Source organism: Antechinus flavipes, chromosome 2, assembly GCF_016432865.1.
Source record: "Antechinus flavipes isolate AdamAnt ecotype Samford, QLD, Australia chromosome 2, AdamAnt_v2, whole genome shotgun sequence".
Lineage (NCBI taxonomy): Eukaryota > Metazoa > Chordata > Mammalia > Dasyuromorphia > Dasyuridae > Antechinus > Antechinus flavipes.
Window position 1 is genome coordinate 530,244,176 of NC_067399.1, and position 144,179 is coordinate 530,388,354.

Consider the following 144,179-nt stretch of genomic DNA (forward strand, 5'->3'; position numbering starts at 1 on the left):
CTTCAATTGAAATTTAGCATTTCCTTCACTTACTTTTATTCTGAGAAAGGATTCAGCATTAGATTCACCAGACCACCAAAAAGATCCATCACATAAACAAAAAAACTAATAAGAGCTCTTGTTCTAGTGACTTCTTGACTGAAAAAGAGGAATTTTGTTGGAGGTAGGGACTGACTTTTAAGTTCTTCACCTATCTGTGTAGAATGCCAATGAGACTTTTGTGAAGGAAAAGGAAAAAGTTAGAATTAGGGAAGAATTTTTTCTCCCTTTGATGAGATATCTTAGCTCTGAGTCAAGCTTCCATTTTAGAAGGAGGTGGTATGTCTGTTTCTCCCCAGGGACAAGAATGTGCTTGGTGAATAGACATGGGACTATCAAAAAATCACCCAAAGAGCAAAAATCCCCAGACAGGCAGCTATTTGTGCTAAATTTCTCTCTGAATGGTCAAGGATTCACCCCTGCTCTGTCACCTACAAATCCTAGGACATATTAGCAACTACCTAACTTGTGCTGTGGTTTCTGGCTGTGAGTACCCACACCTTCCAAAAAAATGTATACAACTTTGGGAGAGAAATACAATCTCAAAACTTCCAAGCAATATAAATACTAGAGAGGAAGCTACCCTGTAGAGTCTGGGGAAAGTATATCTAAAGCTACTAAATAAGTTTGCAAAATAAGTGAGCCAAGTCTGTGACCTTTCACAAACTATTCCTGTTGCCCATATGGAAAAAATATAGTCAATATATTTTAGGAGTTACAAGATACATATTTCCCTCCACTGTTTCTTTCAGGAACTATAAACTTTTAGTTTTATTATTATTTAATATTAATTTTGTGCCCAAAATGAAGTTGGCACAGTCTGATTTTTTTAAAGCTCATGCCAAAACAGGTAATATTTTCTAATTCTATACAACTGTGCTTAGGATTCAGAGTTGGAAGGAATCTTAAAATTCATTTTAAACTCTGACCCCCTCCCCCACATCCTTATTTTATAACTGAGGAAACTGAGGCTTAGATAGAAGAAATTATTTTCAGTATTTAAATAGGAAACTCTATGCCTTTGTTTGGCTTACCTGTCTGCTATGTATTCCCTCCTCATTGTCACTTATTAGTATTCCTTTTTTCCTTCAAAGCACAGTTCATTTCACTCCCTACTTGTCTTTCCTGATTGGCCATCACCCCCCCCCCCAAATTGCTAGTGTTCTCTCTCTCTTTCTTTTACTGTAAATTTTATTTTTATTTTCAGTTCTAAATTCTTTCCTTCTCCATATTCTCCCCCACCCATTGAAAAAGCAAAAAAAAAAATCTTCCCCTTATACATATGAAGTCTTGCAAAACATTTCTACATTTTCCATATTTTTTGCGGGGATGGAGGAGGTGGGGTGGGCAGCAAGAAAAATAAAGAAAAAAAAAGCTTCAATTTTCACTCTGAGTTGTGGTGATCTTCTTCTTTTATAATAAGTAGAATAGTTCTCTCTGGGGGAGAGATCAGGTTTCTCGAGGAGGTTTTCTTGGAGGCAGCCTTGGTATCAGTTTAGATCAATAATTTCTCTCTTGCCTCGGAGAGAGGGCTTCTGGCTCTCAATCTCCAAGATAGCCCGGTTAGCTTTTCTTAGAGGCCTCTCTCTCTCCTTGGTTCCAAGAGCTCTTGCAGCTTTGTCCTTTGCTTCTGCCTCTGCTTTCTTCAGCCTCCAGAGCCAGCCCCAAGCTGAATCTGTCTCTCTTGCCTTCCGAAGTAATTCTCTCCTGGCTCTAGCTCAGCTCCGACTTGTGGCTTCTTCTGACCTGACGCTCCCCTCTCCATGTAATTCAGCTGAATTCCCTTCTGCCACCAGCCAGCCAAGTGGAAAATATTCTGGAATAGATCTCTCTTCACTGGCCTTATATATGACTCTTCTGAGAGAGAGGGATTATGGGTTTTCTCCCATAGTGCTCTCTGGCCCAAAGAGCTTTAAGGGAGGTGTGAATTCACAAAGTTACAAAGTTTACTTTGTGAATCTCCCATACTTGTGAACTCCGATGAGTAAAGGTATAAACACAAGCATTGTATTAATTAGTTCTACTTAGTACCTTGTTTCAGGTTTTGGCGCAAAACATCTTCTTGTAAGATCAGATCAATAATCTATCAACTCTAATGAGTTAGCAGTTTGTAAAGATTCCACCATCTTCCCCTTTCTTTTGTTTTAGGTTAATAATCTATCAACTCTAATGAGTTAGCAGTTTGTAAAGATTCCAACACTGAGTCTCTTAGTTTTCTATGTGGAGGTTGACAGGTGGTTCAGTGGATAGAGTGCTGAGCCTAAAGTCAGAAAGACTCATCATCTTGAATTAAAATCTGGACCCAGGCACTTACTGTTGTGTAACCTTGGACAAATCCCTTAACCCTGTTTGCTTCTATTTCCTTATCTGTAAAATGAACTGGAGGAGGAAATGGCAAAACTACTCCAGTACCTTTGTCCAGAAAATCCCAAAAGTGTTCACAAAGAATTGGTTGTGACTAAAAATGACTAAACAACAAGCATTTTACATCATGAGACCTTTGAAGTTGTAGTTGGTCATTATCTTTACAATATAGCTATTATTATATAAATTGATCTTTGATTTGTGCTCACTTCAATTTACACCAGCCTTTTCTGAAACCATTCCCTTTATCATAAGAGTCTATCACATTCATATATCATAACTTGTTTAATCATCCCCCAATTGACAGACATCCCTTTAGTTTTTAATCCCTTTCAGTGCTTTGCCCCTCTGAAAAAAATGCTCTAAAAACTTTTATATGTATTGGTCCTTTTCTTTTTCTTTTTGATATTTTTGGGATATAGACCAAGTAGTAATATTGCTAGGTATGCAAACGGTGTGCACAATTTTATAGCCTTTGGACATAGTTCCCACTCTTTCTCCAGATGGTTGAGTTAGTTTACAACTTCACCAATAAGTACAATAATGGGCCTATTTTCTCACATACTTCCAGCATTTGTCATTTTCCTTTTCTGTTATCTAAACTAATTTGATTACTATATGATGATATTTCATACTTGTTTTAATTTGCATTTTGTTAATTATTAGTGATTAAGAGCATTTTTTGAAATGACTATTGATAACTTTGATATTTTTCTCTGAAAACTACCTGTTCATATCCATTAACCATTTATCAATTGAGGATATACATTTTTTTTTATACATTTGGCTCTGTTCTCTAGATATTTCAAAAAAAGAGATCTTATCAGAGAAACTTCCTGCAAATTCATGCCACACCTATTTTTTGCTTTTCTTCTAATTTGGGACTTCATTGATTTTGTTTTAACAAGAACATCTAATTTCATGTAATAAAAATTATCCATTTTATACCTGATGAACCTCTTAGACTCTAGTTTGGGTATGGATTCTTTTTCCTCTGTCCAAAGATCTGATAGGTAATTTCCTCCATGTTTCCCTAATTTGCTTATATCATTGTTTATATCTAAATCATGTACCCATTTTGAATTTACCTTGGTATATGGTTTGAAACCTTGGTCTATAGTCAGTTTCTGCCAGACTACTTTGCAGATTTCCCAGAAGGTTTTGTCAAATAGTGTCAAATAGTGTCAAATAGTCTTGCCCCAAAATCTAGGATCTTTGGATCTATCAAACATTAGGCTGTTGTGTTTCATTTGTTTCTGAATATTGTGTACCTAATCTATTCTATTGATCAATTTCTTGATTTCTTAGCCATTACCAAAATGTTCTTGTTCCTGCTTTGTAGTATAGTTTGAGATCTACTACAATTAAGCTCCTTTCTTTTACATTTTGAACTTCATTGATTCCCTTGATGACTTTGATGTTTTATTTTTCCAGACTAATTTTGTTATAATTTTTTCTAGCTCTATAAAGCAATTCTTTGGTAATTTGATTGGTATATCTCTGAATTAGGTAAAAGTGTATTTTTTATTATATTGGTTTTACCTATCTATGAACAATGAATATGTTTCTAATTATTCATATGTCTTTATTTGTATGAAGAAGGTTTTGTAATATTGCTCATATAGTTTCTAGGTATGTCTTGACAGGAAGTATTTTATAAAGTCTGCAATTATTTTAAATGGGAAAATACTGGTGATTTATGTGGATTTAATTTTATATCCTACAATTTTACTGAAGTTTTTAATTTTCTGTTTCTAAGGTTCTGTAAATATATTTTCATGTTACTGGCAAAAAGTGATTGTTTTGTTCCCTTATTGCCCATATTTATTCCTTTTTCTGGTCTTATTGCTATAGCTAGCATTTCTATCTTATTTTGGGGGGTGAGGGAGGTAATGGGTCTAGGGTCACACAATTAGTAAGTATAAACCATCTGAGGCCAGATTTGAACTCAGGTTCTTTTGGTGCTCTATCCATTGTGCCATCTAGGTTTTCCAAAACTCGCATTTTTAGTACATTATTAAATAATTCTGATGATAATAGACATACTTGCTTTACTCCTGATCTTATTAGAAAGGTTTCTAGTTTACCCCCCATCCTACCCAACCATAGATAATGCTAGCTCTTATTTTTAAGAAAAGCTGCACATATTCCTACACTTTCTAGTATGTTTAGTAGGAATGGATGTTGTATTGTGCTAAAGCTTTTTCTGCGTCTATTAATATGATTGTATGAATGTATGATTACATTGTATCATGTAATATGATTAATGTGTATTAATATGATTTTTGTTGTTATTGATATGGGCTATTATGATTATAATGATCCTAATATTAAACTAGTCTTGAAGTCCTGCTATAAATCACATCTGGTCTTTGTATGTAATATTTGTGATATTTTGCTGAAGTCTCCTTACTGGTATATTATTTAAAATTTTTGTGTCAATATTCATTAGGAAAAGCAGTTTATAATTTTCTTTCTCTGTTTTTAATCTTTTTAATTTAGGTATCAAAATCATATTAATGTCATTGGAGAAATTGGGTAAGACTTCTTTACCTATTTTTTCCCAGCAGTTTATATAATATTGGAATGAACTATTCTTTAAATGTTTTGTAGAATTCACTTGTAAACCCATATTGTTCTGGGATTTTTTCTTAGGGAGCTCATTTTATGACTCATTCTATTTCTTGTTCAAAGAGTTACTTAAGTATTCTATTTCTTCTCTTAATCTGATAATTTTTTCTAAATATTCATCCATTTCATTAAGCTGGTCAGTAGTGCTCTTTCTTTTTTGAAGTTACTTTATATGACTTTTTATTTTATTTTCTGTTTACATTTTCTAGAGGCACTCTTACCTCTAGGAGAATATGGCTTCTGTCTGTAGTACTTTTGTGATTTGTACTGAACAGATGCTTAGGAAGAACATTTGCATGCCTGGCTTACTAATTTTGCCTTTTCCTCAATCTTTGTTGAATTAGAGGCAGCCAAGTGGTGCAATAGATAGAATATTTGCTCTGGGCTCTGGAAGACCCAAGTTCAAATATAGTCTCAGATACTTATTAGCTGTGTGATTCTTGGTGAATCAGTTAACTTCAGTTTTCTAATCTATGAAATAAGGATGATAGTAACAACTATGATAGAGAGTTATTATGAGGATTAAATGAGATCATGTTTGTAAAAAGATAATCTCTTACCACAGGGCCTGATATATATAGTAGATGCTTTACACTTGTTAAGTTCCTCCCTTTTCTTCCTAAATTCAAGGCTCTTTCCTTTACCTCCTACTGCCTCTCACAGTCACTTAAAGTTATGAAATCTTTATATATACAAACTAAAATTACAAGATATTCACCTTGAATTCTAGACCTATAGCTAATAAACTAGTAAGAATAACAACATTACCTTCTCCCTGTGATCTCATGGGTCCGGAAATCTAGCTATTGGTCTGGATTTTGCCATGTATCACACTTTTGAGGAAGTGTAACCAGTTGTAAGACACCCTGAAAGTGCTCTTGGTTGAAGAAAAGGCAAAATCAGTAAACCAGGTATGCAAATGCTCTCCCTAAGCCCCAAAACAGGAACATAATGTTTATAGGACCAAGTGGAGGAAGGGACCACAGTGCAAACACTTGGGGAGAAGAGATGATGAAAAATAACTTCTGGCAGGAATGACCTCATGATTTTGAACAACAACAACAAAAAGGAATATTTAAAGGGAAATAAAGCCAAAAACAAAACATTTTTTAAGGTCCTGTCCAACAGGAAATCATAATCAACTTTAAGAAATTCCAGGGGAGAACCTTGGGACAGTAGAAAAATTGGCAGAGGGACATCAGCTTTTGTGGAGGTGGAGCTATGGAAACCTCTATGGATTCACAAATTCCCTGAAAACCTAGTATGAGCAACAACACATTAACCATTTTAGCAGTCTCTTTGACAGGGCAGAAAGAACAGCATGGTTCAAATCAGATATGGGGAGGTGATTTTATACAATGTCATATTATTACCTTTGTGGCAGCACCATGCAGTGGCAGAGGAATTGGATTCACACTCACAAGTGAGTTTGAATCCTGGGTCTGCTCCTTGCTAGCCATGTAATTCTAGTCAAGTCATTGATCCACTCTGTGACTTGATTCCTTCATCTATGAAATGGGAAGAAGAATTTTTGAACCACCTAATCACAGAGTTGTAAGGAACAAATGAAATCCTTTGTAAACTTAAAGCATTGTGCAAAAAAGGGGGAGGTATTGCTATTGTTGGAAATACAGTTGATATGAAAGCAGAAAATAAGAAAAAGGATATTTAGAGTCAGAGTAACTAGATTCAAGGTTATTAGCAGTGAGACCACTGACAAGCAAATTAACCTCTCTGGACCTCAAATTCCTCATCTGTCAAATGGTAGGTTATTTATCCTCTTACCTCTTGATGCTATTGTAAGGATCATGCTTTATGAACCATAAAGGACTCCATAAATGTGAACAATTATTCCTAATGTATGATTTTGTACCATTAACTAAAGACCAAGAAGCCATCAGGTAGGACTTCCTATTTCTGGCCATCATAAACCTCATGATGAAATTTCTTGAAACATAATAAAGACCCTAATAAACACTAGCTTGGTTGATTGATGGATTTTCATGGACATCATATGTTTATTTCTTTCTTGTATAGGACATCTAAAAATGACCTTTATACTAATATGCCTACCAGGCTCTGTCATTGGATTGGTTGCTATCTGTTTTCCAGATAGCTATTAAAATCATTAGAGTTTCGTTTACTTTGAGATAAACCCCAACTTCTCTCACAAGCTTTGTAAATTTTCCTAATAGTGAGATCAAGTGAGTAAAGTGGCGAAAGAAAGCATTGGAGCAAATGGATTGTTGATCCCTGTTCTGATGGAATGTATTAATGGAGATAGGGAGAATGGATGTCAAAGAACATGGTGTTTTCCACCCAGATTCAGGGGATTATTTGTCAAAATTCAGCCTGTCAAGGAAGCACTATAATCTCTGGGGTTTTGCAAATACCTGTCACATTGCCAGCATAGAAAAAGTCAGACACAAGGAAATTGATTTTTAAAATGTTGAAAATCTTTCTCAGGCTCAGATTTCATTTTCTTTCAAGAGTGACTAAAAACCTGGATCAGTGGTGGGCCATAGATCAAGCAAGAAGATCATGGCAGAAAAGTGTGCCCCTACCAGAATCTACAAGTGGATTTTCCAGTGCCTATATTGAGAGGCAGCCTGGTACAGTGAATAGAATTGGTCTCATAGTTAAGAGAGGCAGCTAGATAGCTTAGTGGATAGAATGATGAAGTCCAAGTTCAAATCTTACCTCAAACACTAGCTATGTGATGATCCTGGACAGGTCACTTTTTTTGCCTTAAGTCACTGGAGCAGGAAATGGCAAACCAGTCCGCTATTTTTGCCAAGAAAACCCCCTGAGAATGATCACAGAGTCATGAAGAGTTGGATAACAACTGAACAAGAACACAAATCAGGGTCACAATCAGAAACTGAACTTAACTCCTGATACTTATATTTACTAGTCACATGATGCTGAACAATCGGTTAACTTCTGTGAACCTCAGTTTCCTTATTTATATAGAAGGGAGAGAGGATTAGCCAATGAATTCTTGGTTCTGGGAACATAATCAGAGAGCTCTGTCTGCTACCAACCCACACAGACAGTTAGGTGAACCTTTTTTTCTGTGTAATATTCTATATAGATAGTCCCCACTCCCTGGTCCAAAATGTGCCCATATATTCTATGACTATTTCCTAGTGAAGAAAAGTCTTTTGATTGGTCACTAATTCAGAACTGAATGTGCATATGTAATCCGTATAAAAGTTTTTGTAGTAGAATTCAGTGTTTCAGGCCATACAATGTATGAAAGACTCTGGAGTGATGGGGAGACGTTGGTCAATGAAGAGGTTGGATTAGGTGGTTTTGCAGTCCCCTTCCTACTTTAAATCTATGATTTTTGTGATCTATAACCACCAACCTTGAGTTTTAATGGCTGTAGGTTCATAATAAAGTTTCTCATAGAGGTAGAGGTCTCATATTTACAAAGACAAAAATCAGCAACAGAAATATCTCACATGCATATGACACATTTTTGTTATCCTTCTCCCATTTGATCCTCACAATATCCCTATAAGAGCAAGAACATTTATTATTAATCCCACCTTCTAGATGTGTCTCTCATGAGCATGAAGGCAAGGCGGCTGGTTATTGTTATTTTTGTGGATGGCTGGAACTTTAGAGAAGAGAATGAAGCTTCTTCAAGGATGGCTTCCAAATGGACTGCTACAGACAGCTGGGGGCAAGCTTTTGAAACCTTTCTAGGCTCTCGCTCCCTGCTGTGAAGGCTTCCCAGAGACAACTCAGGAACCGGGAGCTGTTTGCTATTCTGTTGCAGTGGGTGTGCAGATGAAAGGATAAATGGGTTAGGAAGGAATAATTCCCCAAGCTCTCCTAAAATTTTTGATCTTTGGCCCCTGCTGAAAATTGATTCTGGGAATGTCTGTTGGATGTAAGAGCTTTCTGAGATTGAGCTAGAGTTTCCCGTAATTTCAATCAATATGAATTCTGCCATCCTATTCTACCCAACTATAGCAGTTGTCTTGTTCCTCCTAAATGAAAATTTTAAATCTTTAAAATTCAGGTCTACATCATCTTATATTACCTGTAGTTTCCAATCTATTTGAAGCAGGAGAACAAATAATCATAGGATCACAGACTTAAAGACTGCTAGTCCAACTTTACCATTTTGTAGATGAAGAAACTGAAGGTAGACTTGTTTAAGGTCATATATATGATTAGTAAATAACAGAATGGGAATTTGAATACAGGTCCTCAGACTGTCCAAATCCTTGGAATTATCCTTGGGGGTGTGGAGAAGACCGTAACTATTTAAATATAGCCATGGATGTGCAGTCCCACATAGGTTATTGATTAATTGTGAAATTTTCATTCCCTTCATCCCTACAAAGTGTGTTTCCTTTAGCTTTAGTTATTCTGGTTGTCCCTACCCTCCATTTCAGGTTTAAGATGAACTAGTAAAGACAAGGAATTATGGCACAAGAGAAAGAATACTGGCCCAGGGATGGAGATCTTTATTCTGGTTCTAGTCTTGTCATTAGCTTTAAATTCAACCCCGGATTTGGATTCAGATAACCTGGGTTCAAATCCTAGCATTACCTGTTATCTATGTGACTCTGGGGATCATTATTTAACCGCAGTTTCCTTATTTGTAAAATGTAGAACAATTGGACTAAAGGACCTCAAAGGTCCTTTTCAGGATTCCACATCTAAAATTATGATTCTATGCCCTAAGCACATAATTTTTGTTTCTTTTGATCTCTTTGGAGGTCAGACTATGTTGCTTTCCAGATTAGGAATAATATGTAGGGTACAATGTATTGAGAGCTTCAAAGGTTGAAAGAATGATTATTTTCATGAAATTGATTGAACTCATTCCCTAATTTTCTAACTTGTTTATTCTTTTTAGATTTGCCCATTTGGTGGCCAAGAGTTAACTTCCATTTTTTTCCCTTTGATTTTTTTTCCTTCCTTGTGTCCCTATATAGGAATACTCGATAAGGAATAACATTCATCTCCAAGAAGCATCTCTATTATTTTGCTTTGGGAAGTTTGGGGAGTCTATGGCCCATATTGGCCCATATTTACCCTCAATAGCATGGTACTAGCTGCTTTGGATTTCATGTTAATTAAATGTAGCTACAGATTTTCTCTGTACCACATGCCAAGCCATACATAACTTAGATCTAGTAGTTAGTTTTTGGGGGGGAGAAAAGAAGATTATGAAATACTGCATATGAGGTAATATAGGTATAATAGTATACATAGAGTATAATGTATACTGTACATATACAATTAATCATATGATATACAAGAAAGAGATGATGATTACTAGTTAGGAAGGGGACAAGCAACAGGAGTCATTTCTCCTCTGAGTCATGAAGGAAGAAAAGTTAATTTGGACATCAACCAAGGTCATTGGTAGGAAATTAAATAAACAATACTTCAAAAAAATATAGAATTTTTATCTTATTATTTAATCACGATTATAAGCTATTATAGTAAATCCTGAGTTAATCACAATTAGCTTAATGTCACACTCAAATGAAATTATTTTCCCCCTCATAATTGACTTTTGGGAAAGAGAAAGGCAAAAGGATGGCCCTTAAGGAGCTTAGAGAGAAATGTGTTACATATACAAATAATTACAATTGAATGCAAAGAAAAATTAGAAAGTCCACAAAAGGCTTCAGGATAGAGGAGCAGTAACATGCTGTTCAACCCAATTTAAAAAAAAATCTTTCAATATCAAAAGTCCTATAAAAATAAGAATTTGTGTTCAGATTCATGACCTTGAGGCACCAAATTTCTTCAATCATCAGAGTTCCCTAAGCCAGAAAATATAGCATTTTGTTATACACTGTTTTATTCTCCAGTCATTTCATCTGTGCATCTTGTTTACCTAACTAGACTGCAATATCCTTAAGCAGAGGGCTTAATTATTATATTTCTTTATGTTAGCCACTGGGCTGAAGCACACTGCTCAGCACAAGGACAATCTTCAATAATTGCTTATGCATCATCCATGGTAGATGCTTAAAATAACTTGCTCATCTATTGCTTAACAGTAGACTAATATACATCTTAAATTTTCAGCAAGTTTTTTTAAAGGATTTATCAATTTTATTTTATTTTTTTTAGATTTTCACTAGTACTTTATTTTTTCCAAATACATGTAAAGATAGTTTTTAACATTCATTTTTGCAAAACTTTGTGTTCCAAATTTTTCTTCCTCCCTTCCTCACTTACCTTCCCCCTTTCCAAGACAGCAAGTACTCTGATATAGGTTAAATATATACAGTTTTGAATACATTCAGCCATTCTGGAGAGCAATTTGGAACTATGCTCAAAAAATGATCAAACTGTGCATACCCTTTGACCCAGCAGTGTTACAACTGGGCTTATATTCCAAAGAGATACTAAAGAAGGGAAAGGGACCTGTATGTGCCAAAATGTTTGTGGCAGCCCTGTTTGTAATGGCCAGAAATTGGAAACTGAGTGGGTGCCCATCAATTGGAGAATGGCATAATAAATTGTGGTATATGAATAATATGGGATATTATTGTTCGGTAAGAAACGACCAACAGGATGATTTCATAAAGGCCTGGAGAGACTTACATGAACTGATGCTGAGTGAAATGAGCAGGACCAGGAGATCATTATATACTTCAACAACAATACTAGATGAGGATCAATTCTGATGGACCTGGCCATTTTCAGCAATGAGATGAACCAAATCAGTTCTAATGGAGAATAATGAACTGAACCAGCTATACCCAGCGAAAAGAACTCTGGGAGATGACTAAGAACCATTACATTGTATTCCCAATCCCTATATTTTTGCCCACCTGCATTTTTGATTTCCTTCACAGGCTAACTATACAATATTTCAGACTCCGATTCTTTTTGTACAGCAAAATAATGGTTTGGTCATGTATACTTATTTTGTATTTAATTTATACTCTAATATATTTAACATGTATTAGTCATCCTGCCATCTAGGGGAGGGGGTGGGGGGAAGGAGGGGATAAATTGGAACAAAAGGTTTGGCAATTGTCAATGCTGTAAAATTACCCATGCATATAACTTGTAAATAAAAAGCTATTAAAATTTTAAAAATATATACATATATACTTTCTTTTCAACGTATTTCCACATTTGTTCAGCAAGTTTTAAGTAAAAAAGAACTGGCAGATTAATCTTGAATTAAATGGTTAAATTAAATTAAATATCCACTCTACCATTATATACAATATTATTATACCTGATAACTTATTATAATTATATGACATATTAATTATGTTTAAGATATATGTATATTGATAGGGCAATCTCATTTTACTTGGGCAACTTTTAAGCTATCTTTGAAATGCCCACCAGTATAAGCATAACAATTTTTCTTGCAGTCTCTGTGGCTTTTGGTACCTCACCAAAAAAAAGAGATTCCGTGTGTGTGTGTGTGTGTGTGTGTGTGTGTGTGTGTGTGTGTGTGTATGCAAGAATAGAGGTTTGGGAGTGATTTTGGGTCATATTGTCAAGGAGATAGACTCTGGTGATCCCTATTATTCTAAAAAGCTTAGATTTTGAGTCTATGCCAATTCTGGACCAAAATTCTGACTTTTTTTTTTTTTTTGGCAATAGCTTAGTTATGATGCTGTGGTATGGATGTTTAGTTTAGGTGCTAGCCATCAAGAATTAAAGGCTTTTAACAAGCTCCTATATATTTTTCTTGTAAAAGTTTTTAACACCCTCAATGGTGAGCATTAGGACTGTTTAATTAGAATTTTATAGGGCCTAGTAGAATGGTATGTGCAAATTAATAAATAAATGATGTGGAGAAAGTGATAGAATACAGTATAATATAGTACCTCACTAGTACCAAAGATTTTTTTCTCTCCTAGGCCAAGATTAAATGTCTGGATAGAAATGTTGGGGTTTTTTTTAAATGCCCTCATTATTTTCTACCCATTACACTATCAGTATTTTCTTGATGATTTGAGACAATCACAATATTCACTGAGATGATCATCCTCTGTCCTTACCTGCACTGACAACAATCCCTGATTTCATTTGAAGTACAGCTCAGGTCAGGTACCACACAATTTCAGTGCTAGACCTTTTGTGAACCTACCTTTTCTCCTCCTCCATTATTATCCCTCTTTTTATCTCTTGAAGTTCCCTTGTACTAATTTGTTTATATTTGTATTTGCCTGTGTGTATATGTTGTATACACCTATTAAATATAAGCTTCTTGAGGGCAAGAGCTATTGTTTTGGCCTTTGTTCTTCAAGACCTTGTACAGGGCCTCTCACATAGCAGGTGCTTAATACATGCTTGTCAGATTTAATCCAATAGGCCAGTATGGTTAACTTTTGGCTCATTAGTCATAAGTTTGTTCTCAGTCATATCCCACTGAGTACTAGGACTGTCAAACATACTTCCAAGCATAACGCCAACATCCTGACTCCAAATGGGTCCTTGCAGATGTTGACTTTAGGAATTCCTCCAACCAAGCTCTGCTCTCAATCGGCTCTTCATTTCCAAATTCCTTCTGAAATGTGTGGAAGGATACTGTAGAAATTACTAAAGAGATCTCAGCATTATTACTCTCTTTTCTCATCCATGCAAGGCCATCGAGGGAACCAATTTGTGCTTTAAAAAAAAAGAATTAAAAACAGAAATGTAACTCAAAAATATTACAGCAATTGTTCTTAATTTGAGAAAGTGGACAAAGGTGAAACTTTTAAGAAATGGTCCTTTGCCTCCTCTATTACATCCCCTCTAGGCAATTACCACACTGGGGTATTTGGGGTACCTGGACCCAGATGGAATTCTTTCTCCATTCCTCCCTCCCCCCATTTACTTATATTTTTACATGACCCATAAATATTTCTGGGGATGTATTAGTACAAACTTCCTCCATCTGTACTGCCCCACTTGATTATTTATGGGCTCACAGGATTATAGATGTAGAGCTAAAAGAGACCTCAGAGGCCATCTAATCTAACCTCCTTATATTTTCAAATGAGAAAAGAAAGGACCGTGGAGGTTAAGTGATTTTTGTATAGTCATACAGTACCATGTGGCAGGGCTAGAATTTGACCTATATCTTCTGACTACAGTTCCAACACTCCAGTTTTCCAGAGCTGTGATTCTCAAAGTATGGTCTGGGGATCCTTGTAGGTTTAAAAGGTCAAAAAACTTTCCACAACCATTTTGTTGTTTAGTCATTTCAGCCAAGCCCTACTCTTCATGATCCCATTTGAAGGTTTTCTTGGTAAAGATATTGGAAGTAGTGTGCTAATATCATCTCTAACTCATTTTCCAGATGAGGAAACTGAGGTTAAACAGAAGGAAGTGACCTGCCCAGGGTCATCCAGTTAGTAAGTATGTGGGTTCAGATTTTAACTAAGGAAGATGAGTCTTCCTGACTCCAGGTCTAACACTTTATCTTCTGTACCACCCAAATTCCCTTTATCATCATACTAAGATGTTTTAATTTCTCCTAACAATAACTATTGATAGAGATAATCTACATATATCTGGAGTTCTTCAATAGTTATAAAGAATGTAAAAGTATCTTGAGACCAAAAAAGTTTGAGAACTACTATTTAGAGGGCAGAGATATATAATGGACAAGTAACACTTTTGTACTGTACCAGGTCCAATGTCATGTTCCCAAAAGGTATTCATTACGTTTTAGATGATGGATTATAGTATGTATAGTGGTAGGATGTGGGACTATCAAATTAGAAGATTTAGGTTTTAGTTTAAGCCTAGTTACTTGGTGATATTAGCAAATCATTTCACTCTCCCTGGCATTAGCTCCCTTCAGAAAACTAGAAAATAAAACCTACTTTGAGCTATAGGGTTATCATGAAGAACAAATGAAATAACAAATTCTACATAAAAGAAAGTTATTAATACGGTACTGATAATAGCATGAAAGACAATAACCTTTGTAGATTTTCCCATCAATATTTAATGTCATGTAGTGAACAGGATCAGAATCAATGGGTCAAGATATAATATTTCTTAGTATGGCTTGAACTAGATTAAAATATAACTGGGAGCTGCTTAATAGAATACATTAAAATACAAGGCAACATAGATGTTTACATCTGGGATTCTAAGTCAATATGTAGCCTGGAGTCTTCACCTATGTAGGTAAACATATCATCTCTGTGGAGTCTCACAAAAACCCTCTGATAGTAGTTTTTTGTAATCTATTTTTTTGTTGTTTGCTGCTTTTCTTTTGGATCTTCAACTGTAGGTAACTTTGGGAAAGCCCCTTCTCTTCATTGAGTCTCAATTTTCTCAGCTGTAAAAATGGGCATTAATTTTTAGGACATATTAAGAAGTACAAAGGAGCAGCTAGGTGGTGCAGTCGATAGAGCAGTCGGCTTGGAATCAGGAAAATCCATCATCTTCATAAATTCAAATTAGATTTTAGACTTATTAGCTGTGTGATCCTGGGCAATTCATTTAATCTGTCTACCTTAGTTTCCTCATGTATAAAATGGGCTAGCGAAGGAAATAGCAAACCATTCTGGTATCTTTGCCAAAAAAAACCAAAACCAAAAAATCCAAATCTAGTCACAAAAAGTCAGATACTATTTGAACTGACGCAACAATAACAACACAGCTTGGCTAAGGAACCCTGGTAGAGAAAATGCCTTCTAACAATGAATATATACAAAGAACTTTATTTCTCTACATAGAAAATGAATGACTATTAAAAATAATTTGGAAACTTTACAAAGTGAGTATTATCTTCCTGGTCTTGGTATATTCATTGTAGGGGCAATTTGGTGTAGTGAAATGTGGGTTCAAATCCTGCCTACTTCTGATCTTTATTCCTTGTGTGTCTATTGGCTAGTAACTTAACATTTTTCAGACTCAGTTTCCTTGTCTTTAAAAAGCAGATATCTCTAGAATCTCTATTACTGTTTTTTTTTTGTGAGAGTCTGCAGAGATGATATATTTAAAGTGCTTTGAAATTTTCTAATTCTATGTGAATAAATGTCTCTTCTTCTTCTTCTTCTTCTTCTTATTATTATTATTATATGGTCACTACCCAGGAAAAGAGATTGCAAGAACACTTTGAACAACTGCCTGCTGGTGCCTTTGAAAGTGAATGGATATGTCAAGAGCACACCTACATATAAACTATGTTAACAAATACACGGACTCAGTGCGACCACCTGTTTTCTATTTTCTTCTCCTTTCCTCTCTTCTCTTTAATTTTTTTCTCCTCCTTTCTTTCTTTCCTCCTCCTCTTCTTCCTCCTTTCTCTGAGTTCTTTTCTTTTCTCCTTGTCTCTCTCTTCTTCCTTAGTCACTCTTCCTCTCCCTCTTTTTTCCTCTCCCACTGAGACAGAAAGATGATTTGCATAGAATTTCTCTTCACCAATCCAGCTATAGTAGATGACTGCTTTCCCAAAATGCTTTGCTTTTAAACAAGCAGATTTCCCTTATTGGTAGGTTTCAAGTCTTCCATAGCTACCCTTGGGGATGATTAGATATTAGTATCAGATAAGGCATTACCACAGTCATTTGAATAATCAAAGTGAGGTATCACCACATATTTCTTTCCCTTTGAGGAAAAACGTGGGGAATACAAAGCTTGTCAAAACCCTTTCCTGCATCTGATAGCTTTATCACAGCCTTGGCTCCAAAGGTTAAATGTTTTGGATTACAGAATGTACATTATATGGGGGGCTTACTATAAATCAACAAGGCAGGTATGTTAAACACAGAAAAATATCTACAGCTGTTCTCTTACTCATCCTGCTTGTTATTTAACTCAGTTTGTACCCAAAGGAACATTTTTAGTTGTACTGTCAACAGTTTCCAAACAGAGCAGAAACTACAACTGGCAAATGAGGAACCCAGCTGGTCCTGTGTTTAGGCTCCCACTGCATACACTTTAATCCTGACACCTGCAAGCTATTTAATCAGGATTTACAATTGAACATGAAGGATGAGGGGTCCAGAGGGTTGCGTTCTTAGTGTTTGGATTGCAAATGATGGAGAAAAACTTTGTTATCGGATGTTGTAGTTATTTGAAGTTTGGTGCCCTCTAACCCACGGGGGACCGAGAATCATTTATCACTCCACAGCAGCGTCCCAGCATAGGGCTGGCGGTTTCCAGCGCCCAGGCTATTTTTGCTTTTCCTGTGCTCCAGTGTAAACAAGCTTGGAATTTATGAACAATGAAAAACAATTTCCCAGTGGCTTATGGAAGGAGCAGGTTTGAAGTGAATGAGTGAAGGCTCAATCTGGATTTTGATATGAGCCAAAAAAGCAGAAATTCATTAGTTGCCTAAAATCTGGCCCTGCATTCAGGATGATAGGGTGCCCTTAAGGAGAAAGGAGATCATGGAAGCTACAATCAGTTCACAAATATTTATTGAGCCCCTACTGTGCTAGGGACTATGGGAGATACAGAGAAGTCTAAGATCTGGGCTCTGCCTCCAAGGAGCTTACACTCCATTTCACAAGAGAAAGTAGACTGATAATTTGGGAACTATTGGAATATTGCACATAAAATCACTTCTCCAAAGGACAAACCCAAGATAAAATTAGGCTTGATTTTAGGGGGAGGAACTCAAAACACTAAAACTTCTTAATGATTTATATTATCCCATTAGAATGGATTGCTGCTGTAGATGCTGAAGAATTTTGAACATAAACTGGATAACTTTATATCCCATATGGTAAAACATGGCTTCCTTTCAGACTCTCTAAAACTAAGATGATGCAGCTGCCTTTTGGTTTTGCTGGGCTATTGATTTTTATCTCCTTAAACTACAATTACAATTGTGGTAATAGTATCTTTGTAATGGAGGATTCAGTTAGGCAAAAACCAAAAACCTGGGCATAAGCATGAAAGCACAAATAACTTTAATTTAATTTTAATTTTATCAAGATTACTTTGCTTCTTAGATTTCACTTTCCTTATCTGATAAAGTAAGGGGACTTTCTTGCACATAGTAGGTACTTAAAAATGTTCAATGATTAAGAAAACTAAATGATTCTAGGATCTCCCACCCAATACATCTTCCACATGTTTTCCAAAGTATATTTTCTATAGTAAGATCTGATATGTCATTCTTCTACTCAATAAACTTCAGTGACTTCTCATTGTCTCCTATTTTGTATCTAAGATCCTTCATGACCTGTTCCCATCTGATCTTTCCAGACATTTTATTTTATTCAACTTTATACACACTATGTTCCAGCCAACATGGGGTAGCTTTGGGGCAATGTGGTAGTATGTGCATAGAGTAATAGACTTAGAATTAAGATTTATCTTCATGAGTTCAAATTTGGTCTCAGCTATTTATTAGCTGTATGATCCTGGGCAAGTCCCCAACCCTGTTTGCCTCGATTTCAATTGCAAGATGAGAATAATAATAAGAACAACTACTTCTCAGGATTATTTTGAAGATAAGTGAGATAATATTAACTCAGTCCCTTTCACACACTATATGCTATATAAACATTAACTATTATTGTTATTATTAATTATCTCCTAAACTGCTACTGCTTGCAATATATTTTTTCTATTTTATTTATATTTTAAGATGTACATATTATTTTGTAGACTAGATTATAAACTCCTGTATGGTAGTCACTATTGTATTTGTAATATTAATACCTATCTCAAAACTTGGCACATCATAGTAGCTTAATAAATATTGCTGATTGTCTCTTTTCAGAGAAGACCAATGATGTCATAAGGTGATGTCTTGTCTTGTGAGTGAATTGGATTTAAGTGAGGCAGAGTTGCACAAAGTTGCCAGTGACAGCATCATTTAAGCTCTAGTGGCAGGACAAAAATCAAGATGACTGGAGATAGTCTAGGATGAAGTGGATAATCTCAACATCTTTGATGTTTACCAAGCTCTAGGCACTCCAAAATGAAGAGCAAGCACTATTCGAAATGGGTATAAGCTTGAAGCCTTCTCAATAAGATCAGGAGTGAAAAATAAATAATTATTGATTGAAACATGTGAGAGAGTAAAAATTTGATTATTAAGCCTAATAGAAGAGGTTGGAATACCAGAAATAAAAATAGTTTGAAATATATCTATCTATCTATCTATCTTACTCTATCTACTGTGGCATGTTATTTTATCTTTTATCCTGAGTTTCCTCATCTGAAAAATGAGGGATTTCAATTAAATCTTATTTCTGATTCTATTCACATCTAAATTGTAGTTCTGCAACCCAATCAATATTCCAAAAATCATTTCTATTTCCCTCTGTAATATAATTAGAGACACATAGGCAGAAAGACACGGACAAACACACAAACATGGCCATTTATATATTCTTTCTGAGCCTTTTGCGAATATCAGCTTAGCCCAGTATTGACTGCTCCTTAAAGTCCTTTTCTATTTAAATCTTAGAATCCTTTAACTCACATTGATTTCAGGAAAGAGGCAACATTTGCATTCCACCAAAATCAAATGGCAATCAAAAACAAGAATCTTTTCCTTTTAAGTCTTTTCCCTTGAAAGTCACATCGCGAGGTAAAGAGGTAAAGAGATGGACAGGGTCTATCCCTAGATGAAAACATTTTATCTGTTTCACTATAACGTTTAGTTATAGTGGAGTTGGGGATAGTATTATTACTGATCATAATAGGATTTGAACTAGTAAACTGTGCTTTGATGGTCAAATTACAAACTTTCCTTCATTTTTAAACACTAGCTTCTTGGAAAGAGCCTTAATCTTGTTCTTTGTAGATAACTGATACATAATTGTTGAATTGAATCAGTCACTTTGCCTCTTTGGGATTCAGTTTTCTTATCTGAAAAAGTAAAGGAATTAGGGTAGATGATTCTAGAGTCCCTTTTTGGTTGAAGAAAATAATGATTCTATGATCACATTCTTTTGATATTCAAGTCTTGGGCTTCAGTTTGGTAATCAGAATCCAGAACTGGAAGAAACCCTCACTTATGGCTTCCATTTTAAATACATTATTCAAGTAAATGAAAAAAAATACATTTTAAGATAACCAAGTATCCTGAATTCTCAGGAGATAGCTTGGATTGACTTTCATTTTGACTACTCATTGGTTCCAGATTTAGCTTCGAATCAGGTGTTGGTTTCTGCACCAACCAGATGCAAGACAGTATATCAACTCTTCCCAGAAGATTAAGGGAAAAAAATCCCCAGAATATAGACCCTGGGGAATTCCATCTATTGGTCAATAAGTAACAGTTTAGTTAGACCACAGGAAGGAATGTGGGAAGAGTGTCTCTTTGCTAGCCAGTAAGGGAATATTAGTATTGTTGTCTAACTCTTTATGTTTTCATTTTGGGATTTCCTTGGAAGAAAGGCTAGATACAAGGTTAAGTGATTTGTCTAGATTTACACAGCTATTAAGTATCTGAGGTCAGATTTAAACTCACTAAGATAGTCTTCCTGATTCTAGATTCAGCATTTTATCTATTGCACTACCCAACTGTCCCCCAGTACTAATGTAAGGCCCTAAATACCAAGACAAATGGGAAGAATCTGAGCCAAGAGGTCACTGACAGTTTTAGTTGTTTTTCAGGGAGAAACCTAGAAAATTTGCAAGCTATCATTTTCCCCAAATTTCTGCTCTGTTTTACTAAATATATTATTTTTTCTTGTGCTCAGAGGGAAAGTTGCAGATAAATGGAAATAGGATTCATAGTTTCTCCTGGGATAGGAAAATAAAAGAAAAAATACTTGATTTAGGGTCAGAGGATTTGAGTTCACATCCAATCTCTATCACTGGCAATTTGTGAGAAATTTATTGTTATTTACATTCACCAGGCCTTAGTTTTCTCATCAGGAAAATAAAAATGGACCAGAAACTGATCTTCTACAGGCCCTTCAAATTCAAAAGCTGAGGTTCTATGATAAATCTATGATTGTGTTATCCCAAGTTGGTGGGGCTAGTTTTATCAAGTGTCCAAACAACAAGAAATATCACTTCAGCAATGTTTAGGATGAGCATTTATAAAAAGAGCTTTTATATCAACATCTGTTGTGGAGCACAAAGAAATAAAGAAAAAATATATATATATCTGTTAAGAACTACATAAGACCCTTCAAATTGAATTAACGTACATTCTAATACTTGGTGACTGAAACAAAGGTGGGCATGGAGAAGGAGAAGGAAAATACATGATTAAATGTAACTCAGGATCAAAAAATGAAAAAGGTCAAAGGTTTCTAGGCTGTACAAAAATTTCACATGTATATGGCTATTGTGAGATCAATTTTCAAGTAAGATATGGATAAACACACATATTTGCATATGTATTTGTGTTTTTAAATTTTTATTGATGTCCTTTGATTTTACATATCATTTAATTTCAAATATTCACCATCTAGTGATTTTTTTTTATTCAGAAAAATCAATCAAATATTTTGTTTCTGAAGTCATGTGCAAATTTCATACTGATAGATTCCCCTACTCTTCATTAAAAGGAAAGATATGCATTTTTTCACACTTTTTCTGAAGCCAAACTTGGTTGTTATGTTTAGTTTTCTCAGTTCTCCTAAATCTCAGTGCCAATGCTAATAAGATTTTCTTCAATTTGTCCTATATATTTCTTGTTTGTAGTAGTTGTTTATAGTCTCTTCCATTAGACTGGAAACCCCTTGAAACCAGGAATTGTTTTTTATTTGTATCTTTCATGATTAGGATAGCTCCTGGCACATTAGGGACAAATAATAAAATGTTTATTGACTAGATTTAAGGAAGACTTTAATTAGATCCCATTTCTGATACTAAATGGTTATATGACCATGGACAAATTACTTTCCTCATCTTTAAAATTGGGATAAAATAATTGTAATACTGGCCTTACTGTGTTTTTATGGGATTCAAATGAAATAATGCATACAAAATATTTTGTAAACTTTAAAAAGATGTAAAAATATCAATTATTATAATAATTCTTATTTTTCTCATATTGTTAGACTTCATATTGAAACAGTTCTTGGACAATTTACTATCCTACTTTATGTTTGAAGTTCAGCAACTTGTTACTGAACATCAGGTGGAAAAATGATTCTTTTATAATTGAATTAAAGCATTGTTATATATTCTGAAGACTCACTGAAAGTATCTTTGGTGCAAGTCTAGTTGCACACTGGATACTGAAAAGAGATGTATTTCATCTTGTTCTTATATGGTTTTTATTTCTTCTTCTAAATCTCCAGAGAGCTTTTCATTCTGCTTATTCATTATGGTAATGTCTTTTGAAATATCGTTCTCAAATTTAATGAGCAATCATTATTATCTCATTATTTTCATCTTTTTAAAAAGAGATTCAGGTAGAAATGGTTTTGAGACAAATTATTTTCCTATTGCACATTTAAATTTATATTATAGAGACTAATTACACAGGTATATAAAAACGACTACTTTTAGTATTTTAATATCAGGATGAAAGCTCCTCTTCTGAATGTCCCAAGCACTGGATCTTGTCATGTGCTCCAGCATTGCAGCCTTTGTAGTTCTGGGATGTACCACTCATCCTGCAGCTAAATGAGCTTACATTCTTTCTTTCTGTATCCCAAAGGTTAGATACATGGTAGATACTTTATAAATGCTCATTCACTTATTAATATCTTGAAAGAACCCTAAGCACAAATCTTGTAGCAATCAGGATAGTAGGGATGATACTTGTATTTCATCCTGTTTTCATATGGTTTTGATCTCTCTGCTAGGTCTTTATATTTTGAAAGCTTTTCATTTAATGTAGCTTGGAATTCATGAATGTTTTGGTCTAGTAACATCTATTAAACTGACTAAAACATTGCCTTTAAGTTTTTAAAATTTTATTTTATGTTTAATTAATAAAATAAAACAAGCATTTTGTTCTTCATTATTTCATGCAAATCTTTCCATATTTTTCTAAGACCATTGAGCTCATTGTTTCTTTTTTGTTGTTGTTTGCTTATATTTTAGTTTTCTCCAGTTACATGTAAAAACAATTTTTAACATACATTTAAAAAACTTTGAGTTACAGATTTCCTCTTTTATACCTTTATTACTTTACCTCCCTCCCATTGAGAATGCAGGCAATTCCAATTCCAATAGATTTGTGATGGAGAGAGCCATCTGCATCTAGAAAGAGGACTATAGGGACTGAACATGGATCACAACATAGTTTTTCACCTTTTTTGTTATTTTCTTGCTTTTTGTTTTTTTCCTCTTTTTTTTCCTTTTTGATCTTATTTTTATTGTGCAGCATGATAAATGTGGAAGTATATATAGAAGAATTATACATGTTTAGCTTATATTGGATTACTTACTGCCTGCATGAAGGGGTGCGTCTAGAAGGGCAGAGGGAAGGAGAAAAATTTGGAACACAAGATTATTTACAGTGGTGAATGTTGAAAACTATATTTGCATATATTTTGAAAATAAAAGGCTATTTTTTTAAAAGAGAGAGATTGCAGGCAATTCAATATAGGTTATACATGTGTAGTCATGTAAAACATTTCCATGATAGTCATGTTGAAAAAAACAAACTCAAGAAAAATAAATAAAATAAAAATATTTAATAATATTATATTATTTATATAAATATATTTATTTAATAATAAATATATTATATTAATATAAACCAATATTAATATAACAAATATATAATAATAAATATATAAATATAAATACATTATTATTTATATAATATATAATAATATATAATTATAATATAATAATAAATAAATAAAATAAAATAAAAAATAAGAAAGTACATTTCAATCTACATTGGCTCTTTCTCTGATTATGGATAAGCTTATCATTTCTTATAACATAACAGTATTCCATTAAAATTATATACCACAACCTGTTCAGTCATTCCATCATAGATGGGCATTAATACAATTTCCAGTCTTTTGCCTCTATAAAGAAAGCTGCTATAAACATTTTTGAGCATATATGTTCTTTTCCTTTTCCTCTAATCATCTTTGGAATTAGAATGAATAGTGATATTCCTGGGTTAAAGTGTGTAGGTAATTTAATAACTCTTTGGGCATAATTCCAGATTGTCCTCCAAAATGATTAGGTCAGTTCACAATTCCGCCACCAAAATCAATTAGAGTCACAATTTTTCTACATCTCTTCCAACCCATGTCACTTTCCCCTTCAATTATTTTAGACAATCTAGAAGGTATAAAACGACACCTTAAGATTGTTTTAATTTGCATTTCTCTAATCAATGAGATTTAGAATATTTTTCATGTAAGTTATTTTGATTTCTTCATTGGAAAACTACTTATTCAAATACTTTGACAATTTCCCATTACTTGGAAATGGCTTGTTGAAGCATAATAAATTCTATTCCAATCCTCCATTTTAATTCCATGTATATCTCTCATTCTTAAATATATTTCTTGTAAACAACATATGACTGGGTTCTGATTTTTAATTCATTTTGCTATCCATTTTTGTCTTATGGGTGAGTTCATACCCCTTACATTCAAGGTTACAAATTTTTATTGATTAACGTTATGTGAAGTTGATTATGTGCAATAATTTAGATTATACTAATGTTCCAGTTTTAGTCATTTATTCATTGACTATGCTGGGATATTTGAAATCTGATCAACCAATGAAAAGTAGAAAGATTATTATGCAATTTATACAGCAATAACAACCCTATAGAGAAAAAACAAATTTGAAAGCCTTTACAACTCTGATCAAAACAATGATATACCAAAAGTCCAATTGAAATACCCACCATGAAGAAATAATTAACTGAAAATGCAGAAAGGGACAGAGATTTTCAGAAATGACTAAGGTGAGAATTTATTTTGCCAGATTGTGCAACTATATATTGAAAGGTCTATCTGAGGGGAGAGGAGAATTTATTTATTTATTTTCTCAATCAGGTTGAGCATATGCTATAATAGAAAGTGAAAATTTCACTAAAGACAAGAAAGATGGAAGGAATGATTCTACAAATAGAAAAAATTATAGAGGTAATAAAGTTTTGATAGCATGGAAGGATTGAGATACACACATATATACACACACTGTATATCCAGAAAAAAATCCCAAATGGTACTACTACAGACAAATGGGTATCAAGAAGTTACACTATCAATCCAATATGATATTTTTCTCATCTTTAAACAATAAACATGTATATTTAATTAATTAATCAACCAACAGGTTGTCCTTATTATATTAAGTATAATTAAGTCCTTATTATATGCCAAAGTACTTTGCCAGACATGAAAGATATAAAGACAAAAACTAAATAATCACTACCTTCAAGAAACTTGTATTCCATAAATGAAGGTATCCTAGATGATAAGATGATACAATATCAATTTAGCTTTCACAAATGATTTTCTAAAGCAGACCATCTTCACAGTAATAAAATTTACTGAAAAGCACAGAGAGCACTGCAGCATTTTATGAAGATAATGCATTCTTTCAGATTCATGTTTGCAAATGACCCTGTACCAATGACAAAAAAGCCCCCAAATACTATAGCATTTTCTTAATGAAACCAATAAATACTGCAATTCATCTTAATAATCCTCACAGAAATAATAAAATGGAAGTTTTCTTGAATTATTTCATCAGTAAATGTGCAATATCTTGGACAGTCACTGCATACAGACAGTAATGTGATCTCAGAACCAAATAGGAGAAAGAGATTAGGCTCACTTGCATTTAGGAAACTGCACATTACTTTAAATCATTCTGTGACTTTCATTGACATAATATCTCATTCTTTTAACAGCAATATTTTTCTCATGATGCCACATGGCTATGAATTATGAGCATCACTTTTGCCAGAGGATCAATATAGTGGGTGACACAAATGTCAGTAAGACTATTTATGGGGACCATAGCTAATCTGCAACATCCCATCAACAATGACTTCCAAATAGATGAAAGAAAGAAAAAGAAGGAAGAAGAAGGAAGAGGAGGAGAAAGAAGGAAGAGGGTGAGGAAGAAAAAGAAGAAGAACAAGAAGAAGAAGAAGATCCTTCAAAAGTGTATGATTAGAAAAGAGCATGAGTTGATCTCATCTAAGTCTTAAGAATAACAAATCAACAATCACTGTGCTTCAGTGATGTTTATGTAGCTGTAAAAGATCCAAGCTGCAGTTTCCATTTGTTCAATCATTTCAGTCATGCCCAAATCTTTGGAACTCCATTTTGGGGTTTTCTTAGCAAAACTACTGCAGTGATTTGCCATTTCTTTCTCCAATTCATTTTACATATGAAGAACTGAGTTAAGACGGGTTAAATGATTTGCCAGGGCCATATAGTTATTAAGCCTCTGGGTCTGGATTTGAACTCATAAAAATGTGCCTTCCTGATTCCAAGCCCAGGACTTTATCCATTGCAAGTGGACCCCCTTTCCAGTCTGGAGTATTTCCCTGTTTTTTAAAGGAGGAAGGATAATGCTTACCCTGTTAAACTTATACTGCTATGATAATGGATTCTTCAAAATGGCAATAGAGTCTCCTTAAATAAATGTGTATTTTCCAACAATTCCAACAGAAAGAATAGTTTCAACGATGGGAGTTTCAGAGCTCTCCCATTAAATGCTTCTCATTTAATGGTTTACAACTCCTTTGGGGTTTGTGATGAGGGTCCAAAGGGTTTTTGCTTAAAATTCTTTAATAGGGTGTGGTTTACAACATATTTTTGTTGTTGAAGGGTGTATGAAGGAAAAAAAAGCTGGAAACTACTGATCTAAACTTTTAATATATTAGGTAGATCCTCCTCTATGGAGGAGGTTCTGAAAAGATCTATGTGGAATGCCAATAACAAGCCAGCTGCAACAGCTCTCACACAGATCATGAAAAAGCAAGAGAAAGAAAGAAAAACCAATGCAGGTATGATTAACTGGGAGGACACAGACTTATCCAACAATCTCATAGACAGACAAGATATATTGGACTAGATCAGTACCATTAGAACAAATGCCACATCCACAAAATTACTGATCCATTGAAGTAGTATCATGGAACATTAGCATTGAAAGGGGCCTTAGAAATCATCCTAGTCCAGCTCCATAGAGGAAACTAGAACAATAATTATAGCTTCATTCACTTAGAAATATGAGTGAATCTTTAATTACATACATTCTAGTAATCCATTTTCTTAAATAATATGTATCATAACCTTTCCATGACCTCTTATTGGATATATAATAACCATATATTTAGATAAATTTCACTGAAGTTTTACTCATTATGCCAGCAGATTGCATCTGGCTCATTAATTCTAAAGGTTGTCTATCTATTATCTTTTATTCTTAGTACATTATTAGCCTACCTCATTTCTCAATATGGATGTATTTTGTTAAATATGTAACTTATATCACTTCTTATCCATAGGTCATCATTATTAATAAGCTGTGGAATATCCACTATCTCCTATGTGTTTTTTCATGGGAAAATTTTAATAGATAATTTTAATTCTTCCAAGGTCATAGTGTCCCATGATTCATAACAATTTGCAATTGAGAGAAGAATGTCAATGTTAATACTTCTGATCTGTTGTATTCTGATGGAAGTGGATATTTTCAACAAAGAGAAGATCTAATTCAGTTCCATTTGATCAATGATGGACAGAATCAGCTACACCCAGAGAAGGAACACTAGGAAATGAGTGTGAACTGTTTGCATTTTTGTTCTTCTTCTCAGGTTATCTTTATCTTCTGAATCCAATTCTTCTGTGCAACAAGAGAATTGTTTGGTTCTAAACACATATATTATATCTAGGATATATTATAACATATTTAACATGTATAAGACTACCTGCCATCTAGGGGAGGGGGTGGAGGGAGGGAAGGGAAAAGTCAGAACATAAATGAATGCAAGGGATAATATTGTAAAAAATTACCCATGCATATGTACTGTCAATAAAAAGTTATAATAAATATATTTCTGATCTATGACTTTCATTACTTTAATTTTTTTCATTCTAAATAGTATTTTATTTTTCCAAGTACATGCAAAGATAGTTTTCAACATTACCCCTTGCAAAACCTTCTGTTTCAATTTTTTTCTTCCTCTTTCTCCCCCCTCCTGTCCTCTAGACAGAAAGAAATCCAGTGTAGGTTAAAGATGTTTTTAAAAATTCTTCATTTATATTTAAATACAAGAATCTCCTTGTCTTCTTCCTCCCCGCTTCTCAGTCTGGAGTATTTTCCTATTTTCTTAAAGGAGGAGGGATATTGCTTACCCTATCAAACTTACACTGGCTATTGGAATGGATTCTTCAAAATGGCACTAGGTTCTCCTTCTCTTTGATAATATATGTGCTTCCTAACAATACCTAGAGTCAAAGAAAAGTTTCAATGATGGGAGTTTCAGACAATATAGTTGGTCAATAGGAGAGATAATATGGACAAGATAACCAATGATAACTGTAGACACAAATCATACCATATTGGTGGTCATCATTTCTGTCTATGAAGTAGGAAAGGGAGAAACTGCATGATATAGTGCCAGAAAGAGCATGGTGTAGTGTAAAAAACTTTGAATTTGTAGTCAGATGACATAGATTCAAATATTAATTGTTCTTCCTGGACAATTTGGGACAAATAATTTAAATCATCTGTTTGTATCTGTTTCTTTGTCTGTAACATTATAAAAAGTGGCATATATTAGATGCTGTTTAAGATCCTTTCCAGCCCTAAATTCTCTGCTCACTAGATACTGTAAACTAATTGGCAGAGTTGGAAGTCAACTTTCCTTGGTTCCTGGTTTTATTTCCCATGGGGGTCATAAGCAGTGAGCATGATATTTCTAAGAATAAATGACAGGCCCCAAAATACAGGTTCCAATCCTAGTTTTCAAATATGTCATCTCTCCAGGAGGGAGAGGGAGAGGAGCCTTGTAGGACTCCAAGGACAGTTTTATTTCTTTCTCCACATAAAGATCAAAAATAATGTTCAGATAGTCCTGTTAACACAAAATATCAGTGCTGGGAGGGATCTCAGAGATCTAGTCTGACTAGCTCATCTTATAATTGCAGAAGCTAAAGTGGTACTTTGATTTCAATTGTAGAGCATATATAAAGCATAGTGATAGTATACTTTCAACTATAATTTTACTACCATTTAAACTTCCCACTTCCAAATTGCCATTGTCCTATAAGTAAGAATTCATTCTCTGGAATCTTCTCGATATCCCAGGATGAATGGGATCCCTAGAAGTCCACAATGGAGATGGAAGGAATGAAAAGAAGAGGAAAGGGAAACATTTCTTATAATAAGTCTGATTTAACATAACCAAAATATCATGTAACTTATATTTGTGTCATATTTACAATAAACCCATTAATAGAATGATAGGAGGGAACTGGGGTTAATGCATTATAACTGGAAAAATTCAGTTATGAGGGCATTGCTGCTAGCTTGTATTCTATACTTGGCATGGTTTTCTTGCTGAATTGGCCAGTTCTGTTGAACTTTCCTAAAATATATGCAAATAATGGCATTTTCTCTTCTTCTCTATCCCAACATTCTTTTTTCCATAGTGGTCAATGGGAGGGGAAAGTATTGCCCTCTTTTTTCCCAACAAACCTATTCAAACTGTCAAAATCATGAAGAACTCCTCTTAGAATCTATTCTTCCAGCCTAGAATCAAATGAAAGACAAGAAAAATCCAAGAGTGTGTTGTCATTTATGCTTCATTGTCACTTACTAGCTATATGATCCTAAGCTAGTCACTTAAGTTTGATAATCCTCATAAGTAAACAGAAGGGATTGGACTAAATGGTCTCCAGGTTCCTTTCAATCCTTATGATCCAATTTGATTGCCAAGATTTTTTTTTAAACCCTGAGTTTTCCACCTTCAAAATTAGGCATGGGAAAGTTTCCACTCAATAAGTTCCTGAAGGTTTTTTGATTTAAAGAATTTTGGTGCAAAGATTTAGAGGCACCCACCATAAAATTTCTTTTATCAAAAAACAAAAACAAAAAATCCCACTACTTCCCTCAAACCAATTGGCATTGTCACCAAATCCTTTGAGTTAAAAGTAACATTCATCTTGGAGTTTTCAGCAACTGAGGATAACCTTGGATTTTATTTTTGAAGTGTGTCCTTTGAAGTTCAAGGTAAAGGATCCATGTTTACCCAAGAAGATTGCTAATCTATGGAAAGATGCTCCTCTGCTCTATCACACATTTGTAATGTTCACATGAAGTTAACAAAACAAATTATTTTAACTATAATTCATGAGCTGAGGCCATCCTTTTTATCTAGATTAGAGCTTCCAGTTGAACATCACTGAAAAATGAGAGGGAACCCAGAAGGATCTGGGATCATGCCACATAATGTCTCCAATCACTATGATAAGTGATTCAGAGTCAGGGCTACTGGTCTCTATTTGGTTGATACATTTTAGGATCTAAGGTCTTTCTCTGTTTGCACAGGTTCTTCTCTGGAATTTCTATCATATGACTACTTCCTGAAAATTTTTCCTTCTTTAATATATTAGGCAGGATATAGAGAAAAAATGAGGGTCACTCTGATAGACTTATATGAATTTTTTTGAGGGAATAAATCATGAAAGCAAAAGCTTACAAGTTGAATTTAAAGTGATTTCCAAATCTATTTGGTCACATAATACTTTGTCTTGAAATATATTGATGACATGCATAAATGCTAGCATGGGAAGTCTAAGAATTTAAAATACCTTTAGGAGAAAGAGAGTTGTCAAAATTTTGACACATATAGAGTAAACTAAGTGAATTTTCAATATCCCAAATTGTTGCCTATAATGAATATTCTTGATACATACTAAATTTAATTGTTAATATTTCTAAAAGAAAAATATCACTTTCACCAATATTTTCTCATGGAATTTATTGTCAGATGAATCACAATTTAAGAAATGAATGCCTTAAGGAGAAAATGTGAGGAATATTCAGTTTTCTCAGAGTGATCTTTGCTGTTTAAAAGTATAGAAACACGGGTGAGACCTACAGGTTCAATTTCGAGAGACTGATCTCTAAATACTATTGTTGAAACTAAAGCAGCTTCAACACTCAGCCCACCTGAAATCTAGTTGTATGGATACTTCCAAGTAAAAGAGTGAGTGGGCTGTCTCTCATGTTGCAATTTGCAAAAGAGAAGGAAAAAAGGCAATGTGAATGGCTTGTCCATCCTTATTCTTCTGCATACTTCAAAAAAAAAATCAAAGCAATGTCAATGACACTAAGAAAATGAATCATCTAGTGGGTGTTGATAGTCAACGTCTTTTAGTTTTTCCCCTTACATTACCTCTCCAATGGTGGAATAAATACCACAGAAATATCTATAGTTATAATTATGTTTGCATATGTCTGCATCCTCCTCTGATCTCTTTATCCCTTTATTCCCTTCTTCACTAAGCTGTTATTTGACTTAAGGAATACTAAGAAAATTGTATGTATCACATTTGGGTTTAAAAGATTTTCTCTATTTAACAGAATGATATGATCAAGTCCTTGCAAAATTGAAAATAAAAGTTTAATCATAAACTTTGATCAAGACAATTTGTTTGCTCTTTGAGAGACCCTCAGTCAGGTCTGCTTTTTGGTAATCAATTATATCATGGGACTTTGAATAGATGTTGCATATGCTAGCCACCAAATGGTCTTTCTCCAAGTACTAGGGTCACTTGTTTGGTGAAAGACCTTCTAACCTCTGTTGATGTTTATCTCTTGTCCTAATGCAGTGACTTGGTTCTGCTTTCCTTTCTTTCAAGGATTTACCACTCAGAATTAGGAGATCAAAAATGAGAGTGGAGAAGGAAAGAAAAGGAAGAGCATATATTATTTCAGCAAGGTAAAGAAACAGGCTGCCCCAAAGCTAAAATCAGAGAGGAGATTACAGAAATTTGCTCTCCCCCCATTTAAGATCATAGCTTGTATCATCAGTTTTCTAACCCTCTTTAACTGTTAACCTGATTTCTGTAGTTCAGGTTATTTAAATATTAAGAGCAATATACATTCTGGAACAAGAGGAGCAGGAAGTATCCTTGTTAATAATGTGTGTATTATATTCTATACATCTTGGAGCATCTTCATGTACAATATTTCCTGTCAAAAAAAGAATCCTGCAACCAGGAAAGGAGGACTAGGGAGTCCTTTCAATTTGATAGTTACCTAAAGACCACTTATGTTGCCAGATCCTAGTGATGATCTTGGTTCATTTTGTATCTGAAATGAGTTGGGACTTCATACTTATCCTGGAGTGGGGCTGACCCAAGATCTGGTGAAGGGGGTGAGTAATGCCTTTTGTCCCCTTGCCCAGATGTTTCCCCAACTGGTTTGGGGGACTTGTTACATCAAAATCCTTCTGTCCTCCTCATCCTTCATGTGAATGAATACCCCTCAACTAATATTTCAAAATATCTGTCAGAAGAAAGGAATTGATAACCAGGGCTGAACCTGGGTGTGCAAATGATGTGTTCACCATTTGGCTGCTTCAAAAGATGTTAGTTCAGCTGTTTTGAGAAGTAAGGGGGGTGATATGTGGAATGATACAAGATCAGAGAGGTCCATTTGGAAAGTTGGAGAGTAGTCCTCCTAAAAGTTTGATTTTTGTGATAGAGAGAAAGAAAGTAGGAGTGGGGAAAAGGAGAAGGGAATAGATTTTCAGGAGATAATAGTAGGTATCTTAACTAAAGAAGATCACAGCCATGAAAACTTGCAAGACTATTGACTCCTTATTTAGGAGTCTATTTAATTTTGAAAAAAGGTCCAATGCCAGGATTACAGTTGAGTCTTAAGTCATCACTATATTAGCCAGAATTATGTTTCCATGGATCTGCAAGAGGGTTGTGTTAGAATCATATTTATGAAGGCTAACCCTTTGTACTTGAGAAATCCATGTGAAATACTCCCTGAAAATTTGTAATTCATGGATAATGGGTTTTGGAGAACTCTGTGTTTTTTTGTCTGGTTAGTCCAGGATAAGTTGCATTTCACTTATTTCAATATTTCATGCTATTCTTGTACAAGACCATGGTCTGATTGTTTTTATTATCGTTTGTAGTTCTCTTTGCCCTGACTCAAGAAAGCCAAAGAAGCTGCCCTAGTATCACTAGTGGGTCATAGATTTAGAGTGGAAAGGGCCTCAAAGGTCATCTTGTCCAACCTCTTTTTAGAGGTTTTAGAAAATTGGCCTTGGAGATAGGAAAAAATGAGTTCACATTCAGACATCAATACAGCCTGACTGTGGGACATTGGGCAAATAATCATAACTCTCAGTGCCAGGCACTCCAAAAAAAGTTGCAAAATAGATATTCACCTGAATTGGAGGAAAAATAATCCTTACCTCAAATTTTCTGATTTCCTTTAATGCTAGTACCTCCTCTCTTGAGAACATCTCTAAGTACTATGTATTTATCTCATTTATACATAATTGTTTCCATGTTGCCTTCTGCATTAAATTGTGACTTCCCTGAGGTAAGGATTGTTTTCCCCTTTTTTGTATCTATCCCTAACACTCAACACAAAAATGCACACATAGGCTTTTAATAAATGCTTGTTGACTTGTAGTTCCCTATATGAATGAAATCTCAGATCCATTGTATTTTTTTTTGCACTTATGTGGGGTTTTTTTGCAAGGCAATTGAGGTGAAGTGACTTGCCCAGAATCACATAGCTAGTAAATGTTAAGTATTTCAGGATGAATTTCAATTCAGACGCTCCTGATTTTAGAGCCAGTCTTCTATCCACTGTACCATCTAGCTTCTCCTCAGATATGGTTTTTTAGAAGGGATAAAAGTATATCTTGAAAAGATCTAGAGAAAGGCCATCAATTATCAAAAGGAGGAATGGCTTTCAAATGAATGCAAATCCATAGAAGATTTTTTTTTGTTTATAATGACAAAGATTAGAGACTTGAAAAATTCCCTAATTGAAGTGTATAAAATGAGAAAGGTATTCACAGAATAGTTATAAAATCCTAGACATTTCAGGTTGTGGCCAGAGAGGGAGGAAGTAGGGCATGCATCTAAAAGTTAAGAGGAAATAAGTATAATACAAATAAAAGGGATTTTAAAAAAATAGAGCAGACAAAAATTTGGAATGTATTAGAGAAAAGAAGGAGGGCATAGATTTTCAGGAGATGAAATCTTAACTAAAGAAGATCCTAGCCATGCAAACTTTCAGCAGGACTATTGATATCTTATTCAGGAATTTACACAATTTTGTCTAATTTGTGGCAGCCCTTTTAGTCTAATGTCTAATACCAGAATTATGGAAACAGTTGCTTCTTAGAATCATCACTACATCAGCTAGAATTGTGTTTCTGTGGATCTGCAGGACAGTTACTGGCATGGAATTTAGAAGACCTATCTTTCAAGATTCAGCTCTGGCTTCAGATACTTTCTATTTGTGTGACCCTGGGCAAGTCAGTTACCTTTCTTTACCTTCATTTCCCCATCCGTTAAATGAGCCAGAAAAGGAAATGGCAAAACATTTCAATAAGTTTGCAAAAAAAAAACACACATAGGATTACAAAGAGTCAGATACAACAGCAACAATTTAGTAATATACCTCACAATATCGTATAGTGATCTGTGATCTAGTCAAACAAGTCTTCCCTTTTCTCATTCTCAATATGCCATCTCCACACTTGTTCACTGGCCATTTTCAAGGCCAGAATATTTTTCTTCCTCACAGAATTCTCCTTTGCCTTTGAAGTCCACCTCAAACACCACTTTAAACATGAAAGCTTTTTCTAATTCTTTCAAATGTTAGTGACTTCCTTTCTAAACTGCCTTATATTTATCTATTTCGCATTTATATTTACTTAGTCTTCAGAAGGAGTTAGATGTTATGATAAGGTATGTTGCACTTAAAATCAGGAAGAGCTGCATTCAAAACAGGATTTTTTAATGCATTTTTTATTATAGCTTTTTATTGACAGAACATATGCATGAGTAATTTTTCAACATTATCCCTTGCAATCACCTCTGTTCCAGCTTTTCTCTTCCTTCCCTCTACCGCCTCCCCAAGATGGCAGTCAGTCTTATACATGTTAAACATGTTAAAGTATATCTTAAATACAATATATGTGTTCACATCAGTACAGTTCTCTTGTTGCACAAGAAAAATCATATTCAGAAAGGTAAAAATAACCTGGGAAGAAAAATGAAAATACAAGTAGTCCACATTCATTTCCCAGTGTTCTTTCTCTGGGTGTAGCTGGTTCTGTCCATCATTGATCAATTGGAACTGAACTTGATCTTCTCATTGTCAAAGATATCCACTTCCATCAGAATATATTCTCATATAGTATTGTTGTTGAAATGTATAATGATCTTCTGGTTCTGCTCATTTCATATAGCAGCAGTTCATGTAAGTCTCTCCAAACATCTGTATTCATCTTGCTGATCATTTCTTACAGAGCAATAATATTCCATAACATTCATATACCACAATTTACCCAACCATTCTCCAAATGATGGGCATCTATTCAATTTCCATTTTCTAGCCATTACAAAAAGGGCTGCCACAAATATTTTGGCACATACAGGTCCCTTTCCCTTCTTTAATATCTCTTTGGGATATTGCTGGATCATTTAAGTTATCGAATTTATTGGCATAAAGATGGGCAAAGTAACTCCTAATTATTGCTCTAATTTCCTCTTCATTAGTGGCAAGTTCTCCCTTTTCACTTTTAAAACTAACAATTTGATTTTCCTCTTTCCTTTTTCTAATCATATTTACCAAAGGTTATCTATTTTGTTGGTTTTTTAATAGAACCAACTCTTAGTTTTATTTATTAATTCAATAGTTTTTTTTTTACTTTCAACTTTATTAATCTCTCCTTTTATTTTTAGAATTTCCAGTTTAGTGTTTGGGGATTTTTTATTTGCCCCTTTTCTAGCTTTTTTAGTTGCAAGCCTAATTCATTGACCTTCTCTTTCTCTATTTTATGCAAGTAGGTCTTTAGAGATATAAAATTTTCCTTTATTACTGCTTTGGCTGGATCCCACACATTTTGGTATGAAGTCTCATTATTGTCATTTTCTTGGGTGAAATTATAGTGTCTATGATTTGCTGTTTCACCCAATCATTTTTTAGAATGAGATTATTTAGTTTCCAATTATTTTTTGGTCTATTTTCCCCTGGCTTTTTATTGAATGTAATTTTTATTGCATTGGGATCTGAAAAGGATGCATTTACTATTTCTGCCTTTATGCATTTGAATTTGAGGTTTTTATGTCCTAATATATGGTCAGTTTTTGTATAGGTTCCATTAACTGCTGAAAAGAAAGTGTACTCCTTTTTGTCTCCATTTAGTTTTCTCCAAATATCTATTATACCTAACTTTTCTAATATTCTATTTACCTCTTTGACTTCTTTCTTATTTATTTTGTGGTTTGATTTATCTAATTCTGAGAGTGCAAGGTTGAGGTTCTCCCACTATTATAGTTTTGCTGTCTATTTTTTCTTGCAGTTCTCTTAACTTCTCCTTTAAGAATTTAGATGCTACACCACTTGGTGCATATATGTTTAATACTGATATTGCTTCATTATTTATGCTTCCCTGTAGCAAGACATAGTGCCCTTTTTATCTCTTTTAATTAGATCAATTTTTGCTTTTGCTTGATCTGAGATCAGCATGGCTACCCCTGCTTTTTTGATGTAACCTGAAGCATAGTAAATTCTGCTCCAGCCTTTTACCTTTATGCTGTATGTATTGCCCTGTTTCAAGTGTGTTTCCTGTAAATAACATATTGTAGGATTCTGGCTTTTAATCCAGTCTGCTATCCACCTCCGCTTTATGGGGGAGTTTAACCCATTTACATTTATGGTTAAAATTACTAATTCTGTATTTCCTGCCATCTTGTTAACCCCAGCTTATGCATTTCTCCTTTCCTTTCCCCTAACCCCCCTCCTAAGTAAACTTGTGAGCATCACTTGCCTCATACAGCCCTCCCTCTTTAGGCTCCCTCCCCCCATCTTAGAGTTCCTTCCCTTTTCTTACCCCTTTTCCTCACAATTTCTGTATTCCCTTTTATTTAGCTCACTCCTTCCTTTTTCACTTTTCCCCTCCCACTTTTCAATGAGGTGGGAGAAGTTTTTCTGTAAATTGAATATGTCTAATGTTTTTCTCTTTATGCCAATTCTGATGAGAATAAGAAACACACTATGTTCATCCCTCCTTTCTTTCCCTCAGATATAATAGATTTCCTTTGCCTCTTTGTGAGATGAAGTACTCCCACTTTACCCTTTTTTTGGTACAATTTCCTTTCCACATCTAGTTTCTTTTTTATATTATAACAGTAAAACCAAATTATACATGTATTCTTTATATATACTCATAACAGAAATATAGTTCCCAAGATTCTTTTTATTTTTTTATGTTTCTCTTGAGTCCTATATTTGGAGATCAAACTTTTTGTTTAGTTCTGGTTTTTTCATCAGAAATAAATGGAATTCACCTATTTCATTGAATGTCCATCTCCTTCTCTGGAAAAAAAAATGCTCATTTTGTCTGAGTAAGTTATTCTTGGCTACATACCAAGTTCTCTAGCCTTTTGAAATATCATATTCCAGGCCCTTCAATCCTTTAATGTGAACACTGTTAGATCCTCAGTTATCCTTCTTGTGGCTCCTCTGTATTTGAATTATTTTTTCTAACTGCTTGTTGTATTTTTTCCTTGGTCTGATAGTTCTGGAATTTAGCCACAACATTTCTTGGAGTTTTGATTTTGGGATCTCTTCTGGTAGGTGATTGATGAATTTTTTTGATGTCCATTTTACCCTCTATTTCTATAACATCTGGGCAGTTCTCTTTGATGATTTCTTGAAAAATAGTGTCTAGGTTCTTTTTTTCATCATAATTTTTCAGGAAGTCCAATAATCCTCAGATTATCTCTCTTAGATATATTTTCTAGATATGTTGTTTTGCCAAATAGGTATTTAACATTTAAATTTTTTTTTTCATTTTTTTGGTTTTGCTTGACAGATTCTTGGTGTCTCCTCAAGTCATTCATTCCATTTGTTCAATTCTGATTTTGAATGAATTATTTTCTTCATTTACTTTTTAATTTCTTTTTGTAATTGTCCAATTGAGTTTTTAAATGAGTTGTTTGTTCTATGGAATTTTTTCCATTTTGCCAATTATATTTTTTAGAGAGCTATTTTCTTTTTCCAATTCACTAATTTTGTTTTCCAGGGAGTTGATTTCTTTATCCACTCTATCTTTTAATAAGTAACGTGACTTATCCAGACCCTCTTGCCAAGCTTCCCTTTCCTTTCCCCATTTTTCTTCTGTCTCTCTTGTAAGAGCCTTTTTAATTTCTTCTATGAGAGCCTTATGTGGTGGGGACCAGATCACATCCCCCTTTGGGGTTTCATCTACAGACAATCTGTTTTTAATCTCCTCAGGGTTTGAAGTCTGCTCTCTGTCAGTATAGAAGCTATCTATAGTTAGAGCTCATTTTAACTTTTTACTCATTTTGACAAAAAAGAAAAAACAAAACAAAACAAAACCAAAAACAAACAAACAAAAAAAAACAAAACAAAAAAAAACAAAAACAAGTGCTTTCTGCTTTTTAGGCAGTGTGGTATTACCAAGCTTCCTCTACAGACAACAGGAAGTAGCAATGAAGCAGCAGTGGGACAGCAATGGCTGCACTGTGTCTGCACAGCAGTTGCGCTCTGAGACTCTGAGATCGTGCTGAGTCATTCCCGGTGCTGGGTAGTTATGGCCAGGTCCCAAGAGACTCTAGCTTTTTGGAGTTATAGTCTTTACCCCTTGTGTTTGTAGCTTCTCTGCTGATCTACTGGCTTGCTGCCAGGGCAAAGTAGCTCACATGGGGTTGTTCTCCCTGCAAATTTTCAGCTGCTGAGACCACACCTTGCCCTTCTCCAGTCTGTGAGCTGCTTCCATGCTCTCACTGCCTGCCTGAGGTCTGTGCCTAGTCTAATCATCCCTACCTGTGAGCAAAAAAGGCCCTTTCTGATGAATTTCGATGATATCTTCTGTTGGTAATGTGTTGTACTCCCAATATTCGTGGATTTTTTCAGTCAAGCATTAATTCTGAGGCTGTTTCATGAAAGAAGTAGTCTGAGGGCACAGAAGAGCTTAGATAACTGTGTGTATCCTCTCCACCATCTTGGCTCAGCCTTACCAAAAACAGAATTTTTAAAAAAACATTTAACTGGCTCTCTGAAAGTTCTGTTTACCTTTAAGTCCATCTGAATTATTTATATTTTCCCCATCACTTTTTAAAGTCTAGACGATCAACCAAGTATGAGCTGGTTTCAACACACCATGGTTCAAATATTGCTTAGACACTAGTTTTGTGGACAAATCATTTCACCTCTCCCAACCTCAGTTTCCTCATCTGTAAAACAGGACCAATAATAGAACTAAGAACAGGGTTGTTCTAAGAAACAAATGAGATTACAGATGTAAAGAATTTTGTTAATCTTAAAGTGCTGTATAGGGTCTCCTAACAACCTTGTAAAAAGCTTGCCATTATTGTCTTTAAAATTTTTATTCTATATTTAATTATATGGATTTTCTTTCCCATAAGGAGGGAAAGTTATCCCAAGTAGGGATTATTTTATTCATTGTATTTTTATTCCCAGTCCCTAGCACAGTGCCTGGAACATAGTAGGTGTTTAATATATACTTAATTTTTAATAGTAAAGAGAATGCTAGACTTGTAGTTAAGAGGGATTTGAAATAAAATTAAAATCCCAATTCTGATACTCATTCTATTACATTAGGCAAGTCATTTCACTGTTACAGTCCTCAGTTTCCTCATCTTTTAAGATGAGTATAATCATATTTGCAATGCCTTTTTCAGGGATAGTTATAAGTAAAGTGTTTTGTAAACTTCACAGAGCCATATAAATGTGATTTATTAATAATAGTAATGATGGTGATAAAGTTGAAGCAGCTCCCAAAACTTCAGCATAATATCTTGAAAGAGCCCCAATCCCAATCCAGGAATTCTCTAAGATTGTAAATTGTAGAAAAGGTGTCAAGCTGTTTTGGTAGAGGATTTTCCCTCACATGTGAGCTCCCTGTATCAATATAATCACAGGTAATGTACTAAGCACACACACACACACAAACACATACACACATGTACATATACATACATACACACCTCATTTTGTAATTTGAAATGGACTTTTAAAAATTCTGAATCCAACAATATTGGATGATAAATTTCCATATACATAGTGGGATAAGAGAAGATTGGATATTAAACTGTAAGTCTCTTATGCTCATTTTACTTTTCAAGTATAAGATAACATTCAACATATATGGGCATAGAGACTGTTCTCTTTGGCGGGTGAGGGCTTGCTGAACCCTTTTCAGGTCTGTTCATCCACCTTTGATATCCTTTGTTGTCTACTTTCACCAGCTCTTCCATACAGCTCCAAGAAACTATACTTTGTACAGTGGCCATCCCTCACATGGGCAAAACCACCAGTGACTTAGGGGGATGTCTATACCAAGCATGTGGGGATTTTCCCTGGTGGAATGAGCAAAGGAAAACAATTTGTTCTGATAGCCATGAAGATGGCTGAAGTAGAGTTCCGAGAGCTTGATCAGACATGGAATTCACCAAGATCATCCACTGAATGCTGGACCATCACCATTCATCTTGACTTTTGTCTTTCTACTGGATTTTGATGACTCTGGAAGAGAGTGAGACTGACAACTTTGTGCATCTCTCCTCACTTAAATCTAATTCACTTGCAAATCTGAAACATCACCCCAAGATTTCATTGGTTGACTTTAAAAAGGAAGGACAAACAATAACAACATTAACATTGAATGTGTTTTTTTGTTTGTTTGTTTGTTTGATTCCTCTTATAAAGTTTGATCCCTAATATGCCAATGTGTGGTATCACTCCAAGTTCTGACCAGAGCCGACCTTATTTGTAAAGTCTCCTAGATCAGAGAAGATTCAGAGCTTTAAGGTTTGTGTTACTAGAAACTAGTGGGCTTTTAGCTGATGCAATGAATAGAGCACTGGACTTTTAGTTAGGAAGATATGAGTTCAAATCTAGCCTCAGAAACTTCCTAACACTGTGGCTTTGAATAAGTCACTTACTCTGCTACTGGAGAAGGAAATAGCAAAGTGCTTCAGTATCTTTTCCAAAAAAAAAGCTCTCTGAACAGAGGTCCATGGTAAGATTATCACATGGTTTAAACATCAATATGGAAGAACTTCAAAGAAAAGAACACAAACAGGGCAGGAATCCCAGAAAAAAGCAATTGTATTTGCATTGTGAGGGCCAGGGTATACAATATGGAGGAGGCTTGGTTCGACCGCAGTTGTTCTGAAAGCAATCTGAGAGTTTTAGTGGATACTAAGCTAAATGTGAGTCAGTAAGTAGTGTGATATAGCAGCCAAAAAACTAATGTGCTCTTGGATTGCATTGAGAGAGGAATAGCTTCCAGGAATAGGGAAGTGATAGTCCCATTATGGCAGGGATTCTTAAACTTTTTTGTATCATGAATTCATTTGGCAGTCTGGTGAAGCCTGTAGGCCCCTTCTCAGAATAATATTTTTATTTTTATTTATTTATTTTTAATTAACTTTTTATTGACAGAACCCATGCCAGGGTAATTTTTTACAATATTATCCCTTGCACTCACTTCTGTTCCGACTTTTCCCCTCCCTCCCTCCACTCCCTCCCCAAGATGGCAAGCAGTCCTATACATGTTAAATATGCCACAGTATATCCTAGATACAGAAAGTAGAAATAACCCGGAAAGAAAAACAAAAATGCAAATGGTTTAGATTTGTTTCCCAGTGTTCTTTCTTTGGGTGTAGCTGCTTCTGTCCATCACTGATCAATTGAAACTGAGTTAGGTCTCTTTGCGAAGAAATCCAATTCCATCAGAATACATCCTCATAGCAATCTGGAATTATGCCCCAAAAGTTATCAAACTGTGCATACCCTTTGATCCAGCAGTGTTACTACTGGGCTTATACCCCAAAGAAATACTAAAGAAGGGAAAGGGACCTGTATGTGCCAAAATGTTTGTGGCAGCCCTGTTTGTAGTGGCTAGAAAGTGGAAAATGAATGGATGCCCATCAATTGGAGAATGGCTGGGTAAATTGTGGTATATGAATGTTATGGAATATTATTGTTCTGTAAAAAATGACCAGCAGGATGAATACAGAGAGGACTGGCGAGACTTACATGAACTGATGCTGAGTGAAATGAGCAGAACCAGGAGATCATTATATACTTCAACAACGATACTGTATGAAGATGTATTCTGATGGAAGTGGATTTCTTCAACAAAGAGATCTAACTCAGTTTCAATTGATCAATGATGAACAGAAGCAGCGATATCCAAAGAAAGATGTCTTTCTTTGGGAAATGAATGTAAACTGTTTGTATTTTTGTTTTTCTTCCTGGGTTATTTCTACCTTCTGAATCCAATTCTCCCTGTGCAACACGAGAACTGTTTGGTTCTGCACACATATATTGTATCTAGGACATACTGCAACATATTTAACATATGTAAGACTGCTTGCCATCTAGGGGAGGAGATGGAGGGAGAGAGGGGGAAAATCGGAACAGAAGTGAGTGCAAGGGATAATGCTGTAAAAAATTACCCTGGCATGGGTTCTGTCAATAAAAAGTTATTATAATAATAATAATAATAATAAAAGAATACATCCTCATACAGTATCATTGCTGCGGTATATAATGATCTCCTGGTTCTGCTCATTTTACTCAGCATCAGTTCATGTAAGTCTCGCCAGTCCTCTCTGTATTCATCCTACTGGTCATTTCTTACCGAACAATAATATTCCATAACATTCATATATCACAATTTACCCAGCCGTTCTCCACTTGATGGGCATCCATTCAATTTTCAGTTTCTAGCCACTACAAACAGGGCTGCCACAAACATTTTGGCACATACAGGTCCCTTTCCCTTCTTTGGTATCTCTTTGGGGTATAAGCCCAGTAAAACACTGCTGGATCAAAGGGTATGCACAGTTTGATAACTTTTTGGGCATAATTCCAGATTGCTCTCCAGAATGGTTGGATTCGTTCACAACTCCACCAACAATGACTCAGTGTCCCAGTTTTCCCGCATCCCCTCCAACATTCATCATTATTTTTTCCTGTCATCTTAGCCAATCTGAGAGGTGTGTAGTGGTATCTCAGAGTTGTCTTAATTTGCATTTCTCTGATCAATAATGATTTGCAGAATAATATTTTTAAATGCACAGAATAAAATGCATAGGATTAGAAAGGAAACCAATTGTGCTAAATCTAATTATCATAAACATTTTTAGAAATCACAAATTCATGATAAAATAAAATTGAATCAAAAATACAATGGAAGAAATAAAAATTTTAGAAGGCTCATGCTATCCATTCAAGATAGAAAAGTAATGAACTCAGAGTATGGATTGAAGGATATATTTTTTTGGAAATGGCCAATATGGGAATTGGTTTTTGTGATTATACATACTAAACATAATTGTGATTGTACGTACTTGTAACAAGTTTTGTATTTTTCTTGCTTTTTCTTAGAGGTGTGACTTCAGACCCTTACCAGTTTTATGACCCTGTGCAAGTCACTTAACCCTGTTTGCCTCAGTTTCTTCTTTTGTAAAAAAACTGGAAAAGGAAACAGAAAACCATTCCAGTATCTTTGCCAAGAAAGCCACAAAGAATCAGACATATCTCAAAAAAGACAGAACAACAAAAATAGTGGAATGGGAAAACTTTGATAGTGATAGATCTCATGTCTTTAATCAGTCTGAATAACCATTCCTTGAGTATATGATGGTGAGATTCCTTTTCTGTGAATTAAAGTAGATGGTTACTGATATTTCTTCCAACTCTCAATGCAATGATTTTGTGAATATGGGAACAGCCTAAAGAGTAGACTTCACTCTTAGATTCTTTAAGTCTGAATTCTATCATACATAACTTAGCTCAGTTCTTGGCATATAATAGGCACTTAATAAGTTTTTATGGATTGATTCTTGATTGATATATTTATTATTTGTTAATTAAAGGAGTTGGGACAAGATTATCTTTTTTTAAGCTTTAACTGTTTATTAATATATTCTCCCATCATTTTCTTTAGTCTAAGCAATCAACAAAACAATAAATGAAGTTCTGATTTGTAACATTTCCTGAGGTATAAATGCTCACCCTGAAAATTTAATAATCTGCTCTTGTTAGGCAATTTGACCAGCCTGGTAGTGGTTGCACTTAAACACATTTGTCCTCCCTCACATATATTGATTGTATTGGGGAAATGAGAATATTCCTTTTTTCTCCTTACCACTTCCAGACTCTCTATCTATTGACTTTCCTTCAGAAACTGTCCTTTGAGGTATGTTCAATCTAAATATATCATCTAATTCAAATTCTGGTAGTTGCTATCTATTGATCCCAGGGGATTCTTCTTTCTCTCTCAGAGAATATGATTCTTGGTTCTTTTTTCTTTTTTTTTATTGTAGTAGACTTCAGCATATATGTTAATGTTTCCTGAAGAACCTGAACTTCCTAATCCCTCAATCTACTCAACTCTCATAGCCTACTTCTCCCCACCATACAGATTTGAACTTGTCATCACCCAGTAGTTGGACAAGATTAAATTTGTTTCCAGCTCTATGATTCTATTTCTTTTTCTGCACTGAGATAAGTCTTACACATAAGCAAAGTAAAGAAAGCCATAGCCTACATTTCACAATTTGTCATTGGAGGAGTGACACAAGGTTCTACATGCTCCAAAATCCTGCCGGTCTAATTGGGGTTGCCTTCTGCTGCTTCCTGACTTCAAATTCTCCCTGTACCTTCATCATTTTTCTGCATTAAACAACAAAGGGGAGCACATTGTCTCTTTGCTGTTAAAATGTACATAATGTAACTTTGGAAGGGATGTGGAGTAGAAATCTTTTTGACAATCTCATCCAAAAATATGCCAATAAGTACATAATTTAAGGAAAATAGAAACAATATCTTCAGGGGATAGGGCATCAGATAGGAAAGTTTGACAAGAAAGGAGGAAAGGTCTTGAGAATGGGTATTACTTAGATGTATGGATAGACAGCCTATTATGGTAAGGACAGCCTGGGATTTGGAATCTGAAGACCCATCTTCTTATGACAACTTTGCTGTTAACTCTCTACTTGACTTAGGGCAATTTTCTTCAGTTTTCAGGCCTTCAGTTTCCTCTGCTATAGTACTATTTTTCAGTCACCATAGGTTAAGTAGGATATTGATAAGCTGGAGAATGTCCAGGAGAGGGCAGTCTGGAAGCTGAAGGGTCCTAAGCTTATATCATATGAAGATCAGTGGGGAAAAAATGGATATGTTTAACTAGGGAGACATGATAGTGCTCTTCAAGTTTTGAAAGCCATTATGTGAAGGAGGGATTAGAGTTGTTTTGTTTAATACCAGATGGCAAAAGATGGAAGTTGCAAAAAGGCAAATTCAAGTTTGACATCGGGAAAAACTTCCTAACCTGTAGAGCTGTCCAAAAGTTGAATGTATTGCCTCAAAAGATAGTGGCTTCCCCCTTCTTAGGAGTGTTCAAGGAGAGACTGGATGACCATTTAGCTATATTATAGTGGAAATTTCTTCCAAGTATACTAAACCATTGACATTCCTTCTGATGCTCCAGTTCTGAGATTTATAAATGAAGGGACTTAATTTTGCTCCAAAATGATTTCCAGCATTAAAAGTTTGTGATGTTATAAGAGACACATGACATTACAGTTGGAAACCTTTGATGTGGAGAGGTGGGATGGAGTGAAGTTGAGGAGGTGAATTTACTAGATAGAGTGGAATATATAGGTAGAGACTGTGCTGGGAAAGGGTAGGAGGTTTCCTTAGTGTTGGGTGGGAAAGAGTTTAATCACAATGCACCAAAAGGGAAGGAAGAGACTGCCTTCTTCATCATTCATCCCTTGGTATCCTCTAAAAGTATCCCCTTGAAGATAAGATTATTAAAGCAAATGTCAGAGTTAGGTCTCTAAGTGATTGAAGTGGGCAGGGATCCTGAACTCCTGGTGACTTCAATGCTGAGGATATGTGTGACATGCTGGGTTGTAGACCATCAAACCCAGCTGCCAGCAGGGGTGTACAACTTAGATCCCCATCTTCTGGTGAGCATGGAGTCTTTTGGTGACAAGGACTGGTGAGATCCCTACTGAGGGACAAGCTAGATACCAGTCTAAAGACTCACAACTCTTATCTCTGACAAGTTCATGAACATGTAAATATAGATTAACAGTTGCTTTGGACAAGTATCTCTAAGAGATCCTTGCTATGAAGTGGATCAGGAAATCACCATTTGTCTACATGAGACAAGAAAAGGAGAAGTTATTTCAGATATTGACTTCGGAAAGTTTAACCATTTAGGAAGACAGGATTGTAGATCCAGATATGGAAGGGATTAATAGTCATCTAACTAAACACCTCATTTTACAGATGAGGAAATTCAGGAGTTGTGACTTCTCCAAGGTCACACACCATAGGGACTGGCCTTGTACAGATGGACAGTTTTTTTAGTTTGGGGGGGAAGAAAAGTTAACATACTTTATTATGCAATGGGATTATTAAAGGCACTTCAATTAAATGTATAAATAGAGAAAACATGCCAGCTCAACATGGGCATGAGGGCAATGTTCCATCCCCAGCAGGTGAGTCAAGTCCTTTTTGAAAAGTATACCTGGATATCACAAAGAATAAAAAAGGCTTCAGTTCCCTATACCTCTCACTAGAAGCTGCAGACAGACAAGCATGGGATTTGGGAATGGGATGAGAATGTTTTATAAAGACAAGGCATTTTTGAGGAGGGACAGAAGGGAGCTCTCTGTTTTCTTAACAAAGGTTTTTTAAAAAGTAATATCTAGGAGGCTAAGCAAAATGGTTGCCACTCCAACTCCCTAAGAGAACAAGGATGCTCTTTGAGTCTGGATCTACCTGTATATTCAACTGAAATCTACAAGCTCATACTCTCATTCTTTCATGTTCCTAGGGACAACCATAATATCCACTATCTCCAAAACAATCTAAGAAGCACAATAAAGCACAATATCTATTGATGATATAGCTAACACTCAGATCCCAAGGAAGCCTATAGACATCAAAAAGATAGACAAATAAGTTAAACAAATATGAAGTGGACAATGACAGGTTAACAAGAAAGCACTGAACAAGTGATAGATTAATATGAATTTACCTATGAAAATATGATGATTTATGGTGGTAATTTTGGACAAAATCATCACCACTAGAAATTACAGAAAGGTTATCCTTAAGAAACCTGGACTTAGTGAACAGATCAAATTATTGAAGAAAATGGATGAAAGTGTATAGCATATCACTGAAAGGTATAAAAATTTAGCACCTTCTAAATTATTAGCATGATGTGACCTGATTGCTAGCATTATACATCAAATTACTAATTATCATGGACTGACAGATGACAGATCTACATTATACAAATAAAGACCTCAAAATCTCCTGGAAAATAAAGCAATTATACTCATAGAACTAGATCATTTTCACAGACTAAACCGTTCTCTACAACTGTCCAGCTATGACATTAATCCATTAACTATTTAAGAAAAATGCTGAAACTATACTAAACACTCACAATTTTCAACTATGTGAAATGGAAAGCTTTCAAGACATAGAGACATACTAGAAAATGGCAAAATCAGAATGTGAAAACAGGATGAGTTTTTGATTACAAAAAAAGCAGTTATTTTATCCACCTGTACAGGTACTGCTTAAAACATTAAATATAAAAGAAATTACTTTTCCCTAAGATTCTTTCTATTTGCTCTCCACAGAACAAATAAGAAAAAGGAGAAAGAGGAGGAAAAGGAAGAAGAAGAAGAAGAAGAAGAAGAAGAAGAAGAAGAAGAAGAAGAAGAAGAAGATGATGATGATGATGATATTAAGGAGGAGGAGAAGCAAGAAGAGGAAGAGGAGAAGAGAAGCAAGAAATAATGCTAACAATAACAATAGTTGGAATTTGTGTAGCATTTTAGAATTTGTAATGCACGTTAATATGTTATTTCACTTGATGATAGGTTAATTGTTGAATGACGAATTTGGGGAGATTTCTTGAAAGACCATCTAGAGCAGGGGTGTCAAACATATGGCCCATGGAATACTTATAACCCAAACACTCCCAAGTATTTCCCAAACCAGAACAAAATGTAATTGGGAAATATTTAATGAATAAGAATACAATAAAGTAGATAATGCTAATATAATATTATAATATTTTTTAATTCAATATGCTTTCCCTTGTGGACCAACTTTTATTACACGGTACTGTCCTGAGATATCCTGTGGCCAAGGAGCTAGTGTGACTCCTGTCATGATGTTCAGCTTTGTTTGTTAGCCTAATAATTTATATGGCAACATTCAGAAAGCTGATACTGTGTGATGGTTCCCTGGGAAGCCGATAAAGTTTTGTCTTTAAAATATATTCCTTTAAAAATACATAGGCCCCATACAGCGCTCTATGATATCTATAGAATAGGACCTTTATGGAGTTTAATTTTTTTAAATTAGTAATACATAATACATTACATATGGTTTAGTGGCTCCACTAGATTTAAAATATAGGAGCACTCAGCAGTGAACCATACATACCTTCTCCTAAATTGATTTAATATGACTAATTAATTCATCAGGGTTCAAGCTACAGAGTGGTTTCTCATTATCAGCTCATCTGTATTCAATATTTCCAATTTAATGAAAAAAATTACATTTGGAAGAAGGTGGCCAAGGTAATAATGGTAATTTTTTAAAAGCTAGAGGAAACGAGGGAAACATATTATTAGACACTTTTGGCAATTAAAGAGCAAGCTGAAATATATAATAAAAGCTCATCACTATATAGCCATTACATAGCTACAGAGCACCTTTTCCTCAATAATTTTGCAAAGTCAGTGGTTCACATATTATTATCCCCACTTTACAGATGAGAAAATTGTCAATGAATTAAATGATTTGTTAAGGATCATACAGCTATTAAATGTCAGAGCCAAAATTTAATTCTAGAATTCTTATCTCCGAGCCTAATTCTCATTGAAATGAATGATATCACCTGCCTCTAAAAGTAAAATTTATCTATGGAGAATGTTTTTCCTTAAAATAAAACAAACAAACAAACAAAAAATCCAAAACACTTAAAGCAGGGTACAGGAATCTCCCTCTAATATAAGGACTATTAGATCCACAGGGAGGAGGGAAGGAACATTGTCAAGATCTATTTAAAAATGAAATGTAATCTACCCTTTTTAGTGAATGGGAAGAGGGAGAGGAAATCAAGAGACTATGTAGGTACTGAATGAATGCATTAATTTGAAGTATTATAGAATCATGAAATTTTAGACTTTAGAAATCATCTAGACTACTCATTTTACAGATGAAGAAAACGAATCTTAGAGGTTAATTCCAAAGTCACATTTCCTTTTGGTGGAAGAACTGGAACTAGAATTCAAGTTTCCTGACTCGTAAATCCAATTTTTCCACTGTACCATATTTTTTTGGTCATGTTGCTGTTGACTTGAGCTGTTGGCATCAGAGGAAGTTATCATCCCCTTTGCAATTATGTTTAGAACATTCCTTTCCTCACTGCCTTGTCTGCTTTTGTTTTCAACCTTCAAATTTTATTTTTAAAACAGAGGTTTATTTTCTCTCAGAATTCCCATGGAATATCTGTGGAGGAATAATTCAGATTTTAGAAATTTATTCTGGATTCTCAGTGTGGTCAACCAGCTTACTGGCTGACATATTCTAAATGTCCTTTTGGTTGTCAAAAGCTGTTTTTAGTGTTTATTCTTTGATAGAATTTGCAATTCTGGATGATTATATTAGACACCCAATATTTGCTTCATTGTTTTGAATCCTTTTTTTTTTCCCCTCACAAATGAAATAGGAGTGTGGCACCTAATTAGGCTGTAGTGCGGATAATAATAGCTGTCATTTATATGTCAATTTAACTTTTGTAAAACACTTTATAAATGTCATTTAATATCATAGGGAACAAGCATTGAAATTGATATTTCTTAGGGAACTCCCATAGAAGGAAATTTCTTCTACCAGTGCAGGTTGATACCTTCTCTGAAACTTCTAACTTTAGAAAATTGCTTAGGGAACAATGAGAGTTTAAATGAATTGTTGACTGTCACACAGCCAGTAAGTGTCAAGAGACAGGATTGGAATGCTAATCGTTTTGACTCCAGAGTCAGCTTTTTCTCCATTAGACCATCCTTGGGGAGGGACAGAGAAAGAAAACAATATAATTGGAAGAAATTTTAAAACATGCCTGAAACTCTTCAGAAATAAATCAATTAATCCTTAGTCTCTCTTCAACAGTTCTTATTGATCATTTAGCAAGTTGGCTTTGAGACGGCTAGTGATAGTAGCCCACAGGATTAAAAACTACTCTGGTAGGATTATATTTGTTCACATGTTTTTATGACTGTGGGCTCTCCCACTTTTGTCTGGTTGTCTATTACACTATGCAATATTTGTGCCTAAGTAATGCATTTCCATCAGATGTTTTTAAAAATCAAAATGATTGTTATGATCATTATGGCTTCATTAACTGCCTTATTATGAGATGACGAAACTGACAACTATTTTTAACATTCTTCATCCATGACTTTTCAGTAGGCATAGCACATCTGATGGAAAAGCTTAAAAATATTTTCATAGTAAATTCTTGTTGTACAGCTATAATAAATATTTTAAAATCCTTCTGATCTATGATACTCTGAGAGCAGTAAGTAATACAATGGTTAGAAATGACAGTTTGAATCCTGCCTCACAAACTAATTGATCCTGGACAAGTCACTTAACTTTGCATAATCCCCACCCCAGAGTCAGGAAAAACTTGGATTCAGATGTCATGACTGACACATACTGGCTGTGTGACTCTGGGAAAGTCAATGAATCTCTCAGTGCCCTAAGCAGTTCTTAAAACTGCATTGCAAGGTAACAACTTGAACTCGAAGAACGAATTTCTTTTTATAACTTGTGCATATGTCCCATCCCATATGTCCCTGATATCATTGATTATATTTAATAATCATTTTTTCTCGGCATTCAGAAATAAAATCTTTCAATGTATTGCCATGTCTGTGAAAAAACATATTTTCTGATATTTAATAGGAATTTCTTCCTGTACTACTCACATAAGAAAACTCTTGTTTGCTTATGTCTACTATATACTGATTCCCCCCATCCCTTGTTTTTTAGTTCTTCCCCTTCTTTGCCCATTTGAAATTTCTTTGCATTTATCATGTCTATGTAGAATTCCAATTTGATATAGATCTTTTGATTCTAAATCTAGTCCTTTTTCCAATTCAACTTGAAAAATGGGAAGCAGTCAGAAGAAATTGTTCAGAGATATTTTCTTCCTCTATCTAAAAACATAAAAAAGAAAATGACTGTCTCAGAAAATAAATAGAAATATAAGTGTTTTTTTTTAAAACAAAACATTGTAAATAATTAATTTGATATAAAACCTGATATTACAGATTTTTCAGAACCTAAAAATTCCAATGAGATTATTATAATTTTATTATTATTATTAAAAAATTCCTGCCATATGATAAAAGTGCATTTGTACTATACAATATGGTTTGTTTTTTGCCTCTTTATTTTTGGTTAATATGGTTTGAGAAATTGTGATCGTAGGATTACTACTGAGTAATATGTCTTCTTTTACTCCATGATTAAGATATCCTGGCTTGTTGCCCATGACATATTGCCTTTGTTAGTGAAGAATAAAAATATGCAAGAGCATTTCCTCCAACAATCAGAGCTTCAGTGCAAAAGTAGTGATCCAAGTGAACTGTGAGGAAGGAAAAGGTGAAGGGTGTATTAGAAATGCATTCCTGAGCAGAATGAAATAAATCAACAAATTTCATCCACACATCCCCTCATCCAAGGCCACAATCAGCAATAATTTCATAGAATTAAAACAAATGTATTACTGCATTCCTACATGTCTATTACACTTTACTCTTCATTGAAGGAGTTACTCAGAACTAAAAGATTGGAAAAGAAGTTGGCAGGCCCCAATATCTTTATCACTTTTTTGCTACAGCTGCCAAAAATGAGAAGGGATGGGATGGGAAGGGAAGGGAAAAAAAGAAAGGAAAAGAAGGAAAGGAAGACCATAGGGAAGGCAAAACAAAGCAAGGGAAGGCAAAGCAAAAAAAAAGGAAAGGAGAAAATGGAAGTGAATAAAAAGAAAGGAAATGGAAGAGAAGAAAAGGAAGGGAAGGAAAAGAAATGGAAAGGAAAGGAAAGGAAGAGAAGGGAATAAAAGAAAAAAGAAGGGAAGGGAGAAAAAAGGAAGGAAGGGAAGAGAATTTCCTAAAACCATTTCTGATAAAAATTTCCATGCTTCTTTTTAAAATGTATAGCTATAGTAAAGGCACATATGTTTTATACTTATGAAGTGTTAGAGCTGGGAAGAATCTTAATATAAATCAATATAGATCAATATCATTTACTTAGAACTGGAGGGGACCTTAAAGATCACCTTGCATAATATCTCCTTCTTCTAGGTGAGATAACTGAGACCCAGAGAATTTAAATGACTTACCCAAGGTACACAGGTAGTAAGTAGTATAGCAAGAGTTCTAAATTAAGTCCTACAGAGAATTTAGTTTAACTCTTTCTTTTAAGAAAAATAGATTTTTTCCCCAGTTATTGAGCATTTACTTTCTCTCCCTTCTACCTCACTCAAAACAGAAAAGGAAAAAAAAATCATAACAAATATACATAGTTGAATAAAATTTTAAAAAGAAAGAAGTACCATATTGCCCAAATCCAAAAATCTGTTTCTAATTCTACATATTTATTCTTCCACCTCTCTGTCAGAGGGGTATTATTCTTCATCACTGGTCCTCCAGAGTCATGGTTGATCATTGTAGCCATCAGAGTCTTGCAATTATTTTACGATGTTGTTATTGTAATATATAGTATTCTGATTCACTTCTCCCCATATCAGTTCATACAGGTATGCATCGGTTCTGATATGTTTCTATGAAATGATTTCTTTCCTAATTTATTGCAGAATAATGCTATTTCATCATATTCATATACAACAATTTTCATCCAGTCTCTAATTGATCAGTACTGTTTCCCATTCCACTCCACTAAATAAAATTCCAGGGCCTTTGATATTGCAAAAAAAAGCTACTATAGCTATTTTTTACATATTCAACTCTTCCTCTTTCAGTCTCCTCTACTGAAGTAAGACATTGAGGTCTAGAAGAGGGAAATGACTATTAAGAGGTCACACATGAATCTACATTTCTTGAATCCTTGCTGCCTTAATTATAATTCCAAGCCTAGTGCAATAAATGACCCAGAACCTGAGAGTTGTTGGGCATTGGGAGGGATGAGGGGAAGAAGGAGAGAGAGGGAGGGGAAGATTCATTTAATAAAAATATATTCATTAACTTCTAGATTAAAGCAGTCTACAAAGAATTTTTAAAAAGTGCGTAGAAAAGTTTAAAACAAGTAGAAGCCATGGGAAGGGGCAGTTAAGTAGTGCAGTGGAGACATTCCCTCCTCTGGAATCAGGAAGATTTAAGACCAAATCTGGCCTCAAACACTTGACTCAAACACTCAAACACTTAGTAGTTGTGTGACCATAGGCAAGTTACTTTACCTTGATTTGCCTCACTGCACCTCTCTCATACCGCACCCCCCCCCCAAAAAAAAAGCCAAGGTCCAGGAAATAGAAGTAACTTCCCTGAGTTCTCAGGAGTTCCATTTGCTAAAGTCCTAAAATTATCTTTATGGTTTTCTTGGCAAAAGGGCTCACAGCTGGGTCTGAGATTAATCTACCTGGGGACAAAGTTACTGAAATTGCCCTAGGTCTATTCCACAGAGTCTTGGCTTACAACAATACTGGTTGGTGGTGTGGAAGTGTGTGAGTTAATTCAAGCTGCCACAGTTCTTGATGTCTTGGCCCTTAATGCAAGCCTAGTCAGAGACTGCTCTTTCCACCACATGGGTAGTTTTCCTGTATGCATTTACATGTGCTGTACATTTAACTAATTCCCCAAGGCTTTTTGTTTGGTTTTGATTTGAGACTTACAATTGTTTCCTGGAGGAAAAACCATGAATTCTGAATTGGTTCTTACTCTGTTTAATTATTTTTCTCCTTCAGTATTTATTTAGCATTAACTAAATGCTAAAACCCAAGCAATCTGCTTGTTTTCTTGTAGTCTGTTCTCATGTGGGATAATAAATGTACATTAATATTACCTGTGACAAACAAAGCCTTTCCCACAATCCTTGACTTTATACATTATATAAAATCTTGGCCTGAGCTTCAATGTGGATAATTTGTGGCTTCTATATTGGCAAATAGTAGCAAGCTCTAGGATATAGACATGTTGAATGTGTCGCTATATTCAAAGGCATGACCAAGAATTTTTTCATCAGAAACAAAAAGTTGAGATGTAGGAGTGGGAGCTGCTAATTGTAGCAATAAGGAGAACAGAAGTGGTGGGTAGAGGGCAGGTGCTTGGGAAAAAGGGGATTTCCTTACTCTGCCTTCACATGTACATCCTCCTATTCTTCATCAGCCCAGGAAGGACCCTCATTTTTTCCTAGAGTTCTCCTTATGTCAATAGACCCCAAGGTGAAAGGCATAGGGATGACAGTCTTTGGGCTATTCAGCAAAGCTCCACTTGCCCCATTCAAATTAGAACTTTGTCTAATACAATTTTAACATTTAATTTTGCAAATATATTTGTTTTTAATGCAAATCTTAAAAACCAGATTTTTTTTTTGATGAAGTCTGGATAAGCAAATATTTTCTCTGTGATTGTTAAGTGTGACAAGATTAATATGGTCCAGGTTGGGAAGGCCATTGAAGAAAACCATCGTCTTACAATTCAGTTCAATAATATTTAAAATAGATTGTTATTGCTATCTTTCTTTACATCTACTAACCTCTTCCCTACAATTTAGGATCTAGAGAGTTGCCTGAGGGCATCAAGAGGTTAATTGAGTTACCCGTGATAACACATTAAGCATGTGTCAGAATCCAAATCTTTCTGACTCCACTGCCATTTCTCTAGCTGCTACTTTTTGTGGACTTTGCAAGAATCATTAGCTAAAATAGGAACCTAGCTGATGGAAGGGTTTCCTCCCCCCATTAAGGGACCCTGTGGCCACTTGTCTCAGACGTAGTTTGAATTTGTTGCTTTGGCAGCAAAATCTTAGAGACTGGATAGCTGCTTTCATTGCTGAAATGGGGAAAATAATCAAAGCAGTCATGGCATTTCAAGGACAGCATAGAAGCAATTCACCCCACTCCTACAAGGGGGAGGGAAGTCAGATTTGTCCCACTTTTTCCTATGCCTCTCACATTTCTTACTCTTGTCAAGTTTTTCCCATTTTAGTTTTGCTGGATAATATATTGGGAGAGTAAAAAGGGAATTTGTTCATACGTTCATTTATATCACTAAGTAGATAAGTTTGGTTATTTTGCTAGTCCATGACCGTAGATACATTTCTAGGTTGATTGGCCATTCTGCTATCATCTTTAGTGTTTATCACATGCAAAGAGAACATCATTGATAAAGGCTTGAAAAGTGCCTAACTCATTGCTGGCTTTCAGAAAAACAAACAAAACAAAACAAAACAAAAAAATTCCACATCAATAACAACTGAAAATGTTCTCTTCAAAGTCACCAATGACATCCTAATTACCAAAACCAATATTTTTTAGTTTTCATCTTTCTTGACCTCTCTATTACATTTTCACACTGTGCATCATCTTTTTTGAATATTCTCCTTCTGAATTTTCATGACCCTATTCTTTCTGAGTCTTCCTCTTATCTATCTTTCTCTGTCTCACTTGCTTATTCAACATTCACATAAGCCTTTGCTACTCTCCCTCAACATACTTTCTTTTGATAAACTCATCAGATCCTTTGAATTTAATGATCACCTCTATACAGAGGACTCCCAGATCTATAGATATACACACACACATACATGTGTACATGCATATGTATATATACACATAGGTGTGAGCATGTTTGTATATCCTTTGAGCTTCAGTTCTATAACAGCTATTTCTTCTTTCGCCTTTTAAACTGTATTCATCTCAAATTCATCATGAGTAAAGTTGAATTGATTAACTTGCTTTTGTTTATTTTCTATTTATTCCTTTTATTTGTTTATATGTATATATTGTCCCCCATGTAGATTGTAAGCTTCTTCAGGATAAAATTATCTAATCATTTGTCTTTGTTACTCCAGTGTCTTGCATATAGTAGACACAAATATTTTTAATTGATCAATTGATTGATGTTTTCTCCTTCTTAGCCCACCCCATAATCTGAGCCTTTCTTCTAACACATCAATTTCTACTTCTAGAGACCATTCTGTCATGCTCAAGAATGGTCTAGAATAGACTAGAAAACTAAGTAATCCTTGATTTTTTTCAACTTCTTCAATTCTTTGTTTTCATCAATTGGCAAGCCTCATTAAAATATCTCAGAATCCATCTCTTCCTTGCTATTCTCACTGCTAGTGAGTTTAGGTCTCTATCTCTCATTTAGACTATTTTATAGCCTCATAACTAGTTTTGTTCCCCCAGGTACTCCATAACCCTTCAAAATATTTTCTTAATGCACAAATTTTTTTGAATTGCCTCTTTGCTTCATTGTTCAAAATAGTCCTTCTCTAACTAATATTGAATGAAATGCAAATTATTTAGCCAGACATGTAAGGCACATCACAGCAGGATATTGTCTAATTTATTCTATAAAATAGCTTTATCATAATGCCTTTCACAATTCTATGTTCCATCTAATGTGGATGATTTGCTCCCCTTTGAACTCATCCCTTCTCTTGCTTTGATCCTCCGATCTTCAGAATAGATGCATCTTTCCCCCATAATTTCTACCTACTGATGCACCTTCTGGGTCCAGCTTGGATGCCACCTTCTCCACGATACCTTTTTTGATCCTTCCTAATTAGAAATGATCCCTCTCTTCTTTTTTTCATAGCTTTTTATTGACAAAACATATGCATGGGTAATTTTTCAACATTGATTCTTGCAAAAACTTCTGTTCCAACTTTTTTTCCTCCTTCCCTCCACCCCCTCCCCTAGATAGCAGGTAGTCCCAAACATGTTAAATATGTTAAATACAATATATGTATACATATTTATACAGTTATCTTGCTGCACAAGAAAAATTGGATTTAGAAAGAAGATAAAAATAACCTGAGAAGAAAAACAAAAATGCAAGCAAACGATAACAGAAAAAATGGAAATGTTATGTTGTGGTCCACACTCATTTCCCAGTGTTCTTTCATTGAGTTTAGCTGATACTGTTCATTACTGATCAATTGGCACTGATTTAATCCTTCTCTTCGCAAAAGTCTCATACCCTATATAATCAAATAGGCCTTATTCAATACTATACTCCAGGGCACAATGCTAAGCACTTGGGATTCAAAATGGTACAGTCTCTACTTTAAATTTTTTGTCATCTAACTTGATATAACAATAAGCACACATGGAGATATGTACAAGATGTATAGAAAGTGATTTTGGATGGAAGTAACTAGTAGTTTATAGTGATTGGGAAAGATCTCAAGGATGAGATGGTATTTGAACTGAATTTAGAAGGAAACTAAAAGACAAACATAAAGACGGTGTGTCTTATAGATATGGGTAACAGCCCCTGCAGAGCCATGGGGCAGTGTGATGTATGAGACACAAAAAGTCCAGTTTGAATGGACTATATGCTATTCAAAGGGAAGTAATGTAATGAAGCTGGAAAGATAGCCCAGGTTCAAATTCTGAAGGACTTTATATTCAATCAGAGAAATTTATAATCGACCCTTGAAATAATAGGGATCCAGAGGAATTTCTACTAAGTAGGATGAATTGTGTACATTTAAAAAATCACTGGCAGCTGTGAGAAAGAAGAACTAGAACAGGGAAACCAATGAAGAGGTTATTGTAATTGTCCAGGGAAGAAGTAATGAGGTTTTAAATCACATCCTAGTTTGCTTTACATTTATTTGCATATTCATCTTTTCCTTTTACTAAAGTGATGTAGTGATTAGAGCACTGGGGCTGAAGTCAGGAAGACACATTTTCTTGAACTTAGATACTTATTCGTTTCAGGATCCTGTTTGCCTCAGTTTTTTCATCTGTAAAATAATCTGGAGAAGGAAATAACAAATCATTCTAGTATCTCTGTCAAAAAACAAAACAAAACAAAACAAACAAAAAAACAAATGATCATCAAGAATTGGACATGACTGAAAATGACTGAACAAGTATCTCAAGAGTAGGGATTAATATCAATTTATCTTGATATAACTGATGAAAAGCCAGTAAGTATCACATGAGTAATAGATGTTTATTTTATTATATTGAATTGAATTTTTGTTGAAGAGAATCAGAATTTTATTTAATTACTTACCGTATTAGCAATAACTATTCTGTTCTCAAAGAGGTTAATTATTTGACCCAACATTCATAAAACTTGAAAGCCAGAAGAAATGGTGGTATTCATTTAATCCAGTCTCCTTATTTTGCAAATGAAGTAGCAGACTCAGAGAGTTTGAATAAGTCTTCCACAGCTAGCTGGTGGAAGATCTTGGCCTAGATTAGTACATGAATTCTCTTTGTGACAATGTTTTCTTAAGATTATCTAATTCATCCTCTAATATTACACCTGTCTCTTAGTCTGTGGTGTATTTAGATTTGGACATAGCTGGCTCCTATAATTCAAGAAAACCTGAGTTCAAATGCTGCTACAAATGTTTACAAGCTGTGTGACTAAGGGCAAGTCACTTAACTCTGCCTCAGTTTCCTCATCTGTAGAATAAGTGGAGAAAGAAATGATAAATCTCTCCAAAATCTCTGTAGATTATAACAATAGTCAGTAGCTATACATATTATAACAATAAAACTTCAAAATTCCTCATTATGTTCCCCCCTTCCCCAGGCAATTGGGGTTAAGTGACTTGCCCAGGGTCACACAGCTAGGGAGTGTTAAGTGTCTGAGGCCACATTTGAACTCAGCTCCTCTTGACTTCAGGGCTGGTGCTCTATCCACTGTGCCACCTAGCTGCCCCAAGAAGAAACTTTTTAAAGATAAGCTATCCCCAAATTCTTATTTTACAGATGAAAAAAATGAGGCCCAGAGAAGGAGAATAATTTGCTCCAAATTTTCAAATTGTCAAAGTCAGAATCAAAGGCTTGGACTAGTCTTCCTTCTCTCCCCCAAACTGATGTAGAAAACACTCTTTTTGGAACTATGAAACAGTAATAATACCCATTGCTATTGTACCTGCACTTTCTGAATGATTAATGGCAGGTAGTATTATGGGGTGACAGTCCAGATCTATCACCCACCCATGTCATGACTTCTGTCCTTCAGTTTTAGGAACCATGTAAATGATCCTCTTTTTCTTCTTCTAAGAAGCATGCTGTGAAGGAGCTATGTACATGGTCTGTTCTCTGTCTATGAGGGTCTGATGTTCAAACTCTTGGATTTAGGAATTTTTTGTTAGGAAAGAAGCAAGTGTAAAGAGGCAGCTGGGTGGTAGGTACCATAGTGCCCAAAGTGCTCGGCCTGGAGTCCAGGAACACCTGAGTTCAAATTCAGCCATTTACTAGCTGTGTGACCTTGGACAAGTCACTTCACCTTGTTTGCCTCAGTTGCCTCATCTATAAAATTAGCTAAAGAAGGAAATGACAAACCACTCCATTAACTTTGTCAAGAAAACCCCAAATGAAGTTACAAAGAATCAGACACAATTATTGTTAAACGACAATAATAAAAGCTTGAAATGAATCATGAAGAGTCAGACATAACTAAAAATGGCTGAACAACAAAGTTCACTCCAACCTGGTCAAGTCCTTATTGTTAGTATCTCTGAATCTCCAAGTCACTTTTTTTTGTTTCCTAGTACTTCCAGACTTGACTTCTAGTTTTCTTTTCCAACCCATCCCATGGTCAACCTTCCTTTGTATTTCTCTTCTCTGACATCCTCAACTTCCTCTCTAGTTTACTTAAATTGCCCATAGAAATAGTCATACTTTTACAAAATTTATTTTTTCAAAATTTAAGTTCCAATTCTCTCCCTTCCTTTAACCTTTCTCCTACTCATTGAGATGGCAAGCAATACTCATCAATCATGAGAAATCATGCAAAACATATTTACATGGATTAGTCATACTTTTATTTTTAGGATAGCTTTTAATTTTTCCAAGTACATGCAAAAGTAGTTTTTGACATTCACCTTTGCAAAACCTTGTGTTCCAAATTTTTCTTCCTCCCTCTCTCCCTCTTCCTCTCCCTTAGGCAGCAAATAATCCAGTATAGATTAAATATATGTAATTCTTCTAAACATATTTCCATATTTGTCATGCTGCACAAAAAAAATCATATCAAAAGGGGAAAAATGAGAAAGAAAAAAATTAATCAAACAACAAAAAAGTGAAAATACTATACTTTGATCCACATTCGGTCTCTATGGTTCTCTCTCTGGATGTAAATGGCATTTTCCATCCCAAGTCTGTTGAAATTGCTTCAAATTACCTCGTTGTTGAAAAGAGCCAAGTCCATTACAGTTGATCATCACATAGTCTTATTGTTGATGTATACAATGTTCTCTTGGTTCTATTCACTTAGTCATACTTTAGATAGATACAGATAGATAGATAGATTCTACTCTGCTCCTCTAGTTCTGCTTACCTTAATTTTTCCCAAGTCACAGAATTTCTCCTTTTGACTCTGTTAGGAAAAGCCTTAGGTTTCAAATAATAGAATCTGAGTTTGAAACTTGGCACTTTTTTATTGCTAGTTCTGTCAACTCAGCTAAGTTGTTCCTTTGTCTCATCCTCAGTTCTTCACATAAAAAAAAGTCAGATATTAGATGATCTCTAATGTCCATCCTAACTCTAAATTAAGGAATATCATGCCAAAATGAAGAAAGAAACTGGATTTGGAGTCTGAGGACCTGAATAGCTTTGTATGACCTTATACAGGTAATTTAACCTTTCTGACTTTCAGTTTTCTAATCTGTAAACTTTGTTGTCCTTGTTTGTTTTTGTGAGGCAATTGCAGTTAAGGGTGACTCAAATAGGAAACATTTAAGTGTCTGAGGCCAGATTTAAACTCAGGTCCTTTTGACTTCAAGGCAGGTACTTTATCCACTGTGCCATCTAAATGACCCCTCATTTATAAATTTAAGGAGGTTGGACTACATTGTCTCTAGCCCTAAATCTTTGTTCTATGATCCTGTCATCTCATATTCAGACAATACATGTATATAGTTTAATGAATTATTGTTTCAGAATTTCAGAATTGGAAGGGTATTCCGGGGTCATCTTACCCAATCTCTACCCAGGGATTTACTGATATATGCCTGACACACTCTAAAATTTAATTAATTTTATTAATGTTTTTCTCACTTTTTTAAATCTAGGCAATCAACAAAACAAGACATAAACAATACGTCTGACTCGTATGCTAGTTTCTAAAGTGGAAATATACTAAAAATTTAACAATAAGCTCTCATAAGCTGTTTCAAGTTAGGTCCAGAACACCCATGCCTGCACCCAAATCACTTTTAATACATTTCTGACAAATGGGACATCCAATGATGGAGAGCCCATAACTCATCAAGGCAGTCCATTCCACTTTTGGATAGCTCTAATTGTTAAGAAACATTCCCTTAGATCCAATCAAAATCTTTTTATCTCCAATTAGCACACATTACTCCTAGTTTTATGATTTGGGGCCAAACAGAACAACACAGCTTCTTCATAATAGCTTTTTCAATATCTTATCCCCTTCTAAGTCTTCCTTAGCACTCCTAGATTTAGGTCATGGGAGTAGTTTGCCAATGAAGAATGGCAGATCTGTTAGAAAGATCAAAAGATCATAGACTTAGAGTGGGAAGAGATATTAAAGACCATCTAGGACATTTCCTTCATTTTGACAGATGATGGAACTGAGGTTTCCAGAGATCACATGGATTGCCCACGACAACATAGGTAATTACTAACAGAGGTAATAGTTAACTCAGATCCCCTGACTCCAAAGTCAGTATTTTTAACATGGTGCCATGGTGTTTTGCCTTAGCCAATACAAGAGTTTTAAGTATTGGGAGGTGTATTCAGGGCAGAAACAAAGCAAAAACCAAAGACTCCTCATAAGATATTTTAAAATGAGGCCCCATATGTTGAGAATGCATTTTTTAAACAGAGATCATCAAAGTGAGAAAAAGACAATCTTCAACATCAGTGAAGTTTTTTATCAAGTTAACACCTAGTTAAAACATATAATAGAGGCTGCATAAATACAAAATGCAGACTCTCGGTAAACTTCCTCCCACCAGATGTGGACTGAGATACACCAGTCTGGGAAGCTGAGCACCATAAACCCTTAGGGAGTCATTGAGAAGTCATATAACCACTCTATTCTCAACAGTCACTTGTCTTTTGCATTACCCTACTGGTTTCTGCCTGGCTACAGGTATTGACATTAATCTATGCCTAGTTAGCAGAATGAATTTTCCAATTTTCCTCTAGCCATTTTTGGAAGTGGGGATCAATAAGCTTATCTTTCAGAAATAATCTGAGAGCCAAAAAAGGCCTTATAGCATGATAAATTGCAGGCTCACCATGAGTACCTAAAAGCCTCTAGTCTCTTAAGGTTATTACAGCGAATACCAAGGGAAGTAATAAAGATTTGTCGTTTATTGTAAAGTGAGAGCCAGTGCATTAACTGCACATCCTTTTAATCTCCTCTCTTCTTTTGACTTCCTCTGCATCCTCCATTCCAAGGGCTATAACTTAAGGAAATGAAATCAAATGTGAGATGCCCTTGTCTCAGACTCTCTGGAAGTGACATTTTATCTGAGTGAAGTAAGAATGGGTCAAATTGCTGTGGCCTCCTCATACTGACCAATGGAATGAACAGAATTCAACTGAAGCTGTGCATTATTTGGACTAGCTTGCACATAGGAAGTTCAGTTGTATTGCTTATGTATGATGTTTATGTCATCAATGCACTGTGAAATAGAATGATCAAATCTGGTTTGGAAAATAAATCTGGTTTGGAAAATAAAAGCTAGTAAAATGGACTGTGAAATACAATTGCCAAGCTGGGATGGGAAAGAAGCAAAAGAAACAGCATCAGGAACTGTTTGTATATGTGACTGGATGGAGCATATATGGATTTTTGGTTGTTTTTGAATTTCTTTCTTACTATGTTATTTTCTTGCTCTCAGACAGACTAGATGTTCTTTAACTTGGTGGTGGAGAGGAGAAGCAGGATCCCCTCAACATCTGGCCAGAGAATGTTTACACAAAGCTAGGAGAATCAATCTTCTCTCTCACACAGGTGTTTTTTTGGCCACAGAGTATGTGTGGTGCCCCCTGAACATAGCCCAGAAAGGTTTCCCCAGATTCTGTACTGCTCTGCTCTGTTTTGCAGATAAATAGAGGACTGGGAAGTCAGTTTCTTTTTTATGATTTATAGAAATTTAGGTGATAAACACTAGAGCTAAATTCTATAATTAGAAGAAGCTTGTTTTCAAGCATATATATGCTTATCTATCTAGCTGTCCATCACTGTATCATATTTCATCTATCAAACATATACATAACTAAGTTGGAAATGTGAAACAGAAGTTTAAGTAAATTAATCTATGAATTTTATCCACATAATCAACCTAGCTTGTTCAGATTAAACACTCCACTTTTTTCTTTAAAAGCAGGCCAGCCCTGAAGTCAGGAGGACCTGAGTTCAAAGACGGTCTCAGACACTTAACACTTCCTATTCCTAGCTGTGTGACCCTGGGCAAGTCACTTAACCCCAGGTCTTTAATGCTAGGATTAGCTAAATTATTAATTTACTTCTCTAATTGGCTTTTTTAGACACAATTTGTGTGTGTGTGTGTGTGTGTGTGTGTGTGTGTGTGTGTGCGCATGTGAGAGAGAGAGAGAGAGAGACAGACAGACAGAGAGAGACAGAGACAGATACAGTGATACAGAGACACAGATAAAGAGACAGAGATATTTTGTTTTTTTGTTAATCATCTAGCTTCTGATTTCTTATTACTATAACCAATGAGAAACATGTTGCTGAGATTTCTGCATGGGAACATAAACCTCATGGAAGTAGAAATTAAATTTCTATTACTTTTGACTTTTCATATTGAAGAATACTAATTTATAAATTTTCTTTTTCTTTCTTCTTTCTCCATTTTGCTCCCCTTTTCTCTTTTCTTCTTTCTTTTATTTCTTCCCTTTTTTCTCCTCCTCTCCCTCTTTCTCCTCCTCTTCATTCTCTTCTTTCTTCTTTTTTCCTCCTCCTTGTCTTCCTCTTTATTCTTCTTCTGTTCTTCTCCTCTTTTTCTTCCTCTCATTTTTCTTCTCTTTTTATTTTTCTCCTCCTTAACCTTCATGAATTTACAAAAAATTAGAAATCCACCTATATTTTTAAATGAGTTTTTTTTGTGCTTAACATCTGATTTTTTTGGCTCTTTCTGACTCATTCTTCAAAGCTAGAGATAATCAGGAAAATGGCACTGTATATCAAGAAGTTACTGTTATTTTCACTGATACCTCCTTAGCAAGAGGTGGTTGGCAAATTTCAAATGTCAACAATAGTGTTTTGTAACTCTGAGTGAAACTAGGATTGGTCTATTTCTAGTAGTTAGAAGTGATCTCTTTTCTCTCTTTCTTCTTGTATTGACTTGGAATAATAACCATCTTGTTCTTCCATTTAAATCAGCCCACATCTCACCTGACCACCCTTTAAGGGATTCTTAAAGAACCTACCAATGGAATTCAGACCCCACTTTGACAATGAATGATCTCCCTAGAGGGGTGATTTTTGCCTTCATAGTATGATTGGGCTTAGAAAATTTAACTCTTTAAAGACTAAACTGCCACCAAGCAAATGGTGGTGCCTTAATTTGGATCCAATAGTTGAGGTTTATACAATCTTTTTCTCACAATGGACAAAAGACTGAAATGCTTTGAATGAGATTTGGATTTCTTCAGCCATGGCTTAAATATCCTCATCTGTAAAATGAACTGGAAAAATAAATGTCAAACCACTTTAGTACCTTTGCAGAATATCCCCAGAGAGATCACAAAGAGTTGGACATGACTGAAACAATTCAACAACAACAGCAAGGCTTAAAACATAGGCTCTTGTCTAAGCATGAAAATATCTAATGAGTGCAAGGGTTATTATATGTCTGATCAATAGACCTTTAAATTGAAAATAGAACAAGAATCCTGAATGCATTGGCTTGAGCTGACTGGAGAGAAAAAGAAATTTATCCATCAAGTAGAACAGCCATCAACAAAAGAAAGAGCCCTAACTGCCTTACTGGCCAGTAGACATGGAATTTGGGAGGGAGAGACAAAGATGCAGTGAAATGTAACAATGGCTATGAGCAGCCTCATCACAAACTTTGTGTTCTGATAAGACTTTAAAATGTCCACTTCTGAGATGAGTATAATAAACTCAGTGAAAATGGAGACTACCCTAGCTGGTCCCAATAGCAATTTTATTGTTAAAGACATATCAGCAAACACTTTTTATTTTATTTTATTTTATTGTGAGGCAGTCGGGTTAAGTGACTTGTTGAGGTTCACATGGCTAGTAAGTGGCAAACACTTTTTAACAATGAAGAGTTGTCCCAAAGGTGACTGGGTTGTTTTGGGAATGCATGGATTCCACTTAATTGGAAGAATTCACTGGAGATTAGGGAACCATTTGCCAAGGTTGAAGCAGTAAATGGTATAGGGGATAAAATTGTGATCCTTGATTCAGAAAGACATGAATTTAAATCCAGACTCATATATCTTCTAATGGCATGTTTCTGGACAAGTCACTAAGCCTCTGTATGCCTCAGTTTTCTCAGCTATACAATGAGAATCACAACATCACTTTAATGTATTGTTTTGATGATGAAATGAGATAATATTTGCAAAGTGCTTAGTAGTACCTTAAGGTACTAATTTAGGAACTGATTTTGTTGGTTCACCTTTAAAATCTCTTCTGATTTTGTGATAAGTTTCTTGGAGCTAAAATCTATTTTTCTTTACCCCATCTCTTCCTGGCTGATATGTCATCTCTTTCTTATACATCAATCTTCATAACTTTCCTTGGGTTGCAAATAGCTTTGTGAATCTCCTTTGTATTTATTCTCATATTTTTAGCAGCACATGGGTCATCTTCTCTGGTAGCTTGTAAGCTCCTTCAGAGAAGACATGGAACTCCGAGTATTGCCATGTACTAAGAACTTAATTCAGCTAAATTAACTACATTTATTGAGTGCTGGGAGAGAAAAACAAGAAGAATGTAGATACTCCACTAGGAAGGAGAAAAGGAGGAATTTGTGCAATTTATATCACTGAAATTGTCCTTATTCATAATAGAAGTAAATGATTAGCCTAGAACTAGAGGATGCACAATTTGGAAAAGCATTTTAATTTTCTACTTATAATTTTTAAATCATCGATTATTTTTAAAAGATTAATATTGATGGATCTTGTGATCTCAGCAGCTCCTCTAAAACTTTCTGTACCTGCTTAGATCTCCCCCTGCCCTCATCCTTTCACTTCATATTTCACCACAAAATTGAGATCATTTGCTGACAGTCCTCCATTTTTTTCATCACATTCCCCACTATCTCCTCCTTCATTTTTGTGGTTCATGAAAGGGTGATTCTTTTCTTTGTCAAAGCCAACTAATTTACATGCACCGTTGATCTTATCTTTTCTTTTTTTTCTCAACAGGCTGCCAGATCCACTTTAATCTATAATCCCTCCCTATTAGTTTCTTCTTTGCTATCTATGAATACACTTGTTTTCTCCATCAGTTTTTTAAAAAGTCTCTCTTGATCCAACCATCCCTAATCTTCTTGAGAAAGTCATTTACACTACCTGCCTTCTGCTCTATTCCTTTCAATCTCTTCTAACTCTTTTGCAATCTAACTTCCAACCTCATCATTCAATGAAAACTTTTCTCTCTAAAGTTAATCTTTTTTTTCCTTAATAGTATATCATTTTTCCAATTAATGTATAGATGGTTTTCAAAATTCACTTTTATAAAATTTTGAGTTACATTTTTCTTTTTCTTACCTCCCTCCTTCCCGAGACAGCAAGCAATCTGATATAGGTAATCATGTACAATATTTTTTAACATATTTCCATATTTATCATAGTGTGAAAGAAAAATTGGAACAAAAGGGGAAAAGCCCAAGAAAGGAAAACCAAAAAAAAAAAAGACAGAAAGAACATAATATGCTTTGATCTGATGCATTCCGTTTTCACAGTTCTCTCTGGATGCAGATAGCATTTTCCATCCCAAGTCTATTGGAATTATCTTGGATCATTGTATTGCTGAGAAAAGCTAAGTCTACTATAGTTGATCATCACACACAATTTTGCTTTTACTGTATACAATATTCTCCTGGTTCTGCTTACTTCACCCAGCATCATTCATATAAGTCTTTCCAGGTTTTTCTGAAATCAGCCTGCTCATCCTATTAATCTTTTAATTGACATTCTAACTGACTTTTCTAAATCGTTATCTTTCTTAAATTCTCTTCAGCCTTTGATACTGTTGTTAAACTATATGCTAAATCAAATATATGTATATTTGATTTAGCATATATTTTAACATATTTAACATATATTGGATTACCTGCCATCTATGGGAAGGGATGGGGGGAAGGAGGGGAAAAATTGGAACACAATTTTGCAAGGGTGAGTATTGAAAAATTACCCATGAATATGTTTTGTAAATAAAAGCTTTAATTAAAAAAAAGTTCAAATTCCAGTCAGTGAAAGAGCTTCCTTTCTTCTGTTCATTCTTTCCTTTGATTTTCATCTTTCATTTACCCTGTGTATGTCTTCAATGCATGTAGCAATTTGCATGTGATCTCTTCTCCTAGAATGTGAGCTCCCTGAGGGCAGGATATTTTTGCTTTTCTCTCCTTTCTGGAGATTCAACTCACTATGGCCCTTCTTGGGAAATTTTTTTTTAAATCTTGGGATTCTCATTTTATTTCAACCAAGATGCTCAATGATTGGATAAGTCTTTATCATTTGTGCATAATTGATAAAATATTCATTGAAATTATCATAATGATCTGGTAAGAAATTTTACTTTTTTTAAGTTTCAAGAACTAAGGCAAATTCACAGGGAGAAGGAAGATGTTCTAAGAATGGATTATAGAGGGAGGAAAATGCAAAACTCATTGTTGACTAGAACCTAAAATGTGTGGAATTTGAGCAAGTAGTTTCTAGTAAGAGCTATTATAAGAACAAAGCATTTGGGGCTTTTTTCTTAAGCACAAAAATGTAATGGATGTGTATAGAAGCTATATTCATTTAGAAGCATATAAATAAATAGGCTTAGTATCTGATTACTAAGAATAATTAAAAAGGAAACTATCAGATGATGTTGTTACACCCCAGATGAATTCATCCCTGGCTCTATCCCCACAACCTTCTTGAATTTTCTTGTAATACCCCAAGGTCTCTATATGTTTTCATGTCACTTTTCTCCAGTCACTGTTTTGGTTTAATTGTCCCAGTGTGCCACCCCCCCCATTCCCTCAATGTCTCTATTTCCAGGTTTTTTGTAGCTCTGATATTGGGTGTCTTTGATTCTGATCTGTTACTGTTTTATATAAAACACAATAATTTTTATACTACAAATATAAATTATACTGGATATATCATTTATACCCTTTTATGAAAAGACATTTAGATCTTTATACTGACTACTCGGATTACTTTGATTCAAAGATAGGGAATGTACTTAAAGAATACAACTGAATTTTGATATTACATAAAAACAGCCCTGGCTCTGAGTTTGTAAATGCATCTCCAGCTGTTTGTATGCAGCACCAAATGTGTGTCTGTTGGGGAAAGAAAGAGTTTGGCACTTTGGGTTTATTAATGTATTTTTCACAAGGGAACACACCAGCTGGAAGAGACAAAAAAAATCTCTGTGAAAGAGAGAGGAAGGATGGATGGCAACGCCATACAGCCAGAGGTGGGGGAACAATGGGAGGAAATGCTTCTATTGGGTCAGCATCCCATAAGAGTTTCTCAGCTTTCACCTTCAGCCTTCCCAGAGCATCCCTGCCTACCTCCTGCTCTCTGGGACATACTTCCTTGGGTATGTCTGGCTTCAGGCCATCAACATGAAAAAGAACAATAAAAAAAAACCAAAATCTTCAACAGGTGCAGCAGCCCAGAGAGGATCTTCTATTCAAGACCAGGGACACTGGCCTCTATTGAGCAGATGCAGGAGAGATATAACCCACATCATCCTGATTCACAGATGTGGAGTGAGACAATAGCAGAACTCATAAAAATGCTGCAGAATTCATTTGCTGGAGATGAACTTTCCATGATCTCATGGGATACAACAGACGTAAAACATGTTGCATGGGGCAAAGTTTGCTTTAGAGTAAAGCAAGCCAGCATCATTAAGATAATGAGGGACTGAAGATATTTTAATAGACTCTTGGCACTGATACAATTGTGCTTCTATTCTAGTCTATTCCTTTTTGTATCTTTCACTTCTCCTGTGGAAGAAATCTCCATCAATTCAACTTTGCTAAAGCTTGTTAGAAATTAGTAAGAACTTTTCTGGGAGGGGAAGAGAGTATTTGAGAAATGTAGATGATGTGAAAACACACAAAAATAGAATACAATTTTTTAAATTTTTAATTAAAAATGATGAAAACACTCCCCTTTGCTCCTACAATGCTGTTGAATATGGCACTGTGATAATTAGATCTTTCACAAGATCTATAATCTCAACCAGGATTTCACAATGATGCAGCAAAATTTACATTCTTTACTGATTGACTATCCCACTCTTCTCAACAACTGGCCCCAATTCTCTTTTCTCTTAAGCTTCCTCTATTGCCCCAATGCCTCCCTCTCAGCTTTGTATTTTATTGAAAAAAGAGATACCATCTACTGTAAACTCCCTCTTCTCTCCTGTTCCATGCTTGGAAATCCCTCTACAGGTTGACCTATCCTCACTTCCTTCATTCTTGTCTGTGAAGTAAGCGATCATTTTTCACGCCAAGGTCAATTCCATCTCTGCCTTTCTTTTCTCTAGAAACTTTCCCCTTTGACCATTGCTTTCCTTTTTCTGTTCCTGGCTCTCTCTCTGGCTTCCTCTCTTTGTCTCTGTCATATTTCTCTCTCTTTCCCTTTCCCTCCCTCTGTGTGTTTCTCTCTGTCTCTGTTTCTGCCTCTGTTACTCTGTCTTTCTGGGTCTCTGTCTTTTTTATCTATACATCTCTGACTCTGTCTTGTCTGTCAGTCTATTTCTCTCTGGTATTTCCTTTTCAACTCTCCACTGCTGCCTACAAACTTATCCAGATCTTCCCCATACTCCACCAAACAAAGAAAAAGCTCCTTCACATGACCATGCCATCCTAACTTCTTGCAAATTAAGCTTCCATTTCTCTTTTATCATACAGCTAGCTCCTAGAAAATCATTTATTGTCACTACTTCCACTTCCTTCTCTTGGCAACAATCATTCAAGTTGTTCTTCCTAATAATCATATTTTAACTATTAAGCTTGATGACCTTTCTCATTTCTTATGCTTCTTGACATTTTAAGATCATTTTTGACATTCTTGGTTACATTCTCTTCCTCTATATTATCTTCCATGACTATTTTCTGATTATTCTATTTATTGAACTACTTCTTTTCAGTCTCTTTTATAGATTCATAATTCTTATGTTGCCTCCTAAGTGTAGATGACCCTTACAGATCTGTAAGTAGAGTCCTTTTTTTCACTTTTATTCTATCCTATGGTGAGCTCATGACATCCATGTTTTCAATTGTCATCTGTATGTCAATATGTCGTCTATATGTAGTTATTACTAAAATCTGAGTACCCAATTCTAGCCTCTTGAATTTCAGATTCACTGAGTTTCCTACTGGAAATTTCCATCTTAATGTTCTGTCAGTCTCTTCCACTCAAGATTCCCAAACAGAAAGAGAAAACTCAGAGAGCTCTCCACATTTGATCAGGAAGGCAATCTCTTTAAAAATGTAGTCTTGCTATAGTTTAGAATTAGGAAGTTAAGTAGAGATCCACAAGGACTTTCTAATCCTAAGTCAGAGTAAAGCCTTTTAAAGAGATGCCCTTGGTGAGTTGGAAGAAGAGTTTAAAAAGTAGACAAGCCTGAAGGTATTATTTTATGTTTCTAATGTTTCAAAATTCTTGATATCTCAAAGATGAGGAATCTCTTATGACAGAAGAATGTCCATTCTAGTCAGATCCAGAGAAACAGACAACTCTTCTCTGCCACTATTAATTTTGGGAGAAGAGCAGGTAAGATTTCTCCCTTTCCCCAATCTCATGACTGGACAGGTTAAGATTTTCCTAAATATAATAATAATAATAATAATGCTATAGCAAAAGGTTTCTGTGCTTTTGGCTAGAAGAGTAATGGCAGGACCCATCCCTCCTTTCCCAAGGAAGTACATCAGCTGGGGACTCAATCAGAATCCAGAAGCTGAACATGAAGAGAAGCTCTCTTTCTTCACACCCAATGGAACCTTGCCTGGCAGGGAATTGGCAGCAACTGTCAGACCAACATTGCAATGTCAAGAAATTCCTATGCCTGTTTTAGACCACACACGGCTTGCACATGTCCACAGGAGACTGCAGGCTCAGTGACAGCAGCCTGATGGCATCATAGAAAATTGGGTTCCACAAAATCAGAGGTTTAAGCTGTCCCTCTATATCTAGACTCCCCACATGCATGCTCCTCCTTGTGTATTCTATACAGTTTATGTGTCCATTCTTCTAAATTATGATATGCTTATTTGTGGGAAAGTGTGACAGGTTCACAGGAGCTTATTTCTCCTTTTAGAAAACTAAGAATTTCTTTAAATGTCTTTGTTTTAAATTAATAGAATCTCTGATTAGCAAAAGTAAAGACCTTAGTAAGGACTCATTGTTGTGTCCTGCTTTCTGGAGCCCCAAGTTGGGGTGACAAAACATACCATGCTTTCTAGAGCCCCACACTAGAGTGGTTAAAACAGACTGTCTTAGTGGAGGAGTGATGAGGTGAGGCTCCTGAGGATGGTGGAAAAAATGGAGTCCATTTATTCCAAGTTCTTTTACCCTTATATGCCCTCATACACTTATGTAACCAAAACAACACTGTGCATGTGCCAAATATATACTGCACACATGGGACCACATAAACAACTTGCTTTTGTATGTACATGTCTCTTTGCCACTTGGTATCATTTTGCTTCAATCACAGCAGAGGTTCTCACTCCTTCTGACTTCTCAGGAAGGCCCAGAGCCCTTAGGGGATCTGGGGAGCTGAATCAGAAATTGTCAGCAGGTTCCCTCTGGGCTGAAGGGTCTTATACCTCACCCAGAATTCCCCCACTGCCTGTGGCTCTTTACAACTCATGAACTGTGGTTTTGAGTAGATGTAACCCAACATAGGACGTTGAGCTGAGATAGATTTGTCTAGGGGACCTACTGTGAAAGTTGGTGAGGGTGCTCCCAGACCTATATCTCCTCCCTCTATATCTTCTCTATGACAATGTGAACTCCTATCAGGGACTATTGTTTTGCCAGTACCCTGAATACAAAATAGATGCTTTGAAAGCTTTATGAATTGAATTGATTTTTACTGAAGAGGGAATGATTACCCAAGTACACAGACTACTGGATGAGATTAAGTTTGTAGTCAGTAATCTACTTTAACTGGAATAAATAGTCTATGAATAAGAATAATATAAAATAGGGGAAAGTAGGTTGGAGCTATAACTCTTACTATTATACTGATAAGTTTGTTGTATCTTCTGTTCAAACCCATGTCCTACCACACCTGAGGAAGAAAAAGTGTACAGAACAAAGATGCTGAAGTCACCAAAAATGAACTTTACATACTTTGCCATTTTATCCAGGGCTGTATCTGATTACTTGATTTTCCATATGCCTTGACATCAGAACCATAATTAGGAATATTTCTTTCACCTGGATTAAAAACAATTCAATAAGGAGAACATCATAGTAGTTTTGGAGAGAACAGTTCAGTCTGATCATGGGCAGAGCTAAGTAAGGAAAGGGCACAGCTTTTCTCCTGGTAGTTCTGATCTGTCAGGAGTCTTGGAGGAGAAGGCAAATAGGAACAAAAGAGGGGTGCCTTAGTGATAGAGTCCTGACGGGACTAACCTAGAGCCAGAGAGGAAGTAGGGTCAGCATATAAGCTGGAGGATGATTGTGAGTCACAGGAATAGAAGTCCCTGGACTGCTTCAGGGGAAAATTTAATATTTCTCTTCCCCCAAGTAAAATATATTTCCCTCATATTGACACCCTAAAGCAAAGCTCCTTCTGCTCCTCCCTAGTTTTGTCTCTTTTTACTACTAAGGCACTATCTCTGGTAGGTCTACCCCCCAGGCTTTGAATGTTGCCCTTGTTAGATCCATATGTTTGGCATTTATCCTTGGGTTGTGCCCCACCTCTAGTCATGGAAGTGTTTTCCCCCATGTTCCTGGAATGAAAGACAATGGTGATTTCATCAGTGCTCCCAGGGAAGGAGGTCCCTCAGGCTTACAGCCTTTTATTTCCTCCTGCTGCTCCTGCCCTTCTTCTGATTTGGTTCTTGTTGTCATATCCACTTTCTCAGTCCAGAGGAGTCCCATGTCCTGCACTCCCCCATCCCCCCAAATCTGGCCTCCTTCTCTAATTCTCTCCAAAACAGAAATCATTTTGCACATTTTCTTTCCAAGTCCAAAAATAGGAAAGGAGAGGGAACAGCTAATCTAGTACAGCTGCTGGTTTTGCCACTTAACAGAAATGTGTTTTTTTTTTTTAACAATATTTTTTTCTCTGGCTTCTCCTCATAACTGCCCTCAGAGGCTCCTCTAAGAACTCTTTTCATCCAAAGTCTAAGATCTTCTTCATTATCTGTTTGTGGCTTGTACTACCCCGTCCAGAGTCCTGCTCATAAATTCTTGCTTAGAAGGGTCCTTGATTTTAACTCCTTCCCTCTTAGTAAACACAAGGACGTTTGATTCCATTCTTTTCTCTTCAGTTCAATTCAGTAAACATTTTTCAAGTGTCTACTCTGTGCCAAGCACTGTGCTAAGCACTAGAATATCAAAAAGGGCAAAAGACAACCCTGTCCTCAATACAACATGTAAGAAATACATTCAAAGCAAGCTTTACACAAGATAGGGAGGAAATAACTTACTGAGAGAAGGCATTAGAATTAAGAGGGGTTGGAGAAGGCTTTCTGAAGGAGGTAGCATTTTAGCTGGGATTTAAGGTAAGTTGGGGAAGGCAGAAGTTGGAGTGGAGGAGGGAGAACATTCTAAGCATGGCAGACAATCAGAAAAACTGCCTGGAACTAAGAGATGGAGTGTCTTATTTGTGAAACAACCAGGAAATCAATGACACTGAATTCGAGATTATAAGTAGGTATTAAGGTGTGAGAAGACTGGAAAAGTAGGAAGAAGCTTGGTTACAAAGGGCTTTGAATGCCAAAGAGAGCATTTTATATTTGATTTTAGAGGCAAGAGATAGTATGCAGGGTCAAGCAACTCTTTGCTCGCCACTTTTAATGAGAAAATTGACAATAAGAAGGATGCTTCACTTTTATTTAAGACTAAAATAGGTTACTTCTTTTGGTTTGAAAAAAAATCTATAGGGAATATCATGTCTTCAGCATAAAGATGACTTATGTGATTCTCCCCCCACCCCCCATTCACCTTTTGGCTTTTGCTTCTTAGAAGAAAAAAAAAGACAAATTCTGAAAAGGAAGGAAGTTGTAGGGATTTATGTCAGTAGCAAGCTATGAAAGAGTGCAGTAATAGGAGTAGAATAACTTTAGCAATAGAAAAAAGTCTGCAAGAGTTTTTAATGCCAAGTAGGACAGAAGTCCCAGGACTGTATATAACCTCATTTAGTGTGATTCCAATATTCATTGTACATTACAACAATGTATACTGGCTAGGGTTAAGATGAAGATTAAATTAAACTGTGATTGATGTGTTTTGTACTGCTTTAAAGTTTTTAAAACACTTTAAACATATTACCACTTTATATCCTTAACAATGCTGGAAGATAGAAGCTATTATTATCCCTATTTTCACAGATGAGGAAATTAAGGTTTAGAATATCGATTAGGATTCCACAGACAGTAGGTGAACTCAGGTCTTTCTGTTTTCAGTCCCCATGCTCTATCTATTTTGTCTCCTTGCTCTTTTTATGTAAGTATACATAAATGCAAAATAGTTAAATATTAGGTAGTCTGAGTAGGAGTGACATGCAAGTTACTGGAATAATATTTAGTCATATAGTTCTTTTAATATTTTACTCTATAGGATCTTATCAAGCCCCTATTATAAAAAACACATTATAAAAAAGAAATGCAAAAAGTTATCTTTTTTCTTCAAGGAGCAAGGCAGACAAAGTATAAATATGTGATTGTTTAAATAAGAATAGAAATTAATTATCAAGAGCAATTTAGGATAAGAGAAATACATCCTAAAGTAATAGATAATTTATTGCCAAATGATAAATTACAAGTAATGATTGCCATTGGAGTTAAATAGTCACTTTGCTCCAGGCTTTTAGAGGAGAAAATAGAGTTTGAGCTAAGATTTTAAATTTGAATTTTATATGGATAAGTAGAAGGGATGGAGAAGATGATTCAAAGTGAGAATGACAACTCAAATCAGGGAGCAGTGAAAGAGAAATGTTTATCTGGAAATAATCAAGCTTTATTGAAATAAAGGGTTCACTGAGTGGATGCCCATCAGTTGGGGAATAGCTGAATAATATGGTATATGAATGTAATGGAATATTATTTTTCTATAAGAAATGATCAACAGGACCAGAAAGACCTGGAGAGACTTACATGAAGTCTCTAAGTGAAGTAAGAAAACCAAGAGAACATTGTACCTGTGTACAATTGTTGCTGCTGTCAACAAGATTATGTGAAGATCAAATCTGATGGATTTGGCTCTTTTCAATAATGAGGTGATTCAGGCCAATTCCACAGACAGAGGATTATAGGGACTGGATATGAACCACCACATAGTATTTTCACCTTTGTTATTGTTATTGTTGTTTGATAGCTTTTCTCTCTCTCATTTTTTCTTTTTGATCTGATTTTTATTGTGTAGCATGATATATGCAGAAATATGTTTAGAAGAATTGTACATGTTTAACCTATATTGAATTACCCTCTCTCTGGGGGAGGAGGAAAAAGGGGAGGGAGGAAGAAAAATTTGGAACATAAGGTTTTACAAGGATGAATATTGAAAACTATCTCTGCATGTAGTTTGGGGAGGGAAAAGCTATTATTGTTTAAAAAAAGAAAAAGAAAAAAAGGTTCACTTAGAAATATAAAAAGAAAAAAACCTGAAAAAATACATTTGAGCCAAATTGTAGTAAATCTTAAAAGTTAGGCTAAGAAATATAGACTTTATCTACAAGCCACTGGAAATCAGGAAAGAGGCAATGAAAATTATATGATCAAAGAAGAATTTTAAGAAGATTTAATCTAGCAGCTAGAAATGTGCTATTTAACTGGATGAGGCAAATGGTGTGGCCTTGTAGATTGGTCAGTTTGGAGACTGGAAGATTTGCTTTCAAAGCCTGCTTCAGACCTTTCCTAGCTGTGTGACACCCCAGGAAAGTAACTTAACCTCTCCCAGTTTCACCTTCCTCATGTGTAAAATGGGGATAATAACAGCACCTACTTCACAAGGCTATTGTGAGTATCAACTGAGATGATAAATGTGAAGTGCTTTGAAAATGTTAAGGAGCTATCCAAATGTTAACTCATTATGACTAAATAGCTTGCTTTGTATGTTTGCATGGTATTTCTTCACCCCCATCTCTCAATAAGATTGTAAGCTTCTTGAGGTCTGAGACTACATTTTGCCCTTTCACATTCTTTTTAAGGTGTTCAAAAACACTTTATTGTTTTTTTAATCTTAATGTATTTTAAATGCACTTTAGAAATATTATCTTTTAAAAATACCCTTACATTAGCTCATTTCCTGGCACTCAATGCTAATAATATTTATCAAATGATTGAATGAATAATCAACTATTTCAGTAAAAAAGAGATATTTACATTTTTTTGAAAGTTGGAAAAATCTCAAGTAAAAACATCCCTGTGGCATAAGTGCAACTGTTGAAGAATGCATGGCTCTGATGTAGACACCATGGTCTGCTGTTGGCAGCGTACTCTTAATTGTTAATAGAAGTTTTGTTTTTGTTATTGTTTTTAAAGAAAAAGAAAGCTCCTGTAAGGTGCTGAAGCTATAAACCTAAAATTTTGGAATGTGATCAAATGTCCTGGTTACAAGTTGGAAGGGGACTTCCTATGGAGAGAAAGAGTCACAGATTCTGCTATAGCTACCTCAGCTGAAGCTCTCAATCATTTGGGTGTGAATGTCTATTCTTTTCTCTTCTTGAGTGCTTATACCATAAAAGAAGCTAAATGTCAAATTCTGAAAATATAGAATCTTCGAGTGGGATGGAACTTTTAAAGGCCATGTAGCTAAAGCTGCTAGGTAAAGCAGTAGCCACAATGCTATTTGGAGTCAAAAAGGCCTGATTTAAAATCTTAGACTAGATGTTGCAAGACTCCCTAAAAGTCACTTAACTTTCCCTGGTCTAAGTTTTCTCATCTACAAAATGGGAGGGAGCATAGTGCTTACTTCATAGAATTATTCTTCTGAAATCAAGTGAAATCTCTTATGTGAAATCCTTGCAAACTTTAAACTATCTTATAGATACCTATGATTATTATTATCTGGTCCAGTTCCACTTTAAATGCCAGAATCTCTATAATGTCCCTAGCATTGAGTTTTTGTTTAGATGTTTTTTATGACTGGGAATTCACTAATTAATGAGGCCATACATTATTTAATTTAATTTATTTAATTGGTAAGAAGGCCCTTCTTTTAATTTCTTAAATGAGACTTATGGATCATCAATAAAATAGGTCGGAATAAATGATTTCAAATTTAAATAAATCCAATATGATCCAATTCAGTTCCATTCATTTGAATTCAGCAAGTAGCTATTAAATGCCATCCAGCTCCAACTCTCTATAATTTTGTCCATGAGAAGCTTTGGCCCTACTGAGTAATTATATAGATTATTTATCTCTATAGCAGTCTTTTAACCTCTTCTCTGACAGATCTTGCTTGCTCTTTCCTATCCCACCTGGAGAACTCTATGGGCTTCAGGCATTCTAAAGTCTAATCCCAGGAGTATCATGTCTTCAGAGAAGCCTGGAGAAAAGTTCTGTCCAGGTCATTTTTTCCCCTAGTAATAAATGGATCACAATTTTGTCTTTCTTAAATGTCAGTCTTTAATAAGGAGAAGAAGCTGGATCAGGTGATGAGGGAAAGGAATTCTTTGTAAGTGAGAATTACAAACTTTGAAATTCTTTCTGAGATAAATTCTGCAGGAATTTAACAGTAATTAAAAAAAAATTCTCCCAGGCTATTTTAAAGAAATTGTTGATGGAAAGAGTTGATTCTCATCTTCGCTTCAATGCCCTCTTGCTTGAGGAATCCAAACTTGATGAAGGTCATCAAGATAATACTGTAACTGATTTTTTTTTTTTTGCAGACCATGATTATTTTTAAATTTTATTGTGTGCATCTGACATACCAGCTGAGATACAGAAAAGGATTTTTCAATCCTAGATTCAGAAAGAACTCTCAAAATAAAGATGCCATTTGTTTTCTCTTATATAAATATCCACCAAGGGGATATATATATTTTTTTTCCTTTCCCTTCCTCTCTCTTTCTCTTTCTATATTTCTCTCAATGTCTTATCCTTTCAAGTTTGTCATTACATTCAGTAATACTCTTTTCTCCCAAGAAGTCAACTCATGGCAATCATTTCCTTTTGGGAAGCTAACATCTAAGTCAGCTTACCACCAAAGTTAGATTACTTCTATAAAGGAACTGTAAAATTTTACCCAAACTCACCTAGTCAAGCCCACATTGTAGCTATTATGTGTCTGTGGCTGACATTATCATTGGTCAGGATGGAGGATAGGAAGGAAATAACCTCTTTTTCCCACTTTGCTGGAAATCTAAAGAATTGTAGGCAAAAAAGAGAAGGGCCCAAATCAGGGGCAGAGGCTACTTCCTTATTCTTCTAATGGGTCACAAAGTAGTTGACTTTCTGACTTAGGCACCAAAAGTCTTCAAAACAACCTATCTATTCCCAGCCTCATTTCCAGCCACAGGGACTAAAAATGAGTTTCATGTCCTGATATGACATTCCAGCAAAGTACAGATTGTTCAGCAAAGGGCCAGGATACATGCCTAACTCTATTTTTTCTAACAAAAATCCTGGCCCTGAAATGTCTTCAACTGAGATCCTCTGATCAGCTTCCTATTATATGGTTCTAGATCAGCAGTTCTTATATTTTTTGGTCTCAGGAGCCTTTCATCCCTTTAAAAATTATTCAGAACCCCAAAAAGCTTTGGTTTTGTGCATTATATGTATTGATCTTTACTTATTAAGAATTGAATCTTATAAAGTATTAAAACTTATTTAGATTTTTTTATAGTGGTGGTAAGTCATTGCTTTTAGCCATTAACATTACAAATTTCCTTACAAGGACTTTCCTAAGCTGATTATTTATTAATTTATTTAAAATAACAATGATAAATCCATCATGAGTTAATACAAATAAGAATTTTTAATGAAAAAATAGTTACTTTTCAAGAAAATGGTGAGAAGAGAGATATTTTTTTTAACATTTTTTTTTTTTTACAAACCGGACATTAAAGAAATGTCCAGCTTAATAAAAATTTTTTATAAAAATAATAAAATAAAATGTCCAACTGAATGGCCGTATCTGCTTTTTCATTTAATATGCTGCCATATCTTATTTTTATTGAAAAATATGAAAAATATCTGTCTTCACACAGTTGTTCATCATGAATTAACACATTTGTAGTTCAGTCATTTTCAGTAGTATCTGACCCTTTGTGATCCCATTTGGAGTTTTCTTGACAAAGATACTGTCGTGGTTTGCCATTTCCTTCTCCAGTTCATTTTACAGATGAGGAAACTGAGGCAGACAGGGTTAAGTGACTTCTCTAGGGTCACACAGCTAGGAAGTGCCTGAGGTCAGATCTGTACTTAGGAAGATGCTTGACTCCAGCTCTGGCACTCTGCACTATGGCGCCACCTAGTTGCCCCATCTCACAGATACGTAGCTGGAAATGAGTAATTTAATAAGCAAATAATGTCTTAAGATTATTATGAAAATGGTTTTGATCCTATAGACCACATATCCTGCCCCCTCCTATCCTAGGAGTCTTTGGGCCACATTTTGAGAACCTCTTCTCTAGACCCACTCTCCTCCTTCTGCCTTTATTATCCTTCCTCCCCTCCCCTCCCTATTTTGTCTCAGTGCTCCCTTCTCTACCATTCATGTGATCAGAGTCGTGATGATTGGTATATTGTCGCTACTTAATAAATAGTAATTAGCATCATTGATTAGAGAAATGCAAACTAAAGCAACTCTGAGGAACCACCTCACACCTCTCAGATGGTCTAGGGTGAAAAAAAAAAATGATGGAGGAGATGTGGAAAACAGGGCGTGAATACACTCTTGGTGGAGTTGTGAAGTGCTCCATTCATTTAGGAGAGCAATATGGTACTGGGTCCAAAGGGCTATCAAATTGTGCTTACCCTTTGTGAACAATGCTATAATTAAGTCCATATCCTAAAGTGAGCATTAAAAAAGCCCCCACATGTGCAAGAATGTTTGTGGCAGCCCTTTTCGTGGTGGCTAGGAATTGGAAATCCCAGGGATACCATCATTGGGAAATGGCTGAATAAGCTATGGTATATGGATGTTATGGAATATTATTGTTCTATGAGAAAGATTGAGCAGGTGGATTTCAGAAAAACCTGGAAAGACTTACATGAACTGATGCTGAATGAAGTGAGCAAAACTAGGAGAATATTATACATGGTAATAGCAGCATTGTGCAATGAGCAGCTATGGCTCTTCTCAAGAAGAAGTGCAAGAAGACTTGGCTCTTCTCAGCCATGCAGTGATAGAAAACAATTCTATTAATGATGTGATGAAAACGGCCATTCACATCCAGAGAAAGAATTATGGAGTCTGAATGCATATTTAAGCATACTATTTTCACTTTTTTGTTTTTTTTTTCTTCCTCATAGATTTTCCTTTTTGTTCTGACTTTTCTTTTACAACTAATATAGAAATATGTTTAAAATGAGTATATATGTATAATCTACATCAGATTGCTTGCTGTGTTGGGCAGTGAGAAAATTTGGAATTGAAATTTTTACAAAAATGAATGTTGAAAACTATTTTTACATGCAATTGGAAAAAATACAGATTAGGTTATTTGATTTAAAAAAACAGTTATATCTGGTGACACATATTCTTTTCAAAGAATTTTCACAGCCATTATTTTAGTGGTTCTTCACAGTACCTCTGTGAATTAAAAGAATCCAGGCAGGATCCAGGATAGTGTGGATGAGAAAATAAAAAGAATTAATGTGACTCTGGGTGAGGGGAAGGGGAAGTGATGTTTATATAACACTTGATCATTAGCAAAGATCTCTTTGGATCCTTTCAGGTCACCCTGTGTGTTCAACACTAGAGTTATTATCATTTCCATTTGAAAAATTTAGGAAGCTGAAGTTCTTGAAGGTAAATTGAATCCCCTAAGATCTTACAAGCCAAAAATATCAGAGATGGGGCCATAATTGCTCAGAAATTTCAATTCTGCTTCCCTGGCTCTGCTCACTATACCATGAGACCTTGAGAATCAGAGAAAACTTCTGGACAACAGATGAATGCTCACTCACCCCAGACTGGTGGGAAGTAAGTTTATGTTTAAAGACTTCTGAACATGGTCTCTTCAACAATGAGATGATTCAGACTATTCCCAATGATCTTGTGATGATCTTCTGATTTGCATCCAGAGAGAGGGCCCTGGGAACTGAGTGTGGTTCACAACATAGCATTTTCACTCTTTTTGTTGTTGTTTGCTTGTATTTTATTTTCTTTCTCATTTTTTTTCAGTCTGATTTGATTTCTCTTCTGCAGCAAAATAATTGTATATATGCATGTATTGGATTTAACACATATTTCTACCATGTTTAACATATATATTGGACTACTTGCCATGAGGGGAGGGGATGGGCTAAGGCGGAGGGGTGGGGATTGAACACAAGGTTTTGCAAGGGTTAATGTCACATAATTATCCAAGCATATGTTTTGAAAAATAAACGGCTTTAATAAAAAAAGACTTCTTGATGACTACACAGACTAGAGTTTGACAAACTTAAGTGACAAGAATTCGTCTTTCTCTACAACCATATTTTCTCCTATTACAATTTAAAGCCAATCCCTTAAACTTGAGCAGTTTCTGAACCATCCTCTGAGGGGATGGAAAATAAACCTTCTCCATAAGCCTCATAAGAACCTATAATGTAACTCTGAAAAACAACAGCTTAAAAAATGGATAAGTCAAAGGCAGCAGTGGCAAAAATGTAAACTTTAAAACTGCCAAAGAATAGAAGGCACCATCATTGTAAGTATCTGAAAATAATGTGGAAATTATTTATAAAGGATACAAATCCAACTCTGGCTTTCCTAACTTGTGCGGCAGTGTAATAATAGCTTTTGGATTCTAGTATGTTTTATACTTTATAAACTCTAGTCATTATTTTATTTAATCTTCTTTGCAATCCTATGAAACTTGATCAAGATTTTCCACCACCTTCCCCAGAAAACCCCCAGTTTTCTCATTTATGAAATTGAAATATAATGAATGCCATTTCTTTCTCACTGATGAAAAGAGACTGAAATGATGAATTTCTGCAAGATAGCTAGTTAGTAGCAGAGCCAAAAGTAATCTAAGTTTTTTGATTCTATACGTTCTCCCCATTAGGCTAGCTTCAGCCAGACATAATGCTTATACCATGGACATGGAGACAAGGCTGTCGACCTGGTAATATTAAACTGGTTTGGTCGTTGTTCATCCATTCCTTTTCATGCCTTCTCCAGTACAAACTAATTTATTTGATATTGCCAATAAATGACCCTCCATTTCTCACTTCCTCATCTTTGAACAGACTTTCCAGATCTATATTGTATTCCTTCCATCCCTTCCCTCTCTTAAAATCCTAATCTTTCTTCAAAGAAAAGCTCATCAAATGCCTCCTATATGAGGACTTTCCTATGGTGTTGATTTTTTCCTCTCTCTCTTTTTTGCTGGAACCTATGATTTCATTGATATAAGGAGCAACCAGTATGAAAATATATATCAGCCATTCATCTGTAACTTACAGTTTTGTTGTGAGAATTAAGATATATGTCATATATGACTTGCCCAGAGTTATACAGATTTACCTGATTCACTGTGCCACATTGTCTTCCTATAGTCCTTGACTCCTTGACATTAATTTGTGTCACATTATATATGCGTTGTACTTATATCTCTGTGGACATGAAAAGTATACAGAACTTATAGTTAAGGAATCTGAGTTCAAATCTCGGTTCTACTACTTACTACCTAAGTTTTCTTCAGTAAACAAATTGCTGCACTTCTCTCTATCTGTAAACTGAGGGGTTTGTACTAAATGACCTCTAAAGTAATTTCTAGTTCTAGGTATAGAATTCTATCATCTGTCTATACTATCCAGAATGTATGATTCTTAGCAATGAAAAGGTAAAAGATAATTCTTACCCTCCCAATTCTTACCACAAGGAGAATGGGTGGGAAACAAAATATGTCAACAGATAAGTATATACATAATAAAGAGGCAGAATGGACAGATAGTCTTGGTGTCAGAAGTTCTAGATTCAAGACCCAGAACCTTCTGAGAACCTTCCTTGCATTCTCTGCCCATTGAGAACATTTAAATGGACTATCGAGCTATAAATAGCTTTATCAGTTACTGGACATTGGACACTCTTACTTCTTAACACATCTAATTTTTGTTTATTAAATAATATTGCCTCCCAATTACATATAAGAACAATTTTAACATTCACTTTTTTTAAAGTTTTAAGCTCCAAATTCTATCCTTCTTTCCCTCTTTCCCCTACCAACCCACATGAAGTTAAGAACCCAAACATAGGTTTTACATATATAATCATGTAAAATATATATCCATCTGAGTCATTTTGGGGGGAAAAAACTTGAGGAAGAAAAGAAAGAAAGAAAGAAAGAAAGAAAGAAAGAAAGAAAGAAAGAAAGAAAGAAAGAAAGAAAGAAAGAAAGAAAAGAGAGAGAAAAAGAAAGGAAGGAAGAAAAGGGAGGAAGAAAAGGGAGGAAGAAAAGGGAGGAAGAAAAGGGAGGAAGGAAGAAGGAAGGAAGGAAGGAAGGAAGGAAGGAAGGAAGGAAGGAAGGAAGGAAGAAATGAAGGAAGGAAGGAAGGAAGGAAGAAAGGAAGGAAGGAAGGAAGGAAGAAAGGAAGGAAGGAAGGAAGGAAGAAGGAAAAAGGAAGGAAGGAAGAAGAAAGGAAGAAGGAAGGAAAAAGGAAGGAAGGAAGGAAAAGGGAGAAAGGAAGGAAGGAAGGAAGAAGGAAGGAAGGAAAAGGGAGGAAGGAAGGAAGGAAGGAAAAGGGAAAAAGGAAGGAAAAGGGAGGAAAGAAGGGAGGGAGGAAGAAAAGGGAGGGAGGAAGGGAAGGAGAGAAGGAAGGAAAGAGGGAGGGAGGAAGGGAGGAAGAAAAAGAAGGAAGGAAGAAAAAGAAAAAAGAAAGGAAGAAAGAAGTAAGGAAGGAAGGAAGAAAAGGAACAAAGTAAGAAACAATGGAAGGAATAAAGGAAGTGAGGGAGGGAGAAAGGAGAGGAGGAGAAAAGGAGAGTGTATAGAGATGAAGGAAGAGGGAAGGACAACTGGATGGAAACAAGGGAGGAAGAAAAGATGAATGAAAGAAACAAAGAAAGAAAAAGGAATATAATATCTTGAAGAAGAAGATAATATGCTTCAGTCTGTATTCAGTTTCTATTAGTTCTTTCTCTGAAATCTGATTACATTTTTCATTATGAGTCTTCTGGGATTGTCTTGGATTATTATATTGCTGAGGTAAATCATTCACAGTTGTTTATTGTACAACATTACTGGGTACAATGTTCTCCTGGTTCTACTCACTTTACTCTACACCTGTTCATGTAAATCTTCCCAAATTTTTCTGAAATCATCCATTTCATCATATCTGATATTACGACAATATTTCAATGCATCTTTTTTTTTAATCCATACTTTTCTTTGATGACAACTCCTCATACCCACCATTCACTTCTCCATTTTCCTCTAGAGCATTCTGACTTTCAAATTTTTTTTTTGGTAAATTGCAGTGTTCTACGCTTCCAAACCATACTAAACAAGAAGAATATTTTCTGAAAGTAAAGTCCTAAAGTTATAGCATGATACTATTTTAAAGTTCCAGGCATTTTCTCAGAATATAATAGTTACAATCCCTTGCTTCACAGTTATCAAAGTCATTTTATTTTCTAGTCTATATTATCTGTTCCTTTCAACAAATCTAACAAGTTGGACAGGGTGGGGATCCATTTTATAGATCAAATTAAGCATCATAAAGAAAGAAAAAAAAGAGGAAAAAAAAAAGAAAAAAAAAAAAAGCCCAGGTTTAGTTAGTAAGTGAAAGAGTCAGGATCAGAATCTAAGAATCATGCTGACACTATATATGGAATCTGAAGATCTATGCTTGAATTCTGGCCAGCTCTGCCTTTCAGACCCTTTGTGAACTTGGGCAAAGTCATTTACTTATTCTGAGCCTTGGAAACCTCACCTATGTAAAAATAATAATAATAATAATAAAGCAAGATAAAAAAGGGGGAGATGACTAGGAGATTTCCAAAGTTCCTCTAACTCTAAATTTTATGAAACTATACTTCTGTCTGGGGACAGCAAGATGACTCCATGGATAGAATTCTGGGTTTGGAGTCATAAAGACCCATCTTTGTGAGTTCAAACCTTCTTTCAGATACTTAACTGTGTGATCTTGAGCAAGTCACTTAACTCTGTTTGCCTCAGTTTCTTCATCTATAGAATGAGCTGGACCAGGAAATGTATCTTTGCCAAGAAAACCCTACATGGAGTCTCGAAGAGTCAGACACAACTAAAAATGATTGAAACAATGACACAATACTGTCTGGGGTTTGTGTGTACATATGTGTGTAAATGTGGATATGTGTGCATGTAAATATTCATGTGTGTGTGTGTGTGTGTGTGTGTGTGTGTGTGTTCCCACCTGCCCAGGTTGCCACTGACATTGAGAAGTCTAATGGGAAAAAATGAATCATGAGTGTTGGACACTTTTCATTCGGTCTGCATTCTTCACTTCCAACACTGGTAGCATTTTTTTTTTTCCTATTCACGGGAAACACATAACACATTGGAATAGGTTTCCTTTTCAATTTAAGAGTGGACTTGAAAATAGGAATGTAAAACAGGTTCCACAGAGGGCATTATAAGAGATCTTCACCACCTGCCTCCAACCTAGCTTTCCATCCTCCCTGAACATTATTTTCTGCCATGCATTCTACAGCCTAGCCAATCTGGCCTCTTGATTGTTCTTCACACATAACATTCCATCTCCTTTCTCCAAGTTTGGACTGGAATGTAGTCCAGCCTCCCCTCTGCCTTTTAGAGTATCTTATTTTCTTCAACATTCAGTTGAAAACTCACATTCTACAAGAAACCTTTTTTCCCCCTTTTTTCTGAGGCAATTGGGGTTAAGTGACTTACCCAGAGTCACAGAGCTAGGAAGTGTTAAGTGTCTGAGACCAGAATTGAACTCAGGTCCTCCTGACTTCACGGTTGATGCTCTATCCACCGAGCCACCTAGCTGCTCCCAAGAAACCTTTCTTAATCCCCTAAATTGTTAGTGCCTCTCCCTTCCACCCAATTGCCTTGTATTTATTTTGTATAAACTTAAATGTGTACATGGAATTCCTCCTTTTCCCCCAGTACCTAACTAGACTCTAAACTCCCTAAGGGTAGGAATTATTTCTTTTTATCCTTCTTTTGTCCTTAGAACCTAGCACTATCTGGCAAATTGAAAGCAGTTAATAAATGCTTGTTGATCGATTGCTTAGATGACTCATATCTCCAGTCTAAGATGTTTTTCCTCATCAAAAACAGCCCCCAAATGTAGCTGAAATCCTGAGAATTTTTGTAATATTGTGGTCTAGACAGAGAAAAGCAGACTTGAGTGATTTTGCTGGGAAAAATACATGGAAAATAACTTTTTTTTCATTGACATGTGACTTAAAAGTTCTCCTATTTTCATAGTCTGTAACTATATGGAATTGTGACAGGAATTTTAAGAGAACTGAATGAACTGTGTTTATACTACTACCACTGTGACAGGATATCATTTTAGGAGAAGGATAACTCGACTGAAAATTAAAAGACATTGGAACTAAACCCTAGTTCAACCATTAGCAAGCTTTGTTAACTTGAGCCAATCAAATTTGCTGAATCACTTTCATATCTGTCTGTTGAAAGGGTTATTTAATCAATAAGATCATAGATACAGACATGGAAGAAGCTTAAAAGCCAAAGACTCCATTTTGCAGATGGAAAAGTTGAGACACCAGGAGGTTAAATGAATTTTCTAAGGCCCCAGAATTGTAAGAATCTGAGGCCTGATATCAAGCCAGACCTTTCTGATGCCAAGTCTAGTCCTCTGTCCACTACACAACAGTATTAAACTAAAATCCTTTCTTGTTATTAAAATTATAACAAGAAACTGGATGCAGAATCAGAGAATCATAGACTGTTTCTACTAGAAGAACAATTACTAGGCAGCCAAATGGTTCTACAATACAGAAAAAAATAAAAGATCCTTTATTCTAGTTCTAATTCCCTCATTTTAAAGATAAAGTAATTGAGGCACCAGAGAGAATAATTGAGCGGCTCACAGTACCATGTCTAGTCATGTCAGAGCCAAGCCCAGAATCCAGGTCAATGATCTTTCCACTGCTCCCTTAGAAAATGTTCAGTTGAATTGTATTAAATACCCTTTCTTAAGATTACCAATAAAAGTGTTAAAATTAACTCTAAATACCCAGAGGGGGTTAGTGTCTGGAAAAGACACTGTGTGGAAATTATTTCTCCTCAATGATGTTGAATGGATGAAGAATTACTGTCTGCTGAAACCTTATGGCAAGTCTTTGAACACAAAAGCACATAATTCTTAAACCTGCTATGAAAGAAGAAAGGATAGAAGATACTTTCAAAGAAACCTCTCTAATATGGTGAACTTTTCCAATATGTCTCACTAAGATTGTTATTTTTATTTAAATTCAATAAACATTTATTAAGCATCTATTTAATACAGGCACTGTACTAAACTGTTCAAATTGTGCTATTTGACCATGAGTCCCCAAACTGATCTACTTGCTATGTCTAGAACTCAGAATTCAATCTCCTACCTCTGTGCTTTTAGATAGATAATTGCATAGATAATTTGCATGGATAGATAATAATGGAATATGCACACTAGTCACTTTCACCTCTTGGAATTCAAAACTTCCTTCAAAGCTTAGATGATGTTTCCTGTCTTTCAAAGAACCCCTTTCCTAATCTATTTGTTCTTTCCTTAAATTATTTGGATGGATGGACAGTTGGATAGATGCATGTATGGTGTGTATGTATGCATACATTATAGATATAGATTGTCCATTCTGACTCTTTTCTACACATACACACATATGTATGTATGTATATATATGGACACACATAAATATTTGCTATTGTATTCTCCACCTCTTCTCCCAAGGAGAGGGTAAGTTTCTGGAGGGCAGGAGCTATTTTCCATTTTGTTTTTGTATCTTTAGCGCTTAATATAGTGCTTTAAATGTAAGCAGAGTTCACCCACAGCTGGTTGAATTGGACTGGATTGTGATGAATTGGAAACAAACAGATGACCCAACGGATGGGCTATGAGGCACATCACTGAGAAGGTATCTTCAGTTCTGTGTCTTCTACTCAACTTGCCCTGCCTAAACTGAGGAGGACTATAAAGGCAGGATAATGGAAAGACTGCTGGATTTTGGATTTAGAAGTTTAAAATTCTGTGACCAGAGAAACTTTCCTAACCTCTCTGAATCTCAGTTAAGTAAGAGATAGAGAAGATGGCCTTAAATAAGAACTCTTCTAGAACCTTTCTGTCTTCAGTCTCAGGAACAAAAATTTCTTCTTATACTTCTGATGATTGATTAATAAAAATTCGTTGAGCTCCTACTATGTGCAAGGCATTGTACTGAGTAGCCAGAGGGCATATTTTAAACTTTTTCCATCTCTAAGTAATTTGGAGAAAATGCAAAACAATATTGGTTCCCAGAGTGGGAATTAGAAGTGGGCTCCACCTGGGCAAAGAACACATGCATGGGACCTATTTACTGCTTTCATCACATAGCTCCATGGGACGCAGCTACATCTGGACCCCATTACTATTATGAAAGGTGCAGGCTGTGTGCTTGCTCCAAAGCTGGACTCCTATTTCACAACAGGCTTGGAAGAGCAAGACTCAAGTACAGACTTCCTGTCCCATTTGTAATCAAGGTGCACTTGACATCAATAAACTAAGATAATTACATTATCATTATCATTACCATCATTATTATCAGCCACGAGTGAGGAAACATTAATAGAGTATTCTGCAAAGAACTTTGGAGACATTTGGGACTAAAAACCTAAAAAAGGAGGGGGAAATGCCATTTGTTTCTTTCTAGCTCCACAGAGATGATGGAGTGTTTTTGAAACTTAGTCTCCAACAGATGGAGGAAATTCATCTGATGAGTTAATAGTTGATTTATCTCCTTGTTTCTTTTACCAAAAAAAAAATGCTTGTACCTCAGTTTCCCAGATAGTTCACAGAATGTTAAAGTTGGAAGAAACCTGATTTGATATAACACCCTCAGTTTATTCTGAAGTAACTGGAAATACAGAGATTTCATGCAACACTTTCAGTTTTTACTGAAGTGACCTGAAATGCAGAGAGTTGACTGGTTCAAAGTCACAAAACTAATTAACAGCAGAGTTAGAACTAGAATCTAAGTATTTCTTCTGACTCCTTGTCCAGCTTCTTTCTTTGTTTCTTCCTTCCCTCTCTTTCTTTCTTCCCTCTCTCCTTCTCTCTTTCTTTCCCTCCCTTCCTTTTCCTCCCTCCCTCCTTCCTTCCTTCTGTTTCTTTACCAGCCTCATCTTACTTGGATCCTTATAGCAGAACATGCAGCTTCATGGAATCACTGACTAACAATAAAAGGTAGATTTATATAGTGTTTTAAAGATGGTAAAGTACTTTACATCTATTAGCTCATTTAATCCTCCAAAATACTCTGTAAAGTAGGCTCTATTATTATCTCCATCTTAAAGATAAGGAAGAAGAGGTTAAATAACTAAGGTAGATAGTATCTGAAAGTATTTGAACTCTGGTCATTCCTGACCCTAAAGCAAACATTTTCTCCATTATACCACCAAGCTATCCAAAGAAGTCTCCTATCTAATTGTAGGTCTTGAGTAGGTCAGTGACATGGTTGCTTCAGTTTCCTTAATTACTTCCCAGGGTTGTTCTAATAATCAAACAAGACAATATTTGTAAAGGTCTTAACACAGCTCCTGTCACATAGTATGTACTTGATAAATGCTTATTTCCTTCCTCCTCTACAATACACAATTGAAGTCAGTGTGCCATTACAGGGATCAAACACACTCCATAATGCCACAGGAATTAAATATAAATGTTATTAGCATATGAAATATCCTAATATTTCCTAATTCCTTATTCCTAATAATAGGAAAATGAATAAAAATGCCATAAAACAGAGATAATAATATAGTGAAGTGTGCTTTTCCAAGTCAATATGGGGCCTGCAGGAATATTTATGTACAGTTTAATAGTCAGATAGGTGATGCATTAGATAGAGCACCAACCCTGGAATCAGGAAGACCTGAATTCAAATAAAAGCTGGGTGACCCTGGGCAAGTCACTTAATTATGCCTCAGTTTCCTCATCTGTAAAATGAACTGGACAAGGAAATGGCAAATCACTTTAGTATTTTTGCCAACACAACTGAACAACAACATTTCCATTTGAGTCTGACAACACTGGACCAGATAATCTTTTCAGATAACTTCCAACCTTGTTATTTCAGGATTGTTTCTTGAAGGAGATTCTTGACAAACAAACCTTAATAAACATTGAGACTTGTCAATCATTTCTTGCTTGGGCATTGTTTTAGAGAGATAAGAGGCTCCTTAACTTGTGATAATCTACTTTTTTAGCCTAAATTCTCTCCAAGACAGCATTTCTATTTAGGATAAGGAACCAAAAAAAGCAGGCAGACGGAGGTAGACTCCTGCTCAGGAGTTGGCTTTAGAAAAAGAGAAATCTGTCCTCCAAATTCAGCCCCAGGCACATTTCATTCAATTTGTTCACCTCTTTTGTATGAAATGACCTCCTGATTTTTCTCAGCATATTGGCAATTTATTTAAGGATATTGTAAATACAAGATATTTATAAGAAATTCTCCAGGAGGGATAGCGGAATTGTGTAATAACCTCCCCAGAGACGAGGCTTAGTACTTTAACCCCTTTCCCCTCCAAGTCAGAGCAGGAACAAAAAAATAAAACCTCATTTAACTGTTTACTCAGCCCAAGTAAACTTGACTTCAGGGGCTGCCAAGCTTTTATTGTGCCAGCATCTAGGGGAAGGGAAATCCAAAAGGGACAGGAGGAAGGAGATTTGCCTAGTACATGCAGGAGGGGGAAAAGAAATATTTTAGCCCCTGGAACTTCCTGCCTCCTTGAGACCTTCTTTGTGAAACCTGAGCTGCTGGCACCCCCTTCCCTACTAAACACAGCCTGGATGCAGTAGGGATATTAAAAGTTTAAAGAAAAACTATCAGCCAATTTTCTTGAAATTTCAAATGTGTTTTCCCCATTTTATCAGACAGATGTGGGGAAGAGCAGGTGCCCTAGACTTTCTACTTTTCCATGCTCTATAAAAGCGATTTTAGCTTTGTCTTTCATAAAACCCTAGCACTAGATAGGGACTTCCAGAAGTCATTCAATGGAATTCTTTATCTTCCGAATGGATTCTTTCCTGGTGCTGTTGTTGAAGATTCTAAGGACAGAAGTGATTCCATTTCCCTTTTTGATAATGTTTTCTGGATAATATCATTTATGTAACTTCTTGCAGATCAGCTCTTATTGTGAATATTACTTACAAGAACTCACTAAATCCTACTATGGATTTCTTAATGGCTAATGGCTACTAACAGTTTTATTTCTTTGAAATTATGGTATTTATTCCATGATTTGTCACCTGTGGAGCCCAGTCATTCACTGGATTTGTGATTTCATAAATGTGGATGTGCTTTTCAACAATGAAGACAGCAATCCATTGATCCATCTTGTATGGCTTTCTTCAGTTAGTCAATAAGTATTCATCCATGTATTCATCTATCTATCTATCTATCATTTTAGGTTTTATTTAATGTTAGTTTTTTTTAAAAAAAATTAATACAAATCTGTTTTCTCTCCTTCCTATTTCCCCCTTACCTCTACATCAAATGTCACTGGACATCCACTAAAGCATTAAAAGCATTAGGGATATAATAAAACTAGTTACTGACTAGTACAAAAAACAAATTCCATTAAGTGGTCACATATATTCAAATGTTCACTACTTAAAGTTAATATAATAATGTAATATACAGTAATTGGTTCCAACTCAATGGATATTGGCAGTGCAGATTCAAATAATGCGATTACTTCAAATGATTCACTATTAGCACTAATAGGGACCTGGTTGAAATTATAAATAGTAGTGGAATCATTCTTATAATGAATCCACCTAATTCTCCAATGAAAGAACTGGAGAGCTGGATGTCAACAGGGACCTTCAAACTTCCTCCATTGTGTATCTCTTTTGTCTTCAGACTGATTTACCACAAGTTTCTCTCAGTGAGTTTAGGAATTACCCATCCCATCTCTTCTGAGGTAGTATACTTCATATACTTTGATATACTCCCTCCTGTCGGCAGAGAATAAACTCGTGAAATCTATCCTGGGCTTTAAACCAAGTCAATGAGTGGTTTGCAAAGCTAAGGACCAGATGGGAGCTTTTTTTTTTTTTTTTAAGATGCTGTCAGAAGTTGGAAAGAAAAATATACCCGTCTAAAAGCAAACCTATTAAGAACGATTATGTATTTAAACATACAGTCTTTTTCTTCTGTTTTACAACATTATAATATAGTACTTTTCTATAAAGATGTATAGATTTAAAGATTTTCTATAAAAATTTTCCAAGGGATGTTCACACATATTAATCTTCTCAATAGTCACATGAGGTAGTTAGGGCAAATGTTATACCCATTTTAAAGATAAGGAAACTGAAGCTTGGAAAGTTTGATGTGAACTTGAGCAAGTTATTTAATCTTTCTGGACCTCTGTTTTATCAAATATAAAGTGGTGACTATTGGACGAGATTACTCTGAAGTCTCCTCTGAATTTAAGCAATTATCCTATGATCTTTGTATTATTCTAAAAATGAACTGACTTGAGCCTTTGTTAATGTTTTATATATATATATATATATATATGTGTGTGTGTGTGTGTGTGTGTGTGTGTATATATACATACATATACATATACATATACATATACATATATATATATATATACATATATATATATATATATATATATATCTTGTTGAGCATATTTTCTCCTTCTCATTCCAAACCTTCAGAAAAATCATAGTATAATGTCTAATTGGGAAATGATGTGAACCTAGATTTTCAAAAGTTTCACTAGCAGAATTATAAATTCTCATGGGTTCTATCAAGCTGGAGTGTCTTTGAATGTGGTCTTGGTGACAAACTGCCTATAGTGCAAAGATCAGCCTAGTTAAAATGAAGAAACTAGTAGTGTGACCACAGAATGATGCATTCATTATTTAGTAAAAGTAACCTCCCAAAACAAAGGTAAAAAGAATTTTTGGTCTTGCAAGACTTCTTTGCTCTATAGTGCCAGTGGCAGCACTGGGAAGAGAACCAGAAGGCTTTATCACACTTTTAGATGATCTATAAAACTAAATTTAACTGTTGGTATTCAGAATGGAGAAGGTACACAATATGTTAGGTAGAAATTTTGCTGTAGAGTTAAGAAGACATGGGTTGACACATTCTAAATGTATAACTATAGGCAAATCACTTAATTGTTCAATATTCATAATGACCAACTATAAGCTGCAGACCAGTTGTAGATATGCATTGGTAGAAGGAGTTCGAATACTACAACTTTTCTTCTCTGATGAAATCATAGATCCATTCCAGACCCTATTTGTAAAATCTTGTCCAAGGGCCATCAAACTGACATACTACTAGAGGAAATAAATTATAGCAATATTGACATTTTTATTACAAATGAAGCCAGACAACCTAAGGAAATTACACTTAAGTGACAGGATGCTTTACAGATTCTTTATGGAGAGACAAATAAAAGAATTGGCAAAAATTATTTTATTGTAAGCCAAGAGGCAACAAGAAACATCATTTCATGGGACATTTGGTCATCTTACCTTGTAGTGCTCTGGATGGATGTAAACAAATAGACCACCATGAAGATAATTATAGGTTATGGGCCAACATCTGTTGCAAAGGAGAAAGATGTGGAAAAAACATATATGAAGAACTCAGCAAAATCCTGCAAGTAAGGAATAAATACACATACACACAAATATATACATTATATTTTTCATTACTTTGTGTTTCCTTACATATATTATATGCATATGACATATATTAGACATGTGTCACATTACGTGTATGTGTGTATATGTACAAATTAATTCCCACCACTTATAAGGAATTCTTCTTCTGTTCAGAGTCTAATAAGGGTGTCCTTTAAGATCATGATAAGCATATCTAGCAAGCATGTAGTTCCCTGTTTTATGCTTTATTTAGTATTGATCATCAGAGAATCACTAAAAAAAAAAAAAAAAAAAACTTGTATGCAAGATTACATCTCTCAGAGAATCTTGGGTTACCTTAATATATGAATAGGAAATACCTATTTACAGAAAAAGACTTTAAATATGAGTTTTTCTTTATTGAACTAATTATTATATATTGTAAGTAGCAATAAAAATGGTGATGCTACTCTGCCAATCATATGACCACTGGAGAAGTAGTCTAACACAGAGACTCGTTTGTAACAGCCTATTTTCTTTCTATACTCTCATTAAGGATACCCTTCATGCAAGTATAGATTATTCTTGTAAAAAAATTATGAAGGTGTGAAAGAAAACATATATATGTGTATGTATGTATGTGTGTATGTAAATATTGATGCCTCCTTGATTATTTTAAGGTAATAATATAATTAATATATATATATATTTTTAGTTATTTGGTATCTTTCTTCTTTCAGATATCTTGTACACAAGATCCCTCAATGTTTTCAAGTAGTGGTCTGATTGCTATTCTCCACATACCTCATTTAACCTTCTATCTGTGCATTTTTCTTGCTGATTAGCTGACAATCAGCCTGGAGTTCCCTCCCTCAACACCTCTGTCTTTTAAAATCTCTGTATTTTTTCAATACTCCACTCAAATGCTACCTTCTATAGGAATTCTTTTCTAGTTCCCTTAGCTTCTAATGCTTTTCTCTCTAATGTAATTTTCCACCTACTCTCTCTCTCTATATATATGTATGTATGTATATATGTATATGTGTATCTATGTATTTTTATATATTATGTGTGTATATGTTTATGTGTGTATATATATATATATATATATTTGTATTTGCATATGTATGTATATATATTCCTTTGTATGATTGTCTCCCCATTAGAATGTAAGCACCTTAAAGGCAAGAACTATTTTTATCTTTCTATTTCCAGAGCTAGCATAGTACTTGGCATGTAGAAATTGTTTTAATAAATGTTAGCTGATTGATTGATTCTAAGACTGTGATGTTCCATGGTTCAAAATCAAATAGCACTAAAGAAAATACTGACTTTAAAAAAAGTTTTGTTGACACTTCTGGGGGTGGGCCAAGATGGCAGAGATGCTCGAGCTCTTCCAGTTTCCCTAAAAAACCACATGAAATCAAGCCTCTGAATAGAGTGTGATATAATGAAACTATTCTCCAGCTCAAGATAGACTGGAGAAACTTTGAGAAAGGTCAGTCTCACTGGGTTAAAAGGATATTCACACCAACTCAAATAGATTCTGGGGAAGCTGATAAGAGGGTCTTAATCACAGCAAATCAGCAGCTAAGACCCTCAGTCCTGTCTCAGTAGAGGAGCAAATCAGTGGGGCAGCTTCCAGTCCCTGCTCAGAAGGCAAACTCTGAGAAATCAGGCTGTTTCCTGAACAGAGCAGGCAAAGCTACCCCCTGGAAACACAAGGGGCCCATCCCTGTGCTAAAAACAAAGGTTCAGAGCTGCAGAGGAAGCTTGGGCCAACATTCCCTTTACCCCAAGAGCATATTTTAACCATAAAAATAAAAAAGAGGAAATACGAAAAGAAAATGAGCAAAAAACAGAATAGAACCTTGACTATAGAAAGCTACTATGGTGACTAAATCATAAAGGGATTAAAACACCAACTCAGACCAAGGACAAAATGTTCACAGAAGAAATCTCAAAGAGTGATAAGAATTGGTTTCAAATCCAAAGATGTACTCATAAAAGACTTTAAAAGTTAAATATGAAAGGTAGAAGAAAAAATGAGAAAGGAAATGAGAGGCATGCATGAGAGAGTCAGCAGTTTGGAAAAGGAAGAGAAAAAATTGACTGAAGAAAACAAGTCCTTAAAAAATACAATTGGCCAAATGAAAAAAAAAATCCACTGAAGAAAACACCACCTTCAAAAGTAGATAGAATTAACCAAATGGAAAAAGAAATACAAAAGTTAACTGAAGAAAATCACACATTAAAAAGTAGAATGGGGCAAATGGAAGCTAGTGACTCTGTGAGAAAACAAACTAACAAGAATGAAAAAAATTGGAAGAAAATATGAAATACCTCATTGGAAAAACTGCTGACCTGGAAAACAATTCCAGAAGAGACAATTTAAAAAGTAAGAGAAGGGAGAAGAGGTGATAGAAGATAAAATAGTGGGTTGGATGGGTTTAAAAAAACATTACTAAGAGAAGGTGGGGAGGGATATTAGAAGATAAGGTAGTGGTAAAAACACTACTAAGGACAGAGTGGAAAGAGGAAAATATATATATAAAGGAGAGAAAATAAGATGGAAGAAAGCAAAAATCTGGTAATCATAACTGTGAATGTGAATGGGATGAACTCTCCCATAAAATGGAAGTGAATAGCAGAGTGGATTAAAAACAGAATCTTACAATATGTTGTTTACAAGAAATACTTTTGACACAGAGGGACACATATAGAGTAAAGGTTAAAGAAAGGCTGGAACAGAATTTATTATGCTTCCGCTGGAAAAAAAAAAAAGCAGGGGTAGCAATTCTGATCTCAGATAAAGCAAAACTAAAAATCGATCTTATTCAAAGAAATAAAAAAGGAAAGTATATCTTGATAAAGGATACTATAAATAATAAAGTAGTAATGATACTAAATGTGTGTGTACCTACCAAATGGTAGAGCAGGCAAATTCCTAGAGAAGATTTTAAGCCTACATAATTTCATCCAAGAAAATGACAATAATGAGACAATATAGCAAAACCTATGGGATGCAGTCCCTATGGGATGCAGTCAAAACAATTCTTAGGGAAAATTTTATATGTCTAAATAATACATGAATAAAATAGAGAAAGAGGAAATCAATGAATTGGGCATGCAATTGAAAAAAACTAGAAAAAGAATAAATTAAAAACTCCAAATTAAACACCAAATTAGGAATTCTGAAATTCAAAGGCAAGATTAATACAATTGAAATTAAATAATTGAACTAAAAAAATAAAACTAAGAGTTGGTTTTATGAAAAAAATCAACAAAATAGATCACCAAAATAGATTTTGGTTAATTTGGTTACAAAAAAAAAGAAAAGAAAAAAAACCAAATCACCAGCATGAAAAATTAAAACGGTGAACCTTAAGACCAGTGAAAAAGAAATTAAACCTTAATTAGGAGCTATTTTGTCCAACTGTATGGCAGCAAGTCGGACAATCTAACTGAAATGGATGAATATTTGCAAAAATATAAGTTGCCCAGCTTAACAGAATAGGAAATAAATTACTTAAATAGTCCCATTTTAGAAAAAGCCATTGAAAAAGCCATTAACAAACTCCCTAAGAAAAAATCTCCACGGTCAGATGGATTCACAAGTGAATTCTACCAAACATTTAAAGAACAATTAATTCAATACTATGTAAACTATTTGGAAAAATAGGTAAAGAGAAAAAACTGTCAAATTCTTTCTATGATACGAATATGGTATTGATATCTAAACCAGGAAGAGCCAAAACAGAGAAAGAAAATTAGAGACCAATCTCCCTAATGAATATTGATGCAAAAATTTAAATATTAGCAAAGAGATTATAGCAATTTATCAGTAGGATAACATACTATGACCAAGTGGGATTTATATCAGGATGCAAGGCTGATTCAATATCAGGAAAACTATTACCCTAATTGACCATATCAATAACAAAACAAAAAAAATCAATAATCAAAAACAAAAATAACAAAAACAGAAATCATATGATAATCTCAATAGATGCAGAAAAATTTTTTGACAAAATACAGCACCCATTTCTATTAAAAACACTATAGAGCATAGGGATAAAGGGAACTTTCCTTAAAATAATAAGCAGTATCTGTCTAAACTAACAGCAAGCATTATTTGTAATAGAGAGAAACTGGATGCATTCCCAATAAGCTCAAGGGGGAAACAAGATGCCCATTATCACTACTATCATTCAACATTGTACTAGAAATATTGCTTTAGCAATAAGAAAAGAAAAGGAAACTAAAAGTATTAGAATAGTCAGTAAGGAAATAAAACTATCACTTTTTGCAGTTGATATGATAATATGCTTAGAGAACTAGAAAATCATCCAAAAACCTACTTAAAACAATTCACAGCTTTAGCAAAGTTACATGTTATAAAATAAACCCACACAAATCATTAGCATTTCTATATATTATTGACAAAGCCCATTAGCATAGATAGAAAGAGAAATTCCATTTAAAATTATTGTAGACAAAATAAGATGCTTGGGGGTCTACCTACCAATACCCAAGAAATATATGAACATAATTACAAAACATTTCTTACACAAATAAAGTCAGATCTAAACAAATGGAAAAATATCAGTTGTTCATGTGTAGTCTGAGTTAATATAATAAAAATAACAATTCTGCCTAAATCAATCTATTTATTCAGTGCCATACGAATCAAACTGCCAAAACATTATTGATAGAACTAGAAAAAATAATAAAAAAATTCATCTGGAAAAAAAAGTCAAGAATATCAAGGGAATTAATGGAAAAAAATTACAAAGTATGGTGGCTCATCAGTACCAAATATAAAGCTATATTATAAAGCAGCAGACATCAAAACCATTTGGTACTGGCTAAGAAATAGAATGGTAGATCAATAGAATAGATTAGATACACATGACACAATAACTAAGAGTTATAATAATCTAATATTTGATAAACCCCCCAAACTCTGGCTTCTGGAATAAGAACTCACTATTTGACAAAAATTGCTGGGGAAACTGGAAAAGGATATGTCAGAAACTTGGCACAGACCTATATCTCACACCACATACCAAAATAAGGTCAAAATGGGTACATGATTTGGACATAAAGGATGATACCATAAATTAGGAATGCAAAGGATAATTTATCTATCAGATCTTTGGAGAAGGGAGGAATTTATGACCAAAAAACTAGAGAACATTATGAAAGATAAAATAAACAACTGTGATTACATTAAACTGAAAAGGTTTTGTGCAAATAAAACTAACAAAAACAAGATTAAAAGGGAAGGACAAAGCTGGAAGAAATCTTTATAGCCAGTGTTTCTAATAACGGTCTCATTTCTAAAATATATAAAGAACTGTTACATAAAAATACAAGTCATTCCCCAATTGATAAATGTCAATGGTTATGAACAGACATTTTTTAGATGAAGAAATTAAAGCTATCTATAGTCATATGAAAAAATGCTGTAAATCACTATTTATTAGAGAAATACAAATTAAAACAACTCTTAGGTACCATCTCACACCTCTCAGATTGGCTAAACTGACAGGAAAAGATGATAAATGTAGGAGGGGACTGGGATATTAATGCATTGTTGATGAAGTTGTGAAATGATCCAACTTTCTGGAGAGCTATTTGGAACTGTGCTCAAAGGGCTATAAAACTGTGCATCCCTTTGACTCAACAGTGCCATTACTGGGTCTGTATCCCAAGGAAATCATAAAGGAGGAAAAGGACCCCCATGTGCAAAAATGTTTGTAGTAGCTCTTTTTGTGGTAGCAAAGAATTGGAAAATGAGTAGATGCCCATCAACTGGGGAATGGCTGAACAAGTTGTGGTATATGAAGATAATGGAATATTATTGTTCTATAAAAAATGATTACGTTGATTTTAGAAAAGTCTGGAAAGATTTACATGAACCAAGGCTGAGTGAAACAAGAAGAACCAGGCATACATTGTACATAATAACAGCAATAAAGTGCAATGATAAGCTATGAAAGACTTTATTCTTCTCAATGGTTCAGTGACCCAAAGCAAAACAATAGACTTTGGACAGAAAATACCATCTGCATCCAGAAAAAGAACTATGGAGACTGAATATAAATTAACACATGCTACATGAACTTCTTTTTTTCTGTTTTTTTTTTCTCTGCCATGATTTTTCCTTTTGCTTTGATTTTTTTTCTCCCAACATGATTCATAAAACAATGTGTATTAAAATAAATAATTTTTTAAAAAGAAAAAAATGAAGAAAAATTGTTATTCAGTCATTGGGTTTCTCTCCCAATTTGGGGGTTTCTTGACAAAGAAAGATACTAGAGTGCTTTGACAATTCCTTCTCTGGCTCATTTTGCAAATGAGGAAACTGAGGTTAAACAAGAGTTAAGTTATTTGCCTAGGGTCACACAACTAGTAAGTCTCTCAGGCCAGAGTTGAACTTGGGGAAATAAATCTTTCTGAAACCAAGTCTGTCACTCTATCCCCTACACTATCTAATTGCCTTTGAAAAGCTAGCTTTTACCAAAATTTTGTTCCTTATTGCTAAAATGTATTCTGTGTACACTTGGTCTGACTTAGTTTCTCATCTCTATCCATGCTAATCTATCCTCTACTCTCCTGTCAAATTGATCTTCCTTAAAAGCTGGTCTGGCCATGTTGAACTACTGAATTGTAGGATTCATAGAGGGAAGTAAGTGTAAGAAGATTAAATAAATAACCTGCAGGGCAGTGGAGAGCTTTTATAAGAAGAGTAACTGAACTCTAGCATTTTTCCAGTGATGATTTATGTGCAAAAAAACTGTCCTATAAAGGATTATCCAGAAAATGAAGGACTGGAGAAGATAGAATATTTATATAGTGAAAGTATATAGAAAAAGTACATGAACATTCCAAGCACTGCATTAGTTCCCAAGAAATAGTAAAAGATTTAGAAGAAAATCTTTAGTTAATCAACAGTCAATAGACAGCATCTTGTAGAGGTCCTCTGTGGAAGATTTAAGGGAGAAAGTGGAAAAGATTTTGCTATGTACATCTTTTGAAGGGGTACCCACTTTGATGAGATAAATTATTGTAGTACATAGGTCAGGTGCCCAAGCCTACATGTGTGTTCCCACAAATCTACTACAAATTTTCTGGGGATATCCTTACTAGCTAAAAAGCTGGTTTTAAGTAAGATGAAAATATCTATGTCATAAACAGCAGAGAGATCAAGAATAATGAAGACTGTGGAGAAGTCCTTCAATAAATTGCAAATTGTGGGACAAGAGTGTAATTTCAGTAGACTGGAGTTCGCTGACACCATTCTACAAGATCTAAGAGAATTATATTCTGATAAATATTTAACAATCTGATTCCCAAAAAGACACATCACATTTTTATGTTGTTTGGATTATTTACATTTTCTCCCTCACTTAAGTCTAGAAATCAACAAAACAATAAATCATCAAGTTCTAATTTGTAGCATTTGCCAATTTCCAAAGTGAAAATGCTCATACTAAAAATCTGACCGTTGGCTCTTATGAACGAATCTGAACTAGCTTCTACATACTCCAGATTTAAGGAAATAGGGGACAATGAAGTGGTCATTTGTTCAAGAAGTTTATCAGTGAAAGCAAGAGGATAGTAATTACTGGGACAGGAGATCCAAATGAAAGTTTGTTTTCTTATTTTGTTTTATTTTTAAATAGTTAAAACTTGAGATAGCTAGAGGAGGACAGAAAGAAGCTCATAGAGATGAAAGATTGGAGAGTAAAGGAATAATTGTGGGAGTAAGGGAGAAATCAAACTGTGAGTGTAATCAAATATGCAAAGAGGGAAATTAGTTTTAGAAGGAAAAAGAAGGTCTATTCTTCTGACACAGGAGGGAAAAAAATAGAGAATGAAAGTAGATACTGATAATGTTCTTTAATTTGGGATGGGGGGGTGGTGGGGAAGGATTGGAGATTGGGTCTTCTCATCCTGCCCAAATAGAAAATGTGCCAGCCAGCTGCTTAATGGCCCACTTCTGACCCATGCAGAAGCTTTAATTGACTTTTTGGTTCACCTGCCCTTGGACAGCTTGGTATGACCCTGATTCTGGAGACCCATCATATTGATGCTAGACTGAATGCCTATCAGTTTAGTCCTACTGCAGCTCCCTCACTTAAGTCTAGAAATCAACAAAACAATAAATCATCAAGTTCTAATTTGTAGCATTTGCCAATTTCCAAAGTGAAAATGTTCATACTAAAAATCTGAATGCCTATCAGTTTAGTGATGCACCAATCTCAGGCTCCTCTAACAGAAGGGATTATAGGCATGGACTGTTACACCCAAAGCAAAAAGAGAATTTTAGAAGTGGAAGTGGAAGGAATTCAGGGAACATACTTTTCAGTAGGGAGAGGTCATTTGCCTCTCTGTCATTGCAGAGATAGAGTAGGAAGAAAGAAGTAGAGGAAAAGCAAAGGAAATGAGTGAAGGGGACCGAGAATAAGGCATAAAATAGTACTTACATTAGAGCTAGGTTAGCTGGTACAGGCAGCAAGGTAGCAGTGGATAGAATTCATATCTAGCCTCAGACACTACTAAACCTTGGGCAAATCACTTAAACTCTGTTTGCCTCAGTTTCTTCAACTGTTAAATGAGGGTTGTTGTTAATTTTTTTTTTTATTTGAAGAGGGCTAAAATAACATAACTTTGTTGGACTCAATGTACAATGTGGCCAACCATAGCTGATCAGACTGATACAAACTAGGATTACTTTGCAGGGCTGTTTTGAGAAATATGATGATATTTGTAAAGTTCTTAGCATAGTACCTGGTATGTAATAGATACTTAATAAATGCTTATTGGAGTAAGACTTGAATTGATGTGTCTAATCCAGTCTAGGCTAAGAAAGGCGTCCAGTGTTACATTTCTATGATGTAATTTGAAGAGTGTCACAAGTCTACCTTCTTTAAATATCTCATCTAGAGTTTGCCAAGAAGCTGCAGTTACCATCAATTAAGTATTTTCCTTAAAATAAAACATCGTGATTTCAGAAACCACTAGTTTCTGCACATGCAAATATATTTCTTAGGAGAGATCAGCATCAGCATGGATTAATTCATTAGAAAAATTAAGAAATCAGAATTCTAATGGAAAAGGACAAAAGAAAGACAAAACTTGAAAGGAGTAAGAGGTTGGAAAAGAACTATATAGCAGAGATAAATGGGGAAAGATCTAGATTGAATTTAGCAGCAAAAACCAAACCAAAACAACAACAATAACAACAAAAAAACTGTGTTAGCACAAAGGCAATAGGGTCCTGGAAATAGCGAAGAGAGCAGAAAAGGGGGAGGTCCAAAAGCACATAAGGTGGCTCCCACATACAGACTTTGTTTCACAATTGGTCTGTGTCCACCTTGTATATATATTCCTGGCAAATATCCCTGAAACTGAAGAAGGATGTTGTTTAGAATTTTTCCTTCTCAGAAGGAAATAAAGCTAATACAGCCAATTAGAAATGTTATAGACAAGTGCCTAAATCTACCAACTCCTCCTACCCTATTATCAAAATATACTGCTGAAGCCAGACAGAGATCTGAATGTGCACTTTAAATATATTTAGTTCAATATAGTGAGCATCTGCCATGATATATTCTAAGTGAAGAAAAATAGAGAAGTTTGTCATTTAGAAAGAAAGTTGTCTGTGGTTCTTGAATAGTTTTTTTTTTCTTATCTTTAGGCAATGAAGTTGTTGTTTTTAGATTTCAGTACTTCCAGTACTCCTTGAGATAAGGTGAAATAAGAAAACTCTAAAATCCTGGGTTTGTTTTGTTTTGTTTTTAATTTTTTTTTTTTAATCTAGAGTCAGACTTCCTGTAGAACTTGAAATTGGAGGACACATATCAAGGAAATGGCTGCCATGACACTCAGCTAGAGATTTAAGTTTCTGAGGTGAGAGTTTCTCTGGACATTAGACTGTCTAAATGAACAACTTTACTAGGAAATGTGATTTCAGTAGATTCATCTCCCTCCCATCATTCCCCTCATATTTGAGGGGATGGGATCTATAATTTCCTTGGTAAGGTGAAATCTTGATGTAGAAAATTACTCATCAAGACAGAGCAACACAGTGATTAAAAAAAATAGTAATTCACTTAAAAAATCATGTCAAGTACATCTTTTCAGTTACTTGAAGGAAAAAAGAGTAGATGTAATAGATATGTGCTTCCTTCAAAGCACAACTCAGGTGGTGACTGCCTACCAGAAGTCTGGATTGGTTCAAGTTGTTAGTCAACTTTCCATGTGGAGATTATTTTGCAGTGCTCTCTATATAAATGTATTAACTTATCTAGATATACCTCTGATCCTTTGTGATCATGTATATCTCATTTAATTTCCCTGGGCCTCAGTTTTCCCTTTCACAAAATCAGGGTATTGGACTAGTCTCTCAGTTGCTTCTAATTCTAAATCTAAGATCCTATTATCCTATGTGTCTTATGAATTGAATTAAATAGACTTTTTATTTAATTCATAAAATCATAGCATGTTAGAACTAGGACCCCTAAATATTATCTGGTTTTTCTTTACTTCAGTTAAGGAAACTGAGTCCCAGAGAGAAGAAATTACTTGACAGTGATCAGACAACTAGTTAGAAGCAAGAATTGGGCCCAGAGCACCCTTGATTCCAAATTCAGTGCTCTGTCAACTAGGCCATCAATCCAGCCTCAATTTAGTGAGTAATTTATATTGTTGGGCACGTAGCCCAACCCTGTGTTAAGCATTGAGGAGTATAAGTGAAATATAAAACCTTGTCCTTGACCTAGGAGAGCTTACAATCCTGTTGGGGAGCTGGGGCTCAAGCACAAGGAAATAGAGTATAATAAAAGTCAATCTATAATTAAGTGCTGGAGTGCATGCTACAACTAGTAAGCACGATGGGTGGTGTGGAAAGGGAGGAATCAGGGCAGGCTGGAGTGGTCGTCTAAGGTTTCATGGAGGAGAGCTTGAATTGAGTCTTCAAGAAGGAATAGAATTTGAATAGATAGAGGATTGTGAGACAGGTATAATAGTTAACAGGAAGACAATCTGCACAGGCTTTGTCATGAGAATTAGCAGGGAAGACTCAAAAGAGAATAGGTGAACCATGTGCAACAGAGAGATATGAAAGATAAGCTGAACTTAGATGATTAGATCATGAGAGCATATGATGCTAAAATGGAGAATTTGGACTTGGTCCAAGAGGAAATGGGGAGCTAATTTTTATACCTTTTAATAGATTTTAGTTAATATCTTTTGTTTACATATTAGTAAGATATTCCCTTTTATTCCTCCCCCTCTCCCATTTCAGAGAAAATCTTGTAACAAAGGATTTTTTTAAGAAAAAGAGAAGGAAAAGGGAGGAATAAAATGCAAAACTTATCATCAATAAAAGCATCTCATAATGCATGCAACATCTCACACCCATCTTACACCCCTCTACCCTGCAAAAGTCAGGAGATTAATTTCTCTTCTTTTATTATTTTACAACATTCATTTTGATTGATTTATAACTATTATTTTTCCATTTATATTTTTATAGTTATTGTGTATATGATTTTCCTGGCTCTGCAGAAAGATGGTGTAGTGGATGCAGCACTAGGGTGAAGAAGATCTGAGTTCAGATATGACCTCAGATGCTGATGGAGGAGGGGGGGCGGTGAATCTGGGCCAGTCAACCTCTTTTTGTTTCCTCATTTGTAAAATGGGGTTAATAATAGAGCTTACTTCCCAGGATTGTTGTGAGGAAGATCAAATAAGAAAATGTTTGTAAAGTGCTCACCATAGAAACCAGCTTATCCTAGGTGCACAATAAATGTTTCCTTCCTTCTTTTTTTCTCTTTATTTCACTTTGCATGAGTTTAGGTAGATCTTTCCATGTCTCTTTGTTTTCATCAAGTTGATCATTTCTTACAGTAAAATAATAGTTTGTTATTTTGTAAATCACAATTTGGTTAATCACTCTCCATCCAATGCCCATTGAATTGTTTCTTGTTCATTGCAATATATATATATATATATATATATATATATATATATATATATATAATGGGTATGTGGCTGAGCCTACATTAGCAATGATCACTTTAACAAAATCATCAATGTTAAAATCCATGAATCTACTTTTAGAATAACAATTGGCCTTTAAAATCAAATTGTACTGAAACATTAAAAAACAAATAAACAAAAAAGTTGGTTAAGCTTGAATCTAATTCTTCCCATTTATCATGGTGATATAAATATTTAAAGATATTGCGGCATAAATCTGCTAGAAATATCCAGATCCTTTTCTAGCTGAAATATTTAGGAGAAAACAGGTGTGTAGATGGCCCTTTTCTAGTTTAGTGCAAGCCAGCTGATCACATGCTAAATAGCTACTTTTAGAACATTAAATCTGTTATCTGGCATTCTGAACTCTTTTTATTTTTTTCCTACTGAGGAAGTTACTGAGGCAGTTGGGGTTAAGAGACTTGCCCAGGGTGACAAAGTTAGGAAGTGTTAAGTGTATGAGACCACATTACAACTCTGGTTTTCCTAACTTTAGGGCTGATGCTCTATCCACTGCATCACCTAGCTGCCCCTGGCACTATGGACTCTTAAAAGATTTCCCAGAATCCACAATGTGACCCTCATTGGTGGCAATTGGTCATAGAGTTTCCAAAGCACACACCACTTCCTCCATAAAGGTTTCCCAGCTTTCTGGTCAACTAATTATACTTCCCCTCCTTTGTGCACCACAGAGATCTTTTCTTGCACTTCTTAAGTAATCATCCAGTAGTATCTCTCTTTGTCACCCCAGGTGGAGTCTTCTTGGTAAAGACACTGAAATAATTTGCCATTTCCTTCTCTGACTCATTTTACAGATGAAGAAATTGAGAGCAACCAGGTTAAGTGACTTGCTGAGGGTCACATAGCTAGTAAGTATCTGAGGCCAGATTTGAACTAATGAAGGTGAATCTTCCTAACTTCAGTCCTGGCATTTTATCTACTATACCCTATTTTATCTAGCTGCCCCAATTTTATAATATAGATATCTGTATATATAAAGTCTTCTACTAGATTGTAAATTCATTGGAAGCAGGAATCATGTGATTTCCAAAAAAGGAAAGCTTTGTGGGGAAAAAAACTTTCATTTTTGTCTCTGAACTGTTGGTATCTAGCATAGTAACTTACATATTGTTTCTAAAATCATACCTGTCCTTTCATCAGCTTAGGAAATGCCTTGTAAGAAAATTTGTAATGTTAATGGCTAAAAGCAATGACTTACCACCACTGTAAAAAAAAAATCTAAATTGGTGAATTACAAATGATAATAGACGCTTGGTGTCTATCATTCTAAAACAATAGACTGAATGATGATATACATTAAATAAGAAGTAAAAAATGTCATCAGCAACATGTATGACCAGAAAACAGTCACATGAATAGCCAATATATGGCTGGTCATGCAACAGGGGAGAGAAATGATCATCCATGTACTAATTATATTGTTACCCATGAAATGTTAAAGGGATGGCTCCCATGCATTGAAGAAATCCTTTGTAGAAATTTATAGAAGAACATAAAGAACAATCACACTGGATGAAATAGTATGAATGGATTGTGATTTACATCAATGGAGAAAGTACCAATGCTGTAAAATCTTAATAATCAAGACAATAAATCAAACCATGATTTTATTATTTGCTGATTTCTAGAGTGTAAATACACTGAAATTTAGCAATCTCTAGCCTATATGAGCCAGCTCTAGTTCACTATCAAGGAATAACTAATTATTTATTCATAAAAGTATAAAAATATAAGGTTTATCCTGCCACTAAGAACAAATTTGAGGTCACTTGGATGCCACTGAAGGATATTTGGGATGAATCAAAAAAAAAAATCTTGAGAATCCCATATCAAATTAAAAATCAAAATCCCTAAGGTGATCTCAGAAGAGATTTCTATTTCTCAAGTTAGTTTCTTCATCATTTTGACTTTCATTTTTTTTTTTTTTGCAGATTTGACTTATGCTATCCTCACCCACTCTCCAACTTAGAATCTTCTTACTCTTTCTTCCCCCTATGTAAATAGAATGACCTAAATCAAGTCCCATCTTCTACAGGAGATCTTCTCAACAATTCCATTATAAGATGTTTCTTTTCCCTTTTCCGAGTTCATTAGAAGTCTTTAATGCATTTTGCAACTTTTTCATATTGTTTTATTGTCATATCACTACTTAATTATCTCATATCTATTAATGACCTCTCCAACAAAGATTTGTGTTCTAGGTGAGATGCCTTCTTATAGACGTATGGAAACAGAGCAGGTCTTAACAATGGTCATAGAACTCAGTTACCTATTTTATGTCACATGAAGGGCTCCAGGAAGCACCCCTATGTCTCAGCCCATTTCCCTAGACTATCTCCCTAACCATTTGTTACTGATGGCTAATGTCCTCTCATGAAAAGTCCATTCCTTTAAATCTTGAACTTTTTTTGGTTTTTACCAGATCCCTATTAAAATGTAAACATTCCTGAGAGGACAAAGGCCATAAGTTCTTATCAGTTAATATTATAGTTGGGGATTAGTTTAATAGACCAATAAGAGCAAAAGAATGGGACCCTGGAGAGGGGTGGGTAGTAGGAATGAACTATTTAGAAGGGGAAACAAGTCAATTGCCAAAGATTAACTTTTCTGACTCCAGAAGGTTGACTTCCCCAAAAGCTAATCATCATTTATTACCAAAATATGAGATTTCTCTGCAAAGAGGATGAGTCTGGATTTTTGATAAAACTGATTTGTTTGAGTGACAGTTCAATAGCTGAGGTTCTTATACTTGCAAAGGCTATTTTCAAGAGCAAGTTGTAACTCACTGCAGAAAATGGGAAATGGAAAACAGAAATTGTTGTGATAGGCATAGAGCTGAGAGGACCCAGGGGAACAGACCTGGTGAGCAGGGTCACCTCATTTCATGAGGGCCAGCCCCGAGGGACACTCCTAAGGCCTAATTAAAGCCAGCAGGAGTATGTTTGAAGTGAGATGTGCAAAACAACTAGAAAGGCGTTTGCCAAAACTAGCTCCACCCTGTTGAAAACTGCAGAGTCCAACAAGAATTGAAACCCAGGGAAGACCAGGGTGAAGAATAAAGGATGGGAAAGATGGGAAACTCTATGAGTGAGCTGCTGTGAGTTGTCACAGCAGGCAAGGAGGATCATGGGGAAGAAAGAAAGGCACCAACTGTAGTGGGAAACTGCCTTTCAGGGCAAGGAACCTTGGTGACTTTATGCTTCACTAATTTGTTGGGAAAATCCAATTTAGAAATGGAATGATACATATGAAAGTAGCTTTTCACTATTAAGGATGATAGGGAATACGCATTTATTAGGCACCTACTATGCATATTAAATGCTAAATTCATAAGTATTATCTCAAAAAAACCCATATAAATAAATATGATCCTTACGACAGTTCTATGAGATAGGTTTTATAATTCCCCACATTTTGCAATTGAGGAAACAGGCAGAGCTTAAGTGACTTGGTCAGGGTTAAACAACTTTTAAGTGTATCAGACTGGATTTGAATTAATGTCTTCTTAATTCATAAGCAATCTTAATCTTCAATACAATCAGCTAAGTTTTCCTTGAAGCAATTTTTTCCTTTAAATAAATTAATTCTGAAGCATAAAATGCCACTATTATTTTTTAGTCACTCTCTCTAAGTTGTGACTAGGATTCTTTAATTCATCCATTCTTATTCCTTTTTCCTTGTATGGCTGTTTTTCTAATTGTACTTTTCCTTTCCATGTGCATTATTTAATAAAATATTTCTATGTTTTTGTATTCCTATATTCAATGTTAATTAAATAATAGGATCCTATTGCATTAAAATATTATTATTTATTCATTCCCATTATATAATGTTGACATTGCTTTTAATTCTTTGCAATTACAAATAAGATAGCAAATAAGATATCTTTTCAAAAAGATAGATTTTGTTTTTTTTCTAATAATTTCAGGGTATGTTTTTTAAAAAATGGAATCATTGAGTTAAATAATATAATTATCATTGTAACTTTTACCATGTTCTCCCAGACCTAGTCTAAAACCCTACTAGTTTAAACTCCATTAGCAATAAAAAAAATGCATCTGTTTCTTCTCAAACTCCAACATCATTAAGTTTATTGCTTTTATTCATTTTTGCCAATTTTATTGGTGTGAGGACAGATTCTATCTCTGCATTATGTAGAACTGTTGAAGTCTAGCATACATGCCCAGTGTAAGGAATGGATTGAAGAGAGCCCAGGTCAGATTGTGGAGAGCCCAGGTCAAGCTACATTCTTCATGAAATATTGCCCAATTGCTTTAGTTCATTATACTCTCTCCTCCCTCTAAATTTCTGTAACATATCTTATTTTTATTTTGCTACTTAAAACATAATGTTTTATTTAACTATTGTGGATGGCAAAAGCAAATGAAAGTTTTTGAATAATGAAGGAGATCTGGGAATGTTTATAGACTGCAAAAAAAGAAAAAGGTCCTAGATAAGGTGAGAATGAAAAAGATGGGAAGTGATCAACTGATGAAGCTCTGGGAAAAGAAAGGACAGGAAAAGGAAAAGGCACAACAAGGTGCAAATAGATGTACCTTTTTTTTTTTTTTGGAAGAAAGAAAGAAAAAAGGAAAAGAAGGAAGGAAAGAAGAAAAAGATATAGAGATGGAAGAGACTTTGGAGCCTACTGACTTTGAAAGAAACTCTGTTCCTTAAGAAGAAATATTCTTTTCTTCTCTCAGAGGTGTAGAGGAGGAGAAAATTCAGAGCAAGTAATTTTGGTTTCTGTTAAGGGAAAAGTGGAGAGGGAGGTGTTAAGCACTTAAAGATAGGAGAGAAGATTTGGAAAGCTAATACTGGAAAATAATAACTCTTTCCTTTACCTCCTTGCCTTTCCTCTTTCCCTTCCTTTCTCCTTCCCTTTTGTTCTGAGTAAATATGCTGCAATAGTTCCTTTCTTCTTTCTGCTTTTTGAATTTAAATCTAAATCCTTTTCTTCAACCCACTCCCAGACTAGTTGAGAAGGTATTTGAATATTTATCTGTATTTTATGTTACTTGATACTGCTAATAAATTATATGATCATTAATAGTAATTTACTCTAAGCCTATAAGTTTGCAATTTAACATTGTGAGAGAGGAAGATGTCCCATGAGAGAAAATATTTCCCTTATGCTATTCCAGTTTCAGGGATGAGCACATTAGAGCAAGAATTTCTGCAAATAGTATACCCACTAGACCGCCTTTGAACCTAGAGAGAAAGAATGAATGAGATGAGGAGATGAATAGTAGAAAGGGGTGGGAGGTTGATACAGTAGTCTATGAGTGCATTTGAAAAACACCACATCATATACCCATCCTCCAAAGTGTTATTTTTTTTCCTTTCCTTTCCTTTGCTTTTCTCCTAAATCTTGATCAAGGATTCTGATCTTCAGTATATTTTAATCATTTTTATTATTTTTAAAGCAACTCTCATTCTTATTTCCTTTCTCTCTGTGGAAACTCCCCTTATAAGCTATTTCTTGCTTATTCTTGAATATCCTTTTTTTATGATTGTCTCCTTCACTAACAAAATGGAATTAAAATTCCCACTTAGTCATGGAGGGAATGAACAGATTTTCTGTTTTCCTCTGTTGAACAAATTTTCCTGTATTTCTTACTTGTATTTTTAAATTTCAGAGTTGAAATAAACTTTATAAGATATAAAGAAGAAATTTATAAAAAATCAAGCCATTCTCCAATTGATAAATGGTCAAAGGATATGAACAGACAATTCTCAGATGAAGAAATTATGACTATTTATAGACATATGAAAATATGCTCCAAATCATTGTTAATCAGAGATGCAAATTAAGACAACTCTAAGATACCACTACACACCTGTCAGATTGGCTAGAATGACAGGGAAAGATAATGCAGAATGTTGGAGGGGATGTGGGAAAACAGGGATACTGATACATTGCTGATGGAATTGTGAACACATCCAGCCATTTTGGAGAGCAATTTGGAATTATGCTCAAAAAGTTATCAAACTGTGCATCCCCTTTGATCCAGCAGTGTTTCTACTTGGGCTTATACCCCAAAGAGATACTAAAAAAGGGAAAGGGACCTGTATGTGCCAAAATGTTTGTGGCAACTCTCTTTGTAGTGGCTAGAAGCTGGAAAATGAATGGATGCCCATTAATTGAAGAATAGTTGAGTAAATTGTGGTATATGAATGTTATGGAATATTATTGTTCTGTAAGGAATGACCAGTAGGATGAATACAGAGAGGACTGGAGAGACTTACATGAACTGATGCTAAGTGAAATGAGCAGAACCAGGAGATCATTATATACCTCAATAACGATACTGTATGAGGATGTATTCTGATGGAAGTGGATCTCTTCGATAAAGGGAGCTAATTCAGTTGCAATTGATCAAGGATGGACAGAAGCAGCTACACCCAAAGAAAGAACACTGGGAAATGAATGTAAACTGTTTGCATTTTTGTTTTTCTTCCCGAGTTATTTATACCTTCTGAATCCAACTCTTCCTGTGCAACTAGAGAACTGTTCGGTTCTGCACACATATACTGTATCTAGGATATACTGTAACCTATTTAACATGTAAAGGACTGCTTGCCATCTGGGGGAGGGGGTAGAGGAAGGTAGAGGAAAAATTGGAACAGAAGTGAGTGCAAGGGATAATGTAGTAAAAAATTACCCTGGCATGGGTTCTATCAATAAAAAGTTATTTTAAAAAAAGATATAAAGAAGAGTCTGAATAATTTTTCAGCATTTTGGAGGCAAGCTAAACATAGAATGAATTTTTATTTCTATTACAAAAATTTTAATTCCTTTCTTAAAAACACAATAATCTTTGTTTTAATCACTTCAGGGGCACGACTAGGAAGTTTTATTATTATTTTTCCACTGGAGCAAAAAACACTGAGGGAAAGAGACAGACGAGATAGAGACAGAGACAGAAAAACAGAGAAAGTTGAGGGGAAGTGGAATTAGTGGGAATAGCAGGCCAAAATAGTTCTACCATGAATGAAGTTATATAAGGAGAGGCAGGCCCAAAAGAAAAGAACTAGGACCTTTGTCATGTCAGCCATAGGAGAGATTCTCAAAATAAGAGTTTAATGACCACTAAGGGAAGAAGTGCATCCTCTTGAAGAAAAAAGGTGTCCCATCAGTGGGGAGGAAGGACAATATATCTTTTCCTCCTCAAATTTTGGTCTTGCAAAATATTTGTACACTAGAGGAAAATTCCTTTTGGACCCATGCTAATCTACTTCTAAATATCTGAAATTTAGGTGGTCCTAAAAATAGGTGGTCCATATGCTGAAACTGTGTGTGCCTTTTTTTAAAATATAAAATTACTTCATGGACATCAGTGGGGTATTGCTCTCTAGCCAAACACAAAAAACCCCAGCATCTAATGGCTAGGACTTGGTTTGAAACTTCAGATCTCTGAATACTATATATGCTTCCTGTTAATAAACTATCTATGAGACATTAGGCTGAAGGGAACCTAGATTATAGAGGAATGGATTTTATTTTCATCACCTATATTGAGGTGCTTGGAATATTTGGCAATGACCCCACTCTAAATATCAGTTTACCCACCTGTAAAATAGTTAGATAGAGGAAACTATGAGTATCCCTCACAAAGAGGCTGGGAGAAATAATTAAGCAAACATTGCAAAGTGTTTGTATGTGTAAGTTCATCTGAAAACCCATTCAAATGGTTCTCTGGGGAGCAACAAACAGACTTTTACAAGTTCGCAGTTACTTAACTAAGATCAGGTGATGATATTTTGTTTCAGGAAAAAGAAAACACCATGTGTTAGCATAGTAACCCATGTAACTCACTAGGTTAAAGACAATATATTGACATAGTAACACCGGCCCCACATTCACCAAGTACTCTAGGCAAAACATAAAGTACTTTAGGTTCCATCCTGAGGTTTTTGGATTGAAAGATTATTGATGGGATTGAATCTAAGTGTTGTTCAGCATCAACATTCTATCCTCAGGAAAGGCAGTTCCTTCTGAGTTTCCTATATCAGTAAAATCACAGATTTAGTCCTTATTCTTAATAAATTATAGGAGAAATTTCTGAAAATACTCAATTCAAATATCAACAAGTGACCTCAACACCTAGCAAATTTCATGCTCCCTGATTTTACTCCATTTCTATAAAACATTTCTCTAGAATACTATGTGAAGATACGTTCTGCACTTTATAAAGCCCTTAGAACAATATAAAAGAAAGGCCACATACCTTAATCTTAAATGCTGATGCAATATATTACATTGGCAGATATCTCCAGGCAAGATACCAGCAGACTTTGCTTGATGTGAAAACAAGGATTTTCTACATGTATTTAGATAAATTATGAAGTCCTGGAGATTGCTTTATGAATCCCTTTGGCTACATGCAAATTGATAGCAGTGCTTTCTATATTTCTATGTATCATATATAATAATGCAAATTTTGGGAGGAGCCTAGCAATTGATCTATGGCTTTTTTCTGGAAAAAAATGTACCTTCTAGCTTAATTACTTCAGAGACTAAGGGACAGATTTTCTAGTGTTAGATCTAAGATCTAAATGTAAGATCTAAGAGACCAAAAGTAGGTAAAATGGGTAACCACATAGGATGTTACATGTTTAGCAATGCAGTGGGGGACTTTGAAATTATCAGCTTTAAAACATTTGTGATCTTACTGAGAGGAGTACTTTCTCCAGTGGTATGGCTCCAAACTCTCCATAGCATTTTGTCCCGAATGACTGTTGTGATGTTGCCTCATAAATACTCCATAATGTCTAGCTAACATACTAAAGATCTCCCATTAGATCTCTTGACATTACATTGATACCAATGAATACACATTCTGTCCATTAGTTATTCCTGATTTTCAAAATATGATTTTCTACCATTTCTGATGTCCTTTAGACTGCTTCTCTTGAACACTTCCTCACTGGCAACATATTATTGTCTTCTTGTAGTTCACCATATCACTCTCTATTGCCTTTTGGCAACCTGCAACTTGAATTCTTAGGGATTATGGTGTTCCATTATTTACAGTTAATTTTATCATTAGAATATTAATATTTAAAAAGATGGATCTTTGTTTTAGGGAGAAGTTTGGTGTCTTAAAGCCTTACACAATTTCCTAAAGATGATCCGACCCACTATCTTTCTGTTCAATTCTATATCTAGCTTGTTGTGCATACAGTCTAATCCATATATATATAAGCACACACACACACACACACACACACACACACACACACACACACACATATATATATATATACACACAATTGCCAGGATAACCTCATCTGCCATATATATATACATATATGTGTGCATACACATATTTATATTGTACATACACACATATATACTTACATATACACACAATGGACCAAGTCTTTGGGTTGTCCATACAACTGCATATCATTGTTTGGACAATAGAGTTCTTCATCCACTTGGTTTTTCTATTAGAGATAGTTATTCTGAATCATTTTTGAGTCATCAGTGCTTTCATTTAAAAGGTTCTTCAGGATATCAAGAATTACAAAAAACAGCATGTGGAGGACTTCATCATTTAAAAAAGAAATCATATTTCCTATTATACTTGTATGGGATATCCTCCATAGTGTTGGCAAACATTTTTGATGGGCATTTATCTCTATTGCCTGCCCTGTTTGATAGTAATAATCAAGTAATAGTTATCTCTGCTGTCAAATTTGTTAAAGAATCTTTTATGATTTCAATATTTGCCTTGAAGACATTTTGCTCAAGGAAATTTTGTTTTGTAATTAAATCATTGCAATTAGTTTTTTAAAATATAGAATACAACCAATAAGCCTGGTAGAATCTTGTATTCTCGGTATTTTCAAGCAATGCATGACTGAACATGTGGTCTATTATAGAATATTGTTTGTTGAAGTCTGTCTATTCTCTTCTCATAGTTTAATTAATGATGTGACAGGATTGCTTTTTTAAAATATTGTATTTTACAAAATATGGATCCTGCCTTTCTCACCTCCTGACTATGGAATCCTCAGCAAGTCATTTAAACTTTTAGGGTTCTATTCTAATGGTGTCACACTCAAATAGAAATGAGGCCACTAAAGTTTACGTAAGGATTGTTGCAGGCAAAGTATTAACTTAAAACACCACAGACTAACATTACCTATGTTCAATTGTATTTCTTTTTAGTTATTTCCCAATTGGGCTTGCCTATTTGAAATGTCTGCTTTAGTCAACTAAGATTTTAAGTTACAGAGAGAATTTCCTCATCTGGAGGTTTTCTATAGCCATGAAATTACCGCTTTGATCCTTATCTCTACTTTAATATACACATTTATATATGTATGTGCATATATACATGCAATTATGTATATACACATATGTGTATATATGTATATATGCCAAAAATATTGCTCTCCAAGGCATATAGCTATTTAGTTTGTAGTTACATCAGTTCTTATATCAGAGAGGTTCAAACTCTCCAGTGGACAGTGGTAATACATAGAGGGCATATGGTGTTCATGACAATATCTTGAGCAACTCTATCTGTTCTTCTGTGAATGAATCTGGGAGGGAGAAAACAAAAGTGGCTCCATGAAGCCATAGTTCTGTCTTGGCGGCTCCTTATTTGGCTACTTGACTAACTTCCAGGGAAAGAGAAAATGATAAGAAATTGGTACTTCATGTATTTTTGTCATGAAATTCTGATCCTCTTGTTTCACAATAGTTACTTAGAAATTTGGCCACCTAATTACTGAATAATATTATAAAATAAAAGATTAAGTCTGCCAATGATCACCTTTGCATTTCTGCTTAAATCTTTCTTCCATTAGGTTCCTTGGGATGATTATGATGTTATAAAGACTATCTATGAACTAGACCTAAGAGACCTGTACTCCAGAACTCTAATGGGGATTTTTATGGTATTTCCCCTCACTTCTAACCCATGTAAATAATAAACCATTCATACTTTCCCAACCCATCCCAACAAAAGTATGACTCTTATTCATGTCTTCCTAAATATCTGCCATAGAGGGTCTACCAAACATGGCAAAAAAAAGTCATTGTGTAGATTTCTCAATATTATGTGGATACCAAAGGAACATACTAGTAGTCCATTGGTTATTCCTCACTCTTGTTAAATATCCAGATCTTCTTTTCTCCAGACATATGTAAATATGGTCACATCCTTTACATGCTTCTGCACATTCTCTTGTCTATAATTGCCTACTCACAATCCCCTTACCCTTCTCTGTTGCTCTTTGCATGACACTCAACTTCTATTCTTTGGAGATTGTGATATTCTATGACTCATAATCATTCAATATCACTGGAAGAGCATTATTGTTAAAACAAGAAACATTATTAAAAAACTGGGACAGAAGACATTGAGGAAGAAATTAATATGCATAGAAGATGAAGATTTTGAGAATTATTTGTTTGTGAAATTTAGGTGGAAGCATCGATTTTAGGAAAAGAATATGTATGTTGGGTAGCAAGGAAAAGGTCAAATATGTTTTGTGACCAAAAAATATTTGTTACATTTCTACTCTCTATTCTAGTTTGTTTTAGATTTTAATTTTTTAATGGGCAATTGGTCATGTTCCAGAAAAAGAGATCTACATTAATCACTTATCTTATGGTCCAGAAAATGGAACCATGATAAGTAATAAGTATCAAAAAGGTAGGTGATCCTGAGAAAGGGAGATTACTGATTTCTCCATGGTTTCCAGACTACATCTAATTTCTCTCACAGAAAGTTATGAAGTAATTTGTTAAAGAGAGAAGTATACAGTTAAAACTCTCCTTGTTTTCTTTCTTTTATACACATCTCCATCCTGTACTTTGCCCCCACCTTCACAGTCTTCAGAGGAATTTCTGATTTCTCAACACACCCTTTCTCCCCACAGACCACACTTCATTTCTCACATTCCACCCCAAGGCCTAAGTTTGAATATCCCAGCTGCCCCAGTTAACCTAGGTGAGATATTGAACTACACCCACCCTGGGGATCACCCACCATCTTCTTCCAGGCGTTTGTTCTCTCCCAATGAAACAGTGGTGATAAGAATTCTCATGGTATTTCCAATTAAAAATTCCTGAAATGTTTCCAGCATCAGCCAGCCAAAAAGGAGGGTGATGGAGAACAAATGGTGACAAGGAGAGAAACAAAGTGAGGAGAGGGGAGAGGAAAAAATGTAACAAAGAAGTAAGAAGAAAAAGAAAAAAGAATAATAAGCTAAGAGCCATACAAATATAGCATTGTGTATGAGAAAAAAGGAGAAAAAGACAAAAGATTGTGATTATGAGTAAAAGAACCACAACTAGGTTTGGGCAGTGTTTATTTAGCATTAATAAGGAAAGCATTTCACTGATTTTCTTTATTGTTTTTCCTCATTGCTCTCAGAGGTTCTCTTTCCTCTAAAACTTACAAAAGTCTATTGTGGCTGAAGCCACAAAGATCTGAACCTTTGGGGAGGAGGAGAATTCCAGTGCCCCAAATTCCTTTCCTAGCTTTTGAAGTCCATGCTCCATTAAAGGGAACCAAGTCCAGATTTGCCCCCAGTGCAAAGGCAGGTACTTGGAAGGTTCATTTTGCTGAATCTGATATGGTCACTTACTACACACACCCATCCTGTTGGGGAGGGAGAATCCACAGGCAAAAATAAATATGTTTCTCAGGGCAAGAGTCAAGGAAGGGCTCTTATGTAACATTCCCAAACATCCCACTTCAGAGAGGATGCCGATGGGGAAATGAGAACCACTTAGTTCAAAAAACTGAAAGCAACCCAGAGATCCTGGAGAGAAAGGCTCAGGCAGGACTAAGATCTTCACTTAGCTGTTTGGAGGGAAGAAGCCATTGGATTTATTTAGTGATAGTAACATTTGAAGTCTGCTTTTGAATCTCCCTGTAGAAGCTGTTAAAGAATTGTTTCCCCAAAACTGAGAATTAATAGATAGATGAGTATAAAAGCATGTGTAAGTGCTGATCAAGTGCCAGGCACTAAGATAAGTACTTGGCATACAAATATTTCTCCCTTCAATTGAGACAGTTTATGTAGGAGAATGTGGTCAGGCAAAGAAATTTTGGGGCAGTTAAGTGGTGCAGTGGATGAAGTGCCAGGCCTGGAGTAAAACAGATTCACCTTCCTGAGTTTAAATCTGACCTCAGACACTAAGTAGTTGTGTGATCCAAAGCAAGCCTCGTGCCTCAATTTCTTCATCTGTAAAATGAGTTGGGGAAAAAAATGAGTTGGAGAAGGAAATGATCAACCACTTTAATATCTTTGTCAAGAAAACCCCAAATGGGATCACAAAGAATCAAACACAACTCTATAAGACTGAACAAATAAATTTTGGTCTGGAGAATCACTCTGATGAGTTGATTCATAGAGCAGCTGACTGATATACCTTTTTAAACAGTTTTCTCTTGGGTCTAACTCACAACCTCTCTCTGAGTTCAACTACATTCAAAGTAGAACTACTTTGTGCTGCTTCTACATTCAAAACCATCCCATTTATCCCCTAATACATACTTTGTGTTTTGGGGGCAAGTGAAAAAAATCCCTACTCATATCCCTGAGTTGATTAAAAATGATGAAATTTATTGGATTATTGTACACAGAGTTGAAAGGGGAAAATATATATGAGGGGCCCAGAGCACATATTCAAAGTGGATGGTTGAATGGGATATGAAGTATGGTGTCACCAAATCTTTTTATCTTGGAGAGTTAGGGGTAAATCACACAGAGATTTACATTTCAATGGGCAATATTTCCATGGCTAGATTTTTTTCTTGTCATACCATATCTTTTTGTTTCTCAACAAATTTAAAGTCCTATTTTATATAGTTCTGGGATTAAATAAGGTTCTCTCTGTTACCCTACCCCCACCAAAAATTGAATATGCTACTAAGTCACCGTGAAGTGATTTATATCATTTATAGAATAGCTATACAAAGCTCTGTACTATTTATCTCCCAAAATTTGTGTAAAAAGTACTTTATTGAACTCTAAAGTATGGATGGAGAATCAGGAAAATAGGAAAACATCCTGTCTATGACCATAGCTAAGTCCTTCGACTTTTTGAGTTGTCTAGACAACTGTCTAAGACCCTAAATTGTATAAATTGATAGAAAGATTTTCATTACTTGGAGTTCCCTATGCCAATGAAATAGACAGGTTCAGGAAAAAAAGAATAAATTTGTTAAATTCTATTTGAATGCCACATCATGACAAAGAGAAAATTGACCCATTTTTTAAAACATATACACAAAAATGCCCTTTTTTTTTCAATGAACAATTATTTTTCTCTCCTTCCCACTCTACCCTCAACTGAAAAGAAAAAAGAAAAAGAAAACTCTTTTAATAAATATACATAATCAATCAAAACAAATTCCTGCCATGTCCCAAAATATAAGGTGTCCCAACATTCAGTTTTCAGCTTTAATGACTGAAACTGCACTAAAACTTTGAAGATAGCTTCTACATATCTGATTCTTCATCTTAAGATTCTCACTTTTCTGTCAGGATATATTTCACCCTAACACTTCACCCTAACAATCCCCGAGTTATGGATGGTCATTGCACTGATCAGCATTCTTACATCTTTCAAAGTTTTGCCTTTACTATGTAGTTATGCATTCCTCCTTCTAATCATTTCAATATGCGTCGATTCATATAAGAAAGTTGGATGACCAGAATCAGACTATGGGAGGTCTTAACAAAATTGTCAGCTTCAAAGAAAATATTTCCTAATGTGAATGTTAATGCATCAGAATCAAATGAAACCTGAATTCTTTCTGATATCAGGAATAGAAACACCACCATTCCATCATTCTCTCTTTGTCAATCTCCTGGTCTGATGTGCCTGAAGGAAAAGGAGAAAAATTTTCCTTTTCATTAATTTCTATTACCATGCCTCAGTTGCTGTTTTGCCTAAAAGGCCAGACCCCTAGGAATGTTGATAACCCTCATGAAACAATTTGTCAGTCATTGACAAAGTCCCAGCTGGTCATATTCTCACCATCGAAGTGATTCTGAATCCCCTTCAAGTCATTAGGGTCATCATTACATTGTAAATTCTTTGAAGGCAGAGACTGTCTTTTGCCTCTTTTTGTATCCCCAACACTTAGCATATACTAGATGCTTAATAAATGTTGATTCATTGATCTTTTCCTTTCTCATTCTTTCCATCTTCTGGTTCTATCTGAGATCTGGCTCCCTCCTGATGACACACAGTCTCCCTGACCATCCTTTGGAGTACTGGTTGTACTTTTACTCATTTCCGCTGACTCACTGGTCAAGATGGGGGAGTTGGAATATTTCTTACTTGCCATTGCCACTTCCAAACTCTCCCTTTTCTACCATCACTCAAAACCTCTCCTTTTTTAGAATTCATTCAAGCCACATCTACTATCCAATGAAAATCCTTATAGAGATGTTGTCTGTTGCCTTTAGAATACTTCCCTTCTTTGCTCAATGAGTCATTGAGTTGTGTCCAGCTCAATATTTTTCTCTTCTCCAACTCCTATCCTTGCCAAATTCCTAAACTTACTTCCCAAGATGTACATTTTCCCCTCACTTTAGTTATACACAGAGGTAGTCAAAACCCAAGATCAGCCACAAATACACCCCTTCAGTGTTCTTGAACTCTGAAATTCCCTTCTCTAATCACAATTTGTGGTCATCCTATCTCTTCCTCTACTTTGCAACTCAAAACTCTGTTTTTCATCCTCATTGTGATTCTCAATCCCTTAAACTCTCAGTTCTTTAATAGGAAGCATCATCCCACATTTTGGCTATAATCTCCTCCTTTTTCCATCTTGACCCTTTGTTTCGGTTCTGCACTCTCCTCTTCTCTCTGGTTCTTTGTCCCTTTATTGTGTTGAAGATATTGCCATGCTAGGACTCAGCCTCAGATCACTTCCACCTTCTACTATCTTCATTACTATCCACAAGCTGCTGAATGAAGCTAGAGAAAATCATGGAATTTGCCTATTTCATGTGAATGGAATCTGCAAATCATATGAATTTATATTCTATAATCTCAATGGGTCTTCTTTGCTGCAAGACAATTCTTTTGTACTTCCCTAGTTGACTCATTGTTTCACTCAACATACTAGTTTTTTCAAACTTTTCATCCCTCTTCAAACCTCCCATATCTTCCCTCAACTCTTCCAGCTGAAAATTTTGCCTCATATTTCACTGAAAAAAAATTGAGGCTGTTTTTACAAAGAGTTCTCTCTTGTTTATTCCTCCTCATCTCATCATTTGCTGTCTCCTGCAACTAATTGGCCCTTGCCAGTGCAAATCCCTCTATATGCCCAAATGACCTTGTTCCATCCATCTTCAACAGAAGATTGTCCCCTCTGCCATCTTCACTTTCATTTACCCTCAATTTCTCCATGTCTATTGGTTGCTTTCCTACTCCTCACAACTATGATCATGTCTCCTCATTCTCAAAAACAAATGTTCCCATTTGTGGCCAAACTCCTTTTTGTGGGCACTTACCCACAATGACTGTTTCCTTTCCTTGTACTATCTTCTTAACTCTCTACAATCTGGGTTTTTGCTTCATCATTTACCAAAATTTCTCTCTCCAAAGTTACCAATGATCTCTTAATTGGCTACTTAATTAAAAATTTTCATCATTGATCTTTCTATAGCCTTTACCATGGCTTATTGCTCTCTTATCTTTGATATTCTCTTATCTCTGAGATTCCATGGCTATTCTATTGTGGCTCTATTTCTACCTATCAGACCTTTCCTTTTTCAGATTCTTTTACTGGGTCTTCACCTAGGCGGTTGACCAGAGCAGATCTAAGCCTGCTGATTTGGTTTCCATGGGGAAGCAACATTGACTGAATTGAATCCAACAGAAAGTATGCTCTTTGAGGGCAAGGACTAGTTCAGTGTTTACTTTTGTTTGTCTTTGTATTATTACCAGTGATTCATGGTTATACCCAGTAGGTGCTTAATAATTGGTTGGTGAATTGCATTGAAATGATTATAGTGAAAGTTGTTATCCCCAATTCTCCAATATTATCACACATAAAAAATTTTTAAAGGAGAAAAGGGAAAATTCTTTAAAGACAAGACAGAATAGTATCTTCCATTGAGGGAACAGAATCTCCCAGAACAACCCATCTGCCCTGGCAGTGACTACTCTGATCCTATCCCTTGAAGACCTTTTTCTTGATTTTATGAATGACATCTTATGACCTGAATAATTCCTAAGTTTCTTGTCCACAAAATCTGAAATCCAGAAATTTATAAAGTTAGAAAAGTTGGCACAGAATAGGGAACCCATCAGTTCGAGGTTAGATTTTTCCCTTAATGAGGTTCATGATTTGGGGCAAGCTACTTTGTTTCTCTGGAGTTAGGTCAATTGATCTGAAAATTAAAATACTAGATAATATCAAAGATGACTTTCCAACTTTAATCCCCATTGCTTTGAATGGAAGGAAGGATTAGACACAAAACCAGAGGATAACTTTAAGTATTTCTGTTATCTTTCAGATCCCTGAGGCACAGTTTACAAAGCCCACTTTACATATGGATATCACTAAAAAGCGCCTTATTCTTCTTTTAGCTCAGCTGCAGTTGTGATTTCAGGAGTTGGGTTCAGAAAGCTACTGGGGATTGAGCTGGAGGCTGAGGGAGATAGGGAAAGAAGGAGGAAGCAGAATTGTGTCCTGGAGAGAGGAAACATTTTGATTTTGGAGTGTAAATGGTGCGTATAGGTTCTGCAGATTATACTCCAGGGGCCATGGATTGTACTTCCAGGAAATGCTGAAGCATCCTCTATGGCTGCAGATGGTTCTGGAAGGAGAGCAGGTGCCCAGCACCTGACTGCTTGAACTTGGAGTTGACAATGGCCAAGAGAAATGATGATGAAGGCTGAACAGGTAGTCTGATGTCTGAACTCAGACGCAATGGAGATAAATTCATTGATACCTTCAACTTTATTACAGCTTAAAAGAGAAAAAAAAAAAAAAAGTGGCCAAGAGTGTGCCAAATGGCAGACAAGCAATTCAAGAAAGATTGATGGGTATTTTTAAAGGACCATTATAAAGTAATCCTATTGTTCCCAAATTAATCTTTTAACCCTTTTTGTTGCTTGGATTAAAAACATCTTTAAATTGTACCTCAAGCCAATATTGCCATTGTTTTCCCTGTTTATATCAATCTTACAGCTGTTGCTTTCCTAGGATTAATTTGTCTCTGAGGGGTTTCAACACTATCCTCCCTTGTGTATTTTCAGAGCTGTAATGTCATGTAATCGGGACCATATTATTTTTGTCTGAATCTCTGAGAGTGATGTAAGAGGAAAAAGGAAACTAGCTAACTCCCAACCATTTGACCAAAGGTTAAATTAGTCTTGGCCTTTTCCCAGCTGGGCTTCAAGCTGCTCAGCCAAACATTTATTCCACCCCATTCCTCAGATCGAAGTACTTTTCCTTTCTCCTTCCTTTAAGTTATTCTCCCCATCTCCTTCCCAATAAATGTGCAAATATTTTCTCTCTCCCCCCCTAAAAAAAAAAAAAAGAAAAATGTTCACAATAGGATCATTGGCTCTGGAGTTTAATGTTGGGTGGAAAGGGAATTTAAAGTGGGAACTAAAATCGTGCTTCTCTGAGTGCCAAGAAATCAAATTTGTTTCCAGCTGCTAAGTAGGAGAACCACATGGCTTTTAAAATGCAATGGTTGGTCCTTTTCATTTGTACACAAACACACTAGTTCATGGGTACGTCAGAGCCCACGGTTGCCAAGAAGATGCCAAGAAGTCCCCAGATGACCTTCTTAATGTATTTTCACATTCTATTTCATATCATAATTATTTGTGTAAATGTCTTATTTCTCCTGCTAGGTAGTATAGTCTATAGAAGTAGGGATAATCTTGTATTCTTTTCTCTCCATAACTAGGAAGAGAGGCTCAAAAATTGTTGGTTGAATTATAGAATGAAGATATATATATATATATATATATATATATATATATATATATATATATAGTCTTGGATTCTTGATTGCTAAAATAGACTATCACCAAGATTATAAAGGTACTCTACAGAACATGTCCAAGATAGTGTAAAACACTATACTTAGTACCAAATTGTTGGAATATTTGTCTTTTTTTTTAAACATAAAAAATTGCCTAAGTGCTTTGAGTGGATCTTATAATGCCTATTTCTACCTTGACATTTTCAGTATGGCAAGAGTATTGCACTCCAGCATGGTCTGCCATGCTGAAACTTGGTTTAAATTTTCAGAGAAAGTAGTTTTTTGCCAGCTCTACTTATAGATCAGATAAATCACCAGAAATTAAATACACTCTCTCTAATCAGAAAACTGGTTCAAAGCATCCTTTTATACTTATTACTTGTGTAATTTTGGCTAAATCAATTAACTTCTCCAGGTGTCATTTTCCTCATTTGTGAAATGAGAGTTTTACTCTTTATGATTCTAAAATCCCTTCCTTAGATCTCTAAGCAAGGGTATGCTGGTAAATATTTAAACAACCAATTAGCTCTCTGAAAACGCACAACACACTTTTAAGTTTAATTTGCATTTTAAGATTTTCTCTGTTATTTTTCTAAACCTAGACTACTCTCATCTGAAACCTGACAACTTTTGAAATGTAAATGCTCACAATGACAATTTAACAATCAGCTCATGTGGCTCTAGCACACTTCTGTCAGTGAAATATAATTTTCAGAAAAATCATTGCAATAAAACTAGTTTAACTTTTCATAAAACAAGAGAAAATCAAAGCCCTTCCCTGCTTCCACAAAGGGTATAAAACCTGGATGTCAGGGGGAAGGAAGCAGATGAAAGGGTATAAATTCATATTCCAAAGACACCAGAGGAAGGGCTGCCTTGAGTTACTATGAAACATGTCTCTCTGAGGCTTTTTGTCTCCACAACTCCCATTATAGCAAGGTTTAGTCTCAACCACTCTTGCCTCAGCCACTCTTGTTTGATAAGGCTTGTTATTCAAAGCTCTAGTTCACATTAAGCTTTACTTGGATATCAGTTGCTTGCTCTCTACCTTCAGCCTTCCTTGCCACTATTTCCTTGAAAGTGTTCCATTGCCAACAGTTGCTTGAAGCCACTGCTTTTGCTTTAGTTACTTGACCTTTTGGCTTCATATTTCTGAGGATTCTATTAAAGTTCTTTTCAAATTTGCTATTATAGGGACCATCCCATGATCTGACCAATCTATTCCTTTAATATATTTCTTTATCAATATATTTCTTTAAAAGATTAAAAAAAATTTTGATGCCCAATAAAACAAATTTTAAAACACTAATAATTAGGAAAAAATAAACTAAAACAACTTCAAGGTTTCTTACATAATCCAATTAAAATAAGATTGGTCGTTTTTTAGTTTGTTTTTAAGAATGACATATATATTGAAGGATTCAGAAGAAATTTAAATATTGTCATGCTGGTACTTAAAATGTAAATAGCTGCAATCTCTTTGAAAAGACCAATGCAGTCTTTGAACTGCTTTTCCCCCTTGCCTCACAGCTCAACTTGGTGGTGCCAAAATGGTTTGTTCAGCAATTTCTTAAGAGAAACTTCAAGGAAACACTTCTGTCTAAATGATTCCCAAAATGACTCCTGAGATAGTTGTTAGAAGATACTTCCTCACATTTCACGGAGATCTCCAACCCTAACTTCTATCTGGATTAGGATAAGTAATTTTCTTTTGCTTTTTCTCACCTCAAGGGCAGACAGTGTTTATGGCTCCATTATTTCTGGCATGAAAGATAAAGATACTCAAACCTCTTTGTTGGCTTCCAGTCATGCTATGCCAACAAATAGTTTGGAAACTTTGCTAAGCCTCAAGGAGATGCCCAAGTGCTGGTGTGAAAATAACAGAAGCAGTGAATCTTCTATTGTCATTTCTGTGAGCACAGCATGGCTCTTCATCTGCTTATTTAAGTCTACTATGGATTCTGAGCTACTAATAAAGCCTAGAACACTGTCTCCTTAAAGCAGCAAATAATGGGGGGGGGAGAGACAAAGATATTATTGGCATCATTTTACAAAGAAAAAATGAAAGCTAATAAATAATCAGATATTTTGATCAAAAGGCAAATCCCAAACACCTGAATCCAAGTCAACTCACCAAATACATGTAACAAGTCGGTGTTAATAGGCTAATAATTGAAAGTGTTTATAGCAAATCATTGTTATTTATAATCATCAATAACAACAGCCAGTTCAACAGTTATATTCATTTGATAATAATCCAATCAGAAGACTTTTAACAGACATCTTTTTTTTTTAATAATGGGAATAATAGCCCAATCAGAATACTTTTAGCAGACTAGATTATTTGCCTGTACTTAACTCAAACTAGACTACTTGTTCTTTCTACATGCCCTGTTCTTGTGCTAATCAGATTTCAAAAAATAGAAAACCTTACCTCACTAAATAAATTAAATATAGGATTTATTGGAAGATATACAAGCCAAATAGACTTATTGTGCCTGAGTAAAATACATGCAATGAACAAAGAAACATGTGCATTCTGCTACATTCTGGGTATTAACTTTTGTTTTTTTCAGTTTCCAAGAAATTACTGGCCTGATCACTGAGTGGACTAGAGATGTTAGTGGTTCTAAAGTTTTATACTAAGATAGACAAAGGAATCTGGATACAGTAGATAAGGCTAAACAGAGGGTTGGAAGAATTCCTTTCAGGAGCTACACTATTAGATATTTATCACTATCTGCAATTGTCACTATCCACAATTTGGCCTTTATCTTCTGGAAGAAGGGGCCTACAATAACTATCCTTCATCAGTATCTTTACTCATATTATTTCCCCTGTCTGAAATGACCTTCTTCCTGACTGGAAATTCCTAATAATTCTTTAAATACCAACTCAAATACCAACACCTCCATAAAACCTTCACTGACCCTCTCCCTAGTCAGTAATGAAATTTTCTGCCATCAGATTTCACATAGTTCTATGCCTTTACCTTTTATATGCATTTATCATATTTTTTGTGTTGTAGTTATTGCCATATTTCCCAGCTAGACTAATAGCTCTATTAAGGAAAATGACTATCTTTTATTTAATCATTTATCTTTCCCAGGGCCAAGCACAGATACTTATTGAATTGTAAACAAATTACACTGAATTGAAAGGGGAAAAAAAAAAAAAAAAAGACTCTCAGTACCCATATTGCTTAAATATTAATGACTTAGTTTGGCAATGTACTTTAAATTCTAGTGTCTTTTCCATATCTTTGTTCTTGACATTTTCTCTTATCTTTACCCGGAGAAGAATTTCCTCAAGTTTCCCAACATCTTGTGATTATTGAAAGACTACGTAGGACTTGCGTTCTTTGCCTGGTAATGTGGTATTCCTATCCTGACTAAGCAGGGGAGGCAATTCAGAGCGGCATGTGAAACATCTAAAGGCAAACAAACAAACAAACAATTTTATTGAACCCTTAAGGAACTTGGAAAAGCAGTTTGGTTCAGTTCAAGGTTTGAATAAAATCTCTGCCAGCTTTTAATGTAGTGGAACAGGCTTCTTCCACCCTTATCCAGCTATTCTCATGTGTACAAAGAAAATGGCTGAGATTAGGATGAAATCACATCTCCCCAGAAAAAGAGCCAGTTTGAGGGCTAACTTCTCCACCGAAGGGAGGTAGAAATTTTGCCTGATGACTTGAGACTTCTATTCTTTCTTCATTGAAAGCATCTTGCTTAGCTTTGATGAAATGCTTCATGCTTAAAATATTGTCAATGTATAATTATTTATTATGTAATGGGAATTACAGAATATTAGATGGAAGGGGTGTGTATATATATATGTATGTAAATGATATATATACAACACATATGCATAGAGACATAATATTCACATGCACATACACAGACCAGGTAGTCTGGTGGTATAGTGGATACAGAGATGACCCTGAAGTCAGGAAAATCTGGATTCAGGTCTCATTTCTGACACATAAATGTCAGTCAGGAGTAAAATTTTTCAATGCCTTTAAATAATTCTCTGAGACTTTGAATGATAGAAATGAAGATCTGCTTTGGTGAAGAGAGTTTCAGATTTCAAGAGCTGAATTGTAATGGGCTGAAGCTCTAGTTGATTCACTGAGGTCCCAAGCACATGAGGCTAAATAGTAACTGGACAATACTCTATTAATATATGCTTGGAGAAAGAATGCCCCCGATCACTCTCCGTGAAAGTTTTGATGTGTTGTATAGGAAATGACAGGGAGACGATTTGGTGGGTAGAGTGAGAGAGGCAGAGGTATTGCTGGCCGGAGTTGAGTCGCGACTGCTCTCACTTCATATCGCCATTCCCCTTCACCTCAGCAAAGAATCAAGCTCAAGGATTTTCCCTTATTCTGACTCAAGCTGATTTTAATATAATCTGGGTGCTAACATGGCCATTACACTGAAAGATCAAAATTAATGATAACCATAATAATAGCAAAAAACAGCTAAATGTTTCCTAGGTACCAAACATTATGCTCAGCATTGGAGATACAAATGCAAAAAACAAAGAGCCTATATTCAAATAGAGGAAAAAACATGTTTAGAGAGTGGTAGTCAGAAAGATTAAGGATGGTGAATGAAATCACTGGGCAATTGCCTGCCATTGTTTTTAGGAACAAGCGTGTTCTCAGACTAGAGGAGGAAAGGGAAGGGGTTGAAGGGCTTATCCTCAGAAGTGCAAAATAAAGATGATTAATGAGCAGCAATATGAGAGGTATTCTCTACCTTCGGTGGAGAAATTAGCCCCCATACTGACTAGGTAAGGATTTCAGGATTGGACATAAAGTGCCAACTGGGAGATGGAAAGTAAAAAATAGAAGCATAATGTCATGAAAATAATAATAGAAAGAGCAAATAAAAAATTTCAGATGAGGTGGATTAAGAAAGATTTATCATGATGAACAGGCTGATTTCAGAAAAACCTAGAAATATATGAACTGATGCCAAATGAAGTGAGCAAAACCAAGAAAACATTGTACATAATAATAACAAGATTATGTGATGATCGAGTGTGATATACTTGGATCTCTTAAAAACTGGTGTAATTCAAGGGAATTCCAATAGATTTGTGACAGAAAATGCTATCCACATCCAGAGAGAGAGATCTATAGACTGAATGTGGATCGCAGCTCAGTGTTCGCACCTTTTTTTGTTGTTTTTGTTTGTTTGCTTGCTTGTTTTTTTTTTCTTTCTCATGTTTTTTCCCCTTTAATCTGATTTTTCTTGTGCAGAATGACAAATATGGATATATGTTTAGAAGAACTACACATGTGTTTAACCTATATTGGATTACTTGCTGTCTTGGAGAGGAGGGAGGGAAAGAGAGAGGAAGAAAGATTTGGAACACAAGGTTTTGCAAGGCTGAATGCTGAAAATTATCTTTGCATGTATTTGAAAAAAATACATTGAATTACTAGAATTTATCAATATAAAAAAATCCAGGAGGCTAGTTAGGAGGTGTATATTTGGGAGCAGGGCAGCGACTGAAGATCAGAAGTGTAGAGCAGTCAGCTGGGAATTGGTTGGGTAATATTTAAAAGCAGTAGTACCAGGTAGTAATGAATACATTTGCCTTTTAGGAAGTCTCCATTTGAGACAGCTTCCCCTTGTTTTGGGAGTGCTAGTCATACCCCACCCCTTTCTCAGATATTTCAATGACACTATAGACATGGACACCAAACACTTAAACCACACATGACAGAGTCACATAATTATCATGGCTTTAATGGAAATAATCCCTATTGACCTACAAATGTGTGTGGCCAATTCCTGGCTAAAGTCAATGCATCACTCAAGAGTAAAAGAGTTCTCCTGGCAGGTTCATGAGCTTGAAAAAATGTGTTTGCCACTCTTAAAACTTGGGTTTGGCATTCATGGGTAGACAACGGACTTTGTGTATATAACTGATTTGTTACAGATTACTCCAAAGTTATTCTATTGTGCAAGTGTTGTGGAATGACATAAGTAAAACCATCCCTCTGGATGTTCTACTCTCACGAATTTGAAAGGCTCAAATCCTGAAAACTTACATTCTGGCTGGGAAAAAAATGAAAGAAATCAATTCTCTATTTCATATAAATAACACTTGCATCTAAAAGGCAGAATGTCTTCCTCTGGTACAGACCTAGCACTATTCTATCCTAATTAACTATATTCCTTTTAATGGAGTATCAGAAAAAGAGATATCAGTTCTGTTCTTCACCCTGAGGGTTGAAGTTCATACTATTGAAGGTCTTTGTCCTAAACTCCATGAGTTTGTTGTTAGAAAGCTGAATGAAAATTGTTGTTGTTGTCTTTCCGTTTCCCAAAGTCAAATGAAGCAGAAATTTATTGGCAAGTGAGCCATCTGTAGTCCAATGGATTAACCACTGATCCCAGGTCCTCTGTTGAACTACCTTGTAAAAATCACTTTCCCTTCTATGAACCTCAGTTTATAAAACATGTAAAATTAGGGGGAGAGGTGGTTGGTCTAGACTCTAGATGATTTACATAGCCCTTGCTTACTATAAAGCTCTATTATCTTTTGGATATCTGTTGTATTAGGGAGTCAATAACTATTACCTACCGTCACCATGAACATTTATATTGTCTTATTTAGATAATATAAAACACTATACATTCTAGCCTTCTTTTCTTATCAATAAGTGTGTAATAATTAAAAAAGAAAAATAAGTTTTTTTTAATTTCATGTATTTTTCTTACAACTAGGAAATACATCAAAGATTTCCATTTTTAAGAATTTATTTTGGGCAGCTAAGTGGCATAATGGGTAGAGCACCATTCCTGAAGTCAGGAGAACCTGCGTTCAAATTTGACCTCAGAGACTTCATACTTCCTAGCTATGTGACCCTGGGCAAGTCACTCAACCCCAATTGTCTCAGCCAAAAAAAGAAAAGAAAGAATTTATTTTAGCCAAGTTAATATGGAAATTTTAAATTCAGTTAAGAAACTAACTCATTCTTCACTTTCTTCATTCTTTTTATTCATAATCTAGAAAGAAAAAAAAGAACAAAAGATGAAAGAAAGGAAGGGAGGGAAGAAGGAAGAAAAGAAAATCAGAAGTAAGGAAAACTAATTTCTGGATGTCAGATCTTCTACCAACTACCTCATAGAGTGACATTTCCCTTCTTTGACCTCAGTTTCCTCATCTTGATTAATATTTTCAGGAGAATAAGCCTTTCTTCTCCCTCACTCCCATCTCTACCAAAGTAGAATATAAACTTCTTAAGGGCAGGGAATGTTTTTTGTTTTGTAAACTTTCCCCTCTCCCGATGCCTTACACAATATCTATCATAAAATACATGTTTAATAAATTCTTTTCTAAATTTGAGGGATTAGACAAGTTGATATCTATGTTACTTTCTATGTCATACATGGTTCTTTTTTTTTTTTAACAATGATTACTGAATGAAATATTGAATTCTGATATCCAAATCTAGATTTAAATTTAGAACCTATCCCCAAAGATCTTAGAAATATAGATTATTTCATTTTTTTTATCCTACAAAATAACTTGGTATCATCTATTTGTATTTACAAATTTTTACATGGATCCTCCCAACATTCAGGAATTTCAGCTAAAAAACAAACAACTAATTTCCCAGCAGCTTATTTTGTAAGAGCCTAGGAAAACCTGCACATGTTCCATGTTTCTCTTTGGACCAACACTGAGGATGCTAGTTGTATTAGTCCCCTCTTTTTGGTCACCATTTTGTTTGTACATTATAACTGGATCAGCCCATCTCCCCCTGCATCTTTCAAACACAGCCCACTCCAGAGTTCCACTGCACATCTCAAGGGAGAGTTAGTTTGTTTCTTCCTGCTTTTCTTAGAACAGCTGTTACAAAGTGGGTGTTAAGGAATTTTTTCTTTTGCAATTTCTTTCTGGGGCCCTGATGTCTTTGGCACCAGGTGCATGAAATAAAGGCAACAAATGCGTAATCTTAAGGCCTTTTGCAAAATTTCTTCTCATGCAGCAAAATTTTACACTATTGATTTGTTGTTTATTCACTAGAAATTCCAATTCAACAAATATTTACTAAGCACATTGTGTGAGAGATGCTATGTTGGGCATTGAGAGAAGTACAAATTTAAGATGAGACATGATATTGCCACCATGGAGGTTCCATTTTAATAAAATACAGGTGTACACAAATACAGATAACTATAATGGGTTGTTCCTTGGAGTGAAGAAAGAATGAAATTCCAGGTAAAATATTAACAGGGCAATTGTTTACTCAACAAATATGTGCTGAATTCCTATGATCTAATGCAATAAACATTTATTAAGTACCTACTATGTACCAGACACTAAGTGCTAAGATACAATTAAAAAAAGAAAGAGTGACAGACTCTCTCCTCAAGGATCTTATAACCTAAAGCAAAAGACAACAAATAAAAAGAAGGAAAGAAGGGGAGAAGACAAGGGAGTGGCAGGATAATAGTATTTTCTAAAATGGAGAAGAAACCAGGCAGAATAGTAGTTGCAAAGGGGAATATGTAAGGTAGTCAATTAGGCCCAGGAGATGATTTCTTTCCTAATTTTGGTCCTAATCTTTGATTTAATTGGTGTGAGGAATTTTTAGTATAGACGTTTCCTTTTATCAAAGAAAATTGACATTTTATCTGTAAGTTAGTCTCAGAGAATTGTTTAGCGGCACTGAAAAGTCATAGGATCATAAATGTTGATCCAAGCAGAAGTAATTTTATCCAGTATCCCCACTTTACAGATGAAAAAATTGAAGCCCAGGGAAGTGAAAAGATTTGAGGCCATCGGATAATATGTGACAAAGCAGAAATTTGCACCTAAGTTTTCTGACTTAGTCCAGTAAGCGTTCCACTATAAAAAATAATAAGACCCAATCTCTGCCTGATTAGATTTATATTTGAAGCACAGTTAAATTTCAAAATCGAATAGTTGTTCAAATTGAAATTTGAATTTCTTTTCAACATTTATTAGTTTTTATTACTACTTCTTATTAATTACACATTTTATATACACTCAATCCAAAATATGTTTCCCTCTTATGTTCTTATCAAGCACAATGTTTACTTCTGGGTTTATTACACTACAAGTTCTTTTCCATTCACTTTATTGAGCAATTTACCTATGATAATCTGCTTTGCATGGTGAACAATATCCTGACTGTCCCAAAGAATAATGGCTCCTATTTATATAGAGAATACTTCTCCCCCTTCCTCCTACCCCACAACAATCTTATTAGGTGACTAGTGCACATATTCTTTATTCCTGTTCTACAGGTGAGGAAGCCAAGACTAAGAAAAGTTAAGTGTATGACCTCCTCATATACAAGTTATGCCAGATTTACTGTATTTCCTTTTTTTTTTTTTTTTTTTTTGACAGGCTTAGGAGGTTGGCAAATCAGGAGGAAGCTTTAGACATAATATACTTGGATCTCAGCAAAATATTTGACAAGCCTATTGTATCAGAAAGGAAAGATGGAGACTAATAGATAACTAGAATTCTTTTGGATTTGGAACTGAGGGAATGACCGGATACAAAAATGATGGAAGTAACTGGATATTATGCCATATAAGAATTGGTTAAAGGAATTGTGGGTGTTCAGTCTATAGGAGAAAAGGTTTAAAGACATATGGTTGTTCTCTTCAAATATTGAAAGGTCCATGGTATAGAAGAGAAATTAGACTTATTCTGTTTGATGCCATAAGAATTTATACCAGAGAAGTAAATTAAGACTGGGTTTAAGGAAAACCATTTTAACTATTAGAATTCTTTTTAAATAGAATAGTGTGCCTCAAGTGGTAATAGATGGTAATAGATCCTATTTATTGGAAGTCTTCAAGGAGAGACTGGCTGACTTAATTTTTAAAAATAAATTAATTTGTAAAATAAAATGAGTATTCCTTAATATAGTATAATTTAAAAATAAAAGCATGATTGTACATGAAATTGCAAATGTATTGTGTACAATTTGTTACTCCTTGACTTCATTATTTATTATACATTTTTCCCTTCCATGTTCTCAAAGGCCCAGTCAAACTGGTCTTCTTGATGTTCCTCACACAAAGGAATCCATCTCTCTTCTCTGTGTGTCTACACTGTCTTCCATGCCAGGAATGAATTCCCTTGCTCACCTTTATTTCTTGGAACCCCTGATTTCATCAGGACTCAGTTCAAGCACCAACTTCTGCAGAAGACTCTTCCTAGTTCTCTTAGAGGCTGGCGAATACTCCCTTGCTAGTTCCTTGTATTTTCTTTATATGTTATATATATACATATATATATATATATATATATATATATATATATATATATATATATATAAAACATACATACACATATACATATATATAGATACATACTATATATATGCATATATGTTTATGTATCTCTGTGAATTGTTTTCACTTTATCTCTTTTGTATGTTTTTTACATACCTATATGTGTTTATTGTCTTGGTCTTTGGAATGTAAGCTATGGGCTTACATAGGAGCTATGATGAGTTTTTTTGTCTTTGTACCCTTAGCATCTAGCGCAATGTCTGCCATGTAATAATTATTTATGAAGTGTTGATGGATTTGATATAGAAAAGATTCCTCTTCATATATGTATTGAATTAGACAACTTCTAACATGCCTTCCAAATCTGAGATTCCATGGTTTTTTTTGTTTGTGTGTCTAGTCCATGGTCACATGGCTAACAAGTGGCAGTCTTTGGATCCATGGATTCTAATTCTAAATCTAGTGTTCTTTCCAAATCTAACGTCATTTTTCATAATGAATGAACTTTGTCAATGAATGCGTGCTCTCAAACATGTGGAAAGGATTTGTTTCATCAACAAATGTCATTTTTGTGTTGTTGATTTTTAATCATTTCCTTCTAACCACTAATTACCACTACCATGCTAATTAGTATTACAAACCTATCAGGGGCCTTTTTCTGGTAGTGTCCTTTTATTCCAAGATGTTATAAGTGACATGTGTTGCCCTTCATTGAGGGCTCCCAAACCTCATCATATGACGGGGATGACTCTGAAGACCTAGAAGACTATGCCAGCGCGAATTTAGAACATCAGCTTGAGCCAGTTCTACCAAATGCAAAAGGTTTTTAGGATAGATCCATGATGATTGGTACATCTGTGACTCAAAACTAGACTGCTTAAGTTTAAAGTTTCATTTAACATTGGATACAAAATGGTATGTTCTTCAGACATAGACACTCTCAAAGACCAACTATTGAATTTGTAGAGGAACTGTGTTGAGGGAAGGAGTTCCTACATAGAAAAAAGTAAACTGCCAAATTGGGTCTCATTATCCAGTGCTGGAAGTAGAAAATTAGAGACCAGTTTATTGGAGTTAATGTCACCTGGACAGTAGAAATCAATTCAAGTACCAGTCCTATTCAAATATTGGACAACTTGTAGTATGTATTCAGGCAGTCTTGAAGCTTCAGGACTATCTTCACTCTGTTTCTTTTCTTTTCTTTTTCTTTTTTTCTTTATTTGTTTTTATTCTGTTTCTTTTAGATAGCATATTACTTTTTCAACAAACAAAATGGTATATGGGTCATGGGGCTGAGGAGGGCAATGGACCAAATAAATGTCAGGAGCTCAGTAAAAGTTCCACATCTACCACTCATCTAATCTTAAGTATATCACTCAATCATTCTCTGGGCCTCAGTTTTCTAAAGCTTACCACACCCTAGTCTATTTGTTCTTCCTAATAATTTCCATCTCCCACCTCCATGTCCTTGTACTGGCTATCTGTCCCCTATGCTTGGAATATCCCCAGTCCCTTACCTCCCTGTTTTAGGAGCCTTGGTTTCCTTTAAGACAGCTCAGTAGCCACCTTCTAAAAGCACCCTTTTCCCAATACCCTGGATGCTAGCTAGTTAATCAACAAGCATTTATTAGGTATAAAAGGGAGATGAAAAGGGGTACAGTAGAGGAGACATAGAATCAAAAGTGCATTGAATGAAGATATAGTTGGTCTAGGCTTCCTTATTAAAATGGAGGTGTATTGAACCAGCCAATCAGAGGATGAGACCAAGGGAGCAAAGGGGACTTCCAATATACAGAACATAACAAATTCCTAGGATGAGGAGGTTTCTATGCTATGGTTTAAAAAAGTCTTGTCCCCTCAAGGATTATTGTTGTTGTTTGTTGTTCAGTCCTATCCAATTCTTCATGACCCCATCTGGAGTTTTCTTGGCAGAGATACGAGAGTGGTTTGCCATTTCCTTTTCCAGCTCATTTCACAGATGAGGAACTGAGGTAAACAGTGTTGAGTGATTTGCTTAGGATCACACAGCTAGGAAGTATCTGAGGCCAGATTTGAACTCAGTAAAACGAACCTTCCTGGTTCCGAGTCTACCAGCTCTATCCACTGTTCCACCCAGCTGCATCAAGGATTACTTTGCATTATATTCATATGTAACTGGTATATATCTATCACATTCTGCTTTCTTCATTAAAACAGAAGTTCCTTGAATATGGGAGCTATTTTCATTTTTAATTTGAATCACTAAAGCTTAGCACAGAAGCTGGAACAAATAAATGCTTAATAAATATTTGTTGATTGGTAGATGGTAAATATTATTGTATTTATTACAAATATTATGTTGATGAGAGAATGACATAAGGAATAGAAGGTTATCCTTGAAGGTCAGGGTTCAAATCCTACCTTTGACACTTCCTATCCTGCTAAATGACCATGGGTAAGCCACAAATTCACCAAGAGTCTGGCAACTCTTTAGATTATAAGATATAGAGAGTTGTGATCTGCATTGGTAGTACCAACTACTATACCAAGAACCCAACATCATAAATCTAGAGATGGAAGGGAGGAGCAAGTATTTATAAAGCACCAACTATGTGCCAAACCTGTGCTAATAGCTTTATAAATATTATCTCATAAGATGGAAGGGACTTCAGAGGTCATCTAATCCATCCCTTTCATTTTATAGATGAAGCAACTGAGGTCCAGGGAATTTAAGTCTTTTGTGGTCCCACAAGAAAAAGCATCAGAGGTGAAATTTGAATGCAAGTCTTCAAATTCTAAAGTTGATACTTTTCTCACTGTGTCAAACTGCCTCCCATATGCCTCCCAATGTATTATTGATATATTCTTGTACTGGGGTTGTTTTACAACCTAAATTTCAAAATTCTAATAATAAATACAACCAACTGTAGTATTTAATCTAAGTGATTCTATAGCATTTAAAGCATCAGGGGAGGCAATGTGGGAGGCCCACAAATAAATGTGACACAGATTCGGCTTTTATAGCACTTACAATCTAATGAGGGAGGAGAAAACTAGAGATAGTAGAGATAATAAAGGCTCTCTCCCCTGCCTATCTCACAGAGGTGCTGGGAGGATCTTAAGACTTAATGCATGTGAAAGTGCCTTGTAAACTGTGAAGTGCTATGTATGTATGTAAGGTCATATATTCAGCCTGTCTCATACATCATAGATGTACTTGGGCCACATTGTAACAGATATATATATATATATATATATATATATATATATATATATATATATATATATATATATATATATATATATATATATATATTTTTTTTTGCCCAGACATTTTAATGAGAGCTTAAGCCCTCCTAGAAATCCCCTCCAAAAGTTACAATTAGAAAAGTTAAGCTAACATTCCGGAAGAGGTCGAAAATTAGAAAGTTTGGTGACCTAGAGATCCTGCCTATTCAGACATGCTCCATTCATCATCTTCAAAGCAGCTTCCCCCTGAGCAGAAGCACTTCCCATGCTGGTGTTTCATTTGAGCAGTCAGGCCTTCCATTTGCATTGCTTTGATGTACTGTTTGCATTTTGCACATGACCACCTGTCTTACCCTCAGGTAGTTGAACTTCATTAAAATATTCCTCAACAGGAGCTCTTTCCTGCTGCCTAAATAGGGATTTCCTTCTTCCACACCATTCTCTTATTAGGAGAGAGAACTTACCCCCTAAAGACTTTGGGAATGCAAGCTTCATATCTTTCTCCTTTTTTCTCCTGCTCTCTGATGTTACAGATATATCCAGTATTTTCCTCACCCAGACCTATACTATTCCCTACAGTACTCTATTTACAGAATTACCTGGCTCGAATGCACCTCAGGAGTCATTTAATTCAATCCACCCCTCTCAGAGAATACAAATATCAACCAGCCAATCAATAAACATTTATTAAGATCCTACAATATGTCAAACACTGAGCTAAATGTTGGGGACCCAAAAAGAGACAAAAGACTGTCCCTGGAGCTTTGTGTGGTAACACCCTAATCAAAAGATCATCAGCTCTACCCACCTACCCAGCCAGATGCTTGGTCAAACAGCCCATAATAATTTGAGATAGCACCAATTAGAATGTTTACTTCCTTCATTTACTCATTAGAGTGTGAGCTCCTTGAGATCAAGAATTGTCTTTTGCATCTTCTAATATCCCCAGCCCTTAACACAGTGCCTGGCACATAGAATGTGTCTAATACATGTTTATTGATCGATTGATTCTTGAAAATACATAATTTTATAGAAAGGTTAAGAAGCTTCTGAGAGAACTGCATAGAGTATTTTTTGTTGATATTATTTTGGATAAACTGATATAGGAATGTGCTGAACACTAAATTTTGTTTCTTAAGCTGATTTTTTTTTTTTTTTTTTAAGATTTTTTTAGATTAAGTCTCCTGATTATATCCAGGCTGGAAGTGTGGTAGTCACTTATGGGTCAAATTCCACCAACACAGAAATTTTGACCCTCTCCATTTCCAACCTGGCTAGTTGACTCCTCCTTAAGCAATTTGTCCCTCCCCACCCATACCCAGAAGCTCACCAAAGTGGTTCCAGAGCTAACATAGAATCTCAATTAACCATAGCCCTACTAAAGTCCAGAATTTTAAAATTCAAGTTCTACCAGCTTCAGTCTCTCCTGATATTGCCATAAAATAATCTCTTATAGAATGAGCAACATATATAAAGAGGGCCTCATCTCCCTCTCACAGAATCTTTAGCTTCCTCAAAGGCTCAATTCAGGTGTAGTTTCCTCCATGTTAGTAATGTTTTCTCCCTCCTCAAATTATTTAACTCATCTGTAACAGATGTGCATTGTTTGACAGGCTCAATTCAGGTACCACCTCCTATCAAAAGCCTTTATTGATCTCTAAGTTGTCAATGGAATTCTATTCCACAAATGTTAGTAATAGGGATTTGTGACTTCATTGATGCAGGGAACTCCCAAATGAATAAACTTCCTTTATCAATTCAAGTTAATACCTTCTATGCCACTTACAATCTTAGCATGTTGCTAAGAGTGACTTGTCCAGGTTCACACTGTCAGTAAGTCTTCAGGCTAGGACTTAAACCCAGAATAACATGGTATAGTGGAAAGAATAGTCTTTGGAGTGACAGGAGCTGGGTTCATCTCCATACTTGATGCTTACTATCTGTATGATCTTAGAAAAAAAAAAAATCTAATTTCCCTAGACTTCAGTTTCCACATCTATAAAATCAACATGGACTCTGTTACTCCCTCCAGATCTAAATCTGTGATTCTAAAGTCTTCCTGTCCTCACTGCTAGCTATCTATTAACCCATGCTGCCTCTCCAAATTTACTGCTTTTTTTTTTTTAACAGTTGTATCTTCTCAATAGAAATGTAAGCCTCTGGAGGACAAGGGCTATCTTTCATTTAGTCTTGGTATTTTGGGTGACTACAAAGATAGACCATATGACTGGATACAACCTGATTGCTTCAATCATTGCTCAAGCTCTCATTTTCTTTTCCAGTAGATTACTAGATGTATTAGACCTTGGTTGATGGGCAGGCATTTTGTGGTTTCCTTGAAGTAAAGCGTCTTTTTTGTTCTAGGTTTCTTTGGTAATATTTCTGAAGCTTCTGCGCTTATCTCCTTCCTTAGGGTTTCTTTGTTGGGAAGCTAAGCTCCTCATCGATGTGGTGGGTTTGAAGGAACCAGTGAACCTTTTCTTCAAATTGATCTATTCATTTGTTTTTGTGCCAGCAAGCTCCAAACAATGGACTCAATGTTTATGGTTCAATTGCATAAGAAGCATTTATCCAAGTCTTTAAATACTTTTGGAGAATAGCCACCACGTACTTTGTGCTTAGGAAAGCTGGAATTTGTCTGAGGCAAAAAACAAAACAAAACCAACCACCAAACAAATTTGCCATGAGAAAGAGAGTGAGAGGTAGACTTTGGAGGGAGACTGGAAGGTCTTATATAAATATACTGTGAAAGAGAGAGACTAGGAGGGAAAGAGTGGCGAAGGGAGTATGAGTGTGAAGGAAGAAAAAGGAATAAGAGTGTGACTGAAGAAGTGGGAATGGGGGATGAAGTTTATGAGTGAGAAAGGAGTCTGAGTGTGATGGAGAGTGTGAGTGAAGGGAGAAAGAAGACTAAAATAGAGGGGGAGGAATGAAGTGTAAAACTGAGTGTAAGGAGAAGGAGGGAGGGTTAGAAGTACTAAGAGGTACCAAGGAGGGTACAAAGGGAAGATGGGACTCAGCTCTTCCTTTATGTGAAATGGACAATATTTCAAAAAAGCAAAGTCAGGCTATCTCTTCAGAGGATGGCATGAGGATTTACATGGGGGTGAGACAGGGGAGGAGAACCATAATTTATCATTAATCTCTTCACACATACATGCCTTTTCCCACCCCTACCCCACCAAGAAAAGCTGCATGTCCTGTTCGGAAGGATTAGCCCAATTCTGCTGTTTTGAAATACTATAAATTTCCCATAAAGGAAGAGGTTCATTTTCATTATAGGCTGGGCAAATATTCCAAAGAGCTTTGTAAAGGGGTCACATATTTAACAACGTTATTGGCAGCAAAGGGACAATGAAATATTAGAGCTGTAAAAGACCTTTGGGATCATCCACTCCAATCCCCTTATTTTATAGGTGATGAGAATGGGAGTCCAGAAAGGTTAAATACCTTGAGCCAAGGTCATATAGCTAGTTGGTAACTTATCTGGATCTAAGAGTAAACTCAGTTCTCTTTATTATCCCATGATAAGCATTGTGTAGATGTTTACTATAATGTACTCATGCCAGTGGTTGTTTCTCTATGACACCCCCATGCTTTCTCCCATAGTAGAGCTTAAGCAAAGAAAGTAAGATTTTAGAGAATATAAAAGGATTAAGTGTGTGCCTGTATGATCACACACAAAAAGCACACCACCATTTTCAACCGTGAAACAAACCAATGGAAGGCTGAGAAGCCGGAAATAACTGAGTGAGGAAGTAAACTGATCCAAGTGTTGAAAAGATAATTTGTCCAAAAACAGAATCCTGGTAAAGGTTCATTGTATAATTCATTAGCTAAGAATATTAACATGTGGAAAGGAAGGCTTTCTGGAATCTTTAGTTTGAAGGTTTTGAGGCCATTACTGACTAAAATATAAAAAATGAAGGGTTTTTTGTTGTTATTGGGTTTTTTTTTTTTTTACCTCATAAAGAATTTCCAGCTCTTTAAGAGTAGATTTTCCCAAGCCTGAAATTAGTCAAATATGCCAGAAAGTTACACTGTCAACTCTATCTACATTTTATTATTAGATGCTACAAAAGATTATAAAAGAAAAAGAATGAAGTGACATAGGTGGCAAAAGATATTGCCACCAAGAAACTGGAAAGACCATAGCATATTCCCTCTTATCACCCCACTCCAAATCCCATCCCACCTCAACCTTAGAATCATGTACTTATTCATTCAATCTGAAGTTCCAAAAACTATGTAGCATTCTTGAGTGAATGAATAAATTAATAATTTCAATACAGATATATGTATATAGAGTATATATGTAATGTATGTACATAATGCAAAATCTATCAAAACATATATGTGAATATATTTATATATAGCCAAATATACAAATCTATCTATATACAAATGGAAAATCTATTAATAAAACACACATGCTTTACTCATATATATGTTTTATACACACATTATATATATTCATATATGCTCACATTTATGTTTATGCATATATATTTATAAATAGATTTTATGTATGCCCATATAAATATTTTATTGATAAATTTTGCATTTATATCACTGTCCTTTCCAAATGTGTTTCTCTTTGACTCACCTATTCAGGAAGAAATGAGAGGTTAGAGGACTACTTTAGGAGTCAGAAGGTCCAGGTTTAAATCACAGCTAGCTATTACTCATATGACTTTAGAAACAGCTTACCAAATTTCCTCATCTGTAAAATAAAAGGATTGAAACAAATTATTTGTA